The sequence below is a fragment of the Hydra viridissima genome, unplaced genomic scaffold (assembly GCF_058129835.1).
Source record: "Hydra viridissima isolate aposymbiotic clone 2 unplaced genomic scaffold, HvirCarnegie_v1 scaffold_2, whole genome shotgun sequence".
Lineage (NCBI taxonomy): Eukaryota > Metazoa > Cnidaria > Hydrozoa > Anthoathecata > Hydridae > Hydra > Hydra viridissima.
The window spans coordinates 23,914,756-24,036,651 of record NW_028324301.1 but is presented as its reverse complement, the minus strand read 5'-3'; the positions used below and the strand labels follow the sequence as shown (position 1 = coordinate 24,036,651).

The 121,896-nt window shown below is 29.5% G+C and overlaps 8 protein-coding genes across 20 annotated transcripts in view; 4 read left to right on the top strand and 4 right to left on the bottom strand.

Moving 5' to 3' along the window:
• Positions 1-2,485: 2,485 nt before the first annotated feature.
• LOC145187459 (dynein axonemal heavy chain 12-like) lies at positions 2,486-44,982 on the top strand. Its single transcript, XM_090079876.1, has 87 exons — positions 2,486-2,871; positions 2,968-3,137; positions 3,563-3,653; positions 3,850-3,876; positions 3,998-4,187; positions 9,540-9,609; positions 9,805-9,966; positions 10,213-10,296; positions 10,468-10,579; positions 10,948-11,151; positions 11,326-11,464; positions 11,593-11,684; positions 11,798-11,976; positions 12,711-12,846; positions 13,009-13,134; positions 13,535-13,620; positions 14,154-14,274; positions 14,481-14,654; positions 14,801-14,968; positions 15,134-15,319; positions 15,426-15,626; positions 15,796-15,849; positions 15,933-16,073; positions 16,202-16,323; positions 16,584-16,746; positions 16,847-16,912; positions 17,159-17,212; positions 17,294-17,344; positions 17,460-17,564; positions 17,654-17,774; positions 17,920-18,049; positions 18,240-18,357; positions 18,444-18,521; positions 18,629-18,721; positions 18,808-18,954; positions 19,128-19,265; positions 20,956-21,207; positions 23,304-23,389; positions 23,506-23,608; positions 24,171-24,248; positions 24,361-24,501; positions 24,587-24,670; positions 24,755-24,940; positions 25,050-25,163; positions 25,314-25,502; positions 25,633-25,920; positions 26,225-26,289; positions 26,378-26,479; positions 26,582-26,774; positions 27,046-27,108; positions 27,229-27,446; positions 27,752-27,830; positions 27,926-27,982; positions 29,733-29,854; positions 30,133-30,325; positions 30,474-30,635; positions 30,789-30,989; positions 31,157-31,290; positions 31,636-31,735; positions 31,810-31,872; positions 32,012-32,092; positions 32,432-32,608; positions 32,684-32,905; positions 33,007-33,147; positions 33,369-33,539; positions 33,648-33,866; positions 34,027-34,172; positions 34,309-34,381; positions 34,977-35,118; positions 35,346-35,538; positions 35,634-35,793; positions 35,885-35,917; positions 36,448-36,620; positions 36,735-37,034; positions 37,283-37,652; positions 37,841-38,161; positions 38,422-38,559; positions 38,808-38,905; positions 38,982-39,117; positions 40,658-40,741; positions 40,833-40,937; positions 41,089-41,192; positions 41,698-41,809; positions 43,692-43,784; positions 44,045-44,104; positions 44,194-44,363; positions 44,575-44,982. The coding sequence occupies exons 2-87, from the start codon at positions 2,968-2,970 to the stop codon at positions 44,831-44,833; spliced, it is 11,853 nt and encodes a 3,950-aa protein (XP_089936002.1). The 5' UTR covers positions 2,486-2,871; the 3' UTR covers positions 44,834-44,982.
• Positions 6,133-8,401, top strand: LOC149892545 (uncharacterized). Its single transcript, XM_090080649.1, has 2 exons — positions 6,133-6,731; positions 6,849-8,401. The coding sequence occupies exons 1-2, from the start codon at positions 6,133-6,135 to the stop codon at positions 8,299-8,301; spliced, it is 2,052 nt and encodes a 683-aa protein (XP_089936775.1). The 3' UTR covers positions 8,302-8,401.
• Positions 44,983-45,875: 893 nt separating the features above from the next.
• On the bottom strand, positions 45,876-48,011 carry LOC145187626 (ras-related protein Rab-30-like). The gene is made up of 2 exons (XM_080064076.2): positions 47,766-48,011; positions 45,876-47,462 (listed from the first exon to the last, which is right to left on the bottom strand). Exons 1-2 carry the CDS (start codon positions 47,931-47,933, stop codon positions 46,944-46,946), a joined length of 687 nt encoding a protein of 228 aa, XP_079920202.2. The 5' UTR covers positions 47,934-48,011; the 3' UTR covers positions 45,876-46,943.
• A 1,946-nt stretch (positions 48,012-49,957) lies between these two features.
• LOC145192009 (putative Ras-related protein Rab-33) lies at positions 49,958-54,500 on the bottom strand. Of its 4 annotated transcripts, none has more exons than XM_090079873.1 (4): positions 54,317-54,495; positions 53,378-53,435; positions 50,984-51,114; positions 49,958-50,786 (listed from the first exon to the last, which is right to left on the bottom strand). In XM_090079873.1, exons 2-4 carry the CDS (start codon positions 53,427-53,429, stop codon positions 50,256-50,258), a joined length of 714 nt encoding a protein of 237 aa, XP_089935999.1. In that variant the 5' UTR covers positions 53,430-53,435; positions 54,317-54,495; the 3' UTR covers positions 49,958-50,255. The 4 variants fall into 4 exon arrangements, with proteins under 4 accessions (XP_089935999.1, XP_089936000.1, XP_089936001.1 ...); XM_090079874.1 differs by lacking the exon at positions 53,378-53,435 and adding an exon at positions 51,198-51,556; XM_090079875.1 differs by lacking the exon at positions 54,317-54,495 and adding an exon at positions 51,198-51,556 and having other exon boundaries at positions 53,378-53,423.
• Positions 54,501-59,585: 5,085 nt separating this feature from the next.
• Positions 59,586-60,594, top strand: LOC145187469 (uncharacterized). Its single transcript, XM_080063873.2, has 2 exons — positions 59,586-60,110; positions 60,298-60,594. The coding sequence occupies exons 1-2, from the start codon at positions 59,948-59,950 to the stop codon at positions 60,501-60,503; spliced, it is 369 nt and encodes a 122-aa protein (XP_079919999.2). The 5' UTR covers positions 59,586-59,947; the 3' UTR covers positions 60,504-60,594.
• A 29,670-nt stretch (positions 60,595-90,264) lies between these two features.
• On the top strand, positions 90,265-93,037 carry LOC149892544 (uncharacterized). Of its 5 annotated transcripts, none has more exons than XM_090078736.1 (6): positions 90,265-90,571; positions 90,772-90,939; positions 91,133-91,351; positions 91,803-92,203; positions 92,321-92,532; positions 92,775-93,037. In XM_090078736.1, exons 1-3 carry the CDS (start codon positions 90,505-90,507, stop codon positions 91,246-91,248), a joined length of 351 nt encoding a protein of 116 aa, XP_089934862.1. In that variant the 5' UTR covers positions 90,265-90,504; the 3' UTR covers positions 91,249-91,351; positions 91,803-92,203; positions 92,321-92,532; positions 92,775-93,037. The 5 variants fall into 5 exon arrangements, with proteins under 5 accessions (XP_089934862.1, XP_089934860.1, XP_089934861.1 ...); XM_090078734.1 differs by having other exon boundaries at positions 92,761-93,037; XM_090078735.1 differs by having other exon boundaries at positions 92,321-92,577.
• Positions 93,038-96,063: 3,026 nt separating this feature from the next.
• LOC145183050 (uncharacterized) lies at positions 96,064-110,955 on the bottom strand. 6 transcript variants are annotated; one of them, XM_090078728.1, is made up of 5 exons: positions 110,932-110,955; positions 100,129-100,313; positions 97,369-97,647; positions 96,889-97,144; positions 96,064-96,725 (listed from the first exon to the last, which is right to left on the bottom strand). In XM_090078728.1, the coding sequence occupies exons 2-5, from the start codon at positions 100,302-100,304 to the stop codon at positions 96,267-96,269; spliced, it is 1,170 nt and encodes a 389-aa protein (XP_089934854.1). In that variant the 5' UTR covers positions 100,305-100,313; positions 110,932-110,955; the 3' UTR covers positions 96,064-96,266. The 6 variants fall into 6 exon arrangements, with proteins under 6 accessions (XP_089934854.1, XP_089934853.1, XP_089934855.1 ...); XM_090078727.1 differs by lacking the exon at positions 110,932-110,955 and adding an exon at positions 103,599-104,273; XM_090078729.1 differs by lacking the exon at positions 110,932-110,955 and adding an exon at positions 103,599-104,273 and having other exon boundaries at positions 97,369-97,642.
• Positions 110,956-121,532: 10,577 nt separating this feature from the next.
• Positions 121,533-121,896, bottom strand: part of LOC145183080 (uncharacterized) — a 6,633-nt gene continuing 6,269 nt past the window's right edge. Inside the window, exon 6 of the mRNA XM_090077806.1 lies at positions 121,533-121,896. This exon is cut by the window's right edge and continues 47 nt beyond it. Coding sequence (XP_089933932.1) covers positions 121,791-121,896 — 106 coding nt within the window. The 3' untranslated portion in view covers positions 121,533-121,790.

The window sequence follows — 121,896 nt, the reverse complement described above, 5'->3', positions numbered from 1 at the left end:
GATGTTTATTTACCTGTTAATTCAGATAATATTTCAGAGAACAAATTGCCTTTTAATGAAATCAATTCCAACAAGGTTCAAAGGCTGCTATCAAGATTGCGTGTCAAAAATACTAGATTACATAAACAGGTTGAACATTTAAAATCCAAAAAAAAAATTCCACAAATCTGTGATGGATCTATAAATCATATCTTAAAATTATCCAGTAAATACTTATCACCAATACAAGTTAGTTTTTTTAAAAGTCAACTCCTGATGAGTAAACGAGTCAATAAAGGAAAACGTTGGTCAATTAGTGACAAGATTTTGGCATTGCGACTTCTATTTCATAGTCCTCAAACTTTTAATGTCTTACGAACAATATTCTGTTTACCAAGTAAAACTTGTTTACTACTGTTTTTGTCTCGTGTATTTGCAGATCTTCAAACAGGGTTTTCTCCTCAATTATTTTCTCTTTTAAAGTTACGGGCTGAGGCAATGAAACCATATGATCGCAATGCCAGTCTTGTTATGGATGAGATGTCATTAAAGCAGCATTTAGAATATGATAGATATTCTGACACAGTTTATGGAATGAGAAATGGAAAACTTTTAAATCAGGCTCTTGTTATTATGGTTAGGGGCTTGTCAAACAAATGGAAACAACCAATAGCTTTTTTTTATAATAATTCAACAGTATCAACAGCTGACTTGGCTTTTTTACTACGTGAAACCATTACCAAAGTTCAAGAAACTGGTTTACACATTAGATGTATAGTTTGTGATCAAGGAGCTACTAATATAGCTGCCTTACGTTTGCTTGGGTTTTCCAAAAATTTGCCATACTTTCTAAATCCTTCTATTGATAGAAAAATTCATGTTATTTTTGATCCTCCACATTTAATAAAAAGCATTAGAAACAATTTACAGAGACATTACATTGATATTAATGGTGAAATTGTTTCTTGGCAACATATCCAGTCTCTATACAATTTAGACAAAATAAACTCTGTGCGTCTAGTACCAAAACTAACAGACAGGCACTTAGACCCTGGGCCTCTTTTATCTATGAAGTTAAAACTTGCAACTCAAGTTTTCAGTTATCAGGTTGCTACTGCATTATATTGCTGTTCTAATACAAATTTACTGCCTTTGAGTGTCATACCAACAGCAAGATTTGTTGAACGTATGGATACTTTATTTGACATATTGAATTCATATAAGTTGTATGCTGACAAACCAGCTCGTTGTGCTCTAACTTTAAAAGGAGATAGTATTTCTCAACTGGAAGAGTTAAAGTATTGGATTGAGAAATGGAATTTTTGCGGTGTTAAAAATCAAGCAAGTATATCATGTCACTGGGGTTTAAGTGTCACAATAAATAGTGTGCTAACCTTAACTAGAGAGCTGTTTTCTGAAGGTTTTGAGTTTGTTTGTACTTCTCGATTCAATCAGGATTGCATTGAGAATTTTTTTTCTATTATTCGAAGCAAAGGTGGATGGAATGACCGTCCTAATGTTCGACAATTTCAAGCTGCCTACCGAAATGCCTTACTTCTTTTATCTGTGGAGAAAAGCAAATCCAATAGCAACTGTATAAAGGACTCAGATTTTGCCACAGCTTTCAATCTAAATGAATTTATGAAGTGTTGCAATCAAAAAATCACAGATTGTGGGATTTATCAAGTAGAAAGACCTAAGGAAATCTCTTATTTTCTACCAGGATCAGTTTATAGGTTTACTAGAGAAATTTCAATGAAACCAATCAAACAAGCTCTTTCACACATGGCTGGGTGGCTTGTTCAAAAAGTTAAGTTGTGTGATAAGTGTGAAGATACACTCTTTCTTGGTTCAACTGACAATCCATCAGCTTTTATGTCACTAGTTTGTGAAATGGAAACAACTTTTATGATATTCATAAACAAATATCTTGAAAGAAAGGGACTGGCCATGATTCTCATCAATAAAGTTAAAGAATCCTGTCACTTTCAGTTTTTGTATGACCTGCATGAAGAACATGCACATAATTTAGAAAAAAACATTGTTCGGCTTTTTGTTATTACAAGAATTTTTTATTTCATAAAATTTTTAAACAGGGATCTGAACCCACGTAATAAGTCAAATTCAAAAAAACTTGCACGTATTGTTCATAATTGATATACATGTTAATATTTCTTCAATATATTTCTATGTAATTAAATGTATATTAAAAAGTTTTATGGTTTACGAGTGTATGTTATACAAAAAATAATTTAAAAAATTTTAAACTTGTTCTATTTTCCCCATCATTTCATTCTTACTGAAACATCTTAAACTATAAAAGATTTAAATCTAACAACAGAGTTAATCCATAAAAAAAACAATTTTTGTAAGTTGCGGAAAAGGTCCGGGAGGACATCCCAGAATGCAATTTTCGTCAATTAACAGGAGTTTCGCTAAGTGGATAGGCTTTGTTACACAAAGCCATTTTAAAAGCATACATTTGTGTGAGTTGATACATGAAGTCAGTAACTGTAAACAACATTAATCACTCCTCACCGATTAATTTAACAATTTCGTTTCTTTAATAAAGAGTAAAACTTTATTTTCAAAAGTAGTTAACCAAACTTTTAACCTGTTAAAAAAAAAAATCCTAAAAAAACTAAATTTATATTGATTAAATGTGTGTTAAAAAAAATACCTATTATCATCTTTTCATACGTTAAAAAATACACAATGCATATCCGGGTCTTATTTTATGTATAAAAAATATATCCTACCTGCTGCCTTTTTTTTTTGTTACTCTACCCTTATTATATTTTGTAGTAACATTTTTCTATACAGCTAAAACTACAAATTTAATATCCATAGAAAAAGAAATTATAAAATAGAAAAAAAAAAAAAAATTTAAATGTGAGAAAATCTGTTATAATTTATACTACTGTACCATTACTATTCAAAATTTAATTTATTAGTGTTGGTATAATATGTTAACATGGTACTTTTTAGATGTCTTCTGCATCAAGTCAAACAATAGATGAAGTTTTTAGCCAAAAACAAATACCTATCAAGCTTCCCCCTATACCAAAGCTCATTTCCAAGAATGACAAGTTTGATAGCAGTGTTCTGCTAAAGCATAGAAGAGCTAAAGAAACTGAATCTGATTTGACTGAAAAAATGTTTGTTTTTCCAATTTTTTTATACTGAATGTGTGCGTGTGTGTGTGTGTGTGTGTGTGTGTGTGTGTTTATATATATATATATATATATATATATATATATATATATATATATATATATATATATATATATATATATATATATATATATACTATAAAGACAATGTTGTTCCATGTATTTTTAATGCATTTAATTTATTTTTTTCTGATATAACTTTTTCCCATTTGTCTTATAAAAGCCTAAAGATCTTGCATATTGAGTAGTATAATGTAAATCAGTAGTATAGAACTTTTCAAAAAGCATTAATGATACTTTAAACACATCACTTGATATTACAAGTTTTAACATTTATATCATACACTTAATAAGCATTTATATGTAGAATCATCAGGACAATATTATTTGACAGTTTATTTATTTTTTAGAATAGCCAAAGCCATTAATTCAAAGTTCAAAACAATTGATACTTTAAATAAAGTTCAGAAGAATGAAAAAAAACTGGAAATACTTCCTTTAGTAAGTATTTGATTTTTTCAAGTATTTAAACTTCAATAAAAATATTTATGCAGTATTTTAATTCTTATCTATACGTTATATTAAAAAGGTATTTCAAAAGTAACTATGTGTAATTTTAACTATATGCAATTATTTTTATGAGGCTTAAAACCTTTATTTATAAAAAAAAATGTCTGATTTATTTTTAAAAAATTAGAGAATTTCAAGAGAAAGACAAATTAAGGTAAGATTTTAAATAATTTTATTTTTTAAATTTAACTTACAATTGCATATTTACATTTCATACTTGTTATGCACATACATTAGGTTTAAGTTTATTGATTCTGAACTTTTTTTGAATATAGATAAATTACCAATTTTTGAAGAAGTGCGTGAGTAATGCTCCAGTAGCTGTAATGCCAGTTTCATGGTGGGATTCAATCATGGATTTAGTACCAGATGATTTAGTCCAGTCACATTCGTTAGCACTTAACATTCAAAGTTTGCGCAATGAGGTTGCTGAAGATCATGTTAAAAGTATGAAAAAAGCTGCTAGTAAGTAACAAGTTATGCCTTACAAGTTACATGTCTTACAATAGTTTAGATGCTTCATACCTAAGTAGTAGTTTAAATATATCAAATATGATATATAGGACTAGTTTTACCTCTAAGTTCCTAATATTAGTATTACAGGTTTTTTATACTAAATAAATTTTACTTTTTTTGCCCTTGTCAGTTATAATTCCTAACATATGATTTAAAATCTTTGTTTATAATTTTATTTTTGGTTCAAATCAGGATTTTGAGCTGGCCACCACATTAAATCAATTTTTTTAGCTTCAAACCATGCTATTATCTTTGTTCTAACATGGATTCTAGCACTGTTTTATTGGAAAAAAAGCCTTTTGCGGTTATACTTATTCTTAAATGGAATCAGTATTAACCCTTATAAATGTATGTAATCTCCATTATTCAGTACAAAACTAAATTTAGCTTTCCATTTGCACAGAAAACAAGCCAGACCACTAATAAACCTCTCCAGATATTTCTGATTTTAAAAGATTGTGGTTCTTTTCTCAAGTTATGCCAATATCTATCCAATCTATCATGATCATCTAAATTAAATTTCCCTTATTTTAAAAAAATTGCATCTAAATTAAATTTTTTTTCTTTGAAAAGAAAAGGTTTCAGATTTGGTATTTTATTCATTTCAGCTCAAACAATATTTAGATTGTCATAAATAGCCTGTCTAATTGTTTCTTTACAAACATAGACTGTTATCTCTAACATAACTTGGGACTAAGATTTAGTTGAATTAGATACCAATCTTACAATTCAAAGACAAAATCTTACATTTTACAAAGACACAATCTTACAAAGACACAATCTTACAATTCATAGACTCTCTTTGAAATGTAAAAATGGTATCTAACTTAACTAAATCTTTGTCCCAAGTTATACTACAGAAAGTTTCTTTTACTTTAGTTTCCATTCGTTTTTGCCATTTTTAAAGGGGTTTTTCAAGAAGTTTCTGATGTAAGATGCTTTGATTTATTGAGTCTGTTGGTATATTCCTGATTTGAGAATTTTTCTTCATGAAAAGGTAAACTTTTGCTGTTTTCTACACCAGTTAGAGCATTTCCATGAGGCACTTTCAAAGCTTTGATGAAGAAGGAACAGGCAGTTCTGGTAAGCTTGCAGATACCATGTACATCAGATGGTATGTGCAGAAGTCTTTAAAGAAGTTTTTGGAGTTAGTACAACTAGAACAGATATTGTTATACAAGAGCTTTGAAATGTTCTGGTCAAAAATAAGAAAAGCACAAATTAAATCAATAAAACAAGAAGTTATTACTTTTTTTTCCAATATTTTACAGTTTAAAAACAAATCAAATATGCTGATTTGTCTTTCAATTGTAGAATTTTGATTGCCATGTGATTTATTTTAGAAAGAACTTCTTACATTTAATTTAAAATTCCATGGAGATTATCTTCCTTTTTGAGTGCTTATCGCCATGCAAGTTGGATGTCCAAAATCATGTAGATCACAAAGAATTAATTTTTTTTGTCACCGATTCAAGTTGACTAAGCATGAAAGTAGATCAATTGGTTTATTGCTACTTACTTGAAGGAACTCATGCAGCATTCTAATGCTAGTCAAAAAGAAGAAAGTTGAATTTGCAGTTCACACTTGTCCAAAATTGGAAATAACTACTCCGAAGCTTCCCGAAAAAACCCTTTGGAGCGGAGTATCTACATATGTTCCTGATTAGAAAAATGAAAAAAATGAAATCCTTCATGACCGTCCGAGCGAGAAATTTCAGTTTAAAAAATAAGATTTTTGCCAAAAAAAATTTTAATTTTTTTTTTCAAAATTTGATGAAAAAATCAGTTCTTAAGTATTAGTGGCACATCCCTAATAAAATATTGAACCAAATTTCGGGAAAAGGCATTTTAATGACATATTCATGTTTTCATTCGTGGAATGCACAACTCAAAAATGCCAAACTCAGCAAAAAATCATGAAGACTGTCGGAAGTCAGTTTGTCTCCTCTGTATGAAAAAATGTTCTAGGGAGCTAACAAGTTTTCTTAAAGACCAAGTCAAGAGTCTGATTTCTCAGGATGTTGACTTTTGTGACACACGAGTCCCACTTGGAATGTGTGATTCTTGCAGACTGCTTCTGAGGAGAAAGAAAAATGGTGAGAATGTCTCTGTCCCTCCCATTTTTGATTTCTCATCTGTCATCCCTAGGCCTGAGACAAGAGGACAGCAGTGTGATTGCATCATTTGCAAAATTGGACACCTGAAAGCATTGCAAAAGCACCCATTTGAAATGCCACAACAGCCTTTACCATCCCAAGACCAAAGAAGATGTTCTGATTGCCTCTCCTTAATTGGAAGAGGAGTACCTCATCAATGCAATCAGTTCACATTCAGGCATAACATAAAGATGTTGGCATCAAAAGATTCCAAAGTCAGTGAACAGATTGCTTCAGCAGTCATTTCATCTAAAGAGGCTTCTCCTCATGGAACCCTAAGAATAGCACAAAGTGGTGGTGGGCGACCTTCGCCAATTACTCCAGGTAACAGTAACTTGCAAATCTTTTATCTGATAGTAATTAAAACTTTGTCATTGTCTTTGTCTTTTACAAAAGAAAAAACCTTTAACAAATAAAATTTGCAGTTCAAATCTAAACTTTACTTTCCATAAAGAAAACTTGGTTGTTTATGTGAAAAATTTGCTCCTACTCATAGCAATGTTTTTAATACAGGTGCAGCAAGCGCAAAAAGACTCTTTGGTGATGAAGTAGTTCTAAAAGCCCAAGACCTTGCAAACATTCAGACAAACACAGGGCTGTCTAATGCAAGCGTCAAAAAATTGGCCTCAACATTGAACCATGTTGCACAAGCCAGAGTTGTTGAACCTCAATTCCGGGCAAAATTCCATCAAATAGGTACACAACTATCTGAACATTTCACTCACACAAACATAACTGTGACACATGAAAAGTCTCAGACAAAGAAACAAATTGTGGTTCACTGCAAGAATCTCTCTGAACTTCTCAATGATGTCTTGCTCAAAAGACAAGTGTATAAAGAGCACATAGTCAAGCTTGGAATTGACGGTGGTGGTGGTTTCCTCAAGGTTAGCCTTGGGATTCAAGAAGATGAATTGATTTCTCAAGTTCAAGCTCCACCAGACAAGAAGACACTTACATCTTTTGCAGCAAAAGACAGTGGTGTGAAATCTCAACTTCTTGTTGCTGTAGCAGAGGATGTACCAGAAAACTATGAGAATTTGAGAACAATACTATCTCTCATCTTCTCTGAGCGAGTTGACTTTCTTCTTTCAAGTGACCTGAAGGTGGCAAACCTTGTGTGTGGGCTTCAGTCACATGCCAGCTCACACCCTTGCACATGGTGTGACATTGACCACAATAGGTTATCACAGAATGGTAACTTTCGAACCTTTGGATCCATCAGAAGATCTTATGCCTCATTTAAAGCAGCTGGTTTAGACATGAAAAAGGCTAAACAATTTCAGAATGTGGTGCATGAGCCCCTCTTGGATTTTTCTGACAATGCACTTGTTCTTGACATCATACCACCAATGGAGCTACATCTCCTTCTCGGTGTAGTGAACCATCTGTTCAAGGCACTAAAGGACTCCTGGCCTGAGGCTGAAGAATGGCCTAAAGCTCTTCATATCAAAGAACAGCCTTTTCACGGAGGGCAGTTTGCTGGGAATGAATGCCGCAAACTCCTCAAAAATGTTGACCTTCTTCAAAGACAAGCAGAGAATTGTTCAGCTTTTCATGTTTTTCCATTCATCGACACTTTGAGAAAGTTTGATGCAGTTGTGAATGCCTGCTTTGGAAATCATCTGGATTCAAACTACTCAAAGAAAATTGACCAATTTCAACTGGCTTTCCTCTCCTTGCCAAAAGTAAGTGTGAGTCCAAAAGTCCACACTGTCTTCTTTCATGTCAAGGATTTCATTGATCGTCAAAAAAAGTCTCTTGGACCATTCAGCGAACAGACAACAGAAGCCCTTCATCACAGTTTCCGAACCCACTGGGTGAGATACAAAAGGCCTCTGGGTCATCCAGACTATCCAGAAAAGTTGCTGAGTTGCATAGTAGATTTCAACAGCAAGCGTCTTTAATGCAAAGTTATCAAGAAAACATCGTCTCTTTGTTTCAGTTTATTTATGTTTTAGTTTTTCAAAAAAGCTGGTCTAACTAACATTAAAGCTGCCCCCAACTCAATTTTTTAAAGAGTACATTGTTTTCTCACATTGTTTTCTCACATTATTTCTTTGTTATGTGTTCATAGAATAAAAAGAATAAAAGCAATCTACAGTGGACAATTGTTAAATCATTTTTAAAAAAATCAAAATTAAACTTGCTAAACAATCATTTTACTTTTGATTTTGAAGTTTTTTAAACATTTTAGTGACTTACCCATGCATCAGGGATCTGTTATGTAGTGTAGATCAATGTTTAGTGAATAAAAAATGTGTTTTCTTTTGATTGCAAAAAAATATTTTTTGTCGCAATTTCTTGCATTTTAAAACTAAAATTTCTTGCTCGGACGGTCATGAAGGATTTCATTTTTTTCATTTTTCTAATCAGGAACATATGTAGATACTTCGCTCCAAAGGGTTTTTTCGGGAAGCTTCGGAGTAATTATTTCCCATTTCGGACAAGTGTGAGTTCAAAGGATCTTTAAGCACTTCATAATGTAAAGTTTCTAACAGATTTTCTCCTGAAAATGCTTCTACATGACTTCAAAACCCATCCTTTGTGAAATCAAAAGTGGTGGTCTAATTTAAAACTTTGTACAGGATTACATTGAATGAGGAATTGCACTGGAATCATCTATCAATCTTTGAATTTTGTGAAATTGTTATATTTTAACTGTTTTTATGGTTGAAGTAATAAAAGACTTTCTTTTACAATTAAATTAAGGTTGCTTTCTGAAAAAGCAGCAACCCCATTAAAGTGTAGAAAAAGTAATTAATCCTTATGTATATCACTCAACATTAGTGGTATTAAGGGATGTATTTTCTGGCTTGAGATGTATGAATTGTCCTTGGCCATAATATATCTGGAGTATAATCTAGATCAATTTACCCTGAATATAGTCCAGACTGGGGATATATTATCAGCTGTTACACCACTATTTTTACTGTTGTGTCAATAATTATCTCTATCAATAATTATCTTTTACTTAGTTTGTTTTTATTGTTAATCTAATTACAAGTTGTTTCTAATTTTTTTAGTTTTTTTTATCATGCTTTTTATGTTAAAGATTGATAGTAACTTAATATTTATTTCTTTGGGTAGTATTACCCTTAAGATTCATAAAACAACAAATAAAAGTTGTATTTTTTGTTAACAGTTCAGTATGTGCTGCTTAAACCCAAGGTGTTAGGACTAGAAGATGATGAAGATTTACCAAATGAACCAGTGTAATCTTTTTTATCTAAAAAATTTCTTATAGTAGTTTTAAAAGTTATTTAAAAACCAGCGTTTTTACAGTTACTTTGGAATTTAAAGATCATTAGTAAGAGAAATTGATTTAAGATTCTCTAAATTTAGTTCAATTGACAAAATTGTCATATCCAAGCAAGTTAAAGAGAGGTTTTTTTTTTATCATTTTTTAGTGGGCTAGACTTTTCCTCAACATGGCATTCATCATTTGTCTATGCACGAGATAGAATAAAGCGAAATCTTCATTGTTTGCACCCTTCACATCAAGCTATATTGCAAATCTGCCAAAATGATATTTATTCTAAACTACTGTTAGTTGATGTCTCTAATATTAGGTATGCTGTAATTATTTGTTTAACTAAAAAAGTAACATAATCCTATTTTATATTAAAAGAAGAACAAGTAATTATATTTATGCTTACTGTGTGAGGTTCACTGAAAGAAATGCTTAACGACCCAAACAATTTGAAAACAAAAATTTTTTTTACTAGTTATGGAGATCTTTTTTTTTTTTTAAAAAAAAAAAAAAAAAAATTTATATCATTGTTGAGCATCCATACCTTCTTTTACATGCTAAACAGAGGAAGAGGTGCTATAGAATGCAAGCACATGTTAAATGATGTAATACTGGAATGTCGCAAAACAGAGGACAAACTAATGCATAGGTAAGCTACAAACACTTGATGTTATGACTTCAAAAGATGTTATGAGAGCTTTTTTACTTTTATTAACTAAAAGTTTTAAAAATTTGTAGGACTATTTGATTTATTTTTTTAATGTAAATAAGATTTTTGTAGATGTGTTTTTATTTTACTGTGGTATTTTACTTTTTTTAGCTGGTATCCTGATATTGTGAGAATCTTTGTTAACAAAAGTGAATTTTGTCACTTAAAAGAAGAACTTTTTGATTCATTTTACAACAGCGTCACTACCCTCACTTCTATACAGGTGAGAGAGTGACTTATATACTTTACCTAGAGTTTAAGTAAACCTATTTAAAGATTATTTCGATTTTGTTTTGTTTAATTCTGACTTTTTTTTTTTCATTAAGAAGCCAAATAATTTAATAAGTATCAATAAAATAATTTATCATACTTAACAGAAGAACTTAGCTTATTTGTAGCACCAAAAAGTTATGAATAAAGCTTTGTGAAAAGTTTGTTTTTACAAAATGATTGAAGACTATCCATTGCAAAACATTTTATGAAAATTTTTTAAAGATTTTTAAACTTTATATTTTGATTATATTTGAGTATACTAATCAGTCAAAGATTTTGTAATGTTGATTTCTAATGTTTTGCTATTTTTTCTTTTAGTTAAAAAGAATTATCCTTCAGACTTTAGAAAAGTATGTGACTTTATTTGAAGAATATTCTGAGCATTTACTACCATTATTTAAAATGGAGTTAATATTTGATGATACAATACAATTTTATCCTGGGATGGATGAACTAGAAGAAGCTGTTATAAAATGTGCTTCAGCTATAATGGCATCATTACAAGCAGTTCCAACTGTTCAAGTAAGTTTATTTTTAAACAGTCAATATAAATAATTTATAAATGGATCTATGAATCCATCTATAAATTTATATATATGTATATTGTTTATATGTCTCTGTATCAATCTATAAATCAAATATTTAAAATACAACCAAAATTGTTATTTGATTTTTATTTTAACCATTATTTTGTAGTCATGGTTAACTGGCAGTACTAATCCTGTATGTATTGATGCTAAAATTGATTCAGCTGTTTCAAACAGAAAATTTATACTTTTAAAATCAAGAACAATGGGTTATTTGGAACCTGTTAAGAACTATAAAAATGAAATAGGTAATCAACTATATGAAGAAATGTGAAATAGTAGCCATTATATAAGTGGATTGAGTGCAAAAGGAATTTTTTTTTAATTTAAGATTTTTATGAAACATTTTAAATTTCACAGAAATTATTGTTATTAGAAACCCAATTTCAAGATATAGTCAGTGGAGATACAGAAAGATGTTTAAATGAGTTTTTGGAAAGCCAGCATTCTTTTGAAGAATATGTGCAAGTAAAAATATTTTTAAATTTAGCAACACAATTATTAATGATAAGTAGAATAAGTAGCTGAGATACTTTTGATTTTATTTACTTTGATTGATGATTACACTTATTTTGTTATAGGAAATAGAAAAATATAAAGCAGTTATACAAAAAATATCATCTATTCACACAATAACACATTTCCAGATCATTCAACTAGATTGTGATGACATGAAGAGAGGCCTAATCTCTAAAGTGAACTCGTATGTGGACATTTTATTGACAAAGCTTCTTGCCGATCATCGAGCAGATAGTATCAAGTAATTCACAAACTAGTTCTTAATAATGTTATTTATCATTCTTTTTGTTCTTTTTAATGTTATTATTATCATTATCATTATTCTTGTTACTTTTATTATTATTATTTTGTTATTATTACTTGTTGTTGTTGTTGTTGTTGCTGTTGTTGTTGTTGTTATTGTTGTTGTTGTTGTTGTTATTATTAATGTTATTATTGTTATTGTTATTATTATTATTATTATTATTGTTATTATTATTATTATTATTATTATTATTATTATTGTTATTATTATTATTATTATTATTATTATTATTATTATTATTATTATTATTATTATTATTATTATTATTATTATTATTATTATTTTTATTATTATTATTATTTTTATTATTATTATTATTATTATTATTATTATTGTTATTATTGTTATTATTATTATTATTATTATTATTATTATTATTGTTATTATTATTGTTATTGTTATTATTATTATTATTATTATTATTATTATTATTATTTTTAGTATTATTGTTATTATTAGTATTATTAGTATTATTATTATTATTATTGTTATTATTATTATTATTGTTATTATTATTATTATTATTATTATTATTATTATTATTATTATTATTATTGTTATTATTATTATTATTATTATTATTATTATCATTATTATTTAAGTATATATCTTTTAAAGAGACTTATAAAAAACTATATTTAACAACTTTTTTACTTTTTTTTATTACTTAGGATTGTAAATAGATTTGAAACTATTCAAAATGGTATTTTAAAGTACCCTGAAAGTTCTAAAGATGTTATTGATTTGCAGAAGTTTTTAAAAGTTTCTCAAATTGAAACATTGGAGACACTAAAAAGTGAAATAAGAGTGTGTAAATTTTCCATTATTTTGATTACTTAATTCAAAAAGTATTCTTAAAAAAGTATTCCTGTATATGCTCACCAGCCTTTAAATCTTTAGATTAAACTAACTATAAATTTTACAGTTGGAAGTTTTAATAAAATGTATTTCTTGACATTTTCAATTTAGAACAATTACTCTCGTCTAAATTATCTTCTTGAAAATTTTACTTTGTGTGCTGAAGATCTTAACTTAAACAGTACTGTACTACTTTGGCCTACAAAGATTCTTCCTTTTTTTAATGAGGGTGACCAGGTAAGTCATCCTTTTTTTTTTTTTTTTTTTTTTAACTATTTAAGTTTTTTTTAAGAAAATTTGGCAGAAAAAATATAACATTAGTTTTAGGCAGATAAAGAATGAAATTTAGTATTTATAATAAAAGTTTGCTAAATTTTTTCACTCTTTTTTTTCTAAATGATTTAATACAATACTGAATTTTAAAGAATTGGATGGATTTCATACTAATAACTTTATGTTTCATACATTTTTTTCCTCTAATTTGAAAATAAAAAAACCTTTCCATTTCTTAAAACTTATTTTTTTACTATTTTGAGCCATTAATTTTAATTACTTAATGAGGTGATTTATCATTTATTGTACTGATAAAAACTTACACAATGCCAAGTATTTGCAGGTAATTTGTTGTTGTTTCTAGCTCATAGAAAATGCACGGAAAGAAATTGAAGAGGCATTAAAAGAAAAGAGAGAAAAAGTAATCTTGGAGCTAGATAAGATAAAAAGGTATTTTAGTAAAAGTTGAAATAGTATTGGCAGTAATACAGATTGTCGGAGCCAAAAATCTAAAAGTGAATTAATAAATTTCAAAACTAAAATTATAACTAATACTCAAAATTATAACTAATACTCAAAATTATATCTAATACTCAAAAAGTAATAATGTTTGTATTGGTTTATATTCAGTAAAAATGTTTGTATTGGTTTATAAAAATATTCTTGTAGATTTTAAGAATATTTACTAACTACACGCTACAAATACAAATAAACAATCATGTCAATCACCAACATAATTGTCATTAAGGGAATTTTTTTCCCATTTAACATAATTAAAATATATTCATTAAAACCATGAGGACTTTTTTCCACATCCAATACAATTAGTTAGCTAGTTTTACTGGTTTTAGTTTTCATTCCTTTGCAACATTATACTAATTACACTGGTTATATAAATTATTCTGGCCATCAATCTTTTTCTCTATTTTATATGATCATGCTGTTTTCTCAAGTGCAATTTTTTTGTTTTTTACATAATTAAGAAAGGTTGATGAGTTTTCTGAATTTGGAGATATGGAACTTATGCTGCAATATATGAAAGATGTTCAAGCTCTTCAAAAGAAAGTAGCTGAACTGGTTGATATTATTGGTTCTATAAATACTGTAAGTTTAAGTTCTTTTTGCTGTTGTCTTTCCTTTTTAATAAGTAATGGGCTTTCAGTGTATTTTAAAATCATCTGTAAAAGAAAAAAAAAATAGTTTCAAAATTTCTATTTTAAAGACTTAATTTCTTCTTTTTTTGTTGCTTTTGTTTTATATAGAGGAAGTGTGGTGTTGTTTTAATGAAATTTTGTTCTTTTCATCCATAGGAAGAAATTCTATTTAATTGGGAACAGTCAACATATCCAGATATTACATTTATTAATACTACAATTGAACCTTATTTCAAGCTTTATTCGACTGCTGTTAAATGGCAGCGAAGTGAGAAAAAATGGATGGATGGTGCATTTGATGAGCTCGATGCAGAGTTACTTGAAACAGAGGTTAGTTATTTATAAAATGTAAACTGCTAATTTGACAAGCAGATGTTTAGCATTTATTCAATATTCAAATTTTAAACTTAAAGCAATAGAGCTATCAAAGTATAAGAATAACCCTAAGCTTCTTTTGTTTATGCATTTTTTTTTAGGTGGATGATTTTGGAAAAGAGGCTTACAAGCTAGTTAAGATGTTTAATGTTTTAGCACGCAAAGATAAAGAACAAGCCAAGGAGACTATTTTGAATAAACAAGAAATAGATAATTTTGTTCCTTTGAAAGTTGCCTGCAAAGTGCAATCTTTGATAAAAGATTTTAAGGTTATATACAATAGACATTTAAAATTAATAATTGTGTATATGTTTTGCCATAAATGTTTAAAATATTGTTTTGTTTATGGTATGCAATGGATGTTTTTATGATTTTTTTTGTGATTATTCATTTTGATGTAAAATTCATTTGATGTGGAATTCTATTATTTTTAGGAAAACATTCCAATCATTAGCATTCTTTGTAAAAAAGGTTTACGAAAACGTCATTGGGATGCTATGTCTGAAATTGTTGGTGAAAATATTACTCCAGATTCCAGTACAAATCTACGTAAAATGTTAAAATTTAATCTTGTGCCATGCTTAGAGCAGTTAGAAGCTATTAGTGGGGCTGCAAGTAAGGTAAGGTTTTTAAGATATTTAACAGTAATAATTTTATTTTAATGTTTTTTTTTGGAAAGACAACTTGATAAAAACAAAGATGATTAAAAAGTTGCTATAAATATAGGAATTCTCCTTGGAAAAAGCTATTAAGCGTATGCAGGACGACTGGGACTCAGTTTTATTTTGCACTGCCACTTATAGAGATACAGGTGTATCAATTCTTTCTGCAATTGATGAAATGCAAAGTGTGCTGGATGATCAGATTGTAAAAGCACAAACAATGAGAGGATCACCTTTTATTAAACCATTTGAAAAAGAAATCAAGGTTATTATAGTTATAATTATATTTTCACTTTTTTTATTAATCAATTTTACCTTTTCATAGCTTTTTTAAAGATTATCAACTTCCTTAAACAATGAAATTTTTTTAAAAATTATCAGCTTATTTATATAATGAACTTTTTTTGATATGTTTTTATAAATATATTTTCCAGCAATGGGAGAGTCAACTATTGCACATGCAAGAAACTGTAGATGAGTGGTTAAAAGTATTAGCAGTTATCTTATAAGTTATGGTCAATCAGAGTTTTTGAACATAATTCAATTAAAGTTTACTAAAATACACTTTTAGGTCCAATCATCATGGCTGTATTTGGAGCCCATTTTTAGCTCTGATGATATCATGCAACAAATGCCAGAAGAAGGAAAAAAGTTTCTTATTGTTGATGCTAGCTGGAAAGATATTATGAAATATTTGACCAAAGATCCTCGGGTAAAATTGAGTAAACAAAAAGCTCTATTTTTTTAAACAATAACAATTTCTATTTGTCTTGCTAAGTTAAAGGTATGATGAACAACATTAAAAAAGCCTCTTTAGTTTGGTATTTCTCTTACAATCAGGTACTAAGTGCAACATCCATGCCTAATCTTTATGAGCGTCTTTTAAATTGCAATCAATTGTTAGAACAAATTAACAAAGGGCTAAATGCATATTTAGAAAAAAAAAGACTTTTTTTCCCAAGGTGATTATTATCCACTTTTAGGTATAATTTTTAAAATTTTAATTATCTTGTTTTATAATTATTTTGTTTTATAATTATTTTGTTTTATAATTATTTTGTATTACTATTACTTTAAATTTTAATTACTTATACTGCATGTGAGAACTTTAACACAAATTGTTTCAATTTTAACACTTAACTCTTATTCTTAGACAGCTAAATGAAGTAAATTTTTGAGACATAATACATGTCTTTAATAAACATGTCTTTTTTTTCATTAGGTTTTTTTTCTTGTCTAACGATGAGATGTTAGAGATCCTATCAGAGACCAAAGATCCTACTCGTGTTCAACCGCATCTAAAGAAATGTTTTGAAGGAATTTCAAAGCTGCAATTTACACCGAATCTAGATATTTCTCATCTGCTTAGCAGTGAAGGGGAACTGGTAATATGTTATAACTTCAAATGATATGGTATTAAGCTAATAACTAATTCTATAATTAATACCACATTAATACCTGTTAACTAATTGTGTTATTATTTAGATTGCTTTAAGTGAAACTATATCAACAACAGTAGCACGAGGTGCTGTTGAAAAATGGCTGCTACAGGTTGAATTCATGTTTTTATTTAGTATTACTTTACTGTAATAATGTAAACTATTTTAAAAGTGTTAGTGAACTAAAGATTGTTTAAAGAGGTATAGTTCTGAAAAACCTGCCAGTAAGATTATTATAATTATCTTAATTCCTTTTTCTACTTTTGTCTACTTAAATAGTTTGTACCAAAATTATCTTAATGCCCTTTTATCTATTTAAATAGTTGTTGAGTTTATTAAACATTGATTTCAATAATAGTTACAAGCTGTTATGCTGGTCAGCATCAGAGATATTATTGGAAAATCTGTTGCAGTAAGTTTTTTGTTAATAAATTTTATTTTTTAATGGTAGTTTTTAAATTTAAAAATGGATTGAACCTTTTTGAACTTTCAGGCATATAGTACAACTCAAAGAGCTGAATGGGTCAAGGAATGGCCGGGACAGGTTTGAGTTTAATCTTTATAATAAATAATATGTAACTTTAAAAGACATTTTATTTATTTATTTATTTTTTTTGATTTTGTTTTTTTAAAAGCTAAATAATTCATTTGTGATGTAGGTTGTTATTTGTGTGAGTCAAATTTATTGGACATTAAAAGTACATGAGGCAATTCGTTCAGGAGCTAATTGCTTAGCTGAATACTTTACAAAGCTCTCCCAACAAGTAGGTTTTTTACATCAGCTTTAATTAAATTTTATTGAAAAATCTTGTACAAAAAATTTATCTCAAAGTTGGCTATTCCTCATTTGTAGTTAGAAAAAATAATAGAGCTTGTGCGCGGAAAGCTTTCAAAACAGAATCGGATAACTTTAGGAGCTCTTGTTGTGATAGATGTTCATGCTCGTGATGTAGTTCAAGATATGATAGCTCATGGTGAAGCTTGTTTTTTCTTCTATTATTTCTTGTTCTTCATTATTACTCTATTTACTCTTCTTTTGTATTGTTTCTTGTACATTTTATTGCTACTTGTAATCTTCTATTGTTTAATTTATGTTTATTTTAACAAAATAAATTCTAGGAGTTCAATCAGAAAATGACTTTAATTGGCTTTCACAACTGCGCTATTACTGGGAAGAAACTAACTGCTTTGTACGCATAACAAATGCTACTGTTAGATATGCTTATGAATATTTGGGTAACTCTGCTAGGTATTGTTACATGAACCTTTTCAAATTATTTATATTTATTTTAATCTTCAGTCTATTTGCCTAAATATCTTTTAAAAAAAGTAACAAAGTTGTTGAGAGTTTTATCAAAACATGACAGTTTAAATAATTCTGTTGTTTAAATATTTTAGTTATTCTTTACAAAATAAAAAAGTAAGTGCATTAATTATAGATTGGTTATTACGCCATTGACTGATCGTTGTTATCGCACTCTAATTGGTGCTTTTCACTTGAATTTAAATGGTGCACCTGAGGGCCCAGCTGGCACAGGGAAAACAGAAACAACTAAGGTTTTTAAATGTATTTAAAGTGTATGTATAAGATAAGGTTTGTATTGACAAAATGTCTTATTAGTAACTGTAACAAATTTTTTCAGGATTTATCAAAAGCACTTGCCATTCAGTGTGTTGTATTTAATTGTTCTGATGGTCTTGATTATTTACAAATGGGAAAGGTGAAAAGTGTTAATAGTTAATTTTGCTATTGTACATTTTAAATTTTTCTTTAAAATTGTTAATTTTCATAACTATATAGCTGTTAAAGAATATTATCCGTTTTTAGTTTTTTAAAGGTTTAGCATCTTGTGGTGCATGGGCTTGTTTTGATGAATTCAATCGCATTGAACTTGAAGTTTTGTCAGTTATTGCTCAGCAGGTGAAACATTTTTACATAGGAGAAAAATCAATATTTCTGTTTCATTTTGTTTTAAATTTTTATTTGAGTTTTTAAAAATTGTTCAGATTCTGTGCATTCAACGTGCAGTGGCAGCCAAAGTAGTTGATTTCACATTTGAAGGAACAAAGTTGAAACTTAATCCAAACTGTTATGTTTGTATCACTATGAACCCAGGTTATGCTGGGAGGTCAGAGCTACCTGATAACCTTAAGGTGCTAGAATAGAATTTTTACAATTTTTTCTTGAAAAAAAAATTAGATAGTTAAATAAGGATGATTATATAATACAATCATGTTGTTATCAGATGTGCAGCAGCCCAAGAGTGTGATGCTTTATTATATTATTTTTATCATTTAATTAGAAATGTTAAAAACATTTATTTTAGGTACTGTTTCGAACAGTGGCCATGATGGTTCCTGATTATGCTTTGATTGGTGAAATTATGTTATATTCTTATGGGTTTGTCAATGCTAGAAAACTGGCTGTAAAAATTGTCACTACCTATAAATTATGCTCAGAGCAAGTAGGTTTCAAATTTCTTATTACTTTCATTGCTTTGTACATTCTTTTATAGAAATGACTATTATTTCATACTAGATATGAGTTTTAATGCAAATTAGTCATAAGTTCATGCAACAATAAAGTTAACTAATAATATCTTTATTTCTCACAACTAAAAATGGACTACCTTCTTTATCACATATCAATTTTTGAAGAAATGAAAATTACTACACAACGATGTTTTTTTCTATAATTTTTTTCTAAAGTTTTAGTTTTTTATTCGACTAATAATATTAATTACTTAATCATAAATATTATATACTTTTAAGTTTAAATTGTTGTCTAAAGTCCTATTTTCACTTAGTGTAACAATCAAAGTCTATCTTATCTAGTGCCAATATAATCCAATAGGATTATATTGATATTATCCAATAGGATTGTATTGATATTATCCAATAGGATTATATTGATATTATCCAATAGGATTGTATTGGTTATAATGGTTTATATTGGTTATATTGGTTTATATTATGTTATAATAGGATTATGTATATATCAATATAATCCAATAGGATTATATTGACACTAGATAAGATAGACTTTGCTTGAAGAAATTGGATATACTGTTGCTAATAATGTTACAAACTTTTAAAAACAAATTGCTTTTTGAAGTGAGTAGAGCAGTTTACTAAATATGTGAATAAATTTTTTGCAGATTTTGCAGTCCAGTGAATAAATTTTTTTCAGATTTAACAGCTAATTGATAAGCAGATGTCAGTAGAAATTCTACACAAGAAAGGCACTTGGTAGCACAATTGCATTAAACCGATAAAAGCAAACTGTCAAAAATTTCTAAAAAGTTTTGTTTTGACAAGCTTGTAATTTGTATAATCTTTTTCCAGTCCAATTTGTGAGATTTCTATGTACCACTCCTTTTTCCAAGTGCAACATAATTTTGATTTGTTAAAAAGAATTACCAGGGGCAAGAATAATTAGGTTAAATTGAAACTGATATTCTTGTTTGTACTTCCAAGGCAGTAAACACTAAAATTTTTCTTTTACTTATTTCTGACAGTTTTTTGGTTATGCATACATACATATACATACATACATACATACATACATACATACATACATACATACATACATACATACATACATACATACATACATACATACATACATACATACATACATACATACATACATAAATTTTGCATGCAGATCTAATTTTTCTCAGGGATGGTTTTAGGCTAGGTTTGGACCACCCCAGACACCATGTTCAGGCTGGTTATGGCTGGAACCAAGTTCCAACCCCCTCCAAATATTTTAATAGTTTTTACTAGTGAAAACTAAAAAATTGTAAATATGTTTTTTATGATGATTTTTGAGGGATATTTTTGGAAAAGTATATGTTACAAATCAATGTGAAAACTTGTTAAGACTATTTTGATTTATCAATGTGTTTGTTGTGAAAAAGTTTTATCAACAGTGTGGTTTAATTCCCAAAAATATGACTTCATAGCTACAAATGCATTTCTAATTAATACAGTAAAGTTTTATATCTAATAGCTGGAAAACCTGACGCATTGCACTGGGTATTCCAGCTAGTGTATATATATTTGCATATATTTATGTATTTACATGAATATATGTAATATAAACTCAAAACTCCTTATCCTGATAGACTTTTATAGTTTATTTTTATATAGCTATCATCTCAGTTTCACTACGACTATGGTATGCGAGCTGTTAAAGCAGTATTGTCAGCAGCTGGCAATTTAAAACTAAAATTTCCAAATGAAGATGAGGATATTTTATTACTGCGATCAATTTTAGATGTAAACAAACCAAAGTTTTTGTCGCATGATATTCCTTTATTTGAAGGAATAATTTCTGATTTGTTTCCAGGAATCACTCTTCCTGAAGCAGATTACATATCTTTTTTAGCAGCTGTAGAAGAGGTAGATAAAACAAGCTTTTCTTTCATCTTTTGAATAATTGAATAATAATAGATTTTATTTATAATATTGATTTTTTTGTTTACAGTTACTTTTAAAAAAGTTAATCTCTTTCAAATATTTCTTCAGCGGTAATTTATATATATATATATATATATATATATATATATATATATATATATATATATATATATATATATATATACACACACACACACACACATACACAGTCCCCTATCAAATTATTAGCCAATGTTGTATTTTTCTCATTCTAGTAGTAAAATTTGATATTTTCTTCATAAATACAAAAACAAATTTTTTATTTATATAAAATATAATTATTTTCTAACATAAAATACACAAAATTTTGGTAAGAATATGTTTATTAAGAGAAATTCTCAATATTTTGTTGATCCTCCCTTATTTTTAATCACTGCACGAAGGCGATTTGGCATACTATAGAGACAATTTAAAGCCATTTCTTTCAAATGTGCATTATGGTTCCAATGCCAAATAACTTTTTCAATCAATTGGGTTCTATTTGTGACATTTTTGGTGGAAATTTCTCTCTTTAATAACTCCTATACATTTTCTATAGGGTCTAATTCCGGAGAGTTCCCTGGCCAATCCAATTGTGGAAGTTTTTGAGAAGCTAATAATTTTTTAATGGATTTTGCTGTGTGGCATGGGGGGCTCCATCTTGCATAAATATTTTTTTTTTGCTTATTTTGAAACCATTCCTTCAATTGAAGTAAAAGAGAAGTTTCAATAAGTTTTTTGTATTGATCCTGTTTTATTATTCCATCTACAATGAACAGTTGGCCAAGGCCTTTCCCGCTGATAACCGACCAAAGCATGACTTCAGAAGGATGGTTAATTGTTTAGATTATACAATCTTCATGGAATTTTTTATTAACAGCCCTTTTGACATATTGAGCCTTTTGAGTCATAGTTTCTATGTTAGACTCATCGCTGAAGCATACCTGAAGAAAACATAATAAAAATTATCACAGAATATAAAGACTGAAATATTAGGAAAAAAACTTCTAATCAGTGTATTATAATGACTTACCGATTTCCAGTCATCAACAGTGAAACTATGATATTTCTTCGCCCAATCCAGGCCTTTTTTTCTCTGTGCTTTGGCTAATTTTGGCTTTTGTGCTGGCCTTCTACTTCTAATCCCCAATCCATGCAAATTTTGTCAAACAGTGATTGTTGCTACATTTATTCCCACCTCATCTAACTTGCTGGTTATTGCAGAACATGTTGCAAATCTATTTTCTTTTACTATTTTTACTAGCATTATTTCATTCCTGGGTGTTATTCACATAATGGGAGGCCATTTTTCAATTTGTCTTGGATTTGTTTTACAGTTCATCTTGATATATCACATTTTCTTGATATTTCTTTTATTAAGGAATGCTTATTGGTCAAAAGTTATTGAATAATTGCTATTTTTCTGAACTAATGTCTTCTTCTTATGTCTTCTTTTTTTCCCATTTTGTAATTTAGAGTTTTTAAACAATTTATCTTTTCTGAAACTATTTTAAGAAATAAAAATTGATTTTTATAAAAAAATACATAATAAAATATTGAAATAGTTGCTTAAAAATTATTTCAAAGTATATTATAATACAAATCTTATTTAATTAAATAACAATGGTTAAAAAAAACATCAATACACTTAAAAAAGCATATGAAGTCAGTATGGATGACAAAAATGAATTTTATGAATTAAACAGGTGCCACTTATTCCCCTGAAATCGTTGCCATCCTAAATGTAATTTTATATTTCTAAAAAGCTTAAAAGTGCTAAGTTATAAACAAAAAAATATAAATCAACTAGTAACAGTATTGCAATCAGATTTAAATGGCACCAAAAGCATTAAATCCTCAAAAATTAACAAAATTGATAAGGTGGGCTAATAATTTGAATAGGGACTGTATATATATATATATATATATATATATATATATATATATATATATATATATATATATATATATATATATATATATATATATATATATATATATATATATATATATATATATATATATATATATATATATATATATATATGTCTTGTTTTTAGGTGAGTACCAAGCATAATATACAAGCTACAGAATTTTTTAAAGAAAAAGTTATTCAAACTTATGAAATGATGATTGTAAGACATGGGTAATAACTGTTTTTTATATTCATAATCAGAAAATAAAATAAAAAAATGATTACCTCTTTGATTACAATATGAAATCAAAAAAGGTTTATACAATAATCTTGCAATTAAACTTTAGATTCATGTTGGTTGGTGAACCATTTTCAAGTAAAACAAGTGTTTTGTATGTGTTGGCTGATGCCTTAACACTCCTTTGTGAACAAGGGTTTCAGGAAAACAAAGTATGTTACTTTTACTTCTATCAATTCTTTTCACTGAATTTAAAGAAATTCATTAAAAAAATGACAAAACTCTTTAATTTTAAGTTACTTCAATGCTTGTCACTCTAGAATTTTTTCAAGTCTTTTCAAGTTTATGTATGCTTATCATTCTAGAATCTTTAAGAAATCTTTTTAAATTTATATATTCTTAAAACTTAGAACCTTGGAAATGTCATTTCCTAAACCTAAAAAACTACTTTCTGTTTCTTTTAAATTAAGAAAATTATTGAAATTTTTTTGCCATTGGTAATAATAATCTCAGCAGCATTTTGACATTAATAAAATGGGCTGTGACATGTAGTAATGTGGACAACACCAATGCATACTTGTTAAAAGTTCAAAAAAGTTTACACACAAAAAACAACAAGAAAGCTAATAAATCCCAAACATTCATTATATATAATTCAATAACTACATAATTTAGACCAAAAAGCAAGTTTAATTTACTTAAAAAACTGTTTTGAAGAAAAATGTATATGTATATTGTATATGTATATTTTTTTATTTTCTATATTTTTTAAAGGTATTGTATCGAATCATTAATCCTAAGTCTATCACAATGGGACAGTTATTTGGGCAGTTTGACAAAGTTTCACATGAGGTATTTGTTTTTTTGTCTCATAGCACAGTAAAATTTGGTTAATTATTTTACTTATTTTATATCTAAGTAAGTTTTTTTTTTGACAAACAGTTCTATTGGTTTTTATTTGTAGTGGACTGATGGTGTGTGTGCAAACACATTTCGGGAATATGCTACAGATCAATCAGAAACTCGTAAATGGGTCATTTTTGATGGACCAATTGATGCTCTTTGGATTGAAAATATGAATACTGTTTTAGATGATAATAAAAAGGTAGGCATACCTTTAGTCAAGTTGTCTTTTTTACCCTTAATTTTTTCAGTTTTAAAATTGATAAGTTTATAAAATTAATTTTTAGCTTTGTTTGATGAGTGGAGAAATAATTCAGTTGTCTGAAGTTATGAGTTTAATATTTGAAACCAATGATTTATCTCAAGCATCTGTAAGAAAAAATTTGCCTTCGTTAAAAAGATTTTTTAGTAAAAATTATTTATTTTTTTTAATTAGATTTTTTGTTTCTTTTTAGCCTGCAACTGTTAGTCGGTGTGGTATGGTATATTTTGAACCATCTTCACTTGGATGGAAGCCTTTGTTAGAATCATGGATTAATACAATTCCTAACATTTTGCGAGTTGATCATGATAAATATATCAAAGGATTGTTTTACTGGGCTGTACCACCTTTATTGTATTTCTTAAGGAAAAATTGTAAGGTAAGCTCACATGTCTTGCATTTATGACATTAGAATATGTGTGATAAAATGTTTATATCTTCATATTGTTCATATACCATAAATTGTAAAAAAAAAAAAAATGTTTAAGGAGTTTGTTCAGACATCAGACAGCAATCTTGTTCATTCATTAATGAATCTTGTGGAAGTCATAATGAAAGGTGTCAATGAATCTGATGTAAAGTTCATTAAAACATGGCTATGTGTATGTTTACTTTACACTTATGTTTAATTTCCTTTTACTGTTAGCTTCTAATAAAATATTTATTAACTTATTTGTTTCAAAAATGTCCTTCTGTTGTCCATACATTGCTTTAGGCTAGGTTTTTTCAATGGCTTATTTCTTCTTTTTAAGTCTGCGTTTTTATTTGGTATTGTATGGTCAATTGGGGCTACATGTGATACTTCTGGGAGAATTAAGTTTGATGCTTTTTTAAAAGACTTAATAAATGGTAAAAATGAAGAGCATCCTTTACCATCAGATATTGGGCACATTGACAATCCATTTCCACTTGAGTTTTCTGTTTATGACTATATGTTTGAAGTAAGATATTTTGTTCATCATTATCATTATAACTATTTTATCAGTTTTTGCTATTTACATGTTGTTTGTTTTAGTTTTTATTGTTAAATTTGAAGTTGAAGTTGTTTTTACCTGCACATTTTTCATTTAGAGAAAAGGGCATGGAAATTGGACACTATGGACAAAAACAATAGTAAATGCAGAATTAATCTGTGGCAGAAAAATTTCTGATATAATAGTTCCTACAATGGATACAGCTCGTTGTTCTTACCTCATGGAGCTTTTGCTGCAAAACCAAAAACCTGTTTTGTTTGTTGGTCCCACTGGGACAGGAAAAAGTATTTATGTGAAAAATATGATTATGAATCAGTTACCTCAGGAGGAATATTTACCAATGTTTTTGAACTTTTCTGCTCAAACTACTGCTGATCAAACTCAGGTCCATTTTATTTGCATTCATATAATTTTCTTTAAAATTATTTTGTTTACTTTTTTACCTAAAAATTTAAAACTTTTCTGCCTGCAAGACATTTAAGCAATAAATGCATCTTTTAAAAACAGCAGATGCAGTGAATCTTTATTTTAAAATTATTTGTAATTTTGTTAAAGCATTTGCACCTTTGAATGTATTAATATCCTAGCATAAATAATTTTGAATATAGTTTTTCAGCATATAGAAAAACTTTGTTAAAAACCAGTAAAATCCAATAGTATTTCATATTCTCTTATTTGTGATTTTTCAGGATTTGATAATGTCAAAGTTAGATAAACGAAGGAAAGGCATATTTGGACCCCCTATAGGCAAAAAGTTTGTAATATTGCTTTCTTATTCTTTTATCATTTAATTTTTATTACTGATTTTAACTAATTTAAAAACTTTCAATCAATATTTTCAGACTCATATCATTTGTTGATGATGTCAACATGCCGACAAAAGAGAAATATGGGGCTCAGCCTCCAATTGAATTGCTTAGACAACTTTTAGACCATGGTACTTGGTGAGAATATACTTTTAATTATTTTTGTATTTTTGAAAGAAGACAACACTTGAGTTTGTAAAAAGTTTTTATTTGCCTTAATGATGTAATACTTTTTTTAAGGTATGATAAAAAAGACACTTCACGTATTACTTTGACAGATGTTCAAATTATCACAGCAATGGGACCACCGGGGGATGGCAAAAACTCTGTTACATCTCGGTTTTTAAGGCACTTTAACATAATCAGCATTGCAAAGTTCAGTGATGAAACAATGACAAAAATATTTGGTAGCATTGTTAATCACTATTTTAAGGTAATTTTTTTTTCATAAAAAGTAAGACTTGATGATGTGTAATCAAAAACTTTTGAAAACTTCCAAATTTTTTATTAAGCTAATTATGGAAGAAAACTAAATATGGATAGGAGGAGATCAAAAACTAGACTTTAAATTATTTAGATAAAAGATAGTGAATAGATTTTCATAAAACTTTAACTCTAGTGGTATTTCCAGTTATGGTAAAAATTTTTTAGAAAAGCAGAAACTCATGCAAATTAATTTTTTTGTGTAATTGATTCATTTTCAGGTGAATAGCTTCCCTGCTGATGCATTTGTGATTGGCTCACAAATAGTTGCTGCAACACTCCAAGTAAAATATTTCCACCTAATGTTCTGCTGTTATTATCATTAATATTATAGCATAACAACCCTATGAGAAGTGATGCAGTTTCACAATTTTTGTAATTGCTATCTGTTAATGTAATTTTAGATCTATAAAGAAGCAGTTAGTAATCTTCTACCAACTCCTGCAAAGTCACATTACATATTTAATTTGCGAGATTTTTCTCGAGTCATTTATGGTGTTCTTCTAATTGAACTTCAGTCAATTACAGATAAGAAATGTTTGCTGAGGTTATGGGTGCACGAAGTATATCGTGTTTTTTATGACCGCTTGGTTGACTATAACGACAGAGTGTGGTTGTTTAAGTAAGAAGTTTTAATTATTTTAGTATAGTACATGGTGATTGCATCTATTATACTTTTAAACATGTTTTATAGTGTTTTATTTAAAGAAACTTTGTTATTTTTGTTAATTTTTCAACCCAAAGAGCTTTGTGGAGACAAGTTAAAGGTTAAATGGAAAGTGTATCTCTGACTTAATTAATATTATCTTTATGATAATAAACTTAAAACATAATATAGCGTAATATCAGTTTGGAATTGTATTTCAATAGTTATTTCACAAGATTGTTTTGTTTATAGTAAACTTTACTAGAAGTATTGTCTTGTAGTAAGGTGCAAGTGATTACAAAAGAATACTTCAAAGAAGATCTTGATAAGTTGTTAGGACATCTTTCATTTGATAAAAAAGTTAGTGTTATGTACTTTATAATAATTTTACTTTAATATTTATTTTAGATTTTTTATTTCATTTTTTTTAAACTACCTAACTTTTTTGTATGAAGTTAAAGGAAGATGAGATGAGAAGTTTAATGTTTGGAGACTACCTGAAACCTAATGCGGTAACTTGTCTTTTTTTTTTATATTTCCATTCTCCTAAATGTATAATCATAAAATGGCATAAATACAAATGCTGCAAATAATGTTATATACATCTAAATATTCATATATATAATATTTATAGTATTCTCTGAAAAATCTTTTCAAAAGCTACATTTAAACATTTTTTGAATTAAAACTACTAAAAATCACTGGTGTTCTGATGATTCTGTAGTATAAAAGGTATTTTGTTGCCTGACTTTCCATACAGTATGTAACAATAAATAAATAATAGTGGATAACAGTAATAATCGTTATTATAGTAATAGAGCTCTTTAAATTTGCATCCACTCTGGAAATAATCTCTTGACAGTTTGAACTTCTTACAATCATTATACCTGCTGCACAATGTTTCCAGCTTGCTCACTGAATAGAGCTATAAACATGAGCTTTGATAAATCAGTTAACATCATTACTATCTGCTCTGAGCAATATTTTCCATATCATCTCCTGAAAATCTCCTGCTGGTTTTTAATTTGGAGGATCTGGTTTGTTATAAATCCTACCATGTTCAGAAAAGTAGGAAGTGATGAACCATAATTTCCTGAGACAAACTTCTCATGATCTTCATGATTAATTTGGGCTGATCAAAACTTAGTTTATAAACAGAGTCTTGTGTGTGATGATGATCCTTTACCATAACATATGGCACAAAACTTTTGTTTTGTTTCACCATGAGATGGTAAGTAGTTAGGTATTCAAGCCATGATTTAATTTTTGTCTTGTAAAATGCATGCAAGTTGAATTTTATAATCTGAGTTTAGAAATCAATTGTTCCATAATATTCATTTATAGCTTCTTGGTTTTTTAAGAAATGTAACACTGACCCTAAGGTTGGTACTTTTTAAGTGCTTTCATTTTTTGCCCACTTGTAAGACCTTCCGAAGTTCCTGAAGATTAAGCATAAAATACCATTTGAAGCCATATTATTTTATACCAATAAATTTTTCTCTTTTAGTAAATCTATGAAGTTCTTTTTATTTTGTATATTAAATGCTTGTAATCAGTACAAAACTGACATTTATCAGACCTAAAAAAAGCAATTAAAGCATATTTTGAAATTTGCTGTCAGGGTACAGAACAAACAATTCAGTTTTTGTGACTTATATTTGTTATCATCACAAGGCATGTATTTTTCATGCAAATGTGGTCCTAATCCTTTACTTCATCAGAACACCTAACTTGTTTTCAACCCAGCTGTGAGTATAATGACATGCATATGCTGCTGTAATATATAAGGTATTTGTTATAATACACAGCAGATTTATGCAGATTATTAAAACTTTCAGACTCTAAGTAATATCAAATTGCTATTGCAATTTTGTCCAATTTTAAGATAACATTTTAAGATAATGTCTTATAAGTTGATATCATAAAACACTATGCTAATATTGTAATATTATTATTAGGATATCTTAATAGTGGTTTGTATTTCATCAGTGATCGGTTGTTAATTTGCTCTCTGACTTTGGTTATACAGTTTTCTTTCTAGGACTTAGTAGATACTATGTAACTAAGTTGGCATAAATTGCAACTTTTTTTTTGTTTCTTGACTTATTTATTATGAAGGCACTTAATAGGAAAAGATATTACTAGTTAAATTAAATGTAAAAAACGAAAGTAGTTTGCATTTTATATCTGTATTTTATCATTCAATTCAACAAATGAAAGACAATTAGAGCTCAATTAAAAGCAAAGTTTGTTTGCATATAGCTTGGCAGTGATCGATTGTACCAAGAAGTAAAATCCATTGATCACTTTTATTCTGTTGTTCAAGATTACTTAGATGATTATAATCAAACACATAAGACACAGATAAATTTAGTCATCTTTAGGTAAGTGATTTTTTAAGTTTATTTCTTGCTTTTAATTGTATATTTCAAGTCATGATTAATTTTTTTAATTTTTGCTTAATTAAGTTTTTTATTTCTTTGAAACAATTTTTCTCAAGAAAAACTTTATTAATGTGCATTTAAAAACATTAAAGTAAAGGTTTTAGCATGGATTTTTTTAAAAAAAACAAACATTTCTTTCATTATATTCATAATAATATTTGCATATGATCGTTGCATGGTAAAAGTATTTTTGCAGCATAATTGATTCTGTGTATTAGGTATGTTCTAGAACATTTAAGCAGGATCAGTCGCATCTTAAAACAGTCTGGTGGAAATGCAATGCTGGTAGGGATGGGTGGAAGTGGGAGGCAGTCATTGAGCAAGTTAGCAGCAGCATTATCAAACTTTGACATATTTCAAATAGAAGTAACAAAATCTTATGGAATAGCAGAATGGAGGGAAGATTTAAAGGTTTTACATTTATTCAAACACTCATATAGCAAACCTCATTTAACTGTTGGTAAACAGAAGAATACAATTGTATAAGAGTTAATATTTTTATGTTTGTGATTTAATTCTAAAAATTTGGTTGATTAAGCTTTAAGGGCATTATGTTTAGAGTCTTCTTAAATTAACTGGGGGACAAGACAAGCCTACAGCGTTTATTATAGCTGACACGCAAATCAAAGAAGAATTGTTTTTGGAGGATATAGACAGTTTGTTAAATTCTGGAGAAGTTCCAAATCTTTTTGCAGCAGATGAAAAAGCAGAGTTAATTGAGGCAAGCATTTTAAATAAACTGCTGGCACTTTGGTGACACTTTGCTGACATGTAATTTTAGCTGCTTTTGTATCAAAATTTTAACATTAAATTTCAAAAATGTTAGTTAAACTAATATTTTCAAATGTTTTTTTAACAAATTGTTCCTTCATAGGCTGTAAGAGCAGTTGCTTTATCTGAATCAAGTGATGCAAAAATTGAATTTACGCCATTATCACTGTATAATTTTTTTGTGAATCGATGTAAAAATAATCTTCACATATTATTGTGCATAAGTCCTATTGGTGAAGCATTTAGGCGGAGGCTTAGGCAATTTCCTTCCCTTATTAATTGTTGCACAATAGATTGGTTTCAGGTTTTTATTTATTTATTTTTCTTCTTGTATTCAAAGTAAACTGAATTTAAATTTTAAGTTTTTGATTTTATTTCTTCTTTAAATTTTTCAAATAATTGAAAAGTTGTTTTTAAACTTCAATTTTTTAAAACTATGTTGTTACTTTTATTTTAGTAATTTTTTTTCAGCCATGGCCAGATGATGCTCTTGAAATGGTAGCTAAAAAGTTTTTGGAAAAAATTGAAATTGATGATAGTCAACTCAAGAGTGTTATCTCCATTTGTAAAAATTTTCATCAGTCAGCCATTAGTTATTCAAATAAGTATAAAATTATGTTTCTTTAGACTTATTTACTGCCATTGAAAAATAGTTTACATGATATAAAATGATAGATTATTTAGGTTATTTACTGCCACTGAAAAATAGTTTACATGAAATAAAATAATATTAAATTGTCATTAAAATTGATCTTATATATTTTATATGTTTTCTTGTTTATGTCACTATGCAAGTAAACTAATAAAGATAATCTTTTAAATGTATAAATTCTAGCTGTCCATCTTTAGTTAATTAACAATTCTCAAAGAGAAAGAAAGTGTGAATTTTTTTGTTATTTTCAAAAAGTATTTTTGTTTTTTTTTTGTTTTACTAATGCTTTTGATTTTAGATTTCAACTGCACGTGGGTCGTCATAACTATGTAACTCCCACATCATACCTAGAGCTGATTAGTTCATTCAAAATATTACTGAGTCAAAAGCAAGATGAGGTTTTCTATTATCCTATAATATGTTAGTTTGTTTAAATTTACTACACAAAATCATAAAGCAATTTTATTTCTAGGTGCTGCATAATAAAAGAAGGTATGAAACTGGCCTTGAAAAGCTTGAATTTGCATCATCACAGGTTTGTATGATGCACTAATTTACAATTACTCTGCTTTTTATAGATTTTAAATCTTCTATTGATATTTATTTGATATATATATATTGATCGTTTTTTTTTATAGCCAGTTATTTTTTTAAAATGATTTTTCTCCTAAAAGGTTGCTACTATGCAAATTGAGCTGGAAAAGCTTCAACCACAACTTGTTGTAGCATCGCAAGAAAATGAAAATATGATGGAGGTGATCCTTCTATACACAATCATATCACAACACTATGTGTTGTATTTATATGTTAATTTAAAGCTGATATTATTATACATTAGAGTTAAGTACTATTATGCAGAATTAACTGATTGTTAGAAAATAGGTCAAAGCCATGTGTCCAAAACAAAAAAAGATAAAGAAAATAAAGTTGGTGTTTTACTCTAAAATTTCAAACTTTGCTAAAACATTTAAAATTATTATTAAAAGTAGCTTGATCTTTCTTATCAATTTTCTCTCTTTTAAAAATATTTCCTCATCATTAAGATTCTAAGTATATGTTACTAAAAGTAGCTACTGTTGTTAATAATATTTCAGATTATTGAAAAAGAGTCTAAAATTGCTTCTGCACAACAAGAAATTATCAGAGGTGATGAAGCTGTGGCTAATGAGCAAACTGCTGAATCACAAGCATTGAAAAATGAATGTGAAGCAGATCTGGCTGAAGCAATCCCAGCACTTGAAGCTGCATTGGCAGCATTAGATACTTTGAAGGTTATTTTTTAGTTTTAGTTAATAACTAAAACTAAACTTTGTTTATTTTGTTATTAGATTTTATTTTTATTTTAGCCCACTGATATTACCATTGTCAAGTCAATGAAAAACCCTCCACCAGGCGTAAAGTTAGTAATGTCTGCTATTTGCATCATGAAAGATATTCCTCCTGATAAAGTTAATGATCAATCAGGCTCTGGCAGAAAAGTATTGGATTTTTGGGGGCCATCACAGAAACTTCTAGGTGACATGAACTTTTTACACTCCTTGAAGGAATTTGAGAAGGATAATATTCCGGTATATATTTTTGACCATTTTTTCTTTACTTGTGTTCATTTTTAATTTTATAAAATTTTGTTTTTGCATAACGTTGTAAAAGTTAAAATTTTATTTTTCAGGCACATATAATGAAAAAAATTCGTGCTGAATATATTTCAAATCCAGATTTTGATCCTGTAAAGGTCCGCTCAGCTTCATCAGCTGCTGAAGGTTTATGTAAATGGGTGAAGTCCATTGAAATTTATGACAGAGTTGCAAAGGTAGTTTTTCATTTAAATATTTAGTGGACATTTTTAGCATAAAGTATCCAATTTAAAAGTTTTTAAGTGAAAGTTAAGTTTACTAATTAAAATTTAAAAATATTGTAGGCTATTACAACCAGAAAGTACATTTTATTTTTTAAATACTACTTCACACCAAGTCTTTTTATGGTAAAGTTTTTATAGTGATTTCCGTAATGTCTAAGCATGTTCTGTTTTAGGTGGTTGGTCCAAAGAAGATAAAACTAGCCGAAGCAGAAGAAACATTAGCATCAACTATGGAACTATTAAATATAAAGAGAGCTGAATTATCTGAAATTGAAGAAAAGGTGGCCATGTTAACATCTCAGTTAGTTGAGATGAACAAGAAAAAAACTCAACTTGAATTTCAGGTTAGTCTTTTCATAATTATTAATGTTTTTAGATCTTTTTTTTAAAAAAAGTTTTAAATTTTTATCTTTCAGCTGTGTTGTTTATTTACTCAATTATTACAATGGTAGGTTGATTTATGTGGGAAAAAGTTAGAACGTGCTGAAAAGTTAATAGGTGGTTTAGGTGGTGAAAGGTCTAGGTGGGCAATTGCGGCTATTAACCTTCAAAGCATGTTTGAAAATTTAACTGGTGATGTTTTAATATCCTCTGGTTTAATTGCTTACCTTGGTGGATTTACATCTGCTTTTCGAAAAGAATGCTGTGAAGAATGGACAAATTTATGCTCAGTAACACATTTTTAATTATTTGATTTTTGTTTTGTGAATGTAAATAAAAAAATTAGTAAAAATAAATAAATAATAATAAATGATAATAAAAGAATCAATCTTAAAAAAATGTAACAGTTTACTATAAAAAAATCATTGAAAATGGTTTTTGAATGTTTAGAATCTTGGAGTAAAATGCTCAAAAGACTTTTCTTTAATGAGGATTCTTGGAGAACCTGTAAAAATTAGGGCATGGAATATTTCTGGACTTCCCACTGATAATTTCTCAATTGATAATGGTGTCATTGTAGACAATTCACAAAGATGGTATAGCTTTTCAGTTCAAATCTCATAAAAAATTTGTTTAACAAGTTGTTATTTTGAGCTTTTTTTTGCTAAATAAAAACTTTAAATAATTTTAAGTAATAATAAATACTATTTGATTTCTATGCACATTTTTTAGGGCTTTGATGATTGATCCTGAAGGACAAGCTAATAAATGGATTAAAAATTCTGAAAAAGACAAAAAGCTCTCTGTAATTTCCTTTTTTATTTGTTAATATAAGTCTATTTCCTTTGAGTAAATACTTTTTTATTTGTATTGCTGATTTTTAGATCAGACCACTATTTTGATTTCTGTCAATTTTTTAATTTATTTTTATTTCTTTAACATCCTTTGATTCAGTTTTCTATTTTTTTCATCATAAATTTTTCATCTGGAAAATAAACTGCAGTATTACAATTCTTGGAGTATAATGACTTCATTTGATCGTCAACTTCAAAAGTAATGTTGGTTTACTTGAAAAAAAAACAAACTTAATGTCCACAACGTACTATTTCAATTGGCTTAAAATATTTATTTTTGTATCTAAAGAAAGTTAAAGGCAGAGATTAAAGAAAAAGCTTCTATTTTATCTTTAGCTAGCATATAATCAGCATTTACACAGAATAACAGTTTTTAAACACCAGAAACAAATAGTATTTTTCTGCAAACCAGAAAAAGCTAATATTGTCTAAAATTGCTTCTACACAACTGCGAGTTTTTTTTAAACATTAAAAAAAAAAAAATACGAATCAAATTTTTTTTTTAATGTTGATATAGAATTTGAAAATCTCTTTTTGTACTTTAAGGTAGTGAAGTTATCTGACACTGATTATCTTCGAACTCTTGAGAACAGCATTCAGTTTGGTACTCCTGTGTTGATTGAGAATGTTGGAGAAGAGCTTGATCCCTCTCTTGAGCCATTGCTTTTGAAGCAGACGTTTAAACAAGGTTCTTGATTTTTTTTTTTTTTTATTGTTAAATTTAACTTTTAACTTACAAATTCATTTTATCATTCTTTTTTTTTTTTTAACAATTTTAGTCAAAGCTTTTATTTACAAACTATTGTCATAATGTGAACTGGTTATAAATATAATATTACATTGTTCATTTTATATTGTCACGAAAAAATTAAATAACAAGCATTAACTTTTTTTTTTACAAAAAATTATGTGAAGGCGGTGTTATGTACATTCGTATGGGTGAAAAAGTCATTGAATATTCTGGTGATTTTAAACTTTACATTACAACAAAGCTTCGTAATCCACATTATCTACCAGAGGTTGCAACAAAAGTAACCATTGTCAATTTCATGATTACTCCTGAAGGTCTAGAGGATCAATTGCTTGGTATTGTAGTTGCAAAAGAAAGGTAAAAATTTCCTATTTATAATTAAAGATAAAATGAAAATAATTAGCTGTTTTTTTTTCTTTAAGTTTTAATTCTATCTTACATTTGACTTTCAGACCAGAACTAGAAGATGAGCGACAAGCATTAATTCTTCAAAGTGCTGCCAACAAAAAGCAGTTACAAGAGATAGAAAATAAAATTCTAGAAACTCTTTCCTCATCAGAGGGAAATATTTTAGAAGATGAAACAGCGATTAACATACTCAACTCTTCAAAGGTGGTTTTTTAAAAGTATTTAAGTTTCCAATTTCTTTTTAGTTTTAACATATTGTAGCAAACCTATTTTTTTTTATTTAATTTTTCTATAGATCTTATCAGATGAAATTAGCAGGAAGCAGAAGGTACATTCAATTAAAATGGACAAGCATTGAAAGTAGTGATTGAATTGCTAACCAATATTAACATATTAAAAAAGCTATAATATTCATATTACAAAATGATTATTAAAACTTTTTTTTATTTGTAAATTTATATAGATATGTTGTTAATAAAGTTCCAGATGATAATTAAAGTTGATAAAAAATGACACAAAAATAAAAAGCAAATAAGAATATTTTTCAAAGAGTTTCCAAATTAAAAAAAGGACAACTTAAATAAGTGGTAGGTGTAATAAGTAAAACAAAGAAATAAAGCCATTTACAAAATCACTAGTCGTTATAAATATATATTAATATTATCAATATATTGATATTATTATGTTAATATTATCAAATCCTTAATGATAATAGATAAATGTCAATACTAAGCTTCGAAGTTTAAAAAGAAAAAAAGCTTCAAAGCTTAATAGTGACAAGTAAGTATTCATAATAAGCAAGCTTAACAGTTAAAAGTTAAAGTCTCTACTAACTTGTAAAAGCATACTTTTGTATAGATAGCAGATGAAACTGAGAAAAAGATCAATCAGTCTAGACAAGGTTACCATTCAATTGCAATGCACTCCTCAATCTTATTCTTTTCAATTACGGACTTACCAAATATTGATCCAATGTATCAATATTCCTTAACATGGTTTGTTAACTTGTATATTGCTGCCATTCAAGACAGGTAAATATACAAAAAAATAACTATATAATGTTTTCCTTAAATTTTTTTTTTTAAAGTTAAGCTTGAATAAGCTTGATTTTTGGAAAAATTTGTTTTACTTTGTTTTCTTTTTAGCAATAAATCGAAAATTTTAGAGAAAAGACTTCGTTATTTGATAGACTATTTCACATATAGTTTATACTGCAATATTTGTCGCTCACTTTTTGAAAAAGATAAACTTCTCTTTTCTTTTATTTTGGCTGTTAATGTGCTTATTGCAAAAAAAGAAATCATTCAGAGTGAGTTTATGTTTTTTTTAACGGGAGGTGTAGGCTTAGAAAATAAAATACCAAACCCTGATCCAGCATGGTTAGCTGATAAATCATGGGATGAAATATGCAGATTGTCAGAATATGCAGCTTTTAGAGGTTTTAGGTAGCTTATTACTGTAATACTATGTACTTATTACTATAATAACATAATACAATGCTTTTATGTCCTTATTTTAATGACTTAAAAACATTTTTTTAGTTATTACTTTCTTAATGGTAAACTTGTTTTAATTCTTTGACCTTGATACTAAATTTAAAGTTTGTAAATGTTAAAGTTTTCTATTGCTTTTCAAAATTGCATGTTGGAGTTAAGTAAATATATTAAAAAACTACATAAATTATTTATTTAAGAGATCATTTTGTAAAGAATATAGTTGTATGGAAGAATATATTTGAAAGTAAAGACCCAGAGAAAAGTGTTTTGCCCCTTCCTTGGAGTGAAAAGTTATCTGATTTTCAAAAAATAATAGTTATTCGATGTTTACGACAAGACAAAGTTATTCCATTAGTAAAAAATTTTATCGAAGAGAAGCTTGGCAGAAGATTTATTGAACCTCCTCCATTTGATCTAGCAAAAAGTTACAATGATTCAAATCAATGCTCACCATTGATATTTATTTTGTCTTCTGGTGCTGATCCTATGGCTGCATTGATGAGGTTTGCAGCAGACAAAGGTTTCACCAGTGAAAACTTTACTGCTGTTTCTCTTGGTCAAGGACAGGTACTAATATTGATTTTTAGCTATTGGTGAAAGTAACTTTTGATTAAAGTTTATATTACAGGTGCCATACGTAATGTAATTATTATTTTTTTGAATCCTAATATAGCTTTTCAGATTGGTTATGAATGAAATTTTAAAAGAAAATTAAGCTTTAGTAGAAATTCAAATCTTAAGTAAAAATTTTTTAGGGACCAATAGCAGCCAAAATAATAAAAAATGCTTGTGAAAATGGAAATTGGGTTGTACTACAGAATTGCCATCTTGCTGTGTCTTGGATGCCAGCACTGGAAAAAATATGTGAAGAAATGTCTCCAAATAACGTTCATAAGAAATTTAGACTGTGGTTAACTAGTTACCCATCACCAAAATTTCCTGTTGCAGTTTTGCAAAACAGTGTTAAAATGACAAATGAACCTCCTACTGGTTTGCGTCAAAATTTGCTGCAGTCATATTTAAGTGACCCTATATCAGATAAAGAATTCTTTTCTTCTTGCCCTGGAAAGGAATCAGTATATTTTTACTTTTTTTTTTTTAATTGATTTGATCCTCTCTACATCTAACCCATGAGGATAAAACATGTGTTATAAACCTCATATATGCCAATAAAAGACATATATACCTTGTTACATGTCACATATACTGTATCAGATAAAACAAAATGTTTCTGCATATGCAAATGCATACTAAATGTTAACCTGCCTTTCAAATCAATTTTTTTATTGAAATACTCATAAATATTGTTACTTTTTCTTTGTTCTATTTTTTTTAGAATTGGGAGAAACTGTTGTTTAGTTTGTGTTTTTTTCATGCTGTTATTCAAGAGAGAAAGAAGTTTGGTCCAATTGGTTGGAATATTCCTTACGGATTTAATGAGTCTGATCTGCGTATTAGTATAAGACAACTGCAGGTACAAGTTAAATGAAATTTTTCTGATTGAATAACTCTATAAACCAATTCCTTTTTTTTTCACTCAATTTGATCAAAAGTACTTTGTTGGTAAAAAAAACTTTTAAAATTAAAACACAGAAAAGTTTTTTGTTTTGTGAAAAGAACATGAAAAAAAAAAAAAAACCTAAAATCACTATTGTTTTTTTTAGCTCCATACCTATTTATGAAATTTTTTTTTTTTTTTTTGCATAAAAATTTTAATTTTAGATGTTTATTAATGAGTATAATGAAGTACCATTTGATGCTATTTCTTATATGACTGGAGAGTGTAATTATGGAGGTAGAGTAACTGATGACAATGATAGGTAACATCTTATTTGTTTTAGTACTTCAACTGATGGTTGCTTTACTCATTATTTAGCATTTTCTTTTTTAACACAGGCGATGTTTAATGAGTATTTTGAAAGATTTCTACACTCCAGAAATTATCCATAATCTAAAATACAAATTATCTCCAAGTGGTCTATATTATGTCCCACCAAAGAGTAGCTATGAAGATTACATTGAGTTTATTAAGGTTATTTTCTAAATTGTTATTTAACGGGTGACAACTAAAAAACGAGACTGGATTTAAAGACACATATCTTCTCAAAGGAATAAGATTTTAAAAATAGGAAAACTGTTTTAGAAGGTATTTTTATTCTAGTTTTTAAATATTTTATGTATTTTTAGTTTTTATAGAAAAATGAATAAAAAAATAAATTCAAAACAAGAAGAGATTAGAAAACGTGTGTATGAATTTTATTCAAATTACAAAAATGCTGGTAAAAAGTTCACTTATGACCACTTTAAAGTTGAGAATATACCTAAAAGTACTATCTACAAGATAATTAAACGTGCTGAAAGTGAATCTGGGTACCAAAGAGTTCAAGAAAGTGGAGTAAAAGCTAAAAAAATGACCAGGACAAACATTGAAAGGCTCAAACTCATGTTTGACCATAAAGATGGAGTTTCTCAACGACAGGCAGCTAAAAAGTTCAACTGTACTCAGCAACACATTAGTAAAACATTAAAATAAAGAACAAATATTAAGTCAAGAAAAAAAATGACGATTCCAAAACGCTCTGACCAGCAAAAAGCAGCAGCTAGAACTAAGTGCAGTCGATTATGTCAGAAATTCAAAAATCGTAAACCAATCATTGACGATGAGTCTTATTTCACGTTAAATCACTCCAGTATCAATGGAAATTATATATTTTATACTAGTGATGTAAAATCTACTCCATCTACAGTTAAATACCAAACAAAACAAAAGTTTCAAAAGAAATTACTTCTATGGATTGCTTTTTCTGAAAATGGAATTTCTTGGCCTTATTTTGTACCAAGTGGACTGGCTGTAAATCAAAAATTCTATTTAAACAAATGTATTAAGAAGAGACTTATTCCATTCATCAATAAGTATCATTCAGATGGTGCATATGTATTCTGGCCAGATTTATCATCATCTCACTATGCAAAAACAGTAATCATGTACCTAAACAAGGAAAACGTGCATTATGTTGAGAAAGCGGATAACCCTGCAAACTTGCCAGAATGTCGTCCTATCGAAAATTTTTGGAGTATTTTGAAAGGCCTTGTCTACAAGAATAATTGGCATGCAGAAAATCTTAAAAAATTACGTTCTAGAATCAATTATTGCCTTAATAAAATTGATATTGAGCTCATACGGAGCCTAGCTCAGTCTATACCAGGCCTAGTTGATAAAGTCAGAAGAAATGGTTTAATTGAGAACAACTGATTATATATATAAAAACTAGAATAAAAATACTTTCTAGAACATTTTTCCTTTTTGTTTTATCCTACTTCTTTAAAGAGATATGTGTCTTTAAATCTAGTCTCGTTTTTTAGTTGTCACCCATTACATCTTATTGTTAATAAACAATTTTCCTAGCCATATTTCAATTTATAATTGATTAGTAAAATTTACACTAGGTACTAATTTCTAGTTAATGTTTTGATAATCATTGCTCCAATGCACCAATTAATCCATGTTTTGTATGGACTTCCATTATCTTTGATTTTGTAAATGCTTTTTATTTGTTTGTTTTTTTTGTTAGCTTTTACCTGCAATGCAAAAACCAGAAGTTTTTGGTATGCATGATAATGTTGACATCACTAAAGATTTGCAAGAAACAAAACTTGTTAGTTAATACATAAAAAAATTTTTTACATAAAAAAGGTTAATTTTTTTTTTGTATGTGCTTATTCTAACAACTGTTTATGTATTCTTAGTTGCTTGACTCAGTTCTTATGATTTCCTCACAAAAGTCAAGCGCTGGTGGCACTGGGAAGACAGATGACTTGGTCATTGAAATTTCAACCGATATTTTATCAAAGGTAAACTTTAGTTTGAGAAACTTTGAATTATTTGAAAAGTTATTTTAGAAAAATTAAACAAGAGAAACAAAGAAAAATATTTGATTCTTCTTGTTGGTAAAATTTTGTAAAGTTGTAAGCTTTATTTAAATTTCAAGATTACTGTTTTTAGCTTCCAAGTAATTTTGACATGGAAGAGGCACAAATAAAGTTTCCTGTGCTTTATGAGGAGAGCATGAATACTGTCTTAGTCCAAGAAATGGAGAGATTTAACAGGTGTGTTAAAAGATTTAACAGCATTGTTAATAAATTTGATAAGTATGTTAATTGATTTGATAAGTGTTTTAACAGGTTTGTTTATTGATTTAATAAGTGTGTTAATAGATTTAACTGGTGTGTTAGTAAAGTTAACAGGTATGTTAATTGATTTATTAGGTGTGTTAATAGGTTTAGTAAGTGTATTAACAGATTTAACAGGTGTATTAACAGATTTAATAAGTGTGTTAATAAATCAATTGGTGTGTTCATAGACTAAATAGGTGTGTTCATAGATTAAATAAGTGTGTTCATAGACTAAATAAGTGCGTTAATAGGTTTAGTTAGTAATTTAGTAGGTACATTAATTTATTCTATCCAGCTATCACACTTTTTAGATTTTTCAGAAAGTATTCCCAAAACGATTAATACTAAAAATTTTTCATGTTAGAAATCATGTTTTTTTGTATTAGAAATACCATGTATTCTGATGCATTTTTATTTTCTGAATTTCATTTCCCTTTAGATTGCTTAATGTCATACGTTCTAGTTTAACAAACTTACAAAAAGCTGTTAAGGGTTTGGTAGTTATGTCACCTGGTTTGGAGCAAATGTCTCTAAACCTCACAGTAGGGAAGGTAAGTAGTTTAAGTTATAAAATAAAGCTGGCCTAACTTTTTAATTTGTAAGGTAATTTGAATTTATAGGTAAAATTACCAGTCATAAAATTTAAAAAACTGAAACTATCCAATTATCAAGGCTTTTATCAATTTGTATCAATAAAAATCTGCACCAATCTCTAATTTCAAATTTTATAAGACAGTTGAATAATGCTGTCAGTTTTGCAAAGCTTCTAAAATTAACTTTATACAATTTACTGTTTTAGCAGACCATTTATTGACTATTAGCCACTAAATAGCATAGTCCTTGTATCATTTATGAGCCATTAACATAACATGATATAATAACACTTGCAGCAATTCTAATATGCTGTAAACACAGGTAAAATAGTGTAAAGTTTAACTATAAAATCAGCTGATATATAATATGTTAGCTACTAGTATAATTATTTTAAGATAATTTGAAAATAATAGATATAATTTTAACAAGCTAAAGCAGTATTTGTTATTTTCATAATTTTTTTATTAATAGATCTTCTACAGCACCAATTTGATGGTGCAACTATAAAAAAATAGCTAATAAAAAAATTTAAAAGATAAAATTTTATCTTTTAAATTTTTTTACTAGCTATTTATCTAAATTTACTTGTTAAATGAGACATAAAATTTTGAAAAACCAAAAATATTGAAGAAATGGCTTAATACTGTAGTTTTGCACAATTTATTTTATAAGATGAATCTATATTTATAAAAGCAGTACTATATATGTTAACAAATGAAAAGCAATATTTAAAAAATCATGAGACAGAAACTAATAGAACCTGTCATGTAATTTTAATACTTGATCTATTATCTTAATACTTGCAGAAAGAAAAAATAAATAAATAAATACAGTTTCAACAGTTAATGAATTGTTTGTAAAGCATGTATAACATTTTATTTTCAATAAAAACAACCAGTGTATATTAAGTCAATGTCAATGTCATTAAAAGCTCCTTTTCTTGCAGCATTTGAGGCATGGTAAATCATACATTCCACCAAAACTTCTTTGTATTTTGAATTTTTCAGAATCATGCAACAACCTTAGCAGTTTTCTGCTGTGTGAATTTGTTAGTCTTTTAGTTTTTAGTGTAGTGGATGTAGTAGACTTCCAATCAGATAAATTCCATTTTAGAAGAGTCCTTCAAACCCTTCTACAAAACCATTCATTAGATGTTCTTCAATTACTTCACTGTATGCTGTTTTATATGAATCTAACAGCTAAGCATTTATGCACAGAATTTGACATATTTTTTCCCAAAATCTCTAGGTTTTTGTTTTGTCTCACTAATAAAAAATCCAAATATAAAAAGTTCAACAATAAATTATGGTTTTGATAAACGATGGAAAACATTCAAATGTGAAGCTTCCTCCAATTTCGTTTACTGGTAAAAACTTTGTATTATCAAAAAAATGTCTCAACATATGTGCAGCAACTTCCAGTTAGAAACATTTAGAAAATAATTAATGAGTAAAATTAGCAAAATAAGTAATGACAGAAACAATTATTTAAATAAGTAATTTTGAAGGTTATTGAAAAATGGTTTTGAATACAAAATATAAGAAGTGGCCAGCAAGGGACTAATTACCCTAGGAAATACTGAAATTAATCGCTTTAGTTTGAAAAATAATAATTTTTTTATTTTTTGTTTTTAAACCGCTAAAAATTTTCATTAAAATTTCTTTTTCAAGTCCTTCTGTATTTTTTTAACGTGCTTAAAAAGTATTTTATCTGTTTTAACAAAGTATTTCATTTTGGATTTCTGAAAATTTTTACTTTTAATTTTTGTAATCGCTGTAATTCTCAAACCTCTATTTTACGCCATGAGTGAAAAAATTTCAAGCTTTATTCCTGTTTTAGGTGCCGGAGCTGTGGGCAAAAAGTTCTTATCCGAGTTTAAAACCTCTAGGAAGTTATATTTTAGATTTCGTCTCCAGAATAAATTTTTTACAGGTTTCTTTTCTTTTATGGTTTTGATTTTGGGTTGTTCCTGGTTTTTGTTTTTATTTTTGTTTATGTAAAAAAAAAAAAAAAACGTTTTGTTGAGTTTTTATTATTTATGTTCTGTAGAATTCTGAACGGATTTTTTACTCTGCATATTTAATTTTACTTTATTAAGAAAATCTGTTTTCATTGTGTGTTAAAACCCTTCAACATTTTTAATCTTTTTTTGTTTCTTTCTATATATTTGTTCTGTTTATATATTTTATCAGGACTGGTACACTAATGGCAAACCAAAAGTTTTTTGGCTGTCTGGTTTTTATTTTACTCAGGTAAAGTCATAACTATTTTTATGCTGTGTGAAACTCTTTTGTTTACTTTTCTTGTTCTTTCTCTTTTTGAAATTTAACGTTCGTTTTAGGCGTTCTTAACCGGCACCAAGCAAAATTATGCTCGCAAATATTCTATTCCAATCGATTTACTTGGGTTTGATTTTAAAATTTTTCCGAGAGATAACATGGATGCTGAACCAGTTGATGGTGTTTATGTAAATGGTTTATTTTTAGAAGGCGCAAGATGGAATCGAGACAGGCGAGTTTTTTTTGCTTTTGATTTTATTTCTTCTGATTATTAAATGAAAGCTTTTGATTAATTAATTATTAATTAGTTATTGATTGATTAATTAATTAGTTGTTGACATACTTTAAAGTTTGGCTTTTTAATGTAATAGTATTTTAATTTATTTATGATTGTCATATTTCACAATAGTTATAGTCGTTCATTGTTTTAATGTTTTCTTTAGCGGTGTTTTAGCGGAAGCATTTCCTAAAGTTTTGCATGATCCAATGCCTGTTATATGGATAAAGCCTTGGAAATCTGCAGAGATAAGAGAAAGAAAAGTCTATTCGTGTCCTTTGTACAAAACAAGCGACCGAAAAGGAACGCTTTCAACAACGGGCCACTCTACCAATTATGTTTTACCTGTTTTTTTGGATACAAACGTCGATCCACGCCATTGGGTTAAGAGGGGTGTAGCTCTCCTTTGTTGTCTCGATGACTAAACAGTTAATTATTTAATTTATTTATATCATTATAGTTTTAAAATATATCTTTATATAAATTATACTATTACAGTTTTAAAATATATTTTTAATGGCAGTTTTTTAAATATGCGATTTCAACATTTATTCGTTTTTTTTTTTATCTTTAATTTTCCTGTAATTACACAATGGAAAGGAAAATGATAGAAATTATTTTAGTAATTTAATCTTGTAGTTATTATTTTTTTGGTAAGGCTCATGAAAAAAAAGCTGCCCCGTTTGAAATTCTTTAAGACAGCTTATCGAAAATGAAAATCTAAAGATACACTTTTATAGTGAGATGGTCATATAATAGTGGTTTGTTTATTCTTAATGGCCAACAAAAGGTTTGACTGTTGCGCGCCGTCAAAAACGTTTTCTATATCTAAATAACAACAAAAATGAGCATCAAAATGTTTTTTTTACAAGTGTTTTTCTCGAAACAAATCAGCTTATAAACATAGCAACTTTGTTGGAATGTTTAAGAAACTTTTCTACTTTTTCTACTTCATTAAATTTTTTTTTTTTTTGTTTCTATATATTAGAACTAGTCTTTATATTTAAAACATCTTACTACACAGTCAAAATTGATCTCAAAGTGGTTAGTATTTTTTGGAAGAACAGGTATTAGACCTAATACCTGTTCTTCCAAAAAATACTAACCAAAAGACGCCATTGTTTAGAATAGAAATATTCTAAACAATGGCGTCTTCCTTTGCCTACGCCATTGTTTAGAATATCTCTATATTCTAAACAATGGCGTAGGCAAAGGAAGACGGGGAGCTAATGCACTCGAGGTACCTATCCCCATCGCAAAATCTTGCCTATGCTACTGATTCTAAAAAATCTCCGATTTTGCGGAGATAAAAGTTATGTGTTGATGGTGAAAAAAAGATTTATGACTTTTGCTGTTAGAAATCAAATTACTTGGTTATGGTATTATTTAAACAGTATTTTATATTAGACCCTAAATCTATTCTATACCATTTTCTCAGTACCATTTTCTCAACTTGTGGAACGGAACTTTTTATTAACTTCATGCAAATTTAGTGGTCTTTTATATTTGTTTTTAAAACAAGTACGGAATGCCAAACCAACAATAATCAGGTGAATTAACGTCTGGTTTGCACTGTTATAAAAGGAGAATCATCTTAAATATCTGAATGTTATTTTTTAAAACTTTATACTATTCCATTATTATAATTTATTGCTATATAAAGAATTTAAATGAATAGGATTTTGGTGCCCCTTAGTATTTACCGCCCTTAGCATTTGCCGTGTGGTTTTTACGACTCTACCTATAGTTTCCTAACATCGATTTTAAAAAACATCGAATCTTTCAAAGAATAGTTTCCTAACATCGATTTTAAAAAACATCGAATCTTTCAAAGAATAGTTTCCTAACATCGATTTTAAAAAACATCGAATCTTTCAAAGAATAGTTTCCTAACATCGATTTTAAAAAACATCGAATCTTTCAAAGAATAGTTTCCTAACATCGATTTTAAAAAACATCGAATCTTTCAAAGAATAGTTTCCTAACATCGATTTTAAAAAACATCGAATCTTTCAAAGAATAGTTTCCTAACATCGATTTTAAAAAACATCGAATCTTTCAAAGAATAGTTTCCTAACATCGATTTTAAAAAACATCGAATCTTTCAAAGAATAGTTTCCTAACATCGATTTTAAAAAACATCGAATCTTTCAAAGAATAGTTTCCTAACATCGATTTTAAAAAACATCGAATCTTTCAAAGAATAGTTTCCTAACATCGATTTTAAAAAACATCGAATCTTTCAAAGAATAGTTTCCTAACATCGATTTTAAAAAACATCGAATCTTTCAAAGAATAGTTTCCTAACATCGATTTTAAAAAACATCGAATCTTTCAAAGAATAGTTTCCTAACATCGATTTTAAAAAACATCGAATCTTTCAAAGAATAGTTTCCTAACATCGATTTTAAAAAACATCGAATCTTTCAAAGAATAGTTTCCTAACATCGATTTTAAAAAACATCGAATCTTTCAAAGAATAGTTTCCTAACATCGATTTTAAAAAACATCGAATCTTTAAAAGAATTATTTAATTCATAGAATAGCGCAAAATTTTCTAAATAATGGCTTCGTGTTTGTTTTGCTTTTTGAAACTAAAATGCTATCGGTCCTGTTATCATTATTAAGTATCTTATTTTCTTTTGATTTGAGTGGAGTGTTAGTGAAAAAATATTTTACTCGATCGTTATTTTCTTTGAGACCTTTCTCCATTTTTTTGCTGAGCATTTTTTTTGCTATGGTTCGAAAAAGATATTCAACATTATCATCGCGTTTTGCCGAACATTCTACAACAAATTCAATGTTTTCAAGCAAGGCAAAGTTTACAGCCATGTCTTCTGATATCACTCGTTCATCAACAAGGTCATTTTTATTGCCTACCAAAATTCGTGTCATGTCACCGTGATTGCATACCTCGCGTGACCAGGATTGTAATTCAAATAAAGAATTAGCATTATTGAGCGAATAGACTAGCACTGCACCGTCCGCATTTCTGTAATAGCTTGCTGTTAAACTTTTGAACTTTTCACTTCCTGCACTGTCCCAGATTTTCAACTACAAAGTAGAAAAATATAACAAAATTAGTTTTGATTTAAGTTTTTATTGCACTTGTTCTTAGACCATCCTTATATAAAAATAGAAATAGTTTGCAACGACCGTTACGTATGGCAACGTTTTTAAGAGAGATGTCACTAGTGTTCTTAGTGAGTTTTTATTTACTAGCATTTTTTTTTCTAAAAATTCACATCTATTTTTATATCTTTGGAAAACTTTAAAAAAGGATTTAATACAATAAAAACAAAAACAGTAAAAATGTGAGAATTAAAAAAAATTTTTTTTGAACCAAAATTAACTTACTTCTACTTTTACCCCGTCGATATCTACAATTTTCACGCCAAAATCTATTCCAATGGTTGATACTTCATTTTCTGGAAAAAATCGTTTAATATAGCGTCGCATTAAAGCTGTTTTTCCTACACCTGATTGCCCTACCAATATTATTTTAAATGATACACTGGCAGCCATTTTTAAAGAGAGGTTTCCGATAAGCGAAATGTTTCTAGATTATCATGTAAATGGTCATGAGATTTAACGAGAGTTTAAAAAAAGAAGCCACGAGATTCTATAAAGTGAATGCTATCTATTCATATTCATGAGTTGTGCGCAATGCAAGGTCAATTCAGGCAATTCAGTTTTTTAATTATTGAAAATGGTATGTGCATTGCTGTAACATAATTTAGAAAATCAACTTTTAGCAAACTAAAGTTCATTTATGAGGAAAATAATTACGCGCAGATTTGTTTTTTTTAAATTTATCTACAAGCATACACGCGTGCCAAGTCACCAGATAGTTCTCGATAATCCAAAAAACTATCTTTTGTAATTAAAATCAATTTTGTAAATAAATTAGTGCAATTTTTAGTTTACTTTTAGCTGAAAATATTTAATGAAATATATTAATATATAAATTATTAATAGCAATTTTCAATATTAGTGGTAGTTTTATTGACCTATTATCACTTAAGTGCGTGTAGGTTTAGGCTTCGATTCGATTTTAAGTTAAAATGGAACGTTTTTTAATTTTACTTTAGCATACTTATCCAGATACGAAAAACTTTATTAGAAGCTTTGTTAAATTAAACTTTTCGAATGGTTTAAGAAACTGAAACTAATCCATTTACTAAGAGAATTTCGACCCCAATTTTAAACTTAGCGCTAGTTATCGTTTAGATTAACTGTTGTTTGTCACAATCATTTTGCATCAATACAAAATTGAAAACCAGCGAATCGCCTTATTACTTTTGTATTTGGTTGAGTAACTTTCTTAGATTTTTGATCTGAACAAACATTTTAAACTGGTTTTACATCTGAACACCAGTGAAGTTTGCAACCAAAAATTACCAGAGAGATTTCGGTATTGAATGAGTTTTACGTGTGTTCTAGAGTTAATCATTTTAACTATCAAATGTTCAAACACAGCACATGTCCAATGAATTTCATGGTAGTTACTGTCGTGTTTTAACTTTTTTGCAGAGACTTTTTATTGCGAGTCGATTAATTTCAAAATTCTTCAAAATTCAAGATTATCGCTAGTTTTTGTTTCTTACTTTCTCAATTCCCTAAAAAAAAAAGTTAAATCTTTCTTTTAAATGAAAGATTTAATTTACATAACTTTCTATAGTCATAGAGGCTTTTTAACTAGAACCAAGAGTGAAAAATTCACTTAAAGGTTCGTCTCTGTATATGCTCAGTGAAGAGCGGGGAGAGGTCCTGACAATCAAACATGTTTTTGAAACATTGAACTCCCAATTGTTAGTAAGATAATTTAGTAAAGGTCATAATTTGAATTTTGTCAGCAGTGCTAACCCTCATATGACCCTTATCCTCCAACGATACGCCCCCATTCCCTCTGAATGGCATTTCTCACTGAAGAGCTTACCACACACCTACAGCACCAAGTTAATTCAACAAAATTTGACTACTTTAACTTATTCAATTACGGTGGAAATTTCGTTTAACAAACTTAAAGATCCACCAAACATCATAAATTTAGCGTAATTATTAAACGTAAGGTATTTTCTTAATGAATCCCTTCTTTCACGCACCGTTCTGGAGCTCTAGACACAACATAGTCACAGTGTAAGTATTACAAAATTTTGGAACAAGTTAGTCTCGATTACTTATATATTAAGTAATTAGAATAAAGAAATGTTTAACCTAATATAAGTAACTAAGAGTTCAATTGATTCAACTCCTATCAAATGATTTTTTCAATTTTCTAAAAGATCCATGATTAAACAGAACTTGGTTAAAGTTTTTCCGTCTCAACTTTGCGAAGGAAGATCAGCAACAGAAAATATTTTTAAGTAACTGTAATGCAATGTAAGTCACTTAACTTACATTAAGTTATTCATAGATGCATTTCAACTTTTTTTTTTCTACCTTTCTTTTTCTGTAATTTTATGTTAAAGAGAGTTGCAGCATATTCACTACAAACGGCGCAGTGTGATGCGGCTTAAAAAATTTGGTCAAAAAATAAAACCACCAAAAAAGCCAAAACTTTTTTAAAAAAACAGCTATAAATCCAAATATTTTGAAATTTAACTTATAAAATATTTTATTTAAAGAATATAAAATACGTACCCTATAAATTATAAAAAAATTATAGAAAACTATGGAACAAAAAATGTTTTAGAAAAATAAAAAACATAAATTAGTATTTAAATAATTCAGATCTAGGACTGTGAGTGGTTTTTCCATTGGATGGATTTGGAGGGACGATTTTTTGAATTGACTTTTTATGTGATGTTTTAAAAACGTAACTTAAGTATATATTTATAAAAAACTTTAGCTGCCACAGCATTTTTTTTGCTCTTTTTCATGAAAATATTTTTTAGTTCTATCTCCTTTAGAGTTTGAAATAACAAAGTCAGAAGAAGAATTGGCTATTCTAAGACCATAACTATGCTCAAGATTGTTAACTCTAGATAAGCGAGGAGGAACTTCAAACATGGACGTCTTTAATCTTAAAGTTTCAGCTAAAGATTGGAATATTTGATTCACCCTTTCAATTTCAAACTCGCTTTTTGCAGATGTTTCCCATAATGGAATACCAAAATTTGCAGCCAATGCATTTGCTTCAGAAGAAGATACTTCTCTATTAGCGTGAAGATCACATTTGTTTCCAATTATAAGTTGAGGAATATTCGAGTTTGTGTTCACATTAATTTGAAACTCTTCCAACCATCGATGTAAATTTTGAAAAGATGTTCTTTTAGTTACATCATAAACAAAAACAACAGCGTGAATGTTACGGTAATAATGAGGGACAAGTGAATTGCGAAACCTCTCTTGTCCTGCTGAATCCCAGAATTGAAGCTGTGAAAAAAGAGACAATGAAAGTTGTACATAAACAATGGACACCAACATTTTTCAAATAACCAGAACAATATTTGTTAGATTTTTCGGATGCTATTTTAATCGAGTAGTATTCTATGCCTTATTCTTATGTTTCTTTTATTTCAGAAATAACTTTTAAATGAATAAAAAAAAACTAAAAGGATAAAACCACTCACTTTGATTTGCTCATCTTGTACTTTAACAATTTTTTCTTTGAAATCAACCCCAATAGTAACTTCTGACCTCAGAGGAAATTTACCATCACAGACCCGCATTGTTAAACATGTTTTTCCAACATTTGTGTCTCCTGTTGAAAAAGAACCTTATTATATAATAATAAACTTAGAGTACTCATTTTTCCAATAACCTGTATTCCAATACTGTAACTACCTTGTGTTTTAACCTCTGGCGGTATTCCGTTGACTAACGTGGTACCACCAAGTAAATTTGAATACCAATGAGAATTTTAATTTTTGCAGCGCTATTTGAATGCTTCAGTTGTGACAATTAAATTCCGAATACTTGACAACTTGAATGGACTTTTGCCGTACTAATAAATGTTGTTACGCTGAAAAGCTGGAAAATTATTTATCTGTAAAAGTCTGTACAAAATTTTCCACAAGTCCATACACCGAAAGTAACAAAACACGGTATTTTTCTCTGAAGAATTTGCATAATTTAATAATTCCTTGCTCAACATTTTCATAACATTTCTTGTAGTGTCGGAATCGGAATACCGCCGGGGCTTACTGTGTATATTTCACAAGAACAAAGTAATAATTATATCAAAAATATTCACAATAACAGAAAAATATCAAAAAAAATCCACAGGAAAAACAACTCAATATGGAAGCTATAAATATCGTTCTATGCTAAAAGCTATTGAAAAACCGAAAGTTAAAAACTAAAATATCTCAGTGCATTTACTTATTGTATATTCACACTCTTACCAGCTTACTGTATAAATCTTTTAAAATTGAATCAAATAAAACTTTTATGCATAAGTTATTTTATTCATTTTGAATATTATAAAAAAATAAAAAAAGAATAAACAGTTTATACAGTATTTTTATTAAATATGACTACTAGAAGCAAATTGTTGTAAAAGCAAGATGGCGATTGTTAATAAGAAGAGCATAACTTTAAATGATTTACAATTACAAATCAAAATATAGGATTATAATTTTGACCAGATTGTCTTTAATAATACTATCCAAAGATTGTAATTCCATGTATTTGAATAAATCAGAAAATACTTGACACCAGAGAAAAAAAATGTCAATCTGTCAAAAGAGAACCAGAGAAAAAAAATGTCAATATGTCAAAAAGTTGTAACAAACACATTTAAGTGGTTAACCCCAATTCAAGTAAATTTCTTTAGTAAAACATTTGTATCACTAAAATTAGTCTATTTTAAGCTGTAATTGATTTAAAATTAACACTTAAAAAAAAAAATCAAATTTTTCTCAAATATTTAACAATAGTCTCAAAGGGTATTATTTTAGAAGAAAATATCTCTGTAGTTCATAAACCTTTTTTAATGCCCTTTGCTATTTCAGCTAATGATGTTAACTTTGGTACCCTTGCAGATTTACTAAATTAGCTGGTATATTTTTACTTGGGTAGGTTTTGCTGGAAAATATCCAAAATATAAATTTATAAAAAGTAAAATGAATTATTCTGTTACTAAACCTTTTCCAATCTATTTAAAACAAACTGGGAAATTTTAAAAGTAAAAAAATAAACCCATCAAAGAAATATTTTGTATTGTTTTTCTTTAACTTACTAAAAACTTAATGTGGAGATTATCTTTTCCAAATAAAACCATTTGAGCTTGCATTGTTGTTTAGTGTTTGACCATAATAGCATTTTTTTTACTAAATCTTGATGAGATAGATCTCAGAATACTACTATGAGAATTTTCTGAATAATTAATAGAAGGCTATTAACACTTTTTTTTCTCAGTAATGAGTTAACATATATTGACTCTAAAGGTCCCAAATTTTGTAACATTACATAAATGTATTAAATAAATAATTGCTATGGGAGCTGCTAGATAAATAAGCTTGATACAATTAAATTGCCTTTGTTGGATCTTATAAAATCGAAACAAAACGGTCATCTATTTTCTAGCATGATTGCGGACAGTATTAAATAACATTTTTAAAAGTTTGGTGACTTCCTGACAGGGACATTCTTGCAACAGGTTCCACATCAAGCTTTAAATATTTAGAGGTGAGAAAACTAAGTTTAATGTCTGCCTAACTTCTTCTATACTGTCAAATGATATTGTCTCTTTCTTTCTACTCTCCTGTAAACCATTTCTAACAAATGTTTTGTTTAATTTGAAAGTGGATAGCAACTCCTTTGAGTTTCTGAACTTTGTTGGTTGTATTGAAATTTCCAGAGTAAGAATTCTGCATACACAAAAAATAATAAAATAAGTTTGCCAGTTGCCACTATGCTAAGCTCAACCTGGTGATAGAGTTTGTCTGCCAAGTTATAGCTGTATTCAAAATACTTTATTATACTATTAAGCATACTAAAATTAAAAAGTGAAAAACACCAACCTTTTATTCTGACCAACACAGCTGCTAAGCCATAGTGTGATATGCTCTTCATTCATTTCTTAAGGAGAAATGGATAAAAAACACTGAAAATCTCTTGTTTTTTCTTCTTAGCTACACTTTCATGTCAAACATATGTAATGATTTGAGCATAATTGTTACTTCCATTAGCAATCATACTAAATTGAATCCTTGGCAACAACTTACTTTTTGTAGATGAGCAAATAAAAAATACTGCAACCCTTTCTTTTTTAAATTTTCCAGCTTCTATATTCTTTTCTGCTTACTTAAGTTTTATTGGTGTGCTTCTTTTATGTTTGTTTTTTTTAAACTGTTCTTTTTGTAGGTGTGAATTGTGTAATATAAAACATTTAGATGCTTTGCACTCTTTAATTTTGTGAAGGATATTCCCATTTATTTCAAAATCTTATAAAAGGAACAAATAAAATTGAAATTTTTTTCTGTTATGCACATGATACTTCCCTCATTGATTTAGAGTTTGGCACACAACATTGTTTTTGCATTAAAACCAAATTCAACTACCTAACCAATACTGTTGGGTCAGGCTAAATGTCTATTTACAACACTATTATTATAATAAGTATTATTAATATGTAAAAAAAACTCAATAGATTTATTAAGATTCAAATAACTTGTTTACAACTATAATTAAAAAATTGATTGCTACACTGTTGTTTACAAACCTACTGTGCAGATCAGAAGTAATCTATTTTTCAAAAATTTAGACTGTTAAAAGCTGTATAAGTAGTTTTATTTAATTTTGATTTGTTTCAAATATAAAAGATTCCTAGATAAAAGAATAAGTGTGTAGTACCTTTTTTATAACAATAATTTATCTTTTGTTTAAATTTAAAATATCCTAATTATATTAGCTTAAAAATAGTTAAATAAAAAAATAATAAAAGTGAAAAATAAAACTACCTATTATGATAACTTTAAAAGTTTTAGCAGAGAGATGGGAATCAACACCATTTTCTTTATGACTCATCTTTCATATTTTAAACAGTCGACAAGCTTTTCATTATAAGTGTATAATTTCTGCTGAATTCTCTGTATTTTTTATTGTATTAGACATCTTTATTTAGTATATAGAAAATAAAATTAAAATATAACTCCAATCACAATCTTTAACTTGACAGCTTTAAAATGTAAAAATGAAAATAATTTATATATTGTATACATATATCTTATAATAGTCTTTCATTTACTACATTAACAAAACTCGATATTGTTTGCCGATTTGTTATATTTCATATTGTTTTTCACTCAATATCTGCCTTATTTCTAAATTTTTTTTTTTCTTTACAAAAATTCGAAACACATAAAGTTAACAAACTTAAAAAATAATTGCATAAAGCTATAACTTATAGATAAGTTAAAGTAACTTTGGCCAAAAAGCTTTGAAAGTGTTATGAAACATTACGTAGCTGCCATTATTATCACGTTTGTTGTGTTTAGTTCCGATAGACGCTTTACACAAAAATAAACATGCTGTGAGCTTTATTTTTGTTTTGGTATACCGTACTATTAATAAATACAAAATATCAGCATTAGAACTAATACTGACTTTTATACAATACAATATAAATTAGATAGTATTTCTAAATTTTTTTTTTTATGTCACTTTTGCATAACTATTTAAATCTAAAGATCTTAGCAATCTAGACTCAATTTCTTTTTTTATTCTTTACTTGTTTAACTGTGCTATTATTTTAATTTTTTTTTTACTTGATGAAAACCAATTTTATATTGAAATAAATAAATTTTTTTTCTATATTTTTAGAGCCAATATAAAGCAAAACTAACCTATTGATGAGCAAATAGTTTACTGAATATTATCATATTGCACATTTTTTTTTCTCCTGAACCAACAAGAAAAGTCTATTATAATAAGACATAAAAATTTTCAATACCATTTTTACTCGTACTGACACTTGCAACAAACGTGATAATTAAAGCATTAACACCAAAATTTTAGAAACCCTATCTTATTTTAGCCTTCGTTAGCAAAAAAAAGCTTGGAGGCAGACAGAGAGCTGCACCAACAAATAACCCCCCAAAAAAAGATCGCACAGAAATTACTTTAGTTAACGACGAATTGTGGATTAAAATTATTCGGAATACTTTGTTATAAATTCTATCAGAACCCTGGCCAGGGAAGAAGGGGCTCTCACCCCTGCCCTGGGTATTATCACTGGCATTTGACTTCCAAATAAAAACTTCATGCTCAAATGAAATAACAAATATCGTTTTTATCGTAATTACATTCATTCAGTATTCGTGCCTTGATATCTTGTATGCGTATAAATTCAAAAAAAGAAAAAGTATTTAGTTTTTATTATTAAATCTTAAACTATGGTTACTAAGTTAAAGGTTTGGTTTTTTGAAATAGAAATAACTTCACTAATCTTGTATATCAATGTAGCCTTATCTTGTTCATATTTTTATGGTTGTAATCATCAGCGATGGATTGTTTGGTCATCGGATGATCTGTAGAAGTAAACGGTAATACATTTATCCATTTTTTTAAATTCATGAGAACGAGAGGTAAAGAGATTTGACAGGGAGCAGTTTGTATTCCCTCTAACATAGTTGAACAAATCTGTAGGACAGTTTACTAACTCATTTCTGTCTGGGGAGCTGGGTGGTTTACTCATAAGACTAATTAAGGTTTGCGATAAATATAAAAACAATAATTATTAGTTAAATTTATATGGAACTGAGTGGTTTCATGCTCTAATTTGAAAACTGATTTAAAAAATTGAGTTGTTGCGATCTTACTTCGAGCTAACGAAGCCGAGCTTTTGTAATGCCACAGCTGTATTAAAACACATTAGCCAATTGCGTCGGTAAATTTACAAAACATGCAAGTGTTATCTTTTGATTATCATAACTATTTTTTTAACTTTAATTAAAAATTAATTTTTAAAAAAAAATAAAATCAATTCAATTGTCAATTCCTCTTTTATTTAGATTGTCTCTCTTTTAAAGATGGTAGCTTTTAACAAGAGACACAAAAATTTAATTTCGACTTATGTGTTTTTCATTATAAGCTACCTTGTAAATACCTGATGCCACTTCGCAAACGAAGATATGTATAGTATATGTAAGATATAAATATAGTATAGATAAGAAAGTGAGTAATGTTAAAAAGTAATTTGGTTTTCTTAAATCATTTTGAAAATAATCTAAGCCTTGGAAGCATATCAAAGTATTGTTAAAAACTAATTGCTCGTTAAAAATACTTCGTTAAATATTAATAGCTAACCAAAAAAGAGTAAACTCGAAGTTTTTCTCCACATCAAAAAAGCATTCATTAAAAAGTGTATTGAATGTTGGTAAACACGAAAACAGTTATAAGAAAGTTTTTAGTATCTTTTTTTTTAAAGAAACTGAATCCTATAGGTAGTGTAGAGTAGTAAGTAGTCGGAAGTTTTCCAATTACTATTTATTATTTAATTTGAAATTATATTAAATCTGAGAAAAAAAATTTCTTTAATAACGGTAATTTATTTGTTGATAATGCATTAAACTTTTTGTCACAGAAAAAGTTTCACTTTTTACACTTTCAGCTTTTCTAAGTTTTTATTTATATAAATTATTTTAAACCGACAATTACAATTGTTGGATGAAAAATAAACGTTAGGCACTCTATGTTTTTGGAGTAAATGTTGACGTTGCGCTTCAAGTTGTAAAGAGCGTTTGACTTTAATAATTTTAAATAGATGCAGGTATGTAATAGATGCAGGTATGTGACAGATGCAGGTATATAACGGATGCAGGTATGTAATCTTTAAAAAATTTTATTACCAACTTTAATAATTCTAAATTCTAAATATAATCTGAAATTAAGACCTGGATAAAAAAGAGAATGAATAAAATCTATGGTTTTTGACTTACAATTAAATAATGTAAAAAAAAAAAGGATTTGGATTTTGAGCAATAAAAGTGTAGAGGATGTTTTAGACGAAGAAACTTTATAGAGATCAAAAAGACGGTTGAATAGGTATATAAAAAAACATCAGTAAAAAAATGCTGTTTCTATCAGTTTTAAATTCAATTAGAATTGTCCTTGCGGTTGGGCAATTCAAGCAGAGTTTCGTATAAAAAAAAGACTTTCAGACGCTCTTACCTCCTCTATCCCAGACCTTTCTTACCCTATACTTTTTGTTGATTGTTGTTTATGTTTCTTAACTACAAAGATTTTTTAAGTGATTTTGACAAGTAGTGCTTATGAAACGTCCCAATTTCAAGCAGATTAAATCGGGCTGTTGTAAGAACACACACAGAAATTCTGTAACAAACTGATGTCAGATTTTAGGGATGTTTTCTTGTTTTAGATTATTGAAAAGATAAGTGATGTATTTTTTTCAGTTGATTCACTGGAATATTAAATAGAACAGTACAAACTAGAATTCAAGCATTTGAAATCATTTGCATTCATAATGCATAATAGCTAATAACAATATACCAATGCATTTAAATATCCTGCGTGCCAATAGATTTCTATACAAGAGTCAAAGCAAATAGAACTTATTTATGAGAAACTTTATCAGTTTGGCTGCCGGTTACTTTACTACATATTCATGGTGATGGGTTGTTTAAGTAAATGCATTATGTTAAGTTTCATGGTAATCTCTTATTTCCTGCGCTAACAATTTTTTTTATCAATCTTAAACTCTATACTGAGCAAATATTTTTAACAATAAATAGTGACTAAAAAAGGATCGGCTGGTTTATCAAATCTGATTCTGATTGGCTAGTTCATCAGTAATTTGACTCTGATTGGCTGATATATCAGTGGTTTTACTCTGATTTATTTAAAGCAGCTTTTTTGCATGAAATTTTTTCATTATTGTTGTTACTAATCAAATTTATTTTTGTTTAATTTTTTTTCTTCCTTCTTTTAAATATAAAATTAGTTTATAAAACTTGCAACCTTTAAATAATGATTAATTTTTATTTAAAATTAATATTTATTTAAAATTAATATTTATAACAATCTACAATTAGAGCATATGTAAGAAGTTTTATATCATTTTCAAGCGTAAATATTATTTAGTGAGAGTGTAAACTAACCTAAGTAAAAACTCAATGGCTTTTAACACTGACAATACAAAACTTTTTAAATATTTCGAAAATGATTTTCTTTCAAAACATTTTATGACAGAAAAAACAAAAAAAAACAACACCTTTTTAAAATTGAAATTTGTCTTTTTCTTACAACTACCACTGCGAAATGGTGACGTCGTTTACACAAAATCAAGACAGCGTTTTGAAGAGTTAACAAAGGCAAATTTTGGGGCAAATTGAAAATATTTCAAGTCAAGTAATTTAACCAAAAATTACTTCTGTTTTTTTTTTTTATGAAAAGTTTAGTTCAAAGATAAATACAGACAACTTAACTTCTTCTAACGAGTTAGAAAAGATAAAATCTTTTTGAAGAACCATTTCAGAAATGATAATTGAGAACTTAAAAACTGTCTACAAAAAAAAAAACGCGAATGAATAAGTAACACGCGAACTTTCAGTTACGCTATTCTTTCTTTTACCCTTGATGTTTTTTCATTAGATTTCAATTCGTTTATGATCTTTAACTAATATATAGCAAAGGTGGAGTTCTTTCAATGATTGGTTTTTGTAGTTGTGAAAGCCGTTGTCTTTCTTTTTTTGTTGCTAATGACTACGTTGTAGTTGTAGTTGTTATTGTTATTATTATCGTTATGATGAAGCTGCTGTTGTTGCTATTGTAATTTTTAACAAATTATTTTTTATACCGCAACCTTTAAAACAAATAATACTCTGTTCTTCCTTCGTGCGTTTTGTAGATAACAAACAGCTCAATTTATTTACTTATATCCAAACAACGGCAGGGAACCAGCATATACAACATTTAAAGGAAAGTATGGTGATTGTCAGTTCAAAAATTGAACCCAAGCGTATCTTTGCCGCAAATAAAATGGCTTTAACAACAAATGTTTGTTTACAGTAACCTACGAAAGACTGCACCGTTGTTTTTTATATATTATGCATGTACATGCGTACGTCTGTATGTGTGTATATTTGCGTGAGTTTGTGCGTATCTATAATTAATATATATTTTTTATATAATAATAAAAATATATATATAACTGTCTCTCTTTCAAGTCGGAAATAATATGTTTGAAGTGATTTTTTTTTTTTTTTAATAAAATGTTTATTTACTCGAGTAAAAGGTGTAAAACTGAAAATAAAAAGATTGTATAAGTTGATAGCGACTTTTTGCAAAACGAAAACAAATAATATAAATCGGAACTTCTATTGTGGAACCGCGCTCACTAAGAGAGCTAGAGGCAGATGTTTCCACAAAGATCAGTATTGCAATTTTCGTTTACTCATGAGACGGTTTTTTGAGATGAAATTTAGGAAGACGTATACTTAGTTTAAAGCATCTAAAGAAACATATTAACCATCTCGAGTAAATTTAAATCTTCGTTGATGGTTAAAAGGTCATTGACTGAATTTTTTAGTTTTTTTTAAGGAAGACATATTTTAAAGGAAGTCATATATAAAATGAACAGGTTGTCAATCACTCCTAAATCACCCAAGCTTAAGGTTCCGCGAATCGAAATCATTGAGTGTAAAGTCAAAACGAAGAACGAAAAGAAACTTGATTTAGAAATGTTTCAACAAGCGAAAGACGCAAGGATGATCCTAGACAAACTACTAAACGAAGGTAATTACTCTACATGAGTTTTTTCTACTAAGTTTTCTAAAATTTATTTGCTCTGATAAGATTTTCTCCAAACGAAATTTGCAATTAATATTTTTCGAAAGAGATTAAAACGAAATTTTTTTAACGTGCTTAACATCAACATTAACAAAAGTAACAGCTAAGTTTTAAAAACTGTAATGTTTTACAGACAACACTTCAAGTCACAAAGAAAATCAAAATTCTAAAGAAGATGGAAGAAGACGAGCTAATTCTCTAGACATTGTTGACAACGTTGTTCACAGTTCCAACAAAGTTGGCATAGCCGAACTGGCCAAAAAAAGAGGAAGTGTGCCTAACATTGGTAGGATCAAAAATAAGATTTTTCGAAAATCTGCATCGAAAACATTAGTGTAATACTCCATCATCTTCTTTTTTAAAAAAAAAAAGATCCAAAAAACAGAAGCCCAAGCGCGAAACTTCTATTAGAAGTTTATCTAAAAAGATCGAGGAGGCCAGTTTATAATTGCCTTAAGTTTTAGAGTCAAATAATAAGAAATATCTTGTGCACGAAAAACTACTCTTCGATTGGTGCGATCGATTAACATTCGTTTTTATGCAGATACCAACCTAAAAGTTAATCAATGATCAATCATAAAGTAACATGAACTTGACTATTTTTTAGAGTTTAAGACTTCATCCATGCTTCACCTTGTGTTGATTTAATGTTATGTTTATTATTTTGTTTTTGTTTTTGTTGTTTTTTTTTTCCAAATAGTAAACAATAACTCTGAAAAAAAAAAGTTCTAATTTCACTAGAAAAAAAATACAACACCCAACTTGTAGTAAAGCATTGTTTATAACTCTCAAATCTACTTTCCTAATTTAAGAATTTTCGATGTGGTTTGAACGAAAAATCTTTTAAACATTATTTTTAGTTTGAAAGAAAAAACTTGCTGACTTTTATTTATCTGCTGTGATTTTTGATTTGAAAATTTTTATATATTTATAAGTTGTTAGTCATATATCACTCATTTATCTTTACACCTGGATATAATGTTGTTGATTTATATATTTTGAAATAATCAATAAGATACAATAAGTTTTTTAAGGACGTTGAGTTTTTCTGTCCTATTGTAGTGTTAATTAAAACACACAAAAATATAAATTAATAATTTGGTATACACCAAAGTTGGTGATAAAAAAGGAGCCAATCAAGGATCTTAAAACTGTAATCCATAATAATTTTTTAAAATAATAAACATAATTTATGCAAAGGATATTATTTTCAACCACTAAATGTTTTTACGTACTTTGTTTTAAGGTGTACGTTTGCTTACTTTAAAGTTTTTCAATTTTGATTGTAGGCTTTTACCAACGGTTGTTTTTATGAAAACTTTATAAATTAAAAATAAGTTAAATAAAATACTAATAAACAAATAATATTGTAAATGATTCTCTTAATATTTAAATAATATGGCGCATTTTTATCCAGTTGTCATGACATTTTTACATAGTGGTCGTGGTAACTTTCTTATATAGTTTTCTCTACGCATGTAAATTTAGTTATTCTTAAATATAAAAGAAGATAAATTAACATGTGCAGTATGTAGATTACCTTAATTCTCCGATGAAAATAAAGGGCCAAAAATTCTATTGTAAGGGTATCGATGAACTGGATTCGGCTTTGTCAATTTAACATTCAGCCAACGAAGGGAATACTTGATGCTAAATTTAGGCAGAGAATTCATATATATTGAGAATATAGGCTAAAAGGCTGAACTGCTAAAAGACCGCATATTGATAAGAAAAAATTAAAGTGTGGAAATATTTTTAAAAAACATACCTAAAATTTTTTTCACACTTAAAGTAAGACGAGGGGAGGGGATGAAGAGAAGGTATATGACTGCATTAACAATATAAGCGGAAAGTCTCACAGTTGGCAGAACATTTTTCAAAATATTGTTATTAGCTCATTTGTAACAAGTAAAAACTGCTGCGTAAATACGTAGCTGCTGAGCAAATTTTTCTTTTCAACCCAGAGATATTTATTTAACTTGTAAAGTTCCTTGTAAAGATCCACCACTGAGCCAAGCTGGTAAGTTTTGCCTAACGAAAAATGTTTCGGAAAAGGTTTTTTAAGAATCCAAGTTAAACGAAGAGATTTCACTTTCCATTTATTTTTTGAATTTTTGAATCTGAGTATTCAATACAATAAGGGCGACATAACAGTCGGCGGCAAATGAAAATATGAACTTGAACAATGGTCAAAATAATGCCTTGCATTTCATTTATTGAACCGTTTACAAATTCCAAGATCTAAATTTGTGTATTTAGATAAACAATAAGTAACGTAAAGAAAGGAATTTAATTAACTTTTGGCGGCGTCAGGAATCACCAATACACAACAAATAACCGCAAATAGTTTGATTTTTAAAATAAGTAAAATAAGATTGCATTAAAAAAAAACAACACAATCTTTTAGTATATTTTTTTAGTTCTATCTTTGTTATCTTAGTTACCTTCTTCAGTTCTTTCTGAATTACAGGATGAAGTATTTGGTGTAACCTATTATTGTAAATAGATAATAACGAAGTCAGGATGATTTTTTTTATGTACGTCATGCGTTGATGCATGCTTAACAACCAAGAATACAAATTTTTTACGATTAAAAGAAAAAATTTTCACGACTTTTTATACTCGATGGAGCCAGTGAAGATTCTGTTAACAATAATAAATTAAATCCATCGGAAATTAAAAAATAGTCATTTCAAAGTTGCACTGACAATCATAAAAAAAAAAAAAGAACCAAAATTTTGCTGTTTTGTTTAAAATTGCGTTAGAAGCTCATATGGCAAATGAGATGTACAAGTTACAATGACGGAAATACATATGGCAAATGAGATGTACAAGTTACAGTGAGGGAATCTCTCATCAGTTAAAGGGTAAATAAGTTTATATAAAGCAAATAGATTCAAGATTATGCTTAGCAAACGCCACATTTTAACTAAATGAAGAAGAATTATGAGGAGGCCTAATTTTCTAATGACGTATAACAGAATAATAAAAATTAATCACCAAACTGTAACATAGAAAATTTACAAATTATAGCCGATACGCAAATATTGATGATAATATTGCAGCGGTAACAGAACCAAAAACAGGTTGCTTTGATTTAAAAATAGCAACAGAAATTGTAAATCCAACAGAAAACGTTTTTAAATGGCCAAAACAACCAGTCCAAATGTCCAAGCACACAATAGAACGTTTACCTTAGTTGTGATATCTGAAACGTAGCAGTAAATTCAAAACAAAATGTTACAATTGCATTAATCTCCCATATGAAACCACGAGTACATTATAAATCAAACACAAAAGCAGATTTTACGATAAGTGTCAACACAATATACGATAAGTGTGAAACACATACGATAAGTGTAAAACACATACGATAAGACTTGAAATAAGATAAGTGTAAAACACATACGATAAGACTCGCTTTTGTACTTTTTTAGTAATCTAACATTATAATAACTTTTTTAAACTCACGGTAGGTGTGGAAACGACCCTATATACAAGGTGCGGCAGCGATTCGCTGACAAACTTTTAGAAAGGATGAATAGCTTAAAATGATCGGAACTTTCCTATTTTTTGTGTTTTGTTGAGCCTTAGAATGTTTTAACAACAAATAGAAGAAAAATATTTAGTTTTTAAAAAAGGAAGTAAAAAGAACAGAAGTGTGAAATTTTATCCACGTGGGTTTACCTACAAGAGAAGTGATCAGAACATCAGGAGCGCTAAAAAGTTCAGTTTTTAAGACAAAAATGTGCAATAGTACTGAAAAATCTTAGATGCAAACTGTGAACAACAAAAAAAAAATACCATGTGCATTAAAATATTGCTAAAGCGTTTGAAGCTGATAATGAAAAGATCATGAAAAAATCATGATAAGAAATCTATAAACTTTTGATTGCTTATTATGGAACCGTTATCATAAGTTCCCCGTTTTGCCAGGCCTACCAGTTAACTTATGACTTTAAAAAGATTCATTTAAAGAACATCAGTGGTCAAAATCTCAGATGAATGATATTTACTTGACTGTGTCATCAACTGAAGAAATGATCGATTTGTTGTTCAGAAAAGTGACAGTGCCATACCTATGTGTTATACAAAGTTTCTTTAGTCAATAATGATACATTGTGAAAAATGTCCACCCATCTATGTTAAAGAGAAAGGAAAAATGAATACAGAGGTTTACATCAACCTTTTAAAAAAGCATGTCGTAAAATTGAAATCTAATCGGATCTAAAAGTACACAAGGTATTTACCTCGAATTTATTCATAAATGTTACTCAGAAATAATTATTTTTGGTTCTAAAATTATGTAAGTCTTGTAGTAAGAAAAAGTCTATGAATCGCTTCCGCACCTTACGTACGTATCTTTTTGATTACATTCTCAGTGTAAATTTAAAAAACTTTAAAAATTTTAATTACGAAGGATTTGCTCTTAAATACATTTCTTTGATATTCCAGTTAGTTTTTTTTAACAAAGATTTTATCTATCTTATTAGCAAGTTATGACTTGGTAGTCCTAAATTGGATCGGACACTTTAAGTGCTTTAACCATTCGATGTGTTTTAACATCGGTGGTCCTAAAAATACCCTCTAAGTTTTTTGAAATGAAACCAATATTTTATGACCATTGGTATTAAAATGCCTAAAGTAGTTTAACACCAAAAAAATTAAGATAAGTGTTCAAGTCTAAAAAAATTGTAACAAGTATTCATTTGAGTCCTGATGAATTACTTCAAGAACTAAGTAGTGTTAATGGTTTATTTCCTCTTACAGAATGTCAATCGTGTGATATTAAAGAGCAACTAACATATATAAAAAGCTTTATCGTATTGATTGGGATAAAGGAATAGCAGATAAACAACAACTAGCATATGAAAGAATAGAAAAAGAATAGAAAAATGGTGTAAAAGAGTTACTGTTACTATGGGTAAAAAATAAAACAATACCTTATTTAAAAATGTGGAAATTTTAATAAACTATCACGCATTTATCTATCGCATTTATCCAATATGAAGTGGGGGATGGTTAGCTGGGGACATTAAAAATATTTTTTATGTTATTATGTAAGTTATGTAACTGAAAATGAATTAAAGAATATACGTGTGTGTGTGTGTGTATGTGTGTATAATAGTAAAGAGATGGAAAATGCTAGAAAACAATCAAATGCACATCGTTCTAAATTGAAAAAGAACTTGCTCTCGTACTTGCTCTTGCTCAGAACAACATTTTAGAGATTTTGCCAATTTAAACTGCTGACGAAAAATTAGCTCGTTTAAATGGCGTTAATGAATATCTTAGTGAGTCAAAAAATTGAACGAATTTTTTAACAAGAAGTGGAGAAGTTTATCATAGATGCGAATATCGAAAATGCGAATGCGAGTATATTACATATCAATATGATTCTATCAAAAATATAAAATTTAATGGAGTTTCTCATATGTTAGTATAAAAGCGTAGAAAATTTTTTTTCATTTTCCATACTAGTATATGAGAGAGATATAATTAATGTAAAAGTTAGAATATCTGAAGAGCGAAAGCAAAAATTACAAGACGCTTTCAACTCTGACAGAACTGTGAGCAATCGTCTGATTAACGAAGAAAATAAGAATCCATCGGATAAAATTGACGTACTTGCTCTTAAAATTCACAATTAAAAAAAAATAGCAAAAGCATTTGAGAGTGGTAAAGGAGCTACTATTAAAACGAATAAAGTTCAAGTAGTTTAAATTGAAGGTGATTTTATGGGTGCATTAGCAGGTCTTTCAGCCAGTCTTCTACCAACTATTCTGAAAATTTTACTACTAGCACTTAGCACAGGCACTATTTCTGGGCTTGCTAATGCTGATGCTCAAAAGTTAATTGACAATGGTTTAAAATGCTTACCAAAATCTTGAAGAGTTGGAAAAGGGCTTTACCTTAAAAAGTCTGGTTCTGTTTGTAAAATTCAAAGTAATGGAGAATATTTATATTTCACTCCATGTAAAAGATCTTGATTTGGTGATAAATTAAATTATGGATTATATGGTAGTTATAAAGGTAAAAAATATGGACATGGTTTACTTCAAGGACAAAATAATGCTTTTAGCTCTTTACCTCTGTTAGGTATGAAACTTTAAGTGCACTAAACACGCTATGTTACACAGCACTTGTAGGATTCAGGTAAAATTTTATTTGTACTAAAAAAAAATGCTAATTTATAAATTTATTTACCCTCAAGAAGTAAATACAAAGCTAAAATCTAGAATAGTTTTTTAGAGACCAAATCTGACTGTGAAAAGGCTGCTGTAAATACATTACCAGTTACTCGGTAGATTTATTCAGGAGAAAACATTAAAATTCCTGCTATCATAGGTAAGGATATAACATTATGTTTTGGTCAATGTCAAGGGGAATGTAAATAATTTTTTTTAAAAATTTTTTTATAAAACAAAAAGTGTTCTTTACAAACTGAGACTTTATTTGAAAGTATTGAAAATATTGTTAAGACCATGCAGAACAATTCTGATCTGGATGTAGTAATTGAAAAGGGTGATTGTATTTATGTGCTATATTATCTAGACTGATCAAATAAAAACTTTTATTACATTTGTAAAAATGGATATGAAACAATAAGTTAAAAAAACAAACACAACTTTATCCAACATACTCCTAACCAAGGTGTGGGTCATGATCGCATCATACGATCTGGATACAGATTATAAAAGACTTACGAAATTAAACATTTATTAAAATCAGAGCAAATCATTAAGAATGAATGACCAAACTATAGACAGATGAGAGAAGAGATAAAGTCAAACACATGTACCATAATTGATGAAGATGCAAAAATATCACTTTTTAGTAAAGGGCGAGAAGAGGCTATTGATGAATGGAAAAGATTGTTGGTAGGTGTCAAAACAAAATACAAATTTATATTTAATTTTAATATAAATTTATGTTATAATCCGATAAATCGGATCTGTTATAAATAATTATCTTTTGTAAAAAGAATGTCTTTGCTAAAAGATTGAAAATTTTGAAAAAGAGATCAGTTGATCTTTGAATGTCTTAAAGTTAAACGAGAAATTATAAATATGTTCATTAATGAAAAACTGGGTGATTACAATGCGCTATTTATTTACACCAAGCAGTATCGACCGATAATTGATATTCAAAACTAATCGATTAATCAGTTGATTCTAGTAAAAGAAAGTATCAGTGGCCTAGAGCGGACTAAAAATGAACCAAGTAATATAAGAAACAAAATAAAAGCAATTAATTTTGTACAAGACTGTGACTCAAAGCAAGTAGCATTAAATAGCATCAACAACGCTTCAGATTGCTCGCCACCTCGCCTAGACATTAAATGTAATCTTGCTGGACCCAGAGCAGTATTTGAAAAAGATAGCATCAAATAGAGTTGATAAAACTTTTGGTATTAGATAACAAAATGATGGAAAATTAAACTTACTTAAAATTATGAAAAGTACTAATGTAATAAAAAAAAGTTACAATAAAAACGGCACAAATCCAAAATTAAGCAGGAGTTTGAATTGAAATAATTTGCTAAAATAAATTTGGTATGAACCCAAAACAACTGGTAAATGTATGTCCATATTTTTACTTAGTGACCCAAATGCATTAATAGTCAAGCTTGACTTACTAATGACCAATAAAATAGCTGGTAATACAAAAGTAAAGTAATAATTTCAATATGTGATGAATTAAAGAGTCAAAAAGTGTTTGATACAAAGACATATAAAAAGATAATGTTGATGTTATAAAGTAAGCTTATTAGCAAAAAGCACGTGTTCAAAAAAAATATGTTAATGCTGCTACTAGATTTTTTGAAAGCACTTTCAAATTACTCATGAGAATGCTTGCATTCTCATGAGAAATTTGAAAATGCTATCAAAAAATCTAGCAGGACGCTGGTTAAAGCATTAAATGTTGGTAAGACTGCTGCAAAAGATGCTGGTACAAAATTAATAGATAAAACTGCATCTAAAGCGTTGACACCAAATTCACAATTTATACTAGAAAAACATACTGGGATACCAATTGTGAAATCTTCTAGTAGTTAAATAGCTAATAAAACAAATGATATTTCGAAAGAGTGTGTCAACAATTTACTATCTAATTTGCAAGAATTTATAGATTCAAAAACAGGTTTAACAGACATTTATAGATTGATAGAAGGCAGTGGTATAAAGAAGTCGATAGATAGTGAAAAACTAGTACGTAAGTTGAATAGATCGAACGGATTGAAAAAGAGGCCTGGAGTAAAAATTGTGTGATAACCTGATTATTCGGATCTGTGATAAAAAAATTTTTAAACTTTTTTAGATTTGTAAATTGCCGAAATTTTTTCCTCTTGCATTTCTTGAATTTCGTCGTGAGGAATATAAAAAATACAACAGTGCTGAGTTGAACTTCAACGGATACATAGAAAAAATACAACAGTGCTGAGTTGAACTTCAACGGATACATAGAAAAAATACAACAGTGCTGAGTTGAACTTCAACGGATACATAGAAAAAATACAACAGTGCTGAGTTGAACTTCAACGGATACATAGAAAAAATACAACAGTGCTGAGTTGAACTTCAACGGATACATAGAAAAAATACAACAGTGCTGAGTTGAACTTCAACGGATACATAGAAAAAATACAACAGTGCTGAGTTGAACTTCAACGGATACATAGAAAAAATACAACAGTGCTGAGTTGAACTTCAACGGATACATAGAAAAAATACAACAGTGCTGAGTTGAACTTCAACGGATACATAGAAAAAATACAACAGTGCTGAGTTGAACTTCAACGGATACATAGAAAAAATACAACAGTGCTGAGTTGAACTTCAACGGATACATAGAAAAAATACAACAGTGCTGAGTTGAACTTCAACGGATACATAGAAAAAATACAACAGTGCTGAGTTGAACTTCAACGGATACATAGAAAAAATACAACAGTGCTGAGTTGAACTTCAACGGATACATAGAAAAAATACAACAGTGCTGAGTTGAACTTCAACGGATACATACAAAAAATATAACAGTGCTGAGTTGAACTTCAACGGATGAGAGGTATTAGAAATTGTAAATATAGAGTATGACGATTAGAAAAAGAAAAATTAACGAAATAGAATTACGCGTTAACGATTATCTCAAATCTCTAGATCTCATTGAAATAACGATATTGGAAGGATTCAGTATGATTCAAGAGTAAGATTCATGTTTTAAAAAAAATCACAAAAATAGCGTAATGTCAACGACAAAAAAAATTTTTTCTACAGATCTGGATTTTGTTAGTCGTTAAATATTTAATAAATATTTTGTTAGTCGTTAAAATATTTTTTTTTTGATATAATATAATAAACTTTTTAAATTTTTATTGTATCTAAGCGAGAGTTATCTCATATTTGAAGGTAGATTAATTAAAGCTACCGGTGAAGATTATGCTAATGCTGACAATCCTACTATTACTATCAATAGTTGGATGTATCTCTTTAGCAACATCAAGTATCAACTGGGAGGTCAAGAGATTGAATCCATAAATCATCCTGGTCAGTTTAAAACTGATAACTTTCCAACTCTCATGGATTAAACTAGCTATGGGTTAAGGATGCATCAGCAGCATTAACAATCGCAGGTAACCCAGGTTTCGCTTTAAAACACGCCTATATCACTCAAGGTCCGATTCCAAAGGGTACATTTAATTTAAAAGTGCCAATACTTCATATCTTTAGATTCTGTGAAAATCGTTATAAGGTTATTTATGGTATTAAACATTCAATGACATTAACAAGAAAATCAGATGATAATGCTATTGTAAGAGATGAAACAGTAACTGCTGAAAAGGTGACACTTGATAGAGTTTGTTAATGTCAGAAGTGAAACCTTCACTAGAGGAGAGGTATAAACTTCTCAAAACAATAGAACCAAATGTGACAGTGTTTGTAGCTCAGGGAATGAGACAGTGTGATCAACTGGATGGACCTACTTTTATCTAACTTTACTTGGAGACTATAAAGTTATCACTAGAGGTGCCTAGATAATAAAATAGGAAAAGAATTACGAAGTATTGCGAAAGAGTGTAGTTTAAATGGTTATTCAAGATTGAAAAACTCTGAATTGATTAAATAGATGGATTAAATGATTGAAAATGGATCAGAAGCAACAGTTCACAGGTGGTAACAATAGAAGAAATGCCAACAAAACCAAACAAACATTCAAATCAAAAAAATTCAATTGACTTTGAAAAGTCTTTATACAATGTTAATAAACAACTAGGTGAGCTGGCTAAAAAAAAATAATAAAACAGACATCAACAATAATTTACAAAAGAAATTTCTGCTTATTATTAATGGTGACATAGTACAAAAAACTGATAATAAAATACATGATCCTGAATATTTTTTAAAAGATATAAGAGCTATAGTTAATAATTTGTTGGAAAACTACACAGAAACAAAGGTAAAGCAACAAAGGTGTTAGTTGTAAAATTACAAAACAAAGTATTTTAACAAATTATGTAATGAAAGAATGTTAGTTTTCATTCTGAAAAAGAAATGAATTTAGAAGCGACGGACTTAAATGAGTTTTATAATACTATGACTGACCGTATAATTGAGAACTTTTCTTCATTCCAGTGATGTGGTAGTGGTTAGTCATTCATTGCATCAACATATCTTGAAATTTATACTGTTGTCTACAAATCATTAAAAGGAGGTTACATACCACTTCCTAAAAAGCTAACTTCTAAAAAGCCAATTATCAATATGAAAAAGGATGATGAAAAATGATGAAAAATGATTCCTTTGGTCTGTATTGCAAGCAAAATATCTTCCAGATTCTTGTAAAGATATAGCGATAGCGATCTTAAAAGTTTAGGAAATAAACTAAGTATGACTCTGAATGAACTGAAGAATGAGAATATCCTCCATGGTAAAGTAGTTGAAATTCTTGTTAAAATCTGCTTCTTATCTTAGACTGAGAAAAAAAAAGCACTATTGTCTAATTATTGATATGAGTAGGTTATTGCAGTATACGGTGAAAAAAAATTTCTTTTGGATGTTTAAACTCATTCCATTCACAAGTTTCATTATCAGACAAACATAGAGAATATTGCGATAATAATGAAGCTGTTAAAGCAGTAATGCTACAAAAAAAGAAATAAGTTATTTTTTTGAAAATGTTTAGAAAACAAGCAGAGCACCTTTTATACCGTAGATTTCCCTAATTCTGAACAAAATCGTACTTAAAGTTGAATAACTCTGTTTTCTTTTTGAATTTCATATTAATTTTTTTAAAATAAATAAACTGGAACCTAAAATTGAATGAATCATATTAAGCAACAAGTATATTTATTTTAAAAATATTGTTAATTTTTAAATTTAAAAAGAAAGGTTTTCGTTCGGAATTAGGAACACGTGGTCCTAATTCCGAACGTACGCATCAAATCCCAAAAAATGGCATTAAATTTAAAAAAGTAAATAATTTATACTAGCGCAGACCTCTAGCTTAGAGTTAGGTAAAAAGATTTTTAAAATTTAAAATTACTTTTATTTTGATGTAAGGGTATAACATTGTGTTGGTGCAGAGTGCGTATTATCTATTTATTAGATCCTGTCTTCCATTATTTTTTTGTAATCAGTTAAAAAAAACCTTCCCAGTCACTGCCTGTTTCTGTCAGTTAACCAGAAGAAATCTCAGTTATTAGTATCAAGTTGGTTGCAGCCTTAGCGAATGCTTCCCCATTGATAATCAAATAGGAAGTTTTGACATTTTTTTTTTTTATTAACAAACGTGAAGATAAACAAGACGTTTAGAAATTCAATAAAAAGGTTAAAAGGGTTTATTAGTTTCTAAGTTAATTACTAGCACGTAAAAACGCTAACTTTTGCAAAAAAAAGTGCATTCCATAATTTGGGAAACAATTTAATTATACAGAAAAGTACTGTTTTTAAGATATCTTACGAAGTATTGCTAATTTTTGACTTTTTTTTTCAGATAAATAATCACCATCAAATTCTACATCGAACAGTACGCAATTTAAATTGTCTTTTTTTTTTTAAGTTGGTTTTTATAATGTTGGTTTTTCAGGATTTTAAAAAGTGTTTTACTTGCAATTAAAAATTTAATGGCATCAATATACATTTTGAAAATATTTTTTCATATTCTCATCACCCTAGTCTTCCAATTTATTAATCAGTTTTCCTTTTAAAAATCCCACAAAAAAAAAAGATGTAACAATAAGTGAACTAAAGCTGTTCGTAAATAGGGACTGTTCGGAATTAGGGAAATCTACGGTAGTATACGCTGATTTTGAATCAATTCAAATGATATTGTTTATTGTAGCGGACGTTTTACTTACAATGCAACAACCGATGATGAAAATTAGCAAAAAATTTTTTTGAAATGTTAGAAGATCTTAATTGTCGTGACTACTATAAAAAGCGGGTTCTGGCTCATTGACATTTTTGCGCAGACTCATTGACATTTTTGCGCAGACTCATTGACATTTTTGCGCAGGATTTTTTGCGTCTTTCCATTTTTGTGTATTTTCATAATGAGATGTCATTATGAAAAAAAGGTTGTGAATGTCTTAATTTATTCTTTGTAGTGGTTCTTCAAACTATTGTCTACGTCCATTAAGTATTACTGTTGGTCCTCTTTCAATTATTTCATATCGTTTTTGTTTTTTAAGAGTTAATTTTTCTTCTAATGTAATTTCAAGTACAGAGGGTCTTCTTATAATAAGTTTAACTTTAATTTTTCCACCAGGTTCAGTGGGTTCTGTTATAATTATTTCAGACGGAGGCCTTTCAATTCTTCGACGTCGTTCAATAATATCATGTTCTTGGTTTCTTTCTCTCTCATCGCGTATTCTGTTTGCTCTCGTTTCATAATTTTCTCGTTCTATCATTTCATCGTAATAAAAAAAATAACGTAAATCTTCAGTTACACGGGATCTTGTAATTATTGTTTCTCGTCGAGAATTCATTATTTTATAACAAGAAAGAATTTATTTAAGTCATTTTCAATTTTTTTTCATCTGTACATTAGATCCAAAGGATTCATGGGAAATCATGATGATTTTTTAAGCGTAATAATAGACTTGTCCTAGAAGAAGGTAAAAGCTTCCGGATTGACCAACTTGAGCATCACCAGAGTTGAGCGTGACAACGAGTCTTCTACCAGCTGCGACAGTAGGCATAGAATCTGCTTCTCCAAAATTTCTGTAAAAAGAGATGGTGGTGGTGGAACCGATGGAGGATGTGGATTGATACAAAAGTCCAGTCGATTTGTTGTTGAAGGAAGTTAAATTTGAGCCGTTCCATGACGACAAATAAAAATCTTCCAGTCCGGATGAGGAAAAGAAGCATGTACTGTCACCATCATATCCTGGAAAATACGTGTAATTGTTGGTGTTGTACGGTGTCCAAGGAGTGAGAACAGCGCCGTTACCTGGAGGTAAATTCCCATCGTACATTCTGACTCTAGATTCCCACCAGTTTCCAGAGGCGCCAATGATGTGCATCTTTATGTATTTCAACGACACACCATTTCCTTTTCCGTTGGTGTTCATCAAAACGTATTCACTGCCGTAAGTGGTATTCAAATATCGAAACGTTCTGCAGTATAGCTTGTAAAGAGGGATGGTTGCAGGAATGGAGGCAAGTGTGGAAATGAACGGTTGAATCCAATACGTGATGGCAGTAGCATTTCTGTTGACGAGTTGAATGGAAACGTCGTTTCTGAAAGGCATGTCCAACGTGAAATATCCTCCCAAGGAAGTGGTGTTAAACATGTTACATCCCTGCAAAGAGTTGGCGTAAAAAGCTCCTCCTAAAGGAGAAAAAAGCAAATCAGTGGCAAGTCCTGCTTGATCCACTCCAACTCCGTCAGTCACTTCTACATAATTCCCTACATTGATTTCTCCGTCAGTAAAGATTCGAATAAAAACTTGACCTGGAATATTCGTACCAGAGGAGCTGTATAAAGCCAACCACAATCTTCTCAGCACTCCGGATTTTCCAGAAAACGCAAACACAGGAGAAGTGGTTAGCGCCGCAACCGTCTGAGACTTAAACCCTAAACTGGTAAAACTGGATCCTGGAACGACACTGGTCAAACTCGATTTTTGCAACAACAAGTCTACATAATTCTTTGTTGATCCGTCTTGCGCGTTGGTTGGATCAGTCACGTTGATCAATTTGTGTGAATTCAAATCCAAATCTGCTACACCTACAGTTGTTCCACCTGAAGCATGAGTGTCTACGTAATTTTTCGTAGCCGAATCTGAAGCTGATGTAGGTTCAGCTAAATTAGTTAATTTGTGCGACGTCATGTTAATGTCGGTGTATGAAATAGTGTTGTAAGAGACTTTGGTGTCTACATACCCTTTTGTCGCTGCGTCTTTTAAAGCGGTGGGGTCGGAAACGTTGATCAACTTGTGTGAGTTCATGTCGATGATCCCTGTGATCGTGCTGGATCCATCTGTTTTAACACATAGACTCGAACTCACATCGACATAATTTTTAGTGGCGGCGTCATGAAGATTAGTTGGTTCGTTCAAATTGATGGCTTTGTGAAAATTTAAATCCAAATCTGCAGTTCCCACTACAGTTCCAGTACCACCTGTCACGTGATTGTCTACGTAATTTTTCGTAGCGGCATCGTGTGCGTTGGTGGGTTCACCCAGGTTGATGATTTTATGAGAGTTGTAATCCAAATCTGCAGTGATGGTGCTCGATCCGTCCGTTTTAATATAAACGTTGCTGGCTGAGTCTGATGCAAGATTATCAAAATAAGCACTGAATTCGCTTCTGTTGAATTTGTCAATCATTTTTTAATGGGGTAAAAATTTTTTAAATGAGTAAAACTTTTAAAAAATCACCAAAGGGTGTTGACAACGTCTTGAAAGCTGTCTCCCTCTTCGCATTTTTTCAAGACGTAAAGACACAAGTGTCCACAATAAGACGTGTTTCCAAATTGTACCCTTTCACTGTTGTAAAAGACAGGACTTTTCAAATAGTCAACGAGCTCGACGAGAGGTGGCTGAGCGTAAGAGTCAAAGCTGAATTTTTTATCACCGTCTTTGAACCAACACACCCAATGAAACCCATCTGTGCTCGAATCCCCTGTGTTAACAATTCCACATTCTTTTTTTCTTGGCTTTTTTGGCAACGCGTCTCTGACAAAAACTCCTCTAAAGTTTTTTATTTTTAGTTTTTTTGCTGCTTCCATCAACTGAATAGTTGATAAAGCCTCGTTTGGTAAAACAATTCCCTCCACATTTATTTTTTTGTTTCTCATTTTTTTATTTTGTTATTTTTTTAAATCTTTCATTTTTGTTACTCGTCTTTATCACTTACCTTTTTGTATCCGCGATTATCCCTCTGCACTCTTCGATCAACCTTTTTGACTTACCTGAAATTTCTTTGTTTTCCTCGATTATCCCTCTGCACTCTGCGATCAACCTTTTTGCCTCTGTCTTTGGTTCTGGTTCTTCCTCTACACCGTGTTCTTCCTCTGTCTCTGTCGATTTTTTTAATTTGTAGTGACCATAAGCCAACGTGTGTATTCCATCTTCCAAAATGACTCTTTTGTCGTCGTTAGAGCTGAGTGCGACTTTGTTGATTTCTTCGGTGTAGACATCGTGATGATGAGATCGTAAGACATTCATTTTTCTGAGCTGTTCTTCTTTAGTCATTAAGCATTCTTTATAATCTTGATGAGTGATGTGCTTTTCAACAACACATTTCTGAATTCCTTTGCATTTTTTGTGTTCTTCTTTTTCATTAAAGACCTCATAAGAGTAGAGCTTAGGACGAAGCCCAACAAACTCTTTAATTTGCTTACCACCTGTTTCATCCTTAAACTTACCGATGACCTTTTTATTTTTAAATCCAACGTCAAATGCAAAGTTTTGAACGGCAGGATGATCTTTAGGAAAGTCGCTCGTGTCAAACTTGCTTTCAACGTCAGCAGCAATGTCTTTGTAAAAGTCTTCCGTTTCTATTTCATAAAAGAGCGAATCAGTATCAGTCATGAGTAATTTCAGCTTATCCCCGTATTTAGGTTTCATGTAGTCGTAGTGATGTTCATACATGAGGGTTTTGCTGATGTCTAGGATGCTCATTCCCAAGAAAACAGGTTTGTCGTAAAAAACAAATGTCTTTTCCATGTGAACCGCGATTAAGTTTTCATCAAAAATGGTGTTTCGTTTATATTTAATTTTTTTAGATAATTTTATAGCTTCTTTTCTCGTGGTAATGAGTCTAACATCAACGCGTTTTAGAATATTCTCCATGGTTTTCCCAAAGACAGAGTTGTTCATGAGTTTGAAAAATTCTTTATCAGATTCGTTTGTAGCTTCTTTTCTCTTATCGGTGTTGAGATCAATATACTTTTTAATGAAAGGTTCTTCTTCAAAGGTGATACCTCGATGAATTTTTGTAGTGATCAACCCCATTCGTTCATAGAGTTTTAGGTTTTCATGGTGAATAACATATTTTTCTTTGTTGTTTAAATTGGGAACTAACTTTTCCACTTTTCCAACGAGCATTCTTTCAGGAGCTAAAGGGTAATCATTGTGTAAATCGTGAAGACTTTCAGGATAATCTAAATCGACTTCGAGAATGCAAGGCACGGATTTCCAATTTAAAAGTTCATCCTCAGTCATCCATCTAAATCCTCTAACTGGAAGAGGTTTGCTCATAGCATATCCATAAAGATTATTGGCGTCTAAATATTGAAGGAATTTCGAAGGTTCTGAGGGTTTATAATCATCACTCATGTATTTGTTGTTAGCAGTTCCATATCGATTGGAGATCATGCAGATTCCACCGCGTATTCCTTTTCGAAACATGTTGAGCATATCAATATCGGATATAAGCTCTATTACAACTTCAGTTTTCTTTAGCATAGCATCCCAAGCCAAACCAGGGGAGGTGTAATACCAAGCAGGATCAAGACCGTAATGTTCCATACAAGTGTCTCTAAAAGTTTCAAAGGCATCTGCCAGTATCAACACATCCGACACGTTGTACAAATCGTGATAATCTCTGAACGTTTTGCATTGAAACGTGTTCCAAACCTTTTGCGCATGCGCATATTCTTCGTCGCTTATTCCCTCGTGTCTAAGTTTTGAGAGAAACGCTTCTTTTGGTGGTAATTGCGTTTCTTGAAATTTATCGAATCCGTCCACCCAATCGTAAGGGTATACACCTTTTTTACAAAGCAAATTAAATTTTTCACCTTCAAAATGTAATGCAAGGCTTTTAAACTGCTCTGGCTTTAAATTTTTAGACAAAGTACCAATTTGAAGGAAAGGAATTTAAAGCTGTCGATGAACCTCAATTCAATTTTTTTGTTTTTTGGTTTTCCATCTTTTCCAATGTACTCTCCCACTTTGATTTTTTTCGAGAAGCTGATATATTTTTCTTCATTGTTGGGTATACAAGTGATCTTTCCACCTAATTTCTTGATGATCAAATGAGCGTCGTAACCAGACAAGTTATGAAAAACGACTGGGATGAATTTTGGAACTTGAAATTTTTTATTGCAATCGTCGTGAGCCGCTCCTCGATATTTTCCAGTAAAATGACAGTGATCGCGTACTTTTTCGTCTTTGAGATTTTTATTGCAAATGTGGCAAACTGTTGCGGATTTGAAATTATTTTCGTCCTCTTTTGTCAAAACCATCTTTTTTTTCTCGATTTTTCCGAAAATTTCTTTTATTTCTTTTTCCAAACTTTCGACAAAAAATTGAGCCACGTCTTGGTTCTCGTTTGACGATACGGAAATGGATGGTTCAGCATCATAAACGGTTTCATCAAAACATTTAATGTAATAGGAAAAGGAACTTGGAATGTGTCTTTGAAACTTTTTTGTGTAAGACTGGTTTGAGTTGGGAGCGCACGTGTCTATCGGCTTGATAAAGCTTTCAAAGTCAGCATATACGATAAATGGAACCCTCATTGACTTTCCGATGCCTTTAAACTGAAGAGTTGCACCCTTTTTAGGAAGTTCAATTCTCATTGGCGCGTTTTTATAACAATCTTCTCGATGTTTTTGAAGCTTTTCTTCTTGATCATAACATTGAAGACACCTTCTGCAAAAATGTTGTTTTCTTTTACCTTTTGATGCTGAGGAGCCGGCAAATCGACTGAAACTATTAATGAGACAGTAATGTTCTGTGTCTTCGTTTTTAATATACAGCAAATCAACATTATGCTTTCGATCGAGAAAGTCAGATACTTTCAAAGGGTTGGGTTTTTCATCTTCATACTCAAAAACGCTGATGCTAATAGTTGGATTATTTTTTTCAAACTTGACAATATTATGGTAATTCACAGGAAACTCCATTCCTTCCCAATTCAGCTCTTTTGACTTTTCAATCAAGTCTTCATCAATTCTTTCGTTGTTTTTATTTTTCAGATTCAACGCTCTGGTAACTGACCATTTAAAGCATTGATTGTCGTTGTTTTTCATGTTGATGATTGCCTTTTTGTCTTTTAGATCATCAGTCAGCTCAATGTAGGATCCACCGCTGAGAGGTGTGTAATCGATAAAGTTTATATCCATTCTTAAAATCTTAGATAGGATGCTATTAGAACCTAAAGCATTGTATTTGACACTACTTTCCAAGACTTTTTCTTCCATTTCACCCATGAGTTCTCTTACATCTGTAGCTGCTCGAATAATTTCCGAGCTGGATGAAAAGCTTGCTTCCCGAGTCACTTCTTCACCGGTCATGATGCTTACAGATTTCATTTCGCACGTTAAAATAATTCTTACTTTTGTATTCCTTTCTCCCTCCATGGTTTGAATGGCAGACTCTCTTACCAAATTAAAAAAGGATGCAATGTCTTGATATTGAGAAGAAGGTTCGTAAGAATATAACCTAACAGTACTACCCAACGCGTGTTCAGTCAACTTGAATTTTATTTTATAAGGCTTTGGCACGGGATGTTTATACACTGTTTTTAATACAAGTGATTTGATAGACTGTATCTTTTTATCGATTTGTTCCGCTGATTCGTTTACCTTCTCCTTGACTACTTCAGGAACGTAGGGTTCTATCCAATCTTTAACATCATCAAACTTAGTTTTAACATACGACGCCACACTTTTTGCAGCTGCCTTCAGACTTGAAAAAAATGAAGGTCTCGGTGGAATGACTGGTTTTGGTGTTATGGCAGGTGTTAAATCTAAAACCGGTTCATCAAGGATGTGTTTTTGCAAATGAATTGGTTTTGGAGCAATAGGAGGTTTTACCACAGGTCTTGGTGGAATGATTGCTGGTTTCGGAGCAATAGGAGGTTTTATCACTGCAGAAGGAACAATCCTTACTTTTGTTGGCTTTATTGAAACTTTTGCCGGTTTTATTGAAACTTTTGCCGGTCTAACAAACCTCACCACGGTAGCATTAACAGGCAAAGGTCTTGCCTCAGTCGTTCGCCTACGAAGAGAAGCAGGAGCAGAGACAACTCTAGGAGGTTGCAAAGCCATTATAAGTTCCCCCTTTCTCATTTTAGAATACCCTCTTATTTTTTGTCTTTTAGCAATTTCTTTTAATTCTTTCAACGTTTTGTTTTCCATTTTTATTATAGCAAGAAATTTATTTAACCCAAAATCATTTTTCTAATATTTTTATTTCTTTTCAATTCTCTGAAAAAAGAATTGAAAAATTTTTTACATTTCTCACGGACTTTTTCTTTCAAGCTTTTCCGAATTTAAAATTTCAATCTTTATTCCATCTTCCACTTTTCCATTTCGACGTTCTAAATATCTCCATCCATGTCCTGTCTTTTTCATTGCTTTGTAAAGGGATTTGTATTCAACCACTTCCCCGGTTTCCATATTGGTTGTTTTCATAGACACAGGTTTATTTCGAATTGAAGCAAGCCTCTCATATTTTGGATCGATCGGTTTTTTTTCCGTTTTCTCATTTTTCATTTTTATTTCTTTTTTTGGTCGACCCACTGACCTGTGTTCTTTTACACCTTTCAAAAGCGAATCTTTACTTATTAGATTATTATCAATCGCAATCATCATCAAAGGCAACAATTTGTTTGAGGTTAATGTGATTCCATTTTCCATAAGCAAATTTTTCAGATAATTTTTTGTATATCTCATGTTTTATTTTTAAAAAGAAAAAAATTTATTTAGATCATTTTTGTTAAGAATCTCATGACGAACTTTCAAACCTAATAAACAACGTTCATGTTGGTTCCGTTGGAATCGAATTTGATCAATCTGTCTGAAATGATCACTGCAAAAATAACGGTGTTTTCTGGTACTGCTGTTCGAAATTTGAGGTTGACTACCAATTCTGCCGTTTCAGAAACAACTCTTTCTTTTTGCTTACTAATGTCTACAAAAAACAACGGATACAAATTTTTATATTCAAGCAGAGACAAACCAGATTGACAAACAAGTTCGTTTGTACCATAATATTTATCGTCAAAAGAGAACGCATCAGAATGAGCCATGGTAATTTTCTTTTCTCCAAAATTCAAATCGTAATTGTAATTTGGATATTTTATTCCATTGACGGTTACGAAAAAATTGCTGACATCACAATGGTTGAAAATGGCTGGATTTACAAGTTGACTGGAATTCTTGTTTGTCTGAAGTCCAAGCACGATATATCTCGGAACGCTTTTGTCCGTGATTCTTCCTAAGCTCCAAGTGAATTCTGTGAGACCAGCAGGAATGACCTGTCTTTCGACTCTGTTTGACTTATAAGCTACTGGGACGCGAATTTTACTCGCCATTAATTTCAAGAATTCGGATTTCTTCGAAACATCCAACTCAATTCTAGGCATAAAAAGTCTGAATTTTTTAATGTCGATCATTCCTGCGGCAACAGTCTCGGCTCTGTAAATGGCGTCGTCGTATTCTTTTTTTGTGAAGGTAATGATGTGCCTGAAGCCATAAACAACTTTGTCGTAAGTTTCGCAAAAACCAAAAATGTGTTTTAATGGTATCTTGAACGAAAATGCACCAATGGATGTCGTGTCTGCAAACAAGTGGTCTCGCCTTACAACAAACCCTGGATTTCCAGTGGCGCTTGAATTGTCTTTATACCACATTTGCTTCAAACCATCTGCAAGCTGAAAACCAAAAGGGTATTTCAACAATCCAAGCATGGTTGTTCCTTGACCTGGATACGACACTCTTTCCACTTGCTCTCCCGACAAGTCATAAGTCACATCATTAAACAAATACATGATGGCGTTGTTCACCAGAGCAATGTTGTCTGTTGCTGTGTATGCAGTTCCATCTGCTTTTTTGAGAACCCCTTCAACGAGGATGTAAGCCTCTGATGGTAGTGTTTGAATCGATTGACAATCAATCTCAAAAACGATCGAACTTGAAGAATTTAAATCGAGGTTTGTTGGGTGGTACTCGAAAAAATCAACTTTTTCAATTCCAGTGTCATACTCTGGCATTTCATCAACTCTTAATCTATCGGTGTTTATCATTTTTAAAATGAGAAAAAAAAATTTATGTCATTTTTGATTTGTTAAAATAATCAAGCAATCAAAAGCCCGCTCCCCATTTTAACGAGATCTTGGATTCTAGCCGCGTTCTTTTTCGTCATTTTCTTTTTCACTTGAATGGAAGAACCAAACATTTTTTTATGCAGCTCTTCCATTGGATTAATATACGGATCAGTCTTTAACGCTTCGTTTACAATCGTGGTGAGTAATTGGTTTGGATTCACTGTTCCTGTCTTGGCGTAAACTTTTTCAAGCGCTTTTTTTCCTTTGTCGATGGCAACGTCTTTAGCAGTGGATATGGCTGAAGAGGCTAATTCTTTTCCAGCTGATTTGGCGGCTGTGATTGCTTCTCTTCCAATTTCGCTTGCTGCTGCTTTTCTCAATAAATGAAGAGACGATCGTGAAGCGTTTGAAGCTGCCATTCTCCTCAAAAAATTTTTAATCGCGTCCATGATTCCTCCACCTCCAACGACGTTCTTTTTAAAATATCTTCTGTTGTTCACAATGAGCATTTTTTTAAAATGAGAAAATATTTTTTTAAATCCTTTGGATTCATTGAAATCTACGATTTCTTAAATCCGTTCTCACGACTCGATGTATTTTTGAATCGCTCTGTATTCTTCTTTGTTAATTTCCCCCTGTCTCAAAAGCTCGTCACAAATGGCAACGGCTTCGTTTCTTGATGCTATATTTCCAGCATGTCCTGCAGCGATGCTCAAGTTAAGCCTTTGCGTAAGCACATTCGGATCGCTCGGAAGAATGATCACTCCTCGACCTTTTCTTCCACTCGTTTTTGTGTAATTTTTTTTCCAAATTTCTGAAACAATCGTTCCCCACTTTTCACCTCTATTTGATTTTGGTATGGTTGGTGTCCCTTCCTTCTCCATTGCATGCGTTTCAACGAGTATTTTTTCATAATTTTTCATGTCTTCGTCTGACACCTTTGTTGTATCAGGTACAGATTTTGTGATCAATTCCCAAAGACCTTTTGTCCCCTCATACTTTTCTCCGTCGATAATAACGTCGTTATTATCGATAAAAATTTCTTTGTCTCCAATAAACATTTTTCCGGGTTCTTCTTTTGCGTGAATTCCAAACACTTTGTCTGCACTATTTTTAACTGTTGCGTAAGTGTATAAATATTCCATTGCAATATTTCCAACATTCATTTTTCCAAAAGTTTTTACAAAAGTTTTATCATCGCTTTTTAGACTTTCAAAAGACGACTCGCTTTCTGGATAAGTCAAAGCAAGTGGAGTGTTTTCAACCTCTCTGTATGCGATGCTTTTTAGTTCGTTTTTTATATTTTCATTGCTCTCAATCAGAGGCTTAAAAAACTTGCTCAAATCAGTCTGATAATTTGCATCTGAAATGTTGGTGTTAAGACTCTCATTGTAAAGCTTTTCTCTATTAGCTTTATATTCTCTCAAAATCTCATCTCGCTTTTCAGGATCTTGTATTCTAAAAAAAGACATTTTTAGAATACGGAGAAAAAAACTTAAAACAAAAACTCGATTGCGTTTACGATTTCTTAAATCCGCACGCGGATTCATGGAAAAATCTTTAATTTTTCTTAAACAAGTTGTTGAATGCTTTTATCGCGTCTTCTCTTCCTTTTTGGATCAACGACTCTTTAGTCAATTCGTCAATGACGCTTTTTGTCTTGGTTCGGATTTCTTCACTCATGGCTTTGAATTTTTGAAGCTCGCTGAGAATGAGTTCGTACTCGGAATCACTCACAAATCCATCCATAAGAGATTTTGAAATGTGGTCGCTAATCGTATTCAATCTACGATCTATTCAATCTATTACGATCACCTACATTACACAATTTTTGTGTAATGTAGGTGATCGTAATACAAGAGGACCATCTCCAGTTGGATAAGAATATTTTACTGACACTTTTTGATAGACTACTGGTTTTGTTGCTGCGTAAATTTCTCCAACTGATAATTTGCTCTCATCAAAATTTTCAATTGTAATAAAATTCATTTCTTTTCTATATACAAGATTTTTATTTAACTCAAAATTTTTTTTTCTTGCCATACAAAACGACGCGTCTATTTTTGCAAACGTATCAATTCTTCATTATCTACCCATGAGTTGAACGAGTCTGGATATCCCAACCATTTGACTAAAGATCTGTTCTTTTGCTTTCGAATGACTTTTTCAATTTTAAATATGTCTTGATTGGTCTTTTGCATTTCTTGTTCATAAAATGTACCTTTAATTTCTTCACCGTTAGCATCAGCGATTTTATACGTGGGTGGATTCGTATGCTGAACATTTAACACGGTAAAAACCTCTTCAGTCCATCTCGGTGTATACCCCTTTTCAAAATGAGACTTCTTTTTTACGATCCTCACTTGATCACCCATTAAGAATTTTGGTCCTGCTCTTTCTGTTTGCGTCTTTCCATTCAGGTTCATCCAAACCCTATATTTATTCTTTTTATCGCTAGCTTCCACTGGAGTCATTTTGATAGAAGAGTGTTTGGTGTGGTTGTAATTTTTCACCATTTCATCTAATACGTCAATGTATTTATGAGTGTTGTTGGCTGAAAAATATTTAAACATTCTCTCTTTCATCGTTCTGTTCCATCGTTCAACAACAGAACTTTTTTCCTCGTTTTCAGTGGAGTATAATTGCACTCCCAACGCTTTCATATGCTTGTTATAAAACTCTTTACCTTTGTCTACCCACATCTTTGTACACCTTCTCTCCTCAAATATTTTGCTTAGAGCGTTAGCTACATCAACTCCAGTTTTACTCTTTAACGGAACGATCCATCCATACTTTGAAAACACGTCGATCACCATGAGCAAATATTTTACCCCGTTGTTGAATTTTGAAAACGATTGCATGTCAACCAAATCTGCAGCCCATATTTCATCCATGTCGTTCACAAACACTTTTCTTCTTTTAAAATGATGAATGACTGGTTTATGAAGCTCGTTTGCAAGTTGATCCGTCCATTTCAGGTTCTCCGGTGGTTTTTTTTTAGACCTAATCCGAATTTAGCTTTGGCTTTGATGATGGGTGTGATCAGTTTTCTTTCGTTTATTTCTCTCTGAGTGGGATTTTGTATAGAGTTCATTTCTTCAAGCATCATTTGATCTGCTAAATTTCTGCTTTGAACGTCGTTTAAATATTTATAAGCTAAATCATGATGGTATGCTGCATTGTCCACTCGATCTACCGGTTTGCTCCACTCTTGATACATATCGGTGGATGTGAGTCTTTTGTCTAAGTTTGTGCCAGGTCCTGCAAAATTCATTCCTGGAATGTGCATTTCTCCTGGAAATTTTGCCCATGGAAGCTTTATTTTTTTTGAAAAATTGTTAATCGATTCCACCAAGTCTCCTCCTTTTGCCGCATGCGAAGAAACAAACTTACATTTGGTCGTTCCGCAAACGTTGCAAGTCCCTTTAACCATATGTCGGTTGTTTTTTGTGATTTCGTTTCTCAAATGATTCGTTTCTGTTTTCCTTTTGCATTTAACACAGTACATTTTTTTTATTTAAAAAAAATATTTTTAAACTAAAAATGGAAGTGTCTGATTTGTCATGGAATATTGGAAAAATCAAAAGAAACAACAACAAGCTTTTACCGAGAAGCATTCGAGGAATCATCGTTGGAAAATCCGGATGTGGAAAAACAACGTTGCTTCTCAATTTATTGCTCAGACCTGGATGGTTGGATTATAACCATTTGCAAGTTTTTGGAAAATCTCTTTTCCAACCCGAGTACAAAATACTAAAAAGTTCGTTCGAAAAAAAATTACCAAAAAAAATAATTCTCGACTTGTTCAAGGTACAAACCGAAATTGAAAAATTGAAACTAGACCCTGAATGTGTTATCAACGATCTTTCAAAAAATTTTTCCGAAACCGAGGGCATGGAGTGTGAATTTTTTGAAACGGCTGACGATGTGCCTAATCCTGAAGATCTTGATTCATCCAAAAACAATTTAATGATCTTTGACGATTTGCAACTAACCAAACAAAACAAGTGTGAAAAATATTACATCCAAGGAAGACACTCTAACGTCGACTGCTTTTACCTCGCTCAAAATTATTTCATGCTCCCAAGACAAACGATTAGAGAAAACACCAATTTTATCTGTCTCTTTCCTCAAGATGGTCGTAATATTAACCACATTTATCAAGACCACGTTTCGAGTGATATGGAAAAAAAAGAGTTTGAAAAGTTTTGCAGACATTGTTGGTCTGAACCTCACGGATTTGCGGTGATTGATTTGTCTTCAAAAAAAGACAATGGAAAATATCGAAGCGGATTTGACACTTTTTATTTTCCAAAAGAAGTCATTTAAATATGTCTGAATCCGAAGGATTTAAAATTTCACAAGTGAAATTCCATTGATCCGCAAACGGATTTAAAAAATGTTACATAATAAAAAAATGTCAGGCATAATCATCGACGTGGATGGAAATTCCAACGTAATCATAACAGAATTTTTAGACAAAATCGTTTTTGACAAAGGAAAAACTTATGAAATGGCTTTTCTTGGGCTTGAGACGTACAACAGCTTTCCAAACATCATCAGCAAAAACAATTCTTTCCGGTATAGCATGAACAACGGAACCCATTGGGAAAATGTCACCATTCCAGACGGGAGCTACGACATCAAAGACATCAACAATTATTTACAAAAGACCGTCTCAAACACAATAAAAAATTATGCGTCTCAAAGCGCTAGCTACGTCACAGCAAATAAAATCAGCTACTCTCCCGATAACATAAAAATCGGATCCAATTTAAACACTTTAAAATCAACCATCACACTTGGAATGAATTATTTGATGGATTTGAACGTGGAAAACAGCATCGCATCAGTTTTAGGATTTACAAAAAGACAATTGGATCCTAATTCCGAATATGAGTCTGACGATATTGTTAGAATTTCAAGCATCAACACGATCAGAATCCTCAACAACGTCATCGGGTCGGCTTACGTCAACGGCTCCCAACTCAATTGCATCTACTCTTTTTATCCAGCTGTTGGTCCTGGTTTTAAAATCATCGAAAGACCAACTCATTTGACTTACCTCCCTGTCAAAGTCCCAGAAATTTCTACAATGATCACTCGCGTTGTTGATCAACATGGAAATTTGGTTGATTTTCGTGGAGAGGAGATTACGATCCGTTATCACATTCGAGAAGTGAAATAAATATTTTTTCCCACATTTAAAAATGAGCAAATATGTTAGTGTTAAATTAAATGTGTCTCAGGGACAGATTGAAAAAATAAAAAAATCAATGATAGCAGGTAAACCTGTGAGCATTCGTATTTCAAAAGATGATTTTAACGGAAACGACGTTTTACTTGTAACACAAAATCAACATCGAAAACTTTTGGACGCTCTCCATCGAGGAGTTGGAGTCACCATTAAAATGAGCAAAACCCAATTGGAACATAACGCAAATGTGAAAGGAGGATTTATTGGAGCTCTTCTACCTTTATTGGGTATGTTGGGTAGTACACTTGCAACAAGAGTAGTTCCAGCTCTTGCTACCGGATTGTTAGCAGGTGTAGGATCTTCTGCAGGTTCTGCTATGGTTGATAAAATTGCAGGAAGAGGTATCGTTTATTTGAAAAAGAATGGAAATGGAATGAAAATGGGAACGCACAGAGGAAACGGATTATTTTTAACACCCTGGCCTAAAGGAGGATCATTCAAAGACGGAGTTTACGTTAAAAGCGGAAGAGGATATGAATCTATCGGCGCTGGTTTGCTTCTCGGACCAAACTCTCCATTCTCAAGCATCCCTTTTTTAAATTTAATTTTGTAAAATATACAGTGAAAAAAAACTTTTTTAAAATGACTTAAATAAATTTTTTCTTGTTATAAAAATGAGTATTACAGAACAAGAAGAATTTGAGGAATTCCTTTACAGCGAACTACAGGAAATAAACACTTTTGACCCAGAATTACACAGAATGGCCATACAATTCCACGATGATAATCACAAAAAAAGAATTGATGAAAATTATATTAATAAAATTAAAAAATTAAATACCTTACCCATTCATACCAATACTAAACTCTTACTAAAACATGGATTTGAAGAACAACGACAAAAACAACATGCACAAAGAATTAGAGAAACGCGAAGAGAAAAATATAAACATCTTTTTCCATACTTGAACTACTACAAAGAATAAATTAAGTCATTCACAACCTTTTTTTCATAATGACATCTCATTATGAAAATGCACAAAAATGGAAAGACGCAAAAAATCCTGCGCAAAAATGCCAATGAGCCAGCGCAAAAATGTCAATGAGCCAGAACCCGCTTTTTATAGTAGTGTCGTGTACGACATTAAATCAAAAAATGGTATATACGGTGAAGATGAACAATTTTAGAGAGCAACAGTGTTTTTTATGTCAAATTGAGTTAACTAAAAAGATTAAAATACGACATCATTGTTACTACAGTGGAAAGTATATAAGAGAAATCCACAACCATTATTTATTTGAGGTAAATGAACCAAAACTCATTCCAGTTGTTTTTCACAATCTTAGTGGCTATGATAGTCATCTATTCATAAAGAAACTTGGGAAAAACGAAGGTGATATCAAGTGTATACCTAACAATGATAAAAAATACATAAGCTTCACGAAAGATGTTACAGCAGATTATGTTATAAATGATGATAAAACTGAGCAGATTAAGAAAATCAAAGACAGAATTTAGGTTTATTAGTAGTTTTAGTTTCATGCTCATAATCTTAGAAAGTCATGTGAAAGATCTTGATATAAATAGTTTTACAAAAAATTAAAAAAATCCTCCCCAGCAAAATGCAATTGTTGTGATAATGTTGAATGAAAAATAATGTTATGATAGTGTTTGAATTACTTTTGCAAAAAGGTGTTAATTCATACGAATACATGATTACTATTAAAATATTAAAAGATACTGAACGATCTCCAAATGACATATTCTACTCAAGGCTAAGTGGTGAGCACATTAGTGATGAACTACCTCCAAATGACGTATTCTACTCAAGACTAAGTGGTGAGGACACTAGTGAAGAAGATTAAAAAAATGCACAGAAAGTGTGGGAAGTGTTTAAATGGAAATTCTTGAAAATATTATGATCTTTCACCATGTGGGATGTTTTAATCTTAGCTAATGTCTTGTGAGAACTTAAGTGATACATGCAAAAAAACATATGGTTTGAGGTCCTGCATGGCATTAAAGTGCTTCTGGTCTGTCTTGGGATGCTGCTTTTAAAGTAACTAATTTTAAATCACAATTACTTAATGACCCTGATATGTTACTCATGTTTCAATAAAGGATTAAAGGTTGAATATCAGTAGCTTCTAAAAGATATGTAAAATCTAATAATAAATGCATCATTTTTAGAAGTAGACTTGGAACTTGACCTTCATACTTGAATTTCAGAAGTAGAGTTGGAACATCCAAAAGATTGCATGATTTACATAATGATTATCCATTAGTTCCTGATAGTTTAAGACTAAATAATACTGAAAAACTAATGCCTAATTTAAAAGATAATTTAAAAGATAAGACTAAATATGTTATTCATAGCATTAACTTAAAACAATAAGCTTGAGTATAAAGTAAACAATATTCATAGAGGAATAAATTATGGAGAACCAGGCTCAAGATATGTATTGATTTGAATGCTAACTTAAGGACAACTGCTAAAAACGAGTTTGAAAAAAACTTATTTATGAATAATAATATTTTTGGAGAAACTATGAAGAAAATACGAAGTATATAGACATCAGATTAGTTAACAACTAATCTAAAATCAAGAAACTTCCCGCCTTAAAATAACGTAAGGGCTCCTTAAAGGTCCCTTAGCGGTTCAGGGTATTCAAAGGGCGAGTTTTCTCAAATAATTTTTTTTATCAAACCTTAAAAATAGTAGCTTACATTTCTTTTCAGCACAAAATTAGTATGTTTTTGATGATTTTTTTAAAATTAGGGTGTGTTTAGGGCAGATCCTAATAAGGGGTGGGTTAGAGCTAAATTCGGGCTAGCCCGAAATCGGTTCTAATTATCTGGAATTTAAAAACTCGGAGAAAAAACGATTTAATAGAACAATTTTGCATCCTTCAGAAGGCATGTTTTTTGAAAATAGTTTGTAATTGAATTTCGCGGAATTCCGTAAAGCGAATATTTATGTTGTTTACTTAAAATATTGTAAATATAGTTTAATTGGTTTTTTTATGAAAGAAATTGAGGTACTTTTACGGATTTTCACATATATATATATATATATATATATATATATATATATATATATATATATATATATATATATATATGAAATATATATATGAAATATATATATATATGAAATATATATATGAAATATATATATATATATATATATATATATATATATATATATATGAAATATATATATGAAATATATATATATATGAAATATATATATGAAATATATATATATATATATATATATATGTGAAATATATATATATATATATATATATATATATATATATATATATATATATATATATATATATATATATATATATATATATATATATATATATATATATATATATATATATATGAAGAGGAGAGTTTTTTCGCATAAGAGAAAATGTAGAATGGAAACGTTGTGATCGCTGCGAGAAAGCTACATGGTTAGATAGATTTGCTTCAAAGATTTTTGTCCATTCATATAGCTTCTAAGTATTGATAGACATTAATCATGATGATGATTTTTTATTTGAACTATTTTTAATAAATTACTAAATATAATAAAGGTATAATGCTATAATAGCTACCAAATTTTTGTTGTATAAATTAAAAATGGTTTCAAGAACTAAAAGAAGAAAACGTCGTAATCAACTTGATATTTTTGTTTCAAGATTAAAAGGTAATACAACAATATAAATAGGTAGCTAATAATCTTGATAATTTAAAAAATATCATGGTAATGTTATAAGGTAATTATTCTATATTGTTGCTTTTATCTCATCCTATTTACAGACTGTAAGACAAGTATTTGACTGCCCTTTTTTATCTAAACTTTTGTAGCTTTTTTAAAAGAATTTTGGTCAAATATATTTATTTTAGGAGAATCTTCCAATTATATGATGCAGGGTGAGTCTATTATAGAAGAGGAGAATGTTAAAATAACTTGGAGAAAGGAGAATGGTGAAGATAACTTTTGTAGAAGTGTGCCTGCTATTTTTGATGATGTGACTGGATTTTATGACTTAATGGAGCACGAAAGCAATGAATGTAAATTAGGATTTCCTTTGTTTAATCTAAATTATCAACTTTTGACACTAATACTCACCAAACACACACTACAAAAAAAAGAGTTTGCTGTCAGTTTTTTTTACTAAGTGTAATTAGTCAAACTAATTGAACATACATTGCTGTACCTTATAGTGCTAAAAGGCCTATTTAAAAAAAAAATTGTTTTTTTCAGGCAAAGTTCCGTTAAGAGAAAGTCATGAAAGTAAAGAAGAATCCAAGTGTCATTTTTCATCTCTTCATATAAAGCTGTTATACTTCTGTTTGAGTTTGAGGGAAAACAAAATTTGAATGTTTCAGTCTCCACTCCCAAATGTTCCCAATATTCAACTACCTATATCACCTATTCAGTCAATTTTAAGTATTTGAAAATGGGGACAGTTATATATTTTAGGTACACAAAAGTTTGATTGTGTTTTTTTAATTTTTAATGATTTCTTATAGGTTTTAAGCGTTCCACAATCAGATATTCAGTCAATTGTATGCTTTAAACTATTTATTGTTGATGTATAGGTTTTTTCTTAATCTTAACTGCATTTATAGTAATACTATTTATATCTGGATATATAAGGCCACCATTCTCTAAAACCTTTGGATATAAATAATGATGAGATTTGATATGAATCTTAGGGTCTATATGTAAGAATACATATGGCCCAAAGAGTAAAAATAAAATATGTATTGGTGTGAATATCTTATAAGATTAAATTAAAAATATACTTTTTTATTAGCTAAGTATTAGTTTTATAATGGTACAAAATTGCTATAGACTTTTTTTTTTCAGGATTAATTCTAAATTGTTTAAGTTATATAACTATTGAAAATAATATTTGCTGTAACTTTAGTTAAGTCCCCTGTGAATCCTCTGATTCAAATTCACTGTGTATGCATGATAGTATGCTTGGTGTTTGCAGCTGGCTTAAAGTTGAACCATTTAGTACATAAAGTTTGAATGTTTTTTTTATAAAATGTTTTGACTTATAAAGTGAATGGCAGTAGTATTATATTTTAAGTAGCACATTGTTTATTGTGGTTATTATAACAGGACAGTTTCTTATAAGTGCGTACATTCTTAATGAGCTAAATACAATCCAGTCTAAGTTGACCAATCTCGAGCAGCGACAGGGAAGATTTGAGACACCTATTGATAGTGATCCTGTTGATCAGATTATCTGTCATATGCAATTTCCTATCTTTGCTTCTCTGCAGCAATATTCTGAGACTGAAAAGCACCCAAAAAGGAATGGTAATTTTTTATTAACTTCTGATTATGTAAGTATAGCCATGATGTGTTACCCTTGGCAAGGGAATGTGGTATAAATGATGGTATAACATAGTTAAGTTGTTAACTTATCTTTTTTAGTTAACATGGATGAAGCATGAAGGAGGGTTGACTGTCTACAAGCACATTTCACAATCGCTTAACAAATTGCTGGCGCATGACTTACAGCAGAAGATAAATAGGCCTGGAAAACCATGGGAAGCAGAGGTTTTTTGATAGTCTAGAAAATCAGCTCAAAAATGAGTGTAATCTACATCAACTGTGAAAAATTGTACAAATATGAATGTCTGACTGTGAGTCAACAGTTTGTGGTGTTTGACTTGAGCCAATAAAATAAAGTAAAACAATTAACATCTTTTTATATGGAGATATTATTTACATTGTCAATGGGACTATATTAAGACAAACTATACAATCTCTAATACATGTGAATCCATATGATTAGATGTAACTATAGTAATTGATTACATAATGGTAGATTTAAATTAGTAGTTATATTATAAGTATTTAAATAATTATAGCTTCAACTCTTCAGCTTCAGCTCAAAGCTTCAACTATGGCCTGGCACTACGTCTAAAGAGATAGAATTGAAAGTAGCATGATTTTTTAATAACGCCAGAGATCGCTCTGGTGGTCGTCTTCGGCGCTGCAAGAAAAAGACACTTGAAGTTTCTATTGAGGAAGAGAGTAAAGACGACGACAATTAAGGAAATGAAGACGACAGTGAAATAACTTTTATAATTAAAGATGATCTCTTTAATGATGATTTATATAAATATTATTATATAAACTGTTTAACTATTGAGTATTACTAGTTTCAAAAAAAAAACACGCTTTACTACTCATCCTGTATGAGTAGTAAAGGGTGGTTTTCTTTTGGTCGCTTTAGGCTAGCCCTTAAAGGACCCTGATATTTGGCGCGGAAATTTTCGTAAGGGTCCCCTAAGGGGTTGCCCTTAAAGGACCCTGAAGTTTTTTTAAGGAGGTTTGCTGCTAAATCAAGCAATAAAGTTTGTAATGTTTTCAATGAAAATCTGATAAGTATTCATATGAAAAAGACGAATTTAGTATTTAATAAACCAGCGTAATTTAGTATTTAATAAACCAGCGTACCTAGATTTTTGTATTCTTGATTTGAGTGAGACATTAATCGATGATCTTCATTATAACTACATTAAGAAAAAATAAGGAGAATTAACGGAATTAATGATAACTAATCAATTAATTAATTACAGACAAACGATAGTTCGATTTATGAGATAGAAACTGAAGCAAACAAGTTGGGATTGACTTTTAGTGATATAAAAAGGTACAGCTTTAAATAATGGTATAGATACACTGGTATATGGATACTTTAAGGTTTAAAAAAATATTGTGTATAAAATATATTGTGTGAAATGCAAAAAAGTTACAGAATATGATGGTGAACAGCTTCTAAAAGTGATCGTAACATGAAACAAGGAAAATATTAAGTAATTGATATTACAAAAACTCAATTCAGGAAAGGTGGTGAAAAAAATATAAGTGTGGATCCAAAGGAGTTTGGCACTTCATCTGAAGAGCGGATCAATGTTGAATTCAGTTATTAATAGTTTGCCTATTGTGATGCATTTATCTGTCACAATTTTATTGGTCCTGGTATAAAACTACATGAAAGACCTAATAAAGTTCTAGCACGAAAAGAATGGAGTGAATCGATAGAGTTAATTACGTTGCATATTACCATGATGTATGCTATCTACTCAATGAAGATACATCAACTCGTAGTAAGGTTATGCGACAAACTACTATTAGAAAATGGATATTGTTAATCCAACATTAAGATTAAAATTAAACAAATCTATAGTTGAAAAGATTATCGGAACAAAGATGAAATTTGGAATGGGTTTGAAAAAACTAAAAAAAACTGAACCATGTAGATTCTTCACATTTACATACAAGACAATCAGAAGAAATATTACATAAACAAGTGAGAAAAAGATTTGTTAGAAAAAGGGTCAATGTTAATGGTGTAGATGAAATTTGGGCTGCTGATCTATTAGACATACAGGCATTCTCGAAGGTATAAAATACTTGTTAGCAGTTATTGATATCTTCTGTAAGTATGGATAATTAATTTCGGATGATCTAGTTAAACAGTACAATAATAATATACACTCTTCGACAAAAATGATATCTGCTGAAGCTAGCACTAAAAATATTGAAAATACAGTACAGAGAAATCTATAACCAGAGATAAATTTAAAATAGAAGAAGTAAAACCAAAACCAAAACTTTCAGTTGGTGACAAAGTAAGAATAAACAAGAAAAAGCCAACTTTCAAAAAGGGAGAAGAAATTTATAGAGTAAAAAAAACTTAAGAAAACTAAAATAAAATCTCAATTAAAATGGGTTGGTTACCCAGATTTCTTCAACTTATTGATCGATAATAAAGCTCTATTTGACATACCACGCTCATCAAACTTGCGTAAATAAAATTTTAAAATGAGTTTTCAAAACTTTATTGATCCTTAGAGAATTTAAGAATCTGCACACCCTGCTTACTTACATCTACCACATTTTCTTACGTTGCGATTTTAAAACTGTTATATTTTGATGGTTAAACTATTTTGTTGAAAAGATGAAAATTTATATTTTATGTTTGAATATTTTATCATTTAATGGTTAAAATGAATATTGAGCCAATTTTTACCTTGTTTTTATTTGTTTTTTTTTTTGAGCGTGAATTTGTTTACAAGACCTTGTAAAGTCGCATTCACATTTACGCGCGTTTGTTAGTATGCATGTGTGTGTATTCACGTTTGCATGAGTTTATGGTTGGTTTAATGGTTAAACTTTGCGTTTGCGTGAACTCGTGAGCTCATGCTCTACTAATGACAGGCTTAGTGTATGATCACAGCAGTAAGTTTGAAGAGTTTTTAGATGTAAATTGCACATTTGTTTTGTAACGCCACTTTGCCTCTTTAGCAACTTACTCGCTTCACCGTAAATACAACAGTAATCAGTATACCACTTTGTCTGAAATAGTTTTTCAGTCCGTTGAAAATGCGAGCGTGTTTCGATCTGAAACTCTTGCATTGCAATCTTTATGATATGGTGTAGTCAATTTATACCACAAGGAAATTCACGCATTTCAACCCTAAGCCCTCTACAAAAATTTACTCGCGTAATTTTTATTAAAAAGTTTACTTCCAGTTGTTATGGATAGAGCCGGTGATAAATCAATCTCAGCGACGGTTTCTCAAGAGGTTCTGTTCACATTCTACAATAGATGTTTCACTTTTTATAGTGATAGCACTTTTATGGTGATGCCTTGAATAAGACCGAATAAAGTACGAATCTCAATATTAGTCGTATGAATTTTAAATCATTTATAAATTTAGACATAAAAAGTTTTAAGATTCCAGAAAAATATTCGCCTTACATCATACCTTTTATTATTTTGTTTTAATCCTTCAGGACATTGCGCGGAATTGCTACTCGATTATACATTATGTACGAACATAAAAATGTCATAAAAAAAAAAAAACATTTTTTGTTTTAAAAACATATGTTCTTTATTGATAAACTTCAGAAACTTTAATTGATTTTAAAGCACTGATAAAAAAAAAAAAAAGTTTGCACTTATTTCGTTTTTATTTGTTATTAACGGAAAAACCAAACTTCGTTACTTATAAGTTGTAATATAAGATATGCAAATGTTATTTTTTTTGTGGAAAATTTCATTTTGTAAGTTATGATATAAGCTGTACATCGTGAATTACAAATAGATTTAAAAACTTGCACATACCTAGTTATGAATGTAGTTTTACAACAAAAAAAGGTTTTTTTCTTCTTTTTACAACTGTTTTTATTCTGGTGACAAGAAAAACGTCTGTTTTCCTTTGATTTTTCTTAAGTAACTGAAGTGACGCCTTCATTTTAGACGATGGGTAAAATCCTTTATAGCCTTAAGTAATTTGGGTCTAGAAGAGAAATAATTTCAAACCAACTATTTTCAAACAAAAAAAACGCAAATTTTCACAATTCAAGACGCTTTTAAGCAGGAATGCTTTTTCACAACGTTCGTTCTGCTTTTCGCTGGAATATTTATTTTTGATTGTTGTCTAACTTCAACATCCTTCCAGAGCATCGGTGGAGAACAATAGAAATCTGTCTTCTCTTTTTCATAATTTGTGTCAACCCAAGGCATGGGGTTAGTAAATGATGGCGTCGGAGTAGATGTCATATCATAGTAAGTAAACAAGGATCCGTCTAAATAACCGTACGAAAAACGACTATGTAAATTTTTCTTTTTAGCTTTGCTAAGCCAGTTTTTGTAAACTATATCAGATTGCATGCATTTATTCATTTTTTCATCTTCGGCCTGACGTTGAGCTCTCTCTTCTTGTTTTTTTTTTTGACGATCACGAGTGCTTTTTTCTTCCAACCACTTTGAAAAACTTTCCTTTGATCTTTGATGCACGATTTCTTTCTTCTGAGCGCTCTTAATGAATAATGATATGAATATTTTAGATATTAGATTTTACATTTTGAAAAATAAGAAGAGGTTGCTGTATATATTAAACTTATGACTTTGATTTTAAAAAGACATTCTATAACAACTTAGGTATTCACAACTTATATTAGCTACTGCATACATTACTCACCTTTAATCTTTCAAACTCTTCTTGGGCAGCTGCTTCTCTTTTTTTTTTCTCTATCAGAAACGTTTTTTGCTTTATCCACTCTTCTCGAACTTTTTTCGCTAATTCTGCTTTTTGCCTCTTCTCATCAAACAACTTTTTTTTTTCTATTAACAATTTATTTCTTCTTTCTTTTTTTAGTTCCATCTTCTTAAGGTCAATTATGGCTTTATTGAGTAGCCAATCATCCCATGACTTTTTTTTTAAAGAATTCGATTCACTAATATGATAACGATGGACTTATAAGCTAATCAAGAAGTACCACATTTTATTACATTTAATACATTTCTTTTTTACTTTAATACATTTCTTTTTAAGAAAATTCAATTTTTAATGGAACTTTGAAATCTATTTATAGGATTAAAATTGCAAACTCATTTTCCAATTTTAAATTTAAACAAAATCAATTACCATTAAAAAAAAACAACAACTTGAAATACTTACGAACAAGGAAGATCTGCAGATGATATTTTCAGTTGAGATTTTTGTGGTGATGTTTTAAGTTGAGATTTTTGCGATGACGTTGATGGATTTGTAGTGGATTGTAATAAACTTTTGCTCACTTCTAAATTACTCGAAGATTTTTTTAACAAAAAAGATGTTCCAGAGTCACTCTGGGAATAACTTTCTCTACTTTTTGAACCATTTCCATTATCACTTCTTTTATTTTTTTCGTCAAGAATAGACTCTTTCTCATTATCACTCAACTTGAGGTTTTCTAAACTTTTAAAAGTTTAGTTTACAGAAAAATTAATTTTTTTTCAGTTTGCTAAAACTTTTGCAAAGAATTCTATACATACAAATTCTAAAAAAGTATTACATTAAATAAAAATAAATACATAAATAAATATTAACTAATTATTTATTTCATTAAAAACAGCTAAGAATAATTCTTTTAACTAACACATAATAATAATATTTACTCTACAGTAATATTATTAGCTATAAGAAAATTGACTATGCCTCCTTTTGCCTTAAAAAACTCTAAACATAACTTTAAAAGTCTGTTTTTGTAAAACCTTATTTTGATAAGGTTTTAAAAAAAACAGACTTTTAAAGTTAAAAACAGACTCAAAATTAGTAATTAAAACATCTCCCTTTGCCCCTTCATGCTTATTACAAGCTAAGCATTTCTTTTGCCACTGTTTAACTAGAATATTGCAAACTTCAGGAACTATTATTCAAATGGCTTCTAGTGCTTCCAACAGGCTATGAAAGATTGACCTGAACTAGTTTTTTTCCACCCTAACTTTTGTCCAGCTCAACAAGGCTGGATTAGATAAAATATGGTGATTGAACTGCCCAGGACATAAATTTATTTATTTCATCCATTGCAATTACTAACATTTGTTTTGTTAGAATAGCAGGTTTTTTGATGGAATCATACAGTTCTCTATCTGCTCTATGTTGGTGCATAGGTTGATTCAACCTGCATAGATATTGCTTAAACTTACTACTTTACGCATAAAGCAGCTCATATACCAACACTCCCACCACCTTGCAACATAGCTCTTTATGCTTATTACTTTCAAATTACTTTCATAACAGAAAAATATTTTACTCCACTTTTTAACCATCACTTTAATCTTTTGAACCTATCTCTAGGAGCCAGCATCAGTTTTTAACAGCTGCAAAATACAATAGTAACTTTCCTAATGAAAAGCTTACTTGTTTTTTATGATTAATCTGTTTATATTTGGCCTTCTTCTGATTATTGCTAGAATAATTCTGTGTCATTGCAGCAAACACAGTTTTGGGGATCAGAGATGACTGTTATTTATATTTTCCTTAAATTGGATTAGGACAATTAAACTGCATGCCCAGGAAAAAAGCATCCTGTTGTTACCCAGTGTGTAAAAAATTTAAGTTTGGGATAATTACAGGACATGAATATTTTTAATAAGATATGTATAAGAACTACTTTGTATATAATCAAGTTGTATTTTTTGTATTAACTCACTGGTGCCTGTACTATTTTTAAATGCTTTACATTTTTTGGTCATTTAGTTACATTGAAAACTAGCTAGCTGTGTTGCAACAATTAAGGGACCTTTTTATTCTAAACTTTGTTTCATTTTTATCTTCCCTCTTAGAAAACCAATTTTCAGTCTAATTGTTTAAATATTAAAAAACCTGATTGTATTTAAGGTACTGCAATAATAGTGTGATAGTTATTCTTTATTTAGTTACTAACATGTCTTTATAGAATGTGTTTTGCTACAAAATTACAAGGTATAAAGACATCTCAAAATGACATTTTAATAATTTTAGAAATTTATCATTACAGATGTCTTTTTTGGGTCGTGTAATGACCAACTATTTAATAAATAAAATAAACTAGAGATTCTAATTGTAAAGTCCATGTCATTAGTGAGTGTTCCTAACTTGTTGCTGGCTCATTTCCTACCAAGTTACTACCATAAACACAACAATAACATTTAACAGAGTGCAAAATATCTTGCTATGCTGTAAACAAACTTTTGTATTGTTTCAGGTTTAATGCTAAAACAATTGGATCTTCTAGAGCAAGAATGGAACATGTCCTGTAATTACTTCAAAAGTCAATAGGTAATCACAATACATAAAGTCAATAATATTCTCTGAAATAAAAGATTTAAGTCAAAATCATTTTGGGAACTATCAGATCTATAGCTAAGAAACATATGTAGAAAAAAATTACAGCTAAATATTTATAATTACAACTATACATATATTTTTGTTGATTTCATTCTATAATTACTCTGCTTGACTCTAAATTTTTGTTATTCTATAAAAATTTTTAATTACATACTTTCAATAAAGTCAAACTTTTATTTTAAAACTTCAAATCTTGTTAAATGTATCTAATGAAGCAAACTGCATTCAAATAGTTTGAAAGTGGTTGCTTTAAGTATTGTAGATGAGGATGAAACAGAGAAATGTCTGCAGAAAAGTAGTTTTCCATGTATGGAAAAGATTTTTTAGGAAGTAAAATTAACCCTATGCAATCCAATTGCAGGAAGAAAGCATTTGCATGTAGACAAATCCAAGAAGAAGCATGAGAAAGATCAAAGAAAGTGATTGATATTTCTGATACAGCAAAAGGAGTCAATTTTAAATTGTAAATGGTTTTAGTTATCAAATTAATATATGTTATCATTTCCTTAATACTTTGCATATACTTATGATACATATGAGTATGTAACATTACAATGAAAAAAATACCTTTGACAGTCGTTTGCATAGGTTGGTGCTAGAAGTGATTTGGTAGAGCAACCAAATGATTGCAATAATAAGGAGTCTACTTCAAAAGTCATATCGCTTGGGAAATCTTTTACAATAAAAGTTTTGTTTTCTATAAGATTTGGGGAAGAGCATCTGTGTTCTTTATGCCGATGCATAGTCTAGAACTAAAAATCTTGAGAACTAAAGAAACTGACATACAAAAAAATAAAATCTTTTTTTGTCATCTTTACCTTGGATATATTTCTTGTCAGCTTTATATTGCATATATATTATGCATTATATAAAATGTTAAACGCACACGGAAAAGAAAGACCAATTATATCAGTCTTATATTCAATTACATTTTGGTAGTGAATCTAGAATTCTCAAAACTTAACTCATAAAGCTTGATTTTTTACTTGAGCATTTAAAATTAGGATTCACTGAGTAATGAATTTTTACATTTAGACTGATCTATTGAATATCCGAAAATAAAAATTTGGGCTTATTTTAACTATAGCAAAAAATATATTATATGAATTATGCGACACCTTAATAATAAATCTAAATATTTAAAATGGTGAGCTCACAATATTTAACCGGAATTCACTATATTTAGTTAAGCAACAGATAGACGCATTGGTTCTGATATCGACATCTGTGTCGATATCTGTGTCGATACCATATGGTTCAGAATCAGTTGCCTAAGTGACATTTTTTTCGGTACCGTTAGTTAATAAATGGTATAATCAAAAAAATTCGGTGTAAAAACTTTGTCTAAAAACTAAACATCTGCGTATCGAAACATTTTTTGGTTACGATACGACATGGGGTTGTACGTATCCTTTGTTTCGATATCTAACAATAATATCGTTTCCAAAAAAAGTAATTGCGATAAAGTTTCGATATTTATCGAAAAGTTACAATATTTATTGTTGACTTACAATAAATATCGTAACTTTTGCAATAGATTTTGTAATTCATATCGTAAATACAACAAATAACGATACTTATCGATACATTTCAGCATTAAGCGATTTTTTTTACTTTTTCCGACCAAAAAATTTATTTTAAACCTAACTAACTGTAATAAAATTACTGAAAAATGCACTATTTGATTTAAAAAAGAAATAAACAAAACTTTGTTTGTAATTTTGATTTTTTAAATTTATTCAAGATTTAAGCTGAAGCAAAAAACAGAAAGAAAAAAAACAAAAACAACAATGTTTTACTTGATAAAATATTGATTTGACATGTTAAACATTTTAAAGGTTGTGCTTGTGACTTAATTTAAGAAAAAGATTAAAGATTAAAATTTAATCTTAAAGAATAGGTTTATTGAAATCACCAAATGGCAAATTTTATAAGCATTAAGCAGAGAAGTATACTAATGACGCCACAAAGGCAATGAACCAATTTAAATAAGTCCTCAATTTCAACCGCTGTGTAAAAATCAAAGTAGGAAATCCCTGATCTGATGCAGCTGAATCCTGAGAGTCTTTGATAAAAACCTCTTCAAACAAATCTTCGTCTTTTTCTTGTTCATCTTAACTGGTTGAAAGCCATCTTTTGATCTAGACCTTAGGCTAGTTTTGCTGAAAGTAAAACAATTTTTCAACTTGTTGAAGCTGCAATTTTATTCTTTTATAAGATACAAATGCAACATTGGCACTGAAGGCTCTTTCTGAAGATGCTGAGGAAGCAGGCTTAAATAACTATTTTTAAGTAGCCTAAGTAAGGAAAAAAGATTTGTATTTAATTGCTCTCCAAATATCCACCATGTCCATACCAACAACCCTCTGGGATTTTTTTAAACATTTTCCATTCTGTGACAATGTCCGACTTTGATGGCGAAGTCGGACCAAAGTAGGTAGTCATAGGTGCAGCAGGTTCTTCCAATCTAACATTATAAAAAGGATTATCTTCTGGAGCTTGATCTTGTAGCTCATCACACTCCTGGTCGAAAGTAACTAAGTGCTAAATTAGATATAAGGAAAATATATACTCTATATCTAAAGAAATGTCAGGAAAATAAATAATCATTTGTTAAGGAGTGGACCTACAGGAAAGTATTTAATACTGAGTTTAATTTAACAAGTGCCAAAAAGTGCGATTTTCTGAAGGGAAAAATTGAAGCATATAGTGTTGAGGAAGAAAAGTTATATCTTATCAATATAACAGTATCAAAATATAGTACTGATGTAGTATCTCTCTTATGTAGATCGAATGAAACTATAGCTTTAAGAGGTGCACAGGAAGTAGCATCATGCATTTTATAGCACATGGATGATGTAACTACTCAAATAAACATAAAAGATTACAATGCTGCTTGTTCCGTCCATATTCGTAACATTAAAGTAGCTTTAACAAAGATAAAAATTAATTAATTTTCAAATAATAATACTGAAACAACAGACCGTAAGTTTTTGGTATCCGGTCATTCCTTTCTGCTGAATGACCGGGATTTTGGATTGATAGAAAAAAAAAAGATTTAAAAAAAAAAAAAAAAATTACTTATACAACCCTGAACATTATTATGAATTAATAGAACAGTTTAGAAGATATACGTTTTCTTTCGAACGAATGTCGCAGCCCGATTTTATTTCAACAAAACTACTAGAAGAGTCGATGACAAGAAGATTAAAAAATACTACGGGGGAATCTGTTAATTGGCTGCAATTTCAGTGGAAGAGATTCTTGAAAAATGAACCTTATAAGTATTTTATAAAACTTTATTTTTATAAAATAAAGTTTTATAAAATATCTTATAAGGTTCATTTTTATAAAAGATATTTTACATGATTCTGAATTCCACGTTGTGGATCTTTAACCTAAAAGAGAAAAACCAAAAATATACGGAAATATTAAATTTTTTCCATTGCAATACGACCATTCGACCAGTAATGTATGAAAAACATAAAGATATTATGTGTTTACTGCCCTAGATCCCCCCCCCCCCTCCATTCCCTCCAGTTTTTCAAGAACATTTTAGGAATCTCAAAACTCAAAATGAATAAAGCTTAAAATGATAAAAATGGATTTCTTTTCAAAAATAGTTAATAAATGTTTATGAATTATTTCATTAATATTATTGATTCTAATAAATTCGTAGTTTTTTATTCCTTTTAGTCATTCAGTTAATTTTGAAAATGGTCTAATTCAATTCATACTCTGAAAAAAAAAATTTTCGCATGAGATGCATAAAATTTCTCGTTCATGGTGGATTTTCATTCACCAAGACTAAAAAAACTCTAAATTAATTTATTATGGTATAATTAGCCTGTAAGTTCAAATAATAGCATGATATAAAAATAGTTACTTCAACCTTAGAAGTATTTCTCACAAGGGTTTATATAATACAAAAATACAACATTTTTCTTTGAAGAGCACAAAATAATGCAGTAATAACAAAAACATTCATATTTTGAAAACAATAGTAAAAGTGCAGACCAGATATAAGTAAATATTACTTGCTTGACGCTTCTAGTGCCTAATATAGGAATGCTTTCCAATATAAATTGGTATATCATATAGTTCTTCTAAAGTTCCCTCTGTAGCTCCTAAGTGCTTCGAATATTCTAGGCTAAATGTATAAGGCTGGTAATACATCACATAATGTCATTTCTGAAAAGAACATCCTAACACACTAGCTAAATCCTTGCATAGAGTTTGTTTGTAAAAAAGAAACTAAATTTCATGCATATAATACTACAGTTTTCTGATGAAGACAATAAAGACGGAAAGTTTTGTTTAGTCAGCTGGGTATAAAAACTCTCCATGGGCTGATAAAATCAATGATATTTATACAAGCAATTCAAGATAAGAAGTACAGCAAAAAATTCGTACATCAAGGAAAACTCCAGATAATCTACTTGGTTTTGCTGATATATTGACCCAGCTCTTTATGCTACAGTGCACTTAGCTTTCATATGTGTTGGTTGGTGTAACACTAAACCTTCTGGTCGCAAAGTCGCGAGTGGCTTTAAAAGCTGGGCCTTATGGGTTTTTTCCTACTATATTGAATCCATCTCAAGAAGTTTTCCTGTGCACTGTATTGTGTAAAAATTTAGTATACTTTGTAATGTTAGAAACTTGATTATAACTTACTAACCGCATTGTTTTATAAAATCTCGTACGTTGTAAATCCAATTATTCAACGTTATATCCCGTCCCTTTTAATCTGTTTTAGCAAGATAAAAAAATATTTTGCTTTGTGTCAATAAGTTGCTTTTGACGGAGCAAAGCCTCCGAAATGAGAAACTCTTTAGTAGATATCCGCGCAATAATTAACCCGTCAAATAATAAAAATTAGCCCGTCAATCTTCATAAAAAAGTTGACGGGTTAATGACTGTACGGCTATTACAGAAGAAGAAGAAAAAAAGTTAAATTTCAGTTAGCTTTATAATTAAAAGCGTTTAAGTATCAATCAGTTTATCAAAATGTTTACAACAAGTTTATGTGCTATCCTTTTCATTTTGATAAAAGAGTCATCATTATCATACGTATGCGAAAGTAATTGTGCAACATTGTTTGATATTTGCTTGAATTCCGACCATCAAGTAGAGCGATCTGTATTTTTACAACCAATAGGGTATGAGGATTTTTTTAAGTGCAAAAATGAAAAAAGTTCTTGTTTACAAAAATGTTGCTTTCAGAAATGCAAAATAGATATTGTTAAATGCTATGACTCATCGCGTGAATGGAAATCACAAATCTACGATAGATGCATTAGACCGTTCACCACTGTATGTATACTTAATTGTAATGTAAGTAATGGTAATGAAAATAGTAAGTATTGATAATGGAGATTGTAATTACAGATAGCGGAGATTGAAAATATAGAAAGTGGAGATTACAAGTATGGATGTTGGAAAACTAAAAAGCAATAAAGATAATATATACGCAAAAGAATAAACTTTGTTTTTACTTATATATTAATCAAATAATAAACTGTTCGGGTGTTTTTAACAAGGTTTTTAGCTGTAATTATACGGAATTAACTGTTATTATACGGAACGCAAATTAGTCAAGTGAAAAAATTCTTATTTGAACTCGCTATTATACTTGGATAATTTGCGGGAGGCAAATTAACCAAGCTTTACAAATAAAAGAGAAGACATATTTTAAACAAGTTCTTAAAGGTATTTTATTCGGTTTGATAAGAAAAGTTTCGCGAATTAAAATAAATCAGGTATCCTAAAACAATAGGGTAAAATATTTGTTTTTTGCAGAAATGTGTTTTTTGTGGTATTCACTTTTTTATGAGGAGAAACTTGACAAGTTCTGACAATCTCGCAAAAAGTGTGCAAATAGGTATATAAAATCATTCTGAACAAAAATTGTAGCATTTGTCATTAAACTGTAATTAAATTTTAATGATTAAAATTTTTCTTTAATAAAACAAAATTTGAGATGATTCAAGAATCTCATTTTTGCCTACATTTGATGACGATTAACATTAGTGAAAACAAACTTATCTTTTACATTTTTGATTCGTCAAAAGGAATGGTAATCCCAGTAATAAACGATGTACATATTGAATCTGTTTTTTGCAGTAAAAAAAATCTGTTTTTTGCGTCATTTCAACGGCAAAGTTTAAACTTTGCATAAAAAGTTTTTCGAGACCTTTTTTTGATTAAAGTAATTTAAGTGATTTATGCTGTAATCATGAAAAATCGTGACGGTTTTAAACTAGAGGAAACAACAGCTGCAGCTCAAAAATTTAAGAAGTATGAAGTTCTTGCTCTGAAGGTTGCCTTGCAAAAAGTTTCCGAAGGAACCTAATCAATTTATGCTGCCTCTAAGAAGTATGCCATACCAGTTTAGAAGCTGCAAAATGGGAGGTCTGGAAAAAATTGGTACTGGAAATGTGTTAAGTGAATTTGAAGAAGAACAATTGGTAAAATGGGTTGCAGTGTTATTTTCGTTAACGAAAACAAAATAAAAATCAAAAATCAAAAATCAAAAATCGAAAAAAACGAAAAAAATCGAAATGCGAAAATCAAACATTTTTGAAATAATAACAAAGGCATTTTTAAAAAACGGAAACGAAATAAGAACTCTAATTTTATCTTTACGAAATAAAAACGAAAAAGTTTTTTTTTTTTTGAATTAGAAACGATAGTTAAAGATTATCTTCATACTATTTGGGATACCACATGTAGTACATACAAATAAGCAGGAGAACCAAAATATAATTGTCAAACTTACTTTGCAGTAGGGAACGAAAATCCGATCCGAATACCCGAGGGTACCCGTAGACGGACAATTTTTAGAAGTTTAGGTACCTGATATCTTAGCCTTCGGGTAGGGTATTACCCGATATAAACTACCCGAAGTATTACCCGTAGAAGTACCCGAAAATCGGGTAATAAAATTGCCCGATCATCGAACCAAAATTTTCGCGCGATCGGATATTTTCGTTAATTTTTTTTTTTTTATTGCACTTTTTAAAATTTAATTTTATTTCAATTCTTTTTATATCACTTTTATTTATATTTAATAGTTCCACCTACTCCATGTAAGTATTAACTTTTAGCTAATTATAAATTGTAAGTATTATTTTTTAAATATTGTAAGCATTAATTTTTAATTAGCTAAAAATTGATACTTGTATGGAATAGGTGGAATTAATACTCAATTCTCAACAGTATTTTTTTAAATTTGTGCTATCACCTCTTAGATATATAAATAAGTAAAAAAAATTTTACTTTTTAACTTATGTACTTTTTTATTTAATACGCTACCCACTTTTGTTATCCAATTATCGGAACTATCCATATTTCGAAACAACTCGCTGGTCGGGTAATAAAATCGGACTCGTGCATGTTCCATAACATTTCTTTAAAATATGCAAAATAGTTTTATATATTTTTAAAATTTTGTATGACTGTTTTAAGATCTTCTCTTTATTAATTTAATTATGACTATTTTAAGACCTTTCTGTAAAATTGCTGCTCCGTTTATATAAATACATATATATATATATATATATATATATATATATATATATATATATATATATATATATATATATATATATATATATATATATATATATATATATATATATATAAAACGAAGAAACAACAGCTATGTATTGTACTTAAAGTTTCATACCTAACGGCAATCTCTAGCCATGAAATCAACGGCAATCAGCCATGATTGTATAGCATAATAGGTATTTCATGGCTGATGATTGCCCTTAGGCATGAAGCTTTAAGCACCATATATAGTTGTTGTTTCTTCGTTTTACTTACGGAAACAGTAAATTACTGGATGAAATTTCAGATTTAAAATGGTTAGACTACTTCTAACTTTGATAATGCTGAAAATTAAACTCCTTCAATGTAAATATTCATATTTCAATTTTTTTTTTAGTTTTGAGGTAGATTGTTTTGGATATTTTTACTTCTTCGGGTATTTTTACGGGTATTCTACAGGTATTCTACGAGTATCAAGTATCGGGCACTAAAATCAATCGAGTATAACCCAATATAAAAAAAAAAACGGTTATTTTATAACTTTTGGGTAACTACCCGAGTATTTAAATTCAGGTAATACCTAAAATAACTACCCAGTTCCGAGTTTGGGTCTCCGGTCCCCACTTTGCAATAATTTTAGCTGAAGCTAAACAAAACATTTCAAAGATATACGTTAGGGCCCAGTCGAAAATCTCGGTATAAATATAAAAAAAGGAAATCACAAATTAGCACAGCAACAAAATGTCACATTCTTACTAAGAACTCTTAAAAAGAATGTGGCGTTGTTCTTAATTATTGATTCTTAATAGTTCTTAATTTCGTAAATCGATGCTTAACCGTTTAAATATATTGGGTAAAATTGTTCTTAAAAGAAGCCCTGTATTCAAGAAATGTTTTAAAAACTTTTTGGAGAAGAATGGTTTGATTCATGTCCTTGATCGTCCAAATGCTTTCTACAATGTTAATGAGAAAATTTTTGAATTGAACTCGCACATGAAGAGAGTTTTTTCAAGGAAAAGTACGAAAACAGTTTAAAAATTCGTCAAGGCCGAAAGAAAACACCACTACCAGCTATTGCTTTGGAGCTAATGGTTCCATGCTAAAAACCATTTAGAAAGAAAATTTGTCATTTTGAAATAAGAGTTTACTCTAATGGTAGATCTTGCTTTTGTTTCTAGATCTGTCATTGGTGACGTTTTATTCACTCAAACTAAATCTGGATGGCAAAACCAACACTTTTTCAAAGGTTATATATAGAGAATCAATGAGGAATTGAAAGATGTTGCCTGTTTTCATATTTTTAGAAAATTATTATGTTCATTTCTATTAAACTAATAAAGATGGAAAAAGCGAAAACAAAATCAAAGTCTGAACCTAATGTTAAAAATGAAGTGAAGAAGACCAGCTAATATTCAATAAAAAAATCATTTTACGTTTTTATGAAATTTGGAATATTTTGAAAAGTTAAAATTAAAATTTCTTTCATTTTTTATTAGAAAAAGTGCAATAAAAGCAACTTAACTTTAATGTTCCTTAAACTTATTGCATTTTTCTTGTTAGAACTTTATTTGTGGTCATTTTTTTAAAATACCGCAAAAAACAAATTTTTTACCGCAAAAATTAGATTCGTCAGTTAACTTTGTTTTTTTGTTAAGACTGTTCAAGGTGCAGTTTAAGCAGGAGAGTATTTTGTATAATATTTTCTTTACCGCACATTTTAGCGCACGTTTTATTTGAAAAGAGCATATGATTCAAAAGTTACAGGTGCTGAAAATTTCTAAGAACGGAAAAAGCGCGAAAAAACAAACTTTTTATACTAGGTAACTGTCATTTCAAAGTGGAATGAAATACTTGTTTTCTTTGAAAACCGAGTTTTTTGTTCTTAATTGATGGTTCAAAAAGAGGTTTTAGTAACTGTCAGTTATCATCAGCGTTCTCACTGAAACTTGAAATATGTTTGATGTTAATTTGAATAACATTTATGTTGGAATTCTCAAAGTAGGAAAAGGGCCAACCTAACAACGAAATTTTGCTCATGGATTATAGTTGTTTTTTGAACATGTTGTGCTTTAAAAAAAATTTCTTTACTGATGTCATTGAAAACTTTTCGATACATTTAAATTTTCTACAATTGATAAAAGAAATTTAAGTTTAGGAACGTTCTAAAAAAAAACCTATTTACGTATAAGCCCTAGTTTCATAGTAAGTTTTATAAATGCTGTTACAGGCTAAGACGTATAATGTTTGCAGGCTAAGAAGTATAATATTTTCTTTCGCAACATTTTTTACTCAATTTTCGGAAGATAAAATTTCTCTCCTTAAAGTTTATCTAAAATGGGTTTTTTAAAGGAAGCTATAATAGAGTGGAAGTGAATAGTAAGTCTGAGATACCAATCTTATAAGATCCTCAACGATTTAGTTTCTATACACAGCAAAAAATTTAATCTGATGCTGAACTGTTCCATGAATACTTTTAGGCAGTATTAAACTTAAGTAAATAGTTTGTATTCAACTTCTGGTAAAACCTCTTAAATAAAATACGATGGCTTAATGATCCCTTTGCATAATTATACTGACAGTCTTCTGTTTCAGACAGAAGATGTCTGAAAGGTATGCGACAGGATTTTGATCTCTATGATCTCGTAAGCAAATTGAAAAAATACCATTTACTTTATACGGAAAGTTGTTGGTCAGCATTCTCGTGCTGCACAATGGCGAGACATGCAAGACAAAATGCGTAAATGAGAGACCTATCTCGTGAGCTTTACAAATAGACCCCTTTTTGTCGCATTTAGTTAAACCTAGTCAAATCAACATTCGAAGTCACTGTCATGTCCAGGATAAATCTGAAATAACCTTTTTCAGGTTAGAGGACCACTTTATACGTATATACAAGCGACGGCAGGCTTGACTCTGACTGCAGCCTTATCCACCAAAGAATAAGCTTATCTATATCTTGAAACGTCATCAAAAACCGTTAGCGCATACTTATAGGTTTGCCGAACAAATTGGTCTAGTGTTTGTAAAAGGAAGTCCGCATAATCAATTTTTGAAAATGTATTTCCGAAGTTGTTAAGCGTAACGTACTAACTGCTTTTTTTTTTTTTTTTACTGGTAAATCAAATTAGACTCCTCCTCTGCCTATTTTTAATACAACTTAAAATTAACTGATATCTCTCCCTCCTTCATAGGATGATATTAATGTATGCCTACAGATATTGAGAAAAATTCAGTTTAAAACTATAGATAAAGAAATTCTCGATATTAAAACAACAACAGAATAATATTCTGTAGTATGAAATGTCAAATCAAGATCATTTATGAGATTGTTCTTATATCTCATATTACAGAAAAAAGTTTTTTTAGTTGATTCATCGGTATACTACATGGTGGAGAGTGCCAACTTTAACAGTTCCTGTATCTGTTTTTGATGCATATGCATATGCTTCACCTTTGCTACTTTTATCATTCCATTTGTTATTGGAATGAAATGAAGCGAGGATTCAGTCATAAACTAATTAGGCTTATTTATTATATGACTAAGCATACACAAATCTGTGATATAATAGTAATTTAGATAAAACTAAAAAATGCTACCATTAAGCAATTACTAATTTATAAATTGATTGTTTCTTTGTAAAGTCAACGGTGCGATGTCTTACACTGGTAAAAGTTACAACAGATGGTTTTTTTTGTAGCATTTAACACCTAAGTTTCTGTATAAAAATAATGCTACTTAATATTACTGTTAAATCATATTAATCAAAAAACTGAACATGATAATTTTAAAAACAAAACATAATCAACACAAATATTTACTTTTTTACCACCAAAATTTCACCAAAAGTTTACTGAAGGCAACATAATTTCTCTTGAGAACAAAGTTTGACGTCATAAATATTTTTCAAATAATTATGGTTCAAATGGCGTTTCACGACTTCAAGAAACTCTTCCTGCACAACCACAAGTTACGTCTATTTTTAGATTGCTACTTTTACTTAAAATTCCTTTTGTGTTTTTGTATCAACGAAGAAATTTTGCATTTTTCTAGCATTCCTTCTGCATTTTCTAACAGCCCTTGTCTATCATCTATATTTATTTCAATTAGACCCACACCTGTGAAAGGAATTTTAATATCCATATTTTCGTAAAAGACAGGGTTAAGAAACAAACAGAAGAAAAGTAAGAGTTCTCAAGGCAGCTTCAAGTAGGATAGGGTTGCGTATATTGAGTATGTTGGGTAACTATAATATCAAAAACTATGCGTTTGATGAGACAACTTCTAATGGAAAAAAGACCTGATGACGACATGATGGTCAATTAGTTTCATGGTACTAAAAAGGAAAAAAAAAATTTTTTTTCGTTTTATTTCCTTTGGAGTTGTTATAAAACACCAATCTGAAATTGCTTAAGCGTTAACATTTTATCAAGTTATTGTACTTTTGGTTGCATCCAGCAGTTTAATTCAAAGTCTTATCGTTCTTTCCATAACTTTTTTTTTTCTTTTTTAACTTAATCTTTTATTACTAAATGAAGCTTCAAAGATGATTTTCTTACTTACAACTCTTTATTATCCTGCATCATGTGGATGTAAGTTTATCTTTCTTTACTAAAGTAATTTTATTTATGATTAATTATTAAAAACACGAGTTATGATTAATTATTAAAAAAAACACACGCACACACACGCACAAAAGAAAAACCTTCAAAAGCTCCATTTTTTAAAAAGTTAGGAGTATCTTAGAAAATGTTACTAGAAATAATTCATTCATTATTAAAAAGCTTATTGAAGGATCATCTAATTTCCTTACAGGAATTGAGTATCTTTGCTTATTGCTCATACAGTTGCTCACTAACTCCATAGAAGCAGGTTGAGCAGCCGGTTTGTTTTCAGGCATTATCTCCTAAAGAAAATCTGAAAAAGTTTTTATATAACTAATTTAGAGCAGGTTTAGTTACGGCTCTAATAGCTAAAAAATTTATGTTAATTGAATATACCGTTCAAGAGATCTGGTAGATTTAGTAAAAATTCCACAACTAGCCCCCTGATTAAAAATAAAATAAAATTAAATAAATTTTTATAAGAATATTTTGACTGCTCTTTGCCAGAAATGGAAATTATGCTATGAATGTTGTGAAAACTCAGATCTGAAAAAAATTACAGTGGAAAGAAAAAGAAAGTCAAAACGGAAAAATATCTATTTGTCTGTAATAATTAATTCATCAATGAGAGAAGATGGGAGTTTCAAGTAAACTTTCAACTTCTCAAAGCGACTTCCAATGAGCATTTTCGTGCTTGCGTCATATTTTTAATAAACTTGAAAAAAATCGCTTGCGACAGTATCTCTTAAACTTCTTTGTAAGTCATAATAATGGGAAAAGCTCGTGAGCAGCTTTTAAAAGAAGTTACTCACGAGCATTAGTTGTTATTATGAATTACAAAGCAATGCGTGAATAAAATCTAAAAAAAGACCAAGAGACGTATCAGTATTTCAATGAAAATATTCGGGGGGGGGGGGGGGAGGGGAGTATGGAGCATATTTTGTCATTAGCTGTTTTGAGACTTGATTTTTTTTAGTAGAACTTTTTATTCCCCCTTCCCCCCTTTTTCTTGCGTCACAATGATGTAAGAAGAAATAAACGCATTCTAGGATACCAATCAATAATAGATTTTTACCAACTGGTACAAAATCTCGTTTATATAAAATTAATTCAGACTTCCACACCTACATCTGTCTCGATTTATAAATATTAGAACGAATACAAAAGGGAAGACGCATTCAATAACTTTTACCAGATTAAAGCTTATTTTATCAGAAAGAAATTAACGTCTGCTGATTCCTATTTATTTCAATATGTTTAATTTGCACGTCGCGCACTTCGTTGCCTAACTGATCATTTATTCTAAATGACAGGTGTTAGGTTTTTTTTAAAACTATTATTCTGTCTAGTTCTTCTTGCGGAAGACCATTTTTTAACAAATGTAATTAAAGAAAAAGAACAAGGAGATGAAATCTTCAAACTTCGTTTGAAACTTCATATCTAAAGAAACAGCTGGTTAAACTTAATATCTTTCTCTATGCGAATAAAAATGCTCCGTTTTTAATGCACTTAACTCCTTTATTTACTTCCGTCTACGTCACGATTGAAAATGTACCATGAGTTTAGAAGGTGAAATTCAATCATTTTAATCGACTTTTCGCTTTGTTATTTGCTTCGTGTTTATGCTTTTACGCCATCTCCCAGCTCATTATTTATTTATTCGTATATTTACTTATCGTGTTAAAACATGCTTACCTTTTTTTGTATTGCGGCATTTGCATATGAAAACGATCAACAATCAATTTAAATTGTTTATTTAGTAACGCCTATATAAATCATCAAAATATTCTAAAAAAATTTAACAGAAACATTTTCTTAGGTAAAAATAAATAATCGCTTCATCAAAGATCAAAAACGCACTTAACCCAGGACGATAGATCTCAGAATTGAATCACTTCTTACTAATCAGACTTAATCGTTTTCTAAAAAAGAAATATGCATCTTTACGTAATCGCAGTTGCACTTTTGGCCGTAAGTGTCACGTCGTCGAGCGGTCTGCCATTGCAACTATCTGATTGGAAATGTTCGTACGGGTGTACAACTGATTTTGATATTTGCTCTTCGAACACTTTAACGCAAGACGATTACACTGAATGCTACCTGGATAAAGACCAGTGCCTGAAAAGTTGCATTGCGCAGGGTCTACCTTTATACAAAAAAAGACAATATACGAGCGAATAAAAAAAAAAAAAGTTGACCGTTCAAAAAAAAACATTAAAAGTTTTCTGGAATTATGGATTGTAATTATTGTATCTAGATTTTGTTTATTACAAATGTATTATATATTCCGTGTTTTGTAATACTTCGTTTTTAAATGAATACCTCTGATCTTCATGTTTGAATAAAAATAAAAACCCACATTAAAAATACTTTTATATGATCAGGTCGTTTATTTGTTAGAAGGAAATAGAAGACGATGTTACAGACTTTGTCATTTATATATATATATCTATATATATATATATATATATATATATATATATATATATATATATATATATATATATATATATATATATATATATATATATATATATATATATATATATATATATTGAAAACACAGCGAAGGATGACAACTTTGTTGGTACTTAAAGTTTCACACCGGCGAACCGGCAATCATCAGTCAAAATACATAATGAAAAAACCGTTAAAAATGTCGTTAAGATAAGAATTGTTTTTATCAATGGCTTCAAATTAGCCTTTACAGTCAAATGACGCAAGCATGTATTTATTCATGTCTACACTTACTCACCAGCTCTTGCTTTTTATTTAATAAATTTGCGGCTCTATAGATGGTAATTTCAGTTTTTTCATTTAAACATAGGGCGCATCTTCTTATGTTTGGTTGATAAGGTTGGCATTTCCTGATAATACTCCAATTAATGGTTTTCCGTTTTTTTCTTTTATGCGCTACACTTCCTTGGATAGTTTGGTGCCGTTTTTGTACCTTACAGTAATAAACGACTTAATGTGGTCTGCATACCGTAATTTAAAAGGTGGTTCACTTATACCAATATATAGTTTATCTAAATAGTTCGGAAGGTCGGAACAAAAAACAGCTTTCCCACCCAACAACAAGTCGTCTTAAAGACAAATTGAAGACGTCTCGAAATTGGTCTTAAAGATCCTAAAGTTGCCTTATTTAAGACATCTTAAAGTTGTCTTAAACTGGTCTCAAATGAAACACAGTAAGTCGTCTTGACTAAAACGTCTTGATATTATCTTATTTAACACGTATTAATGACGGCTTAAAAAGACGTGTGTGTGTGTATATATATATATATATATATATATATATATATATATATATATATATATATATATATATATATATATATATATATATATATATATATATATATATATATATATATATATATAGGGGAAAGGTGCCTATGATGGCATACTTAACTTTAACGTTGCTCTGAGTCATTACCTGAAAACTTTAAAAAAAATTTTTGACATGGGTGTTTTCCTTCTATCATGCAGAATAATAATGAACCTCAGAATTTTCACTATTTCGCTTTTTTATAAGTTTATACCATTAAAAAAAAAATGCAAGTATGCCATCATAGGCAACTAACTGCTCCTATGATGGCACACTTTAAAGAAATTAGACAAACAAGAATTTTTTTTGTTTTTTATTAATGGAAACACAACTTATCAAAAAAACAAAATTAAAAATAAATATTTGGTCTATAAGCATAGTTCACATATAAATTTTTTTCTACTTCTCTTTATGCCTGCACATAAACAATGACACTAAGATCTGCATTTTTGACAACAAATTCATGGTTCTCTAGAGTAAGACAGCGAATAAAGTTCATAACAATACAAAAATGCTGTATCAGATTCGAAATTCATTTTATTATTACTTCCTTTAATCTCCTTACTGCAGTATTTTTCTTAAACAGTCGTCTTTCTTTTTGTTTTTCTAACAAATTTTTCCTTTTCTTTATCTTTTTCTTTTGCCTTATCTTTTAATTCTTGAATATCCAGTGTGGTATTCAGAGGTCCAGTTTTTCCACGTTTTCAATTCAATTTTAGAGGGTGCTAAAGGTACCGGACACAACTTTTGTATACTAGATCTTATCCTTTCGTTGAAACAGAAGATCTAATGCTTATGGAAGCTTCTGATGGGGAGATCTCATTTCCAAATGTATTGGTTTCTCAAACTCTTGTATTTCATCTTTGTTCTTAGCCTGATCACCTTTTTATGCGCATTAAAATTTGTTTCAGGCAATTTTTTCAATTCATTTTGCAGACTTTCCTATGATGGCAACTCCTCGGTATGCCATCATAGGAAAGAGTCACCATATTTATTAAAACAAACTGTGTCTACCTTATTCTACACATAGCATTAAAATTAGTATTCTAATAAATGTACAAAGTCTGCAGATGAAATGCAAGAAAATTTTACTTCTGTATGATGTATAATAAAATTGTAATCCTAAATATATGAGAGCATTAAAACTACAACACCACATGCGAAAATTTATGTTTGTTGATTACAAAAGCATTATTTATGACGGAGGGACGAATTTTTACCAGAAGTTATGATTTACTTATATACACATGTTGGTCTAATCACTTATGCACCAAAACTAATATTTTTGGAAATATGACCAGTATGCCATCATAGGCACCTTTCCCATATATATATATATATATATATATATATATATATATATATATATATATATATATATATATATATATATTACCTTTCAGTCTCCTGCCAATACAACATAAATATATATTTATATTATTGTTTTTTTGGAAAGCAGCGTTAAAAGACACTTACCAATTATACATTTATAAAGGTGGGTTTCTTTAAAATCTCTCTATCCGCCTCTCTGTCTATCTATGTTAAAATTTATCATCAGCGAACAAAGTAATTTCTAAATTCAATTAGTTTCTCAGAAATCTGTAAAGTATAACCTAGCCATAGGCCCTTTACAGAAATAGTTCAAAATTATTTTGAATTATTAGTTGGTCTTTTGCATATAGTCAACGCAGAAATCCGGAAACATATACAATACCAGTAGCTATAAGAGGAGACTATATTTTTGATGTTACTTATGCGACTGAGAACTAAAATCGTAATTTGTTCGCTAGCAAAATTCTTGTTCTTCATTAAACTATTTTAAACATCATTACTACTCTTCCTTCCCAAGAACCTTTGATTATGCACCTATTCACAAGAATAATATCTAGTATGAACAACAGTCGATTTTAAAAATGAAAAAGAAAAGCTCTAACTTTAATAGTGTGTTCAACTGATTTTATTGTCAGACCGAATAACTTTAAACCACGCAATTCTTGTCATTCTTCCGTAAATGGATATAAAGACGTAATTAAAAACGCAATTAAGGAAGGAATTAAAGAATGGACGTATAAGAGTGGACGTGCAACTTATTACAGTTTAACTTTTTGTATTATTTTAAACTTTTATAGCATTTGTTTAATAAGACTGTTCATGATAAAGTATCCACTTCACGTACAGCAAGATAAAGAAAATTAGTTGTCGGCAAGAACAGATTTTATCATTTTTTCAAGATAAACATTTGTAAACTTGGGAACTTTTTTCGTGTAAACAAAGTCTGTGAATGATAAAATAGACCTGTAAGGATAAATTTAAAATGACTAAAAAAAAGTGTAGCAAAATATAAAAATGCTTAATTATTTTTTTTTATCAAGATCTGATTTCATTCAATTCTTTCGTCCTTCATTTGCCAGCTTAGTCCTTCATTCACCAAGCTATTTTATAATTCATTTGATAATGCAAAACCTTTTCAAAAATGATTTAAATTTATAATTATCTTACAAAATGCGGCAGATATTTCATGTTTTCGTTTTTCATATTTCATATATTTTTTCATTTATCATAAAAAGTACATAATAACCCATCAGTTTTTGTCATATAAAATTAAGGTTATATAACTTCATACTATGAAGCTTCAAGTGATAAGTATGAAGTTAAGGAGGCAGCCCAACGTACTTTACAAAATCATTTTCATATCCAATTATGAAAAATACAGATACTGTGTTTTGACGTTGTACAGCTGAGCTGGTAAATCATATTATGTTAATAATAAATTCTTAGTTATTCTTGTGGTTTGCCATAAATTGGCTTTGCTAAATTCCTTAAAACGTGACAAATTATTTTTTATTTCTTGTATTCATTTTACGTATAAGTTATTTAACCATAACTGTATATATTTCTGTTGTTGAACGTCTCGTTAAGATGTGCTAAAGACATCTTAAAATGATTATTCTGAAAGACGTCTTGTTAAGATATCTTACGGACATCTTAAACTGGTTGTTCTGACAGACGTCTTGTTAAGATGTCTTGCGGACGTCTTAAACTGGTTATTCTGTAAGACGTCTTGTTAAGATGTCTTGCGGACGTCTTAAACTGGTTGTCGGAAGATATCTTAATGAGGTGTGGAAAAGCCGTCATAAACACGTCTTTAACTAGTTGCAGACATCTAGACGAGTTAAAGATAAGTTACATACGTCTTAAAGTCGTCTCATGTTGGGTGGGTTGTATAGTATATTTTCAGTCAGGCAAAGTTGATTTAGGGGACAATTCAACCTGCTGATACAATTGCAGGATTTCCTAATCTTTAATTTCGTCGATGATTTTTTGGTTATGCCAGTTTATTATAGATTTTAAATTCGGCATGCAGCTATAACTAACTTTTAATGTGTTTCTGTTGAATATCTTGTTCAAAATATGTTTTGTTAAAAAATGTTTGTCTACCAATTCAAGAAAAGATTTGCCAACTTTTGTGATGACTTTTTTTGCTAAACGGTGGCTTGAACCATATTACGCTCTCAATTATATTTCTTTCTGGTATTATTAGGAGTATGATTAAATTATATATATATATATATATATATATATATATATATATATATATATATATATATATATATATATATATATATATATATATATATATATATATATATATATATATATATATATATATACGTTTTACATGTTTAAATGCAGTTAGAAGAAATCCAAAAACTAGTCGAGCAACAGATAACGAGATAGGTATTGTTAGTCGGGATTGGTTAAAACATGCGAGTGATCGGGACGGAGGGAGACAACAATGCACAGTGGGCTAATTTTCAAAAAAGCTGGCCAAAAGTCAAAAAAAAAAATCACTATTGTGATTTTATTATTTTGAAACTACATAAACAAAGCCCTGTTGCATTTAATTGTATAAGAAAAAATTGTATAAATTTTAAAGTTACCTAAATCTACGCAGTTAAACATCTGTTATTAAAAACACTTAATAGGCATTTTAAAAACAAAAAAAAAAAGTGGTCAAATAAGTATCGTTTACAAAAAAGTGATTTATCGTTACTAAAAAACTAACTATGGACGATACTATTCAAGGTATTTATATAATATTTTAGTAAAATGTTTTATATTATTTCTCTAAATTTTATGCGAAAAGTGCGAACAAAAAAGTACAGAATAAAGTTTATTTATTTTCTTTAACCTATTTTTCAAGCATTGAAAAAGTAGTGAACCCGCGAGATTCCGCTTAGTTACAATTTGGATGTTGTTCATAAAAGTGTATTCTAAAGATTGATTAAAAGAAAAGGCACCTATTTTTGCCTATTACTTCATTAACTTATATTGTGTAGTGCTAGTCGTGTTTTTTAGTAAACAAAATGGCGGTGTTTTGTTTTCTTTACAAAATCAGTCAAATTGTATATAGATATAGTTATTATGTTTCTTGAGAAACTGATTTTCTTAAGTGCAATAAAACTACAAAAAAATGAGTAGCACACATGGATTCGCTTTTTTGAATGTTTTTTGCATCTTGGGTATAAACTTGGAATAAAAAAATGGCAAGCACGTTCTGACATTGAAAAAAGTATAATATTACAAAAAAAATTGTTAATCCAGAATGCTTTTAAGCTGCAGCTAGGGTTAATAGTTGATCGACCGAAACCAGGATGCGGTAATACAAATGACGGAAATACAGCTCGAAGATTTTTTAAAAACTCACAAGTGTCTGCTGATATTCTAGGAGTGGATTTAGAACTAATAAATCGGTTTCATGTAATTTTACAGGTATTATCTAGTGGCTTTCCAATAGACGCAGACAAACTCGATAACTATTCTACCGAAACTGCACTAGTTTTTGTTGAAAAGTATCCTTGGTACAACATGCCTACAACAGTACACAAAGTACTTATTCATGGAGCCTTAATAACAAAAACAGCAATACTACCCATAGGACAACTATCTGAGGATGCACAGGAATCGAGAAACAAAGACTTAAAAAAAATATCGCGAAGATTTCTCCAGGAAAAATTCCAGAAAAAATACAATGCATGACGTTTTTTGCAGACTTCTGGTTTCATCAGATCCTGCAATATCTTCACTTTTAAAATCTCATGCAAAAGTTAGCAGATCTTTGTCTTCTCAAGCTTTACAAATGTTATTACCTCCGGAGATTAACGAAAACTCTGAAACTCATTCGTCTGTGATTGAGTTTATCAACAATATTTCAACAATAAATGATTCAGATGACAGTGGTGATTTATTTTAAAGTAATATAAATGAAACAATTATGATAAATGATGCAAATAAAAGTTTTCCTTGTTTTCCTTGAACAAATAAATAAGTAGAATAAATAATGAATTTTTCAATTTATTTTTTTTAACATTGCGGCATAATAATACAGTCATAATACATTATATATCGGTATTATATATAATGTTTATATATGTAATGTAAATAATACATTAGTCTATTGAACTTAAATGTCGAATTAGAACTAATTGGTGAAATACGAAAGCCCAAAGGCATTTCTAATGATTAATGTTTTTAAAACACCGCCATTTTGGATCTACCATTATTGAATTTTGGTACACTTATGTCAAATTCAAAGTTGGGGATTCAAAAAAATGCTTTACAGAAATTTTCCATTAATTATAATCATTTTTTGACTTTTGGCCAGGTTTTTTGAAATTCCGCCCATTGTGCGATGTGCCGACCGTGCAAGTCAACATTAGCTTATATTAACTATAATGTAAGTCATCTATAATATATATATTATAAAAAAATCGTTTTTATTTTTTCCTTTAAACGAATAAAATGTGGATATATTTAAATTAAATTCTTTTTAAATTTTAAAGATTGCGATTCAAGCAGTTGATACAAAATTAAAGTCTCCTTGAGCTATTTTGCGACAACTTTGATGGATTTTTTTTTTTTACATAGCTCCATGGGTATTGTGCTAAATTCATAATAGCAATCAAATCACGTTTTCATTCAAAGTTAGGCGGTCTTTTTTTTATTCGACTTCAAAAAGATCTTGCTTTTGGTATGTCGATAAACTAGTGTGTTTAAACAAAGTCCAGTTCATATATATGAACGGGGCAAGAATATTAATATTGTGCTTACTCAAGGCCGATGATCAATTTGGTGCCCAACCGACTTCTTTATCCAAAGTCGGCTGTTTCACTTCTTTTCAAAAGGCACAATAATGTCAATGTGCCGACGTCGGCAAAATACCATTTTCTGGACGTCGGGCCATTTAGATAAGGCCGACGTAGAACCGGTGATCAGATCGCCGACTAGCCGATGTAGGGCCGATCATAACAAAGGTATCTAAAAGACATCGGCAGGAAGTTGATGTGTTATCTGGGTAAGTGTCCTGCCATATATTAATTTTATTTGCTACGCTTAGAGCTATCTAATAGGTTATTCGACCCAAACTCTTTTGGAAACTTCATCCCCTATCTCCATAGCTTAACATATTATAAGGGCAAAAATGATATGAGATTTTGGTTGAGTATATTTACATTATAAGTTTAACATACAAAAAAATAATGCTTTAAATACAAACACCTACAAACATATTTCAATAAACTAGAAAATTTATTTATCAAGCAAAGCTGTGAAAGTAAAATAGCAACCAATTGGTTGCTGTCTAACTTTTTGATTTATTATTTTACAATTTAAGACATTAAATTAAAGCTCATGAATCAGATTATCAGGGGTTCGGGTATTATCAGAGGTTTGGTCACATTATCATTTAGATACAATTGCATGAAAGTGGGTCCTGCCTCATTTTGCTCGGACAAGTCTTCGGGATGCATGTACACAAACAAGTATCTTTATTCCAAGGCTTATAAGAAGGA

Excerpts from the sequence above, each read along its gene's own strand:
- LOC145187459 (XM_090079876.1), top strand. The coding sequence starts at position 2,968 with ATGTCTTCTGCATCAAGTCAAACAATAGATGAAGTTTTTAGCCAAAAA. Across the intron at positions 17,345-17,459 it reads TCAAGGAATGGCCGGGACAG|GTTGTTATTTGTGTGAGTCA; the intron begins GTTTGAGTTTAA and ends TTTGTGATGTAG. Across the intron at positions 30,990-31,156 it reads GCACAATAGATTGGTTTCAG|CCATGGCCAGATGATGCTCT; the intron begins GTTTTTATTTAT and ends ATTTTTTTTCAG.
- LOC149892545 (XM_090080649.1), top strand. The coding sequence starts at position 6,133 with ATGCCAAACTCAGCAAAAAATCATGAAGACTGTCGGAAGTCAGTTTGT. Across the intron at positions 6,732-6,848 it reads ACTCCAGGTAACAGTAACTT|AAAACTTGGTTGTTTATGTG; the intron begins GCAAATCTTTTA and ends CTTTCCATAAAG.
- LOC145187626 (XM_080064076.2), bottom strand. The coding sequence starts at position 47,933 with ATGGCTGCCAGTGTATCATTTAAAATAATATTGGTAGGGCAATCAGGT. Across the intron at positions 47,463-47,765 it reads TCGACGGGGTAAAAGTAGAA|TTGAAAATCTGGGACAGTGC; the intron begins GTAAGTTAATTT and ends TCTACTTTGTAG.
- LOC145192009 (XM_090079872.1), bottom strand. The coding sequence starts at position 54,383 with ATGAGTCATAAAGAAAATGGTGTTGATTCCCATCTCTCTGCTAAAACT. Across the intron at positions 51,115-54,316 it reads TTTTAAAGTTATCATAATAG|GAGACACAAATGTTGGAAAA; the intron begins GTAGTTTTATTT and ends CTTTTTCAACAG. Across the intron at positions 50,787-50,983 it reads TACAAGATGAGCAAATCAAA|CTTCAATTCTGGGATTCAGC; the intron begins GTGAGTGGTTTT and ends CTTTTTTCACAG.
- LOC145187469 (XM_080063873.2), top strand. The coding sequence starts at position 59,948 with ATGAACAGGTTGTCAATCACTCCTAAATCACCCAAGCTTAAGGTTCCG. Across the intron at positions 60,111-60,297 it reads AGACAAACTACTAAACGAAG|ACAACACTTCAAGTCACAAA; the intron begins GTAATTACTCTA and ends AATGTTTTACAG.
- LOC149892544 (XM_090078736.1), top strand. The coding sequence starts at position 90,505 with ATGGTTTCAAGAACTAAAAGAAGAAAACGTCGTAATCAACTTGATATT. Across the intron at positions 90,572-90,771 it reads TTTTGTTTCAAGATTAAAAG|GAGAATCTTCCAATTATATG; the intron begins GTAATACAACAA and ends TATTTATTTTAG. Across the intron at positions 90,940-91,132 it reads GGAGCACGAAAGCAATGAAT|GCAAAGTTCCGTTAAGAGAA; the intron begins GTAAATTAGGAT and ends TGTTTTTTTCAG.
- LOC145183050 (XM_090078728.1), bottom strand. The coding sequence starts at position 100,304 with ATGCATCGGCATAAAGAACACAGATGCTCTTCCCCAAATCTTATAGAA. Across the intron at positions 97,648-100,128 it reads TATGCAAACGACTGTCAAAG|TTTAGAAAACCTCAAGTTGA; the intron begins GTATTTTTTTCA and ends AACTTTTAAAAG. Across the intron at positions 97,145-97,368 it reads TCTGCAGATCTTCCTTGTTC|TGAATCGAATTCTTTAAAAA; the intron begins GTAAGTATTTCA and ends TTATCATATTAG.